Source organism: Coptis chinensis, chromosome 3 (assembly GCF_015680905.1).
Source record: "Coptis chinensis isolate HL-2020 chromosome 3, ASM1568090v1, whole genome shotgun sequence".
Lineage (NCBI taxonomy): Eukaryota > Viridiplantae > Streptophyta > Magnoliopsida > Ranunculales > Ranunculaceae > Coptis > Coptis chinensis.
Window position 1 is genome coordinate 12,228,436 of NC_141458.1, and position 144,179 is coordinate 12,372,614.

General features: G+C 36.4%; 4 protein-coding genes, 3 long non-coding RNA genes and 1 pseudogene across 17 annotated transcripts; 3 read left to right on the top strand and 5 right to left on the bottom strand.

The window, feature by feature from the left end:
• Positions 1-3,763: 3,763 nt before the first annotated feature.
• LOC147507973 (uncharacterized) lies at positions 3,764-11,563 on the top strand. The gene is made up of 5 exons (XR_015217846.1): positions 3,764-4,564; positions 4,770-4,859; positions 10,332-10,431; positions 11,088-11,251; positions 11,431-11,563. It is a non-coding gene; the product is annotated as an uncharacterized LOC147507973 (long non-coding RNA).
• Positions 11,564-47,882: 36,319 nt separating this feature from the next.
• Positions 47,883-80,505, top strand: LOC147507974 (uncharacterized). Of its 11 annotated transcripts, XR_015217849.1 has the most exons (16): positions 47,883-47,947; positions 48,030-49,573; positions 50,078-50,140; positions 54,637-54,712; positions 56,721-56,786; positions 58,753-58,859; positions 63,131-63,206; positions 65,089-65,155; positions 67,293-67,354; positions 71,512-71,575; positions 74,935-74,983; positions 75,067-75,131; positions 75,560-75,713; positions 77,353-77,474; positions 77,654-78,434; positions 79,097-80,505. XR_015217849.1 is itself a non-coding variant. In XM_086600605.1 (14 exons), exons 10-13 carry the CDS (start codon positions 74,935-74,937, stop codon positions 77,472-77,474), a joined length of 390 nt encoding a protein of 129 aa, XP_086456731.1. In that variant the 5' UTR covers positions 47,883-47,947; positions 48,030-50,140; positions 54,637-54,712; positions 56,721-56,786; positions 58,753-58,859; positions 63,131-63,206; positions 65,089-66,921; positions 67,293-67,354; positions 71,512-71,575; the 3' UTR covers positions 79,097-80,505. The 11 variants fall into 11 exon arrangements, 1 of the variants encoding a protein (XP_086456731.1); XR_015217854.1 differs by having other exon boundaries at positions 67,293-67,403; positions 75,067-77,474; XR_015217856.1 differs by lacking the exon at positions 56,721-56,786 and having other exon boundaries at positions 75,560-77,474.
• Positions 63,455-65,095, bottom strand: LOC147507975 (uncharacterized). Its single transcript, XR_015217859.1, has 2 exons — positions 64,433-65,095; positions 63,455-64,369 (listed from the first exon to the last, which is right to left on the bottom strand). It is a non-coding gene; the product is annotated as an uncharacterized LOC147507975 (long non-coding RNA).
• Positions 80,506-86,631: 6,126 nt separating the features above from the next.
• On the bottom strand, positions 86,632-89,025 carry LOC147507976 (uncharacterized). Its single transcript, XM_086596653.1, has 3 exons — positions 88,174-89,025; positions 87,817-87,964; positions 86,632-87,128 (listed from the first exon to the last, which is right to left on the bottom strand). Exons 1-3 carry the CDS (start codon positions 89,023-89,025, stop codon positions 86,632-86,634), a joined length of 1,497 nt encoding a protein of 498 aa, XP_086452779.1.
• Positions 89,026-92,136: 3,111 nt separating this feature from the next.
• LOC147507977 (uncharacterized) lies at positions 92,137-92,673 on the bottom strand. Its single transcript, XM_086596654.1, has one exon. It carries the CDS (start codon positions 92,671-92,673, stop codon positions 92,137-92,139), a length of 537 nt encoding a protein of 178 aa, XP_086452780.1.
• Positions 92,674-107,223: 14,550 nt separating this feature from the next.
• LOC147507978 (uncharacterized) lies at positions 107,224-112,287 on the bottom strand. The gene is made up of 5 exons (XM_086600607.1): positions 111,777-112,287; positions 109,591-109,638; positions 108,766-108,828; positions 108,596-108,664; positions 107,224-108,013 (listed from the first exon to the last, which is right to left on the bottom strand). The coding sequence occupies exons 1-5, from the start codon at positions 112,107-112,109 to the stop codon at positions 107,720-107,722; spliced, it is 807 nt and encodes a 268-aa protein (XP_086456733.1). The 5' UTR covers positions 112,110-112,287; the 3' UTR covers positions 107,224-107,719.
• A 1,933-nt stretch (positions 112,288-114,220) lies between these two features.
• On the top strand, positions 114,221-118,646 carry LOC147507979 (uncharacterized). The gene is made up of 2 exons (XR_015217860.1): positions 114,221-114,817; positions 118,230-118,646. It is a non-coding gene; the product is annotated as an uncharacterized LOC147507979 (long non-coding RNA).
• An 11,457-nt stretch (positions 118,647-130,103) lies between these two features.
• On the bottom strand, positions 130,104-131,778 carry LOC147507980 (putative pentatricopeptide repeat-containing protein At1g02420 pseudogene; annotated as a pseudogene).
• Between the last annotated feature and the right edge of the window lie 12,401 nt (positions 131,779-144,179).

Below are 144,179 nucleotides of genomic sequence, written 5' to 3' on the forward strand. Positions count from 1 at the left end.
CAAAGTAATACATTTCGAAGGTCGCGCACTTTTTCGCATAATGCAATTGTTTCAAACAAATGCATCATTTTGAAAAGGTTTTTCTCACATTACGCATTGTTTCAAGAAAAACCCATTTCATCTTAAGTGGGGTAACTTGGGAGACAAACTACTCATTCATATTTAAATGGATTTGAGCAAATCATTTTTCTAACATATTATACTCTAACCCATTCCTATATAAGACAAAGCATATCCGCCATGAGAACGGGATAAGTCAGCTTTTAATGATTTACTATATCTTGGAAAGTTATGTTATCCAAGCTGGAGTATTGCGGGATACTCTTTATAGAAATCACCTATGTTAGTGCGAAGTGGGGGGCCGCTTCTATGAGAATTTTAAAGACAAAATGTCTCAAAAGCACTATCTCGAAACCAAGAAGTGTTCAAGGCCAAAATGAACACAAACGTGAGAACCAACAAGATTCGAGGCGATGCTGCGTGAAGATGATTGTCTAGGTTTATACAAACGGTAACGACAGTTCAAGGACATTAATTAAAGTCTACCGATCGTCCAATTAAATCCGATCGTCTTTCACTAAGGCAAGTTCAAGGCCTCCCATGCTACTTGACCTCGATCGCGGTATCTTTTCATTTGTAAAAACGTAAATCCGATGTTTATGATAGAAGAAGCCAAATTTTCATTCATGTGGGGGATTGTTAGAAAAATGATTTGCTCAAATCCATTTAAATATGAATGAGTAGTTTGTCTCCCAAGTTACCCCACTTAAGATGAAATGGGTTTTTCAAACAAGACGTAATGTGAGAAAAACCTTTTCAAAATGATGCATTTGTTTGAAATAGTGCATTATGCCGAAAAGGTCGCGACCTTTCGAATGTGCACCGGTTTGAAACAAATCGCATCATGCCGAAAAGGTGCAACCTTTCAAATAGGCACCGGTTCAAAACAAATCTATATGCCGAAAATGGTGTGTCCTTTTTCAAACATGTGACTTTTCAAAGAGTTGCTTACTTTTTCCCAAAGAGTCACCGTGTTGTTTCTCAAAAGGCACCACTCACCTATAAATAGTGGATGAATTTGGAGAGAAAAGACACCCATCATCACGAGTTCTCGATCTTTCTCTTCTCCTCGTTCTTAGTCAAATACTATGTGTTGTGTTCACCGAAGTCCATAATTGAAGTGCTAGTTTTCTATAGAAGGAAATCGTTATCTTGGGAGATAGTTTCCCATCAACCTTCAAGCACCGTGGGGGAAAATCTGTCTTAAGGACATAGTGTATCTACACTAGGCTCGGATTTAACTAAGAAGTACAAGACATTTAGAAGACAAAACGTTTGTATAGTTTGGTAATTGGTAAAGAGTGCGTGGCTAAGCGCTTGGTTGAATACATCATCCATGAAGAAGTTCAGCATGAATATCAACGAGAAAGAACAGATTTTATCTTTCATGAACGAATAGAACAACACTCTAGCCAAGATTGCTTACGCCATGCTAAGAAGCAGAAGCCTACCTTGAAATCATCAGCACGATAAAATATACTTTTTCTTACCATTGACTATCTATTGTCTTTTCCTCTTGATCTTGCCTGTGAACATTTTCTGGATTTCTTTCCATGGGCTGATTTCTATAAAACTCCCTTATTCTGTGGTTCTGTGATTTTGCTCCCATATATACCATAATTTTAAGTTGGATTTAGTATAATGCATTTTACCTATGACCAGTTTAGTAATATAATACTGATCTTCCATTTGACAAGAACAATACTACTGCAGTGAATGTTAGGTAACGACTTGACTGAGTTTATTGCTCGCTAATTCGGGCCTGGGTGAAACTTGACTAATGAGTCACTCAGCTGAGCTGAAACTGAGTTAAACTCATCTTGAATTTTGATCTTTTCTCTTGTACCAGCTGAACCAAATAATGTGGCTGATGCAGCTTGGCTGAGGGGTTGGGAATGGGGCATTTAACGAGTTTGACGTAAACTCTTCGTTCCATCTCCATATCAAATATCGATATGCTTGCACTGTAGACACATTAAAGTAGCTCTCCTGCAACTCCGGTTTCCATTGTTTGGCACTCGAACACGTACTGTAGTGTGATTGTTTGTGTTAGGAGTGAGCTTGTGTGTTTGTATGTGTGTATGTTTGTAACTTTGTATACGTTGGTGTTCCTTCTAAGTTGGCAGTGTTTAAATAGGAAGGCGCAAATGCTCTTTCTGACAGTATTGATGTTTTCGAGAAAATGTAATCGTGAAGTTTTAAGTTTGGAATCAGAAAAGTCTGTTGTCACGACTATTCATTATTTTGGCTTTCATAGTTTCATTGACTCAAGTAAAGAGAGAAAGGTGGTGGGGAGAAGAAAATAAAATAATAGAAAGAGGGACGGAACTTAGGAATAAGAGAGAGAGAGAGATTACTTGTGCAGTTCATTGTAGGGAGTGGCAATCACTAGGTTTGCCTCTTAATAAACGTTTTTGAATTTTTCAGAGTAGTTGTGTTATGTTGGAATTGACCACATCACTAAGTACTTGTTGTACTCTTTGGCAATCTATTTGATAAAACCATCGTCTGCGCAAACGTGGTTGGTTCAAGACTTCAAGTGATAGTGAACCTTAAATCTGGTATGTCGGAAAAGCTTAAAAAAGAGCTAATAGCTGATAGAGTCAAGATAAAAATGTTTGTTGATTTCTCTTTATTGTGGTAATTACTCTGTTAAGTCATGCATGTATTGATCGAGGTATTTGTTATTTTGTCATTGTGTGAGTTTTAAACCTTTTGAGCCTAGTATGCAGTTTCTCAGATCCCCAGTCATGGTGTTGTTGCACCATCCGCTGTATTCTGAATTTCTCAGTAGTCTAGTTAATATCATAACCAAGTGGGCTATTAGTTCGAAAATATATATATGGCTGTTTTATGAATATTTGACTATGGCTTTATATAACAGCTATTAGTCTTATTTTAAATGGTGAGTCATCTGGCATCCCAGTCCTTTTTACTATATTTAATTACCAAGTGAAGATTATTATTCTATCTTACACTGAGACAAGTGATTGTTGTTGACAGTATGCGAGTTAAAATGGCCGTTGTGTGGTCTCATTAGCATGTCCTTTTCTTAGTAGACTCATTTGGTATGTATAATATATTTTTAGCCAAACATTATATTTATTTAAACTCAGTTAGCTATGTAAGAACTCCTTAACAGTTAATTATACAGTAATTGTTGAACACAGTTGATTAGTATTCTTGCCCCAGCTTGCAGCCCGAAAAGTTTTACTAAATCTGGCAAAATACTACTAGGTAACTTCATTTAAAACTGGAATCTGTCATCCAACTTCAGATTCTAAACATTAGATTAAGTTTTCCTGGTGGTGACCCTGTCCCTATAGGAGAATCCTTTCGTAAATGTATCCCACTATTCAGTCTTTCTTTTTGTATTTAATTGTATAAGACCAACCTGCTGTTGTAAAAGGCTGTGCGTAAAAGAACCAATCTCAAGCATATGCATGTTCTGTTTTCCGGTTCTGTATATGAATTATTCGTGGAAAAGCATACATGGAACTATATTGATGAAAACACTATAATGAAGGTGATAAAGGGGTTAAATGAGACTATTGGTCTGGTTTTGGAGTTCTTGCAAGATGCGAAGGTAAATTTCTTAACAAAGTTTGATTCAAAATATGCAAGTTCTTACTTCTGAAATTACAGTAATTATTTTCTAGGAAGATAGACAAAGAAAAGGAGCTGATCTTCTTGCTTCAGTATGGGACTATGGGTTGTTGGAAGGTCTGCACATGTGCAATCTCTTCTACTACTTTCTATTTATATTCTTCTTCAGTAATGATTTAAGAATGATATTAAGTACAATTGGAAACTCAAAACCTTGATAATGCACTGCATTCTGCTAATCAGTCGTGCACATTTGTTGCACAATCTTTCAAGTTTTAGCAGGATTTTCGGTTATTGAATATATAAACAGTACAGATTTAGATGTAATGTGAAGACTAGTTGTTAGAAGAAAGAAAGAATTATATTAAGAACTAGTGTTCTCACATTTCTAGTAACAGTCAAATCCTGATATTTCATCAGAAATTCAAGAGTAACCGACATACTTTGCCAAGCCACTTCTTATTGAACTTAATATATTTGCCATAAGAATAGAATACTATAGATGATCTGTTGGAACATAGAAAGTCTCTCTAAACATTTCAAAATTTATGTGGAAGTTCCTTATTCTTAAACTGCCAATTTTTTGTGTTTATAATTTATTTGATATCTGCAAAAACCAGAGTGTTTCACAGTTTATCATAGTTTTTATGAATCTATGTTAATCATCACCATGACCCGAAGGAACATTCATGAAAGGGACTCAATGCGGTGAACCATAGTCTCCAGTCATTTGGAGCGAAAGTCGAGACCCATTTTAATCTAAAGAATGTAGACCTCATCAAATTTATTTTCTTACGTATCCTTAAGATTTTGTCTTTTCACTAGATACATTTCTTGAAGGGCTCCACCATCAGATCCCAGATGGTTTAAGACACAGCTACAACCATAGAATTCTGAGGTATGTCAAAATGAGCTTGTCAACTTAAATCTTGGTTGTCCCCGACATCAACATTATATAGTCCATTTTCTATAGTCGTTTTGAAGTAATGTTAATTATCTTGTTTATCTTTAAAACTAGGCTGTTTCACATACCTCAATAATGCAAAGGCAGTAATTTGCGTCAATCCTAAAATTACTCTCACAAGCATATTTTCTGAAGCTAGCTACTTGGCCGAGTCTCCATTCGTGTGCAAGGAAAAGGTTCAGGAACTTCTCGAGTACATTCTTTCAGTTGAGGGTGAAGATGAATCATGGTTTATTTACTACCTCATTAAGTGTTGTGAATATATGACTGCGGAAACAACGTTATCCACAACAAACGGATCAATCCAACACAAGGATCGATCCTTCTCGATAGACAAGACTTCAACACCCTCCAAGCAATATCCCAACACTTCTCAATATCAAATAACAAGTATATAAAATAAGACAAATTAATATAAAAGAGAACAAAAACCACAAGACGAGATATATATCGGTTCGCAATTTGCCTACTTCCACAATCGCGAAGTTCCAAGCTTTACTAGATGTCCTGAAAGAAGTTACAAAGTCTCTCAATTCACTCACAAAGAATGAATACTCAACTCACAAAGAATTGCTCTTTTATAATAATCTCTTTTTTCTTGGTTTTGGAAAAAGTTAGGTTTTCAAAAACGATTTTGTTTTTATACCAAAACCAAAATCGCGATTATCATGTAAAAGCCAAAAAAAAAAAAAAGACATGGCCTTGGCGCCCTTGGAGCGGGTGGTGAGCGGGATGAGCGCGTCGCGTAAAAAACATCGACCATGAGCTGGGCGCCGGGATGTGAAAAACGAGAAAAAAACTCTTTTTTCTCTACATTCTCCACCTCGGTGAGGTTTTAACCCATAAAACCAAGCCGAACACATCCAAAGAAGATCACATCCAAAGAAAACACCTCCGAAGGAAGACTCAGAGTCAATCGCCTCGGCGGCTATGCCCACACAGGCTCTTTCAAACATGTAGGATTTGGAGCAAGTCCAAACGGTGTTGGAACTTAACTCCTCGGTGACAACTTTCGTCGATATCGGCCAGGGTTGTCATGGGTGTCTACTTTTTCTCAGTGCTACATCACCATCCTCAACGACATCCCGTATAAAGTGATAACGGACATCAATATGCTTGGTCCGACCATGATGAACTTGGTTCTTCGCCAAATGAATAGCACTCTGACTATCACAATACACAGCAACACTATTCTGCTCAATACCCAAATCATCTAGAAGACCTCAAAGCCATAGTGCCTCTTTTCATTTGCCTACGCCGCCATCGCCATACTCGCCTCGGTAGTAGATAGAGCAATCAGAAGCTGTAGCATAGACCTCCAACTAACCGGTGCACCATGCATCATAAACACATAACCGATGAGTCGATCGTCGCCTATCTAGACCACCCGCATAATCAGAATCTACAAACCCACTGACATAACAAGTGCCTCCACCATAAGCTAATCCCACATCCAAGGTACCCTTCAAGTACCTTAGTACCCATTTCACTGCCTCCCAATGCTGCTTCCCAGGATTTGCCATATACCTGATGACAACACTAACTGCCTGTGAAATGTCTGGGCGTGTGCACACCATAGCATACATCAAACTGCCCACGACACTTGCATAAGGAACATTTGCCATATGCTTTTGTTCCTCCAATCGAACTAGGAGAGAACTTAGCTGAAAGCCTAAAATGCCCACTAAAGGTGTAAAACCGACTTTGCATTCTCCATACCAAGTCGAAATTACTTTCTCAATGTATTTCTTCCGAGATACAACTATCCGTCACTTCTTCCTATCTCCGTCAATCTCCATGCCCGAAGATCTTCTTGGCTCCACCTAAGTCCTTCATCTCAAACTTCGAGCTAAGTTGAGATTTCAACTTGTCTATCTCCACCATGCTTTTGGAAGCAATAAGCATGTCATCCACATAAAGCAGGAGATAGATGAAGTCATTACCACGGCCTTCTAAAGTAGACACACGCGGCTCATACTTACTTCCGGTGTACTTATGTTGCATCATGAACGTGTCAAAAGCATTGTACCATTGCACGGGTGATTGCTTTAACTTCGTCACAAAGGACCGATTCAATTTGCATACATAATCTTCTTTCTCGAGAACGACAAACCCTTCAGTTGTCTCATATAGATCTCTTCTTCCAAGTCCCCATGCAAGAAAGGTTTTCATCAAGTTGCTCTAACTCCAAGTTGAAGTGAGCAACTAAACTCAATAACACACGAATGGACGTATGTTTGACCACCGGGAAAATACCTCATTGTAGTCGACTCTTTTCCTTCCGTGAAAAACCATTTGCTACCACTCTTGCCTTGTACCCAAGATCTTTGTCGGACTCGGGGAAGAACCTCTTTCTTCAACACCCATTTATCGCCGATAGTCCTTTTGCCATTTGGCAATAAAACTAGGTCTCATGTGTGATTTTTATCAAGAGATTCTATCTCGCTTGCATAGCTACCAACCAATCTCTGAATGAGCATCTCTAACGACTTCCTTTGAAGCTATCCGCTCTCATCATCTTCGATATTCGGTGCATATGCCACTAAATCCACGACCATAGTGTTTCACCGGCTTCCGTGCCCATACTTGTGCACTTTTTAACTTGTCTCTCGTGGCCTGGGGTCACCACTACAAGTTCGCGGATGCTCTTGCTCTTCTTCCCTTCTTTGTGGTGGTTCCATGATTTGGTACCTCATCATGATCTAACCAGTCATCTGGCGGCCAGATCGCACAACTCCAAGCTCGGTGGCGCTTGAACTTATATAGACTTCACCATTACGCCCGACTACTTCCGACTTCTTCAAAAGATAACACGGAAGTCTCATCAAAGGTAACATCTCTGGCGACCGGGGAACTTGTGGTATTCTAGACACCACAATCTATATCCCTTTACCCCATTTGCGGAAGCCTAAGAATATGGCCTTCTTAGCTCTGGGGATCTAGTCTTTCCCCTCACATGGTAGTAAGTCGTCGATCCAAACACTCGCAAAATACTATAATCACGGTTTACGACCACACCTCATAAGGTGTCCTCCGCAATCTATAGCCGGTACTGGTGACCTATTATACAAGTAACACGCCATGGACACTGCATCTGCCCAATACTCTTTGCCTATACTGGCATTAGACAATAAACATCTTGCTCTTTCAAGCAAAGTTCTATTCATCCTCTCTGCCATTCCATTCTGTTGTGGCGTGCCCCTGACTGTCCAGTGTCTGGCAATTCCCTGTTGCGCACAAAACTCTTGGAAAGGTCCATAGGTATACTCAGTACCATTGTCAGACCGTAATGTCTTTACCTTCCTATCTGTGCGATTCTCAACCCTTGCCTTCCACTTCTTAAATGTCTCAAACACTTCATCTTTCGATTTCATCATATACACCCACATATAGCGAGTATGATCATCAATGAATGAGACATAATAGCGGTTGCCTCCCTTGGAAGCCACCCTGGAGGGTCCCCAAACATCCGTATGCACATAGTCAAGGATGCCTGTTGTCGTGTGCTTGCTTGACTTGAACTTGACTCTACACTGCTTCCCATAGACGCAATGCTCACAGAACCCCATACTTGGCTTCTTCAAATTCTTCAAGAACCCTCGCTTGCACAACTCAGACAAACCCTTTTCACTCATATGCCCTAAACGCATATGCCATATCTTAGTGCACTCAGAATCATTACTACATGCACCCACTGCTACATCGCCTATCACCGTACTACCTATCAGAGTATACAAGGTTCCATATTTTTGACCCTTCATAACAACTAAAGAGCCATTAACAATATGTAGGACTCCACCTTCATCCACAAACTTGTGGCCTTTGAGTCCAAGGTACCAAGAGAAATAAGACTTTTCTTTAGCTTCGGGAACATGTCTCACATCGGTTAAAGTCCTCACTACACCATCATACATCTTGACCCGTATAGTTCCAATTCCTACCGTCTTACAAGCAACGTTATTACCCATTAAAACGGAACCACCATCAATGCTCTCATAAGAAGTAAACCACTTTCTATTCGGGCACATATGATAGAACATCCGTAATCAAGAATCCACATTTCGGTCATATAGTTTTGTGTGGACACACGTAGACCGAACTCATCCTCTTCGAGCACCCAAGCATAATTTGCCTCAATTTTTTGCCTTACCTTTCTTCCGACTATCTCTCTTGTTCTCTTTCTTGGGTGAGGACAATTACTTCGCGTAATGTCCCTTTTCATTGCAATTGTAGCATCATCACATGTTTTAAAGGCTTCTTTGACTTGGACCTAGAATTCTCATTACTTGAATAATTACGTTCATACCAATTTTCTCTTGCCACTAGCCCCCGACCTGCATCAATGTTATTCTCTACATGTCTTCTTCATCAACTCATAAGAAAGAAGTGCACTCAACTTTGTCAAGATCGACGACTTCTCTGTTCATGAATGTAGTCATTAGATGCTCATAGCTTTCCTCGCAAGGAGAATATTAAACATGCCGCTTGATCCTCATCATCCATCTTCATACCAACATTCAAATAATCCGCTAAACGCGTCGACGGAACTCACTAACGTGTCTTTGCATCGTTGAACCATCGACCATCATGTACCGATAAAGACGCTTCTTAAGGTACATCTTGTTTGTCATGCTCTTGGTCATATACATAGACTCTAGTTTGAGCCAAATACCGACAAATGTATTTTTCCCATCACACTATACATGACCTCATTAGCAAGACATAACCGGATTGATGAACAAGCCTCAAGATCGAACTCTTCCCAATCATCATTACTCATACTTTTTAGATTTAATCCCCTTTAAAGCCTTGTGCAAACCTTGTTGGATGAGGATGTCCTTTACTTGACTTGCCAAATCCCAAAGTTATTCTTCCCATTAAACTTCTACTTCAAACCTTCGTTTGACATCTTGGGAGCCATCTTTCAAGTTACACACAATAACCCAAAAAAATTTCACCTCCGAATTTAATCGAACACTTTGTCTACACAAATTTCGAAAGCACTAAACTCAAAATCCTAGTCGTTACCTAAGCTCGATACCAATACCAATTGTTGTGAATATACGATGCGGAAACAACGTTACCATTGAAACAAACGGATCAATCCAACACAAGGATCGATCCTTCTCGATAGACAAGACTTCAACACCTTCCAAGCAATATCCCAACACTTCCAATATCAAATAACAAGTATATAAAGTAAGACAAATTAATATAAAAGAAGAACAAACCACAAAACGAGATATATCGTGGTTCGACAATTTGCCTACTTCCACACTGCGAGTTCCAAGCTTTACTAGATGTCCGGAGTAACAAATTATAAGTCTCTCAATTCACTCACAAAGAATGAATACTCAACTCACAAAGAATTTAATTCTGCTTATAATCTCTCTTTTCTTGGTTTTGGAAAAGTTAGGTTTTCAAAAATCGATTTTGTTTTTATACCAAAAAACCAAAATCGCAGCTATCAGAATGTGCCCCCACAAAAAAGACACGAAGGGCGCGCTTCTTCCGAGCGGGTTGGTTGCGTAAAACACTGGACCATGAGCCATTCGCACCCCTTCTGAGTACGGGCGCGCTCTGGATGTGAAAAACATAAAAAAACTCTTTTTTTCTCTACATTAAGCATAATTGGTTGGTTGGTTATAATTGTGCTTCTACTGTGTAAATACTATATGAAAATTGCTTGATTTGTTAATAGCCCATTCTTCTCTGTATGCTTTATGCTTCCACTCTTGTGCCAAATAACAGTGGAGACTGAGGGATGTAGGATCTTGGCCTCAAACAAAGGACTCGAACCTGTAAGTATATTTAAGCTAGTCTTTTATAAATCACATCAATATCTAAAGTGCTCGTGTTTCGTTTTTTCTGTCTTTAAGATTATTATAAACCATGCTTGTACTATCAATCTTAGTAAGAATGGTCATGATTGAGAGAGTCTACCCAAGGACTAGATCCTCCAGGCTAAGCTTTAGTTGATTCAGCTTATTTATTTGTGGACCTGAGGCTCTGATCTGGCTATATTCCAAAATGCTAGAAAAAGTCTTATGAAAAAAAATAAAATAATCTAAATTACAATGAATAAGGTTTAACATGATGAATTTGGTATTTTGACAAAACAGATTCAATTCTCTAAAAAAAGGCTTTTTTGGCTTTGGGGTGTCTAAACTCTAGCCTTTAAGAAGTTTCGATTGTGTTTTTTTTTTATTTTGTACCTGTGAGATAGATCGTCTTATGTTCTTATATATATGGAGTGATGGGTTGTGTTCTTTTACTTTTCCTAGGTTGTTCTACACCCCTTCCCCCTTCTCTTTGTAATGTAGGCCATCTTAGTCTGCATTTTTTTTTCTTTCAAATAGGCAAGTAAACAATTGCTTGTATAACCCCAATTATGATCTAAGATGAGAAAGTTTTTTTATTTCTTTTTCCTGATCGAGATTTCTCGACATGTATCCAGACTTTATCACGGACCCATCTTTCATCATGATGGCTTCAAGCATTTGCACTCTGATCTTTGACTCAACATCAGAAGAGGCTCTTTTAAGTCGCCCCGACTTCAAACTGAGTACTCTGAATAGTCTTGCTCGGCTCATTGCAAAAGGTTTAAGAACATCTGGGCAGGTAATATGCTCTTCTACTTGTATGCAAATTTTTGTAATCTGTGGTAGCTCGACTCGCTTCTGAATGATCTACTTATCTCCATCTTCTGTGTGCAATTGTGCATCATTAGTCAATAAAATGAGGACTTCTTAACTATTTTTCAATGATCTCACCCGACTAATTTATTTTTAAAAATGCAGGATCAAATGTCAGATGATGCCAAAGCTGAAGGGGATGAAACCTCATAAACCTTAAACATCGAGTTAAAATTATTATCAGCAATTACTCTCTTTTCAACACTGTTGGTCCAAAGAAATTCATATTTACATCTCTTGTTGGATGCGTCCTGAACCCTGACATTTAATAAGACGTACTGGCTGCAATCGCACACACGAATGACATCTTACACAGCCTATTTAGTAATATCCTTGCTTCCACCGTATTCCACATGACAAGTTTACGTTAGTAACTCTGAAATGGTAGGGATATTGAAATTTGTTATTCTTTAAAGGTATATATATTCTATACCATACTACCTGGATCATTATGCAAGTTATTGGATATGTAATGGTTAGAGCTTCTAAGGCGGAGTCCAATGGCTCCCTATCCCTTTAAAAGTAGTGTTAAAGTCAATAAAGTAGAGCTAAAGTCAACAAAATAGAGTTAAAGTCAACATATTTTATTCTATCATTATTTTTCTATGTATATATACAAAGGATTTTACTCTCTATCTCTATTTTACTCTCTCTATTTTACTCTCTATATATAGAGAGTAAAATAGAGATAGAAAAGAAAAATATGTTGACTTTAGCTCAACTTTATTGACTTTAGCTCTACTTTATTGACTTTAACACTACTTTTAAAGGGATAAGGAGCCATTGGACTCAGCCTAAGGATCCAATCTCCCCTTTGATGGACACGAGGATATAAGTTATAGATCTTTGAATGTTTATTAATAATAAAAACAACAACCCTGAAAAGGGGGCCGGGAGAGCGAGTTAAGTTCAGCGACGTGAATATTATTTAAATAAGCTCCACTTTGTGATGATTCCTTACTCTTTTTGAGGGTGTTAAACATGTAAGGATTATAAGATGTTGATGTGGATGCGTTTTTACTCTTTCTAGAGTTTTTGACTTTTTTGTTGTTTATGTTATCATTCCAATTCTCTTTATTTTTCTTTTTCTCGTGATCAGTTTATAAGCTACTTGCTTTGGGCAAATTTTGTGGGTTGACCTTCATCGAAGAGATTTCTTTGTGTGTGTTTTTTTGGTAATCATTTGCAATATTATTAATATGAACAAGAGATTACAATAGCATTTTCTTGCTCCAAGATTTGTTGCATCCATATTGGAGCTATATTAGTTGGTAGTACATACTGAAAATCCCCCTCCAGCACTTTTATAAGCCAAATTGGAGAGTCATTTGTCCAATCATCGGATTGTGGGTTACATGAAGCATAAGTTGCTAGCTTATGTGCTACCGTATTACCACTTCTTTGAACATAGGATATTATTACAGAGTTAAAAAATACAAAAAGACTAGCTGCATCCGAGAGCATTAGTTGTCTTTGCCATGCTATATTGCGTATTTTGTTTTCCAAGTAATCTATTGCAGCCTTTGCATCCATTTCCACTAGTAGATTGTCGGAGTGATAGTTTGAGCACCATCTAAGGGCTATGAGTAGTCCGCGACATTCTGATTCCTCTATACTTGTTGGCCAGCTGGTACATCCACAATTTTCCCTTAGTGATCTCTCAGTATATAACCATAGCTTGCTGAATTTTGTTTATCATTAAAACTGGCATCCACATTTAATTTAAGGAACTCAAGTGGGGGTGGTTTCCATTGGGCAGGAAGAGTTAAGTTCTGACAAGTCATTTCCTAATGTTGGTTGTTCTGAGTGTCAAAGAACAAGGAGATGAGCTTACAGATTCTAGTAAGAGATGGTTTATTTTTATGATGCAAGATGTTATTGCACCTTTCCAACCATATATTGGAATAAAGTAATAAACATAACTTAGTCCATATTTCAATCTTTATAGGTCAATATTGTGGAGTTTTAAACCAAAGATCAATCCAACTTTTGGTGGTGTAGTGCTGATAGGCTTCCAATTTAAATAACCATGGTGTATGAAACCATAAAGCTCTTGTGGAAGGGCATACAAGAAGAAGATGATGAACACTTTCTTTTGCATTTCCACACAGTAAACATGACTTATCCTTTATATACATGATGCATGCCAAATGGTCCCTAGTTGGTGTAATGTCATCATAAAACTTCCATGCTAGAAGAGCTTGTCTTGGTAAATTTGAATTTTTCCAGAAAGATAGGGTGGTAGTTGCGTTACCAGTATGACCTATATGCATGCTAAGTTTATGATACATGGATTTTACACTATAGATACATTTTTTTGTGAGATTCCAATGAACAGAATCCACCAAATTTCTACGGAAATATACACATTATTTACATTCATGGCAGTGTTTATATCAAAGATAGAATGAACAACAACATTTAAGTTTCATGTTCTAAGAACAGGATTTATCAATTGTGACATAGAAGTAAAATTTATATCTACTGGGTGTGTGTCAGAGATTTTACCATGTGGTAACCCAGGTAACCAAGAATCATTCCAAATATTTATATTGTCACCTGTACCAACATGCCATGTAGAATTATCCTTAATGAGGGGTAGGATGTGCAACATACCTTGCTAGCTAGAACCATAAAGTGCCTTGTCTTTTATTGATCTGTAGCACATTATTATAAGGGAAACACTTACTTTTTTGAACTGAAGGCCGAAAGAATTTGGGTTAGTCAAGATTTGCCAAAAAATTTAGTGAGATGAGCTAAATTATTCAATTTAGAGTCTCTTATACCAAGACCGCCAGCTCTCTTAGATTGACATATGAAAGACCAAGTTTTGAGATAGCAGGGGTGATTTTTATCATGTTGTTTTCCCCACCAAAAATCTCTCTGGATAGAATTCATCTTTTCCAGAAATAGTCATAGGTAAGAGGAAAGTACTCATGTTATAATCATGTTATTCACTTTATTGATAAGATCATTGAAAATTTCAGACTTAGGTTGCCCTAAGAAGAGTTTGGATCCAAAGTATTTTTCCCCTATCTCAATTTTTTTCATATTCAAGATCTTTTGAATGTCCACCACAAGAGAGTTGTGTATGTTCTTGCTAAAATGTACACCAGATTTGTCAAAATTTATTTCTTGTCCAGTTATATTACATAATTCATTAAGAATAACAAGAACCGACTTTGGTTCTCCAATATCAGCTCTACAAAAGATGAAAGCATCATCTGCAAAGAGTAGATGTGCAATGGGTTCACTAGTCTTAGCAATCTTTATTCCATGAATGTTGTTTTCAGCAACATGCTTGTTTATGAGTCTAGAAAGAACTTCCATACATAAGATAAAAAGGATATGAGACAAGGGATCCCCCTGTCTAAGTCCTCGCTTAGATTTGAAGTGACCTTGAGGAGAACCATTTACAAGAACAGAAAATTGGGTGAGGATATACACTTATATACAAGAGAACTCAAATGTGGATCAATACCCAGAGAGTTCAAAATATCAATCAAAATGTTCCAGTTGACTCTATCGAAAGCTTTTGACAAGTCAACTTTGATCGCCATAAGGCCAGAAATGCCTTTTTTCTTTTTCATAGTATGAAAGATTTCATGAACAAGAATAATGTTATCCTAAATCAATGCACAAAATGACAAAAGCACTCTGGTAAGGTAAAATGCAAGGAAAGAGAACAGGCTTGAACCTATTAGCTAAAGTTTTAAAAATGATTTTGTAAGAGAAGTTACATAAGCTAATAGGCCTAAAGTCTTTATTCTTTGTTGGATTTTTAATTTTGGGTATTAGAGCAATGTTTGTGTGGTTGAAATTTTCAAGGTTGTGTGCAGAGCTGAAAAAGTTTGAAACCATATAAAAAATATCATTTTGTAAGAGTTCCCAAGAGTTTTGGTAGAACAAGGTTGGAAATCCATCGGGCCACAGGGCCTTTAGGGCTCCCATCCCAAAAAAGGATAGATTTGATCTCATCTTTTGTAACAAAGGGGGAGAAGAACTTCATTTTCTGTTTGTTTGACTATCTCTGGGAACAAGGAGGTGATAGAGGTAGAATTTACAGCAGTGTCATCATTTAGGAAAATTTTGAAATGAGAAACCAGATGATTTCCAATGAGTTTAGGAGAGGAAACCCAAGAACCATCATCACAACATAACCACTCAGTCCTGTTGTATTTCCTGTGTCTTAAGGTCTTTATGTGGAAGTAGTGTGTATTCCTATCACCTTCTTTTATATCAACATCCCTTGATTTTTGTTTCCAAAGATTTTCCTCATATTCAAGAAAGGTTTCAAGACGATTTAAAGAATTTTTTTCATGAGAGATATTTTTTAGCAAAATGGGAGGCAAATTTTGGTAAAAACAATTGTTAGACGCTAAGTCTTTTATTTATTGAAAAATATTTCCAAAAGATGTTTTATTCCATTCCCCGAAGACTTTTTTTTTATATAAAATTAAGCTGTTTTGAGAAGAAAAGATGATTTGGGTGATGGAAATCTTTATGTATGTTGTTCTAAGCAGAGGTAACCACATTTTTGTAATCCACATGTTTTATCCACATAGATTGAAATTTGAAGGGTTTGGGAGATGAGCTTGGGTGGGGATTGGTATCTAGAAGAATGGGGCAGTGGTCAGACCCTATCCCTATAGCAGCTTTATGTACAAGGGTTGTTTATGGGAAGAGAGTGTACCATGTTGTATTAACAAGGGATCTATACAGTAAGTTGTTTTTATTGATTTGCTTTAAGTGAAACTGTTCGACTTATATAGACTCCATACAGAAGCAATCTCTGGAGGATATCTAAGAGTTATCTCTTAAGTTGTTACAGACAATGATCTCTTAAGTTGTTACAGAAAATGGGATCTGCTGACACTTGTATAAGACCAAGTCTTCCAAGTCTTTGAGCTGTTGTAGATTAACAGACCAGTGTGTTCTGTGCTCTATTACTCCCCTTCAAACTTGACGTGGGTTGGAGCCAAAGTCCAAGTTTGCTTTTAAATCCTTCAAAGACAGCTCGAGTCAGAGGTTTCGTGAAAATATTTGCAAGTTGTTTTGCTGAAGGAACAAATCTAGTAACGAGTGTGTCGAGAGCAACTTTCTCACGAACAAAATGATAATCAATAGCTATGTGTTTGGTTCGAGCATGGAACACTGGATTGATTGACATGTGAAGTGCTGAGATATTATCACAGAATAGAACTTGTGGTTTTGACTGGAAAATTCCAAGGTCACGTAGGATGAAAGAAATCCATGTGAGTTCAGCAGTTGTAGATGCCATTGCTCGATATTCGGCTTCCGCGCTGGAACGTGATACGGTAGGCTGCTTCTTAGCACTCCAGGAGATACAATTAGACCCCATAAAGGTACAGAAACCAATGGTAGATCGTCTAGTAAGGGGGCACCCAGCCCGGTCGGTCGGAAAAGGCATAGAGATCAAGACTACTGCGGCTTTGAGTATCGCAAACCAGTAGAGATAGTTCCTTTGATGTAACGGAGTATTCTTTTAACCATCTGGAAGTGTGCATTGGTAGGTGCATGCATATGTTGACAAACATTGCTCACAACATAGTTCAAATCAGGTCGTGTCAAGGTGAGATACTGAAGTGTGCCGACAATCTTTCGATACTCGGTAACATCATGATAGAGAGCTTCACCATTTGAAATGAGAGCAGGTTTAGCAGCCATAGGAGTAGATGTCGGTTTGCAGTCAGTCATCTTTGTATTATGAAGCAAGTCCAACATATATTTTGTTTGAGATAGAAAGAGTCCATCTTTGAAATATTGTACTTGTACTCCGAGAAAGTAACTGAGAGGGCCAAGATCCTTGATGGAGAATTGAGCCCCGAGTTCTGCAACAAATTCATCTAATAAAATATTATTGTCACCAGTGAGTATTATATCATCAACATATACCAGTAGAACCATGATATTAACACCATTGTTGAAAATGAATAATGATGAGTCAGCTGGGCTGCATCTAAAACCATACTCAATGAGATAAGAACTGAATATGTCAAAACAGGCTCGTGGAGCCTGTTTTAAACCATACAACGTTCGTTGGAGCTGACACACATGATTTGGCAATAGTTCATCTACAAAGCCAGGGGGTTGCTCCATGAAAACTGTGGTTTGAAGATGTCCATGTAAAAAAGCATTCTTAACATCAAGTTGCCGGAAATTCCAGCCTTTAACAATTCTGAATGGTGAGAACAAATCGATAGTAGCGGGTTTTATTACCGGACTAAATGTTTCGAAAAGTCGACTCCTTCCCTTTGGTTATAGCCTTTCGTTACAAGTCTTGCTTTCAACCGATCCAATGAACCATCAGAATTGAGTTTGGCTCTAAACACCCACCGACAATCAATGACATTCATGTAGAGTTGTCGTGGAACAAGTACCCATGTCTCATTGTGTGAGAGAGCATTCATTTCTTCTAGCATAGCAGAATTCCATCCCCGGGTGACTAAGAGCAGCACTTTTGTGGATTTTGGTGTGGTGGGGATAGGAGGAGTAGTAGCAAGTAATCCATACTTCGGGTTTGGCTGGCGAATGCCGTCTTTCATACGAGTTATCATTAAGTGCGGTTGTGCAGGCCTAGGAAGGGTGGAAGAAGATATGTGTACTGGTCTTGGGGATGTTTAAGTAGTATTAGGTTCATTTGGAGGTGGATTATTTTGAGATGGAATAGGTGGTTCATTTTGATGTGGTATGATAGGCGACTGTTCATTGGGTAGTGAAGGATTGATAGGAGTTGAATTAAATAGCCTAGCAAGTTCTTGGCCAGCAGGTGAGCAAAGTTGAGTGGGAGGATTTTTGGAATGAGTTTCAATAGGATGCAACCAATTCTGAAAATGAGTTGTGTGACTTGTGTCAACGAGTGTATCTTGGGATTGTGTGGGCCTGTGAAAGGGAAACCAACACTCATCAAAGACGACATGACGTGAGATATAAACACGCCCATTTTGAGGATTGAGGCACCGATAACCTTTGTGTTTAACACTATAACCCATAAATACACAAAGGAGAGATCTTGGTTCTAGTTTATCCTTTGTATATCCTCGTAGATAAGGATAGCATAGACTGCCAAAAGTTCTAAGGAAATCATATGTGGGCGGTTTTTGATGTAGTAGATTATATGGAGTGGCCATGTTAAGAGTTGGGGAAGGCAATCGGTTTATTAGAAATGTGGACGTGTTAAAAGCCTCGACCCAATATTTCTTAGGAACTGACGCAGGAAACATCATAGCTAAGCCAAGTTCAACAACATGACGGTGTTTATGCTTTGCTACGCTGTTTTGTTCAGGAGTACCTGGGCATGATAGTTGATGAATTATGCCTTCACCACTAAGATGATCAAGGAACTCTTGTTTCGAGAATTCACCCCATTATCCGATGAATTTTTTGATTTTCTTCTCAAATTGTTTTTCCACCATCATTTGGAACAATAGAAATACACTGTAAAAGTCAGACTTTTGCTTGATAGGATAAAACCATGTATATTGCGAAAAATCATCAACAAAGACAACATAATATCGAAAGCCTTGATTAGATAAAACTGGTGTAGCACCCCAAAGGTCACAATGAACTTAAAGAGTGGTTCAGAACATAGTACAAAATATCCCGATATATCACGATATTTGGAGATATCTATCCAGATTTCAGAAAAAGATATATAAATATCACGATATGTTAAGAGATATATACGACTGCAAATATCGGCGATATTTTGACGATATTTGTAATATTTGCGATATTTTACGATATTTTGTATATATAACAATTTTATTTAATATTTACCATTATATTTTAAAGAAATATAAATAATGTATCATGATATATCAAGAAATATCCATTATATCTACGATATTTGTCGATATTTTGGATATATCCACGATATTTGCATGTGAAACAATATCAAATATCCCCAAAGAGAGGGATATATCCACGATACATATCCAGAAATTGAGTATCGATAAATACCCATATCCTGATATTTTGTACTATGGTTCAGAAGACCTACTGCCGACGAAACAAATGGGAGTTTGGAGCTTTTACTCATCTCACAGCTCATACATAAGCCAAAAGAACTTTTATTAACTGAAATAGAGTTATTCTTCTTAAGAAAAGCAATGATTCTGGAATGAAGGTGGCCTAGCCGACTGTGCCAAGTACTTTCATCTGTAACTCAAAATCTATTTGAGAAGAAAGCTTTAGCTTTTGCATTGGCTAAAACATATAGTCCCCGCTTTGTCTACTCCCCGATGCCATCACCGTTCGCTTTTTCGATCCTTAATCGTAAAACCATTTTTGTCAAACTCAAAATAACACGGATAATCGATGTTAATTGAGAAACAGAGCAATTTCTTCTTAATATCAAACCACAAGAACATTTTAATTTGTAGTAAAAAGTTATAAGTGGCATCACCAAGATGTGTGATGGGTAGACGATCTCCATTACCAACCATAACATAATCAAATCCAAAGATATGGTTGTAAATTGCAAATAGTACCTAGATTATCAGTCATGTGTGATGTAGCTCCAAAGATCCGAACCCACTCGCCATCATCGAGTCATTCATATGGAGAGCAACTAAGGCTTGTGGAACGTTCTCATCTTGAAAACTCGCTATCGAATCGGTGCCAACACTTGAGAGCATTGTGTCCTCTTTTGTTACATATTTGATGTAATAAGATAGCGTTGAAAAGCAGCCAGGAGGTTGAGCCCGAAAGGGAGTAGGATTCCTTGTGATGTAAGTTGTGACTGTTGTTATAGTTAGGCATATTGCTAGTCTGCGTGTAAAGCCAATGCACCTCTAGAGCTAAATGATGATGAGTCACGCTCCCATTGAGGTCGAATGTTACGACGCGCCCCCACAAATGCCACATTAGGATTGACATTTTCAGAAAAGATTGACTTATTTCGAGTTCATGACTTTGCAAAAGTGAAATAAGATCAACATAAGATGGAACTGAGGTTTTAACATAGCAGTTGCAAAAGATTCATACCTTGGTCCAAGAGTATTAAGAAGCCGAATACCTTTTTATCATCGAGAGTGGCTTTCCAATGGCATTTAACCCATCACATATAGCCTTGAAGTCCTTGATATAGTCGATAAAGGTGTTGAATCCTTTTTCTTCTCCTGAAGTTTGAGAAGTAGTTCGAACTCCCTAGCTTGAGAACCTTGAGAAAATGCATTTTGTAATGCAGACCATACATCATGTGATGTTTTCAAACCAACTACGACTCCCAGAGCTTCTTCAGAGATGGTTGCCGTTATCCATGCTTTTACCAATCGATCGGTGCGAGTCCATGCTGCCAAATCTGGATTCGGTATTATATTGGTGTTGTTAGCATCAGTAATCTTAGTATACGGTGGAATTGTATCACCTGTAACAAAACCAAGTAGGTCTTGACTTTCAATCAATGACAAAACTTGTGTTTCCCACAGAAGATAGTTTGTAGAGGAGAGTTTAAGAGAGACGAAATTGGCTACATTGAGATTTGCTGGATACTGATACTTTGGTACTGATGTGTTGGCCATTAGCTGAAATTGTTAAATGAATAAAAAACAGGATCTTACTTACTCGTTGGAGACTATAGAAGCTCTGATACCATAAAGAAATAGATAACAGTAAGTTGTTTTTATTGATTTGCTTTAAGTGAAACTGTTCGACTTATATAGACTCCATACAGAAGCAATCTCTGGAGGATATCTAAGAGTTATCTCTTAAGTTATTACAGACAATGATCTCTTAAGTTGTTACAGAAAATGGGATCTGCTGACACTTGTATAAGACCAAGTCTTCCAAGTCTTTGAGATGTTGTAGATTAACAGACCAGTGTGTTCTATGCTCAATTATCTTTTATATCAACATCCCTTGATTTTTGTTTCCAAAGATTTTCCTCATATTCAAAAAGGGTTTCAAGACGATTTAAAGAATTTTTTTCATGAGAGATATTTTCAGCAGTAGGAGGCAAATTTTGGTAAAAAACAATTGTTAGACGCAAGTCTTTTATTTATTGAAAAATATTTCCAAAAGATGTTTTATTCTATTCCCCGAAGACTTTTTTTTTATATAGAATTAAGCTGTTTTGAGAAGAAAAGATGATTTGGGTGATGGAAATCTTTATGTATGTTGTTCTAAGCAGAGGCAACCACATTTTTGTAATCCACATGTTTTATCCACATAGATTGAAATTTGAAGGGTTTGGGAGATGAGCTTGGGTGGGGATTGGTATCTAGAAGAATGGGGCAGTGGTCAGACCCTATCCCTATAGCAGCTTTATGTACAAGGGTTGTTTATGGGAAGAGAGTGTACCATGTTGTATTAACAAGGGATCTATCTAGTCTTTTTTGGATGTTATCAAGGTTAGATCTTTTATTTGACCAGGTGAATGGATAGTCTTTAAAACCAATGTCAATAAGACCCTGTTCATTTATGATTGTGTGTGTTGGTTCTCCATCATTGTATTCATAAGGTTTACCACCCTTTGTATCATTAGAGGAGAGTGCTACGTTTAGATCTCCTATAATTAACAGAGGTAACGAAAAGAGAGAGAGAGCTCTAACCGAATCCTAGCTTCTATATCTAATAGGTTTATAATTTAAGGACTTCCATAGAAAAAACAAGCAATCCATGCAAGGGCTTGCATTGGGATCCTTCATTTATTTGTTTGTGTTCATAGGCACCACTGCATGATGCTCTACGCTTGGAGTCAAATGAGATTTGGCCAATCTATGTGCGCGTTGGAATTGCTGCAATTTTAGTGTTGGTATGTAATCTGTTAATTCCTAGTTATTACAGAAGTATTCTTTTAGTAGATGTTGATTTCATCAGATTGTTTGTATGAAACACTCTGGTCAGTCTTTATTGCAAGCCTAATATTTTGGTCTCAAGTGCAATACCAATATTGTTTGTGTACTCAATGACTGAGAGACTTCTAGATCTTATGGATAGACAATAACCTTGTCGTGGAATGTTTCCAACTGGCTAGGCCTGGGGGCTGTGAGGGCCTTGCTGGATGAGTTCTAACTCTGATGCAGCAGCATTTTCACCACGATGTCAAGTTTTGCATAAGAGGCAATGAGGCACTATGCCTGGCTCATAATATATATTGGAAGACATGTAATTTGTTATGAATTTTATCTTGTATTGATCTATCTATGTCTTTTGCCGTCTAAGCTTAGGTAGAAATAAGTATGGAATTATTAATGGCAATAGTTTATAATCTTACAAATAGGGACACGTTATAGAATTCATGGGAAACTTTTATTGAATGTTTTTGAATCTTAGGAAATAATAGCCATTTGCTACTCTCTCTATGAATCAAAAGGTTCTTATGAAAAAGGTTTTTATCCTTTTCCTAATATATGGTTGATTCTAATAAGTGATGGCTACTCGTTACCTCTGTATTAGTACAAGGCCTTGTTAATCCGTTAAGTGACCTATGTCGCTGTTACTCTATACGAAACGTTGTGAACCCAGGACGTGATAGTTAACTACAAAGTACACACACTCACACAAAAGGTGACAAAACTATGAAGCAATGGTTGGGGGACCAATTGAAGAGACTGGTGGCAATAATCCCACCAAGAAAAGAAGTGTAGAATTAAATGTTCAAATACTTAAGTAGAATTTTTGAATTAGTAATAATAACACTTATAATCTAAAATTCTGGTTCGGTGAATTGGAAATGATTAATCAATACTTAAATCGGAAGCATAACTACTTTCTTGTCTGCAACTTATGGTAGATTCTAGCTCAGTATGTAAGCTTTTGTCCATTCTCGACTCCTGTTTCTCCACTTGAACCTGGCAAGCATCATGTAAGTTGTATTTGTAAGTTACAAAGACTGTAATTGAAAGTAAATGATCTGATCTTTTTTTCTTTTCTTTTTTTAAAGTTAAGCTATTACAATCTTTTTTAGGCACATTATTTAATTTAATAGGACAAATATTTAATATTATGAACAAAATTCTAGTTGCGGATCAAAAAGTAAAACTTAATAATACTCAACTTAAGGGCAGCCAACTCCCGTTCAAGGTCTCTAAAATTTGTCCTCAATTGCCAAATTTGAGCGCCTTTGGTGATAGGAATCGGATTAGCAGTGGCCTTACGAGTAAAATCGCTTCAAGATAAAGAGGATTAAGAAACTCCAAATTAGAGTTTTTGAATGTTAACAAGTGAAGGTCCACATAAGTACTGTCGGATCGTTCCAGAATCCACCTCTAATTTCTTTTTCTCTTTCTATTTTACAACTCGGCATCCCCATCTCTTTTTTCACTGTCCCTTTCTCTTCAGCCTTCATCACATGCCTCTTTCCCATAATAATAATAATAATTTCGACACCCTAGAAACACCAACGTGCCGTTTTATGGAAGCACTTTTGTATCGTTTATGACTAAGCTATATACGGTATGAGATGCAACGTGCTGAACAAGTTTCAAGCCTGCCACTATATATATTAGTAGGTGAAAATCTAGGGGGTATGGTGTACTCATATGCTGGCCTCTCAGCCACTCATATAAGCAGGGACTCATGTGTAGTGCAAAATAAAAATATTGTAAACGGCTAGATGTCCTACGCACACGTACAGCAGGATACACCCTAGACGTCCTCTATTAGTAATACCTATATTTCTTCTTCTATACATATTAGTATTTTAGCAAGAAGGTTGACACGAACTATGAGCGAGTCCTTACCAATTATTATTGTTTTTTTGCTGGAACCTTACCATTTCAATAGTGGAGTAACATATTCTTGTGTTCCACGTGTATTATATTTTCAGGTACAGTGGAAGAAATCATCCGGATCAAAATAATATGGAAAAACAATAATAATTTTAATAAGAATTTGCTGTCAGCTGTACTTGGGCCGTAACGTTTGCTACAACAGACGGGCCGACAAAGTCTATCTTGTGTTCCTTTTTTTCCATACTAGTCACTGTGCAGAGGTACCCACGTGGGGCCATATTGGAGTTTTTTCTACTTTTTTTTTATTAATTTATACATTTAAAATTACTACAATCCCCTTAGGTATAAACCTTTCTCCCGACAAAAGGCACCGAAGCCCATACATTTATAAAAAAATTATTTTTAAAATAGCAAAATTACCATTTTACCCCTTTAAAAAACAAAAAAAAATAAAACTACAAAATGACAAAACTACCCCTATGACATAGTGAATCTACTATTCATCGACCCCCACATTTTTCTATATAGTAAAAATATAGATTTCTATATCTTATCGAGAATATGCCAGTATTGAGAATTGACCAAACTCACCTTTCATTGTAGTGCGAAGAGTTATACAAAGGGTATACTTGTGACATGATAGAAGGCTAGCCCTAATCAACAAACCCAAATTCATTAAGGTTCTAGCCATTGATTGGATTTGAACTTGGATCAGATTTAATATACCTCCTATAAATAATCCTATTTCTTCAATTATTCTGGCCAGAATTGGCTTTGGTCAACTGACACAGAAAAATAAAGTATACCTTTTAGTGATGGCTCAGAGGAAGAACACAGTGGATCTTGTACACCAACAACGTTCTTCCTATGTGTCATCACCAAATTGGTTCTGCTTTTTCAGATACAACAAATGTTCTTAACCGTAGGAAGATAGGATTTTTTTTCTTTCTCTTTTTTAGATAATCACAAAATTGGTCATTTTTTTAAGGGTTTTTCAATTCTCTTTGTTTTTCTGATTTTGGATTATTTTGTTTTTTCAAATCACAAAAGAATAGACTAGGCTCTACTCGCTTGGGCCTATCTCTTGAATCTCTTGAATAGAGGTCTTGTCTAGTAAACCCTCAAAGTTGCCTGGTGTAGTATTTAAAAGATATATTAGGGTTTTTATAACTTTTTGACACTCTTTCTTGAGGTAATACTCTTTTTCTTACAATGCCAACATTAAGAACTAGTCTTGGATTCTGTGGGAAGATTTTTTTCTTTGCGGTTTTGGGGTACTACTCATCTACGTTCATTTCTCTTGGTGTTTCTGAAAAAGGAAAACTCTGGCCAAAGTCTATTTATACTTTGTCTTTGGAAGATGCTTTCAAGCTGTGGTGTGCATATGTTATGGATGGGTTGTTTTTAGGAATGTTTTTGGCTGTTCTGTTGTCATGGAAGTGTTTCGGAATTATTGGCTTTCTGGCAAGAATCTTCATATTTGGAGAAAATGACACTTGGGTGTTTACAACTTTTATAACTGTTATAGTACAAGTTTTTTGTGATGATTATGTGTTCTTATATATGTCCTTGTTTTTATGTGGACTAATGTGTGCTATTATGGAGGGATTCGAAAGAGATTTAATTGGTTTTGTTGAAGGTGTCATATCTTCTTACATGAGTCTTGTTGACATCAATCTGTTCGGTGAAAACTCCAAGTTTTGGATCGTAACTGTTGTTCTATTTGTTTGTGTATTTTCTAAAATTTCAGAAAGTGTTATTGCTCGTCGGAGGGCTCAGGGACGGAGCCAGGATTTTAAGTCAAGGGTGCGAGATTATATGCACACCCCACCCAAAACAAAACAAAACAAAATAATTAATTTTTTCTGTCAAAAGATCTAAATAATAAAGATCAACAAAATTATACATTTATTTCAATTCACAAAACTAGAATGCATGTGTTGACTATTAAGAATTTAATATGGACTGATAAAGTTAACTACTTAAGCAGTTAAGATTTTAATTGATACTACTATGTCTATCTATATCTACATAATCTAGTCTACAACAATTCAATAACAAATTGTTAACTTTATATAATGTTATAAGTTTATGTAACATTATATAGACGTACTTATAATGTTATAACATTATCATGTTATATATAATGTTATAATCTTATATAGACTTATAAAAGATTAACATTGAAAATAAAAAAATTATCTTGTTTTGTTTTTGTTTTTTTTAAATGAAAATTTTATTGATAATGATAATGAGTTTTACAAATAATCAGGACAAACTTGCAACAAGCTGCCGCCGCAAATTTTTTTTTTGTTTTGTTTTGTTTTTTTTTTTTTTTTTTTTTTTTTTTTTTGTTTTGGGTTGAGCTCGGACAGTTTGTTTAAGAATTGAGATTAAAATAAAGAAAGGAGAACATACGAGTTTGTTATGGGTGATTAGAATTATACAGACGGACCGGTTAGGGTTTGGGCCTTTGGCTATTTGTTTTAGTCGCATCAACACATCAAACATTCAAAGACACATTTGTCCCTCTTTAATGGTTTTGGACTCAAAATAAATTATAAATGATAATTTGGCAAAAAGAGAAGTAAAAAAAAAGTTGGTTTATTGGAATGTTTTTTATTAGTTTTTTTTTCATACTATTTTTTTTTGTTGATTATATTTTTACTATGGTTGTGAAAATTGGGAGTGTAATTCCTTATAGTTTGAAGATTTTTCTAGACAATTAGTTATGTGGTAGTGAAGCTTTTCTAATCTCAGTGGAGATTATATTTAAATTAGACTTTATGTTAGAAAAGAAAGTAGGGGTGGAATAGAAATAGAAACCGTGGAGTTTATGTTTGAAGGGATTTTACATAAACTTTTGTGTCAGCACTTATATGTATTGGAGGGATCATTTATGGGGAATATTTTCATGCATTATCCATCTCTTTTATTTCTATACTATAGTCATGCTTTTTTAATTTGTGCTAGTTACTTTGCAATCAATATGTGGGCACTTTTTCCTTATTGTGGAATATATTGATTAATGAAGTTAATTGATTCTGTGTATTGTGTATCGTGTATGTTACTTGATTCTCCATCTGTCAATGTGAGTTTAATATACTAAATCATACAAAAATGAGGCTCATCCTCTTGGCTCTAACTCGGTTGAGTATAAACTCCCTCCCATCGACCCATATCACATAACCTCCCTATTATTTAAGTCTCGTTAAATAATCTTTCTATTTTCTAAAAAAGAGATAAAATCTAGTATGTTTTTATTTCCCATTTTATCTTATTTCTTTTTTTACCCTTTTGGGATTGAAAATTTTCCGACTATATGTAAATGTATTTTTACGTATATAATATATATATATATATATATATATTTGCATAGTCATTGGAACTATAAAAACTTAAATTTACATAGTAATTTTTGGGATCGAAAATTTTCCAACACCTGACAGAATATATGTAAATGTATTTTAACATAGTCATATATATGTAAAACTATATTTATATAGTCATTGGAGTTATGAAAACTTAAATTTACATAGTAACTTTTGGGATTGAAAATTTTCCGACGACACCAGACAGAATATAAATTTAAATTTTCTTATAAAAAAAATTTCATATGAAAATTTAAATTTAAATAGGTTAAGAAGACTGCGTAATTTTATATTGTCATATGTAAATACAAATTTACATAGGATGACGTTAGCCCAATTTGTCTTTAAGCCGAAATTATAAGTAAAGATTGATGACGTCCGATTTTTAGGTCTGTTTTGGCTTTGATGTTATGTTTTAAATAATAGGAAGGTTTTATGCATTTGTTCGCTTACAGGGGGTTTTTGTGCAACCATTTAAATACCAGGGAGATTAAACTCATTGTCTGTTAAATCATAGATGTATGTGTTGTAAATAGAGAACCACAATAGTTGAACTGGATCAGACCATTATCTTGGTGTTCCATCACGGGCAACGTGAACCACCACTTTTAGTTGTTCCCCTGGTTTGCAAGGTAGTTATAAACTTATAAAATGGCAAAAATCTAATTTGTAGTTCAGAAACCGACCAGACAGTTCTCCATTCTATAGTTCGAGGCAATGACATAGGAACAGATTTGTTACATCCTGTGCAAGGGTGGCTATCTAGTTCGAGTCCAGCAGTTGGGCAGAATATTCAGGCTTCTTCGAATGAACCGATATGCACAATATCTGCTGCTTCAGATCAAGCTTCCACTTTCACAAAGAGGTGTGTGCTTGTTTTTGGCTTGGCAACAAGTGAGTGTGTGCATTCTCATTTTGTTGTAGTTTGAGAATTTTTTTATTCATATACACTAGTAAGCATTTCCTGATTAATTTAATTTGTCAAAGACGGGGAGCTTTTACTCAACAACATAGGACTACTGGGAGTTGTTGGTTTATGCCATGGCTTGCAAATGTCCGTCTCTAAATTTTGCGAGGTAAATCTTGGTGACTGCGCAGACTTTATGAGCTTTCTAAACAGATATATTCTTTAAATTATAGGAGATAATAGTGTGTACTTTAACTCAAATGTAGCAGTGCGTTACTTACTAGAGTTTCTTACAACCCTGGAGATGTTGTCCGCTTAAAAAGTGGTGAGACTATAGCACAATGGCGCAGGATTTACTTCCCCAAGTATGGGGTAAGAAACTGTATTCTGTAGTAATAGTACTTATATTTGAATACATTTATTGTTCAGTATATCAATTAGTTATATGAAAGTTATACATGCTTAGGAAGGCGCATGACATAAATCATCTTATACTTTCTTTTGAACTGGAAGGTGAATCATTTCCTATGATTTGGAGCATGAAAAATGCTGAACAGAATATGAAACTAAGGTGTAACTTTTTTCCCTATTGGATACTTACGCACGACCAGCTGGTTTATTTGCTTTATACTAGTTCTTCTATTCTGTATGGGCCTGCATGGTTGTGATGTTTGACATCATTCCTCTTGATTTTTCTGATATTCCAACCGACAAAGGAAAATCTATTCAGACATTGACTGTTAGAGAGGGAGTCCAATCTGACACAGACTAGTTCTGCGAGATTGTACCAACTACCAAAAAAGCAAAGTGGTTCATAACTCGTAAGCCTTAGAAATAAAATGAAACAAAGGATACATAACTCGTAAGCCTTAGAAATAAAATGAAACAAAGGATACATAACTCATTATATTGAGCAGTCATGTAATAAAGGATACATAACTCATTATATAGGTCAGCATTTACGTACTACTTCATGAAGTGTGTAATAAATGCTAGGTCCTTGCATATGGCTTACGGTGATAGTTTGGACTGTAGGATATGATCCTTTGCGAAGATCGCTAAGATTTTGTCTTGATCCTTTCTCAGTTTACCTGGATTCTCGAGGATAGAACTTGCCAACCGATGTTGTGCTCTTCTTTTGGCTCTTGAGCATATGAAGAACCAAGGTGGGTTCCTGCAATGGCGTTAACAAAGGTGCTCCAGAGATCACTATTAAGCTGCTGCGAACATTCTTTAATCAATACATGGATGGCAATTATGAGAAGTTAAAAGGTGTGACAGGTAACACAATTACAAGAATGTACTTGGTTGGCCACTTTGCACTATAATGGGAACATTCTCCTTCATTACTGTAACTGTTTGGCTGATCCCTCAATGAAGGTGCAAAAACTCGACACCCTCTTTTGTAACTATATGATGTATTGCATACCGCAGTCCAAGATATCAACTTGTTTTGACTTACACAGGTTACTGATTGTCTTGTCAAACTGATGGATCTGAATAATCTGGTAGTTAGTGAGGATTTGGGACCGTATTCTTGGCGTGTGATACTGTCATGAATATCCTTTTGAAGGTACTCCCATACTGATTTTACGTGGGATTGTTTTTATTTTTTTATTTTTTTCCCCTTCTATAATTTGAAGGGTTAACTAGTATTACCCCCACTAGATGATGAGCCAATTAGGATTTCCCCACTAGATGGGAAATTAGGGTCTCCTCCCTAAATACACACAAAAAAAAAGTCAAAATGGGTTGACTGAAATTTTTTTGTGTATTTAGGGGGGAGACCCTAATTTCCCATCTAGTGGGGGGAAAATCCTAATTGGCTCATCTAGTGGGGGGGGTAATACTAGTTCACCCTAATTTGAATTCAATGTAGAGAAGGAATTTTCTGGTGATTCCGCGTCCCTCTTTCTTTGAATCTGGCCAGAATAAATAACCGCTTGAAACAACGTTATCCACAATAAATAAATCAATCCTACACAATAATCGATCATTCTCAATAGATAAGACTTCAATACCTTCCAAACAATATCCCAACACTTCTCAATATCAAATAACAAGCATATAAAGTAAAACAATTAATGTAAAAGAAGAGCAAACCACAAGACGAGATATATTGTGGTTCGGCAATTTGCCTACGTCTACACTACGAGTTCCAAATTTTACTAGATGTCCGGAGTAACAGATTACAAGTCACTCAATTCACTCACAAAGAATGAACACTCAACTTACAAAGAATTGCTCTCTTATAATTTCTCTCTTTCTTGGTTTGGAAAAATTAGGTTTCTACAGAAAAAACCTATATTTATACTATTTCAGAAAACTTCCGAAATAAATCAAATTCATGCTGAAATACGGTGGGGTGCGACCCGCGCTCTCGGCAAGCCAAAGTTGAGTGTAGAGTCTTGTTGAAGAGCACGGAGTTCGACCAAGACATGAGCGTGACCCGCCTTGTCCAGTAAAAGGAGCGCAAGGTGCGCCAAGCCTAAATAGAGAAAACCTCGTCTTTTTTCTCTACATTCTCCACCTCAAACAGGTTTTAACACATAAAACCGAAATGAACATATCCAAAGAAGAACACATCCAAGGAACACATCCAAAGACGAAGACTCGCAGTCAACTACCCCGAAGGGCCATGCCCACAAAGGGCTCATTCAAGCATGTAGGATTTGGAGCAAATCCAAACAGTATTGGAACTTAACTCCAGTAACAACCTTTGTCAACATATCAGCAGGATTGTCATGGGTGTCCACTTTCTCAAGTGCTACATCACCATCCTCAATGATATCCCATATAAAGTGATAACAGACATCAATATGCTTGGTCCGAGCATGATGAACCTGGTTCTTCGCCAAATGAATAACACTCTGACTATCACAATACAAAGCAACACTTTTCTGCTCAATACCCATATAATCTAGAAGACCTCGAAGCCATATTGCCTCTTTCACTGCCTCTGCCACTGTCATATACTCTATCTCAGTAGTAGATAGAGCAACTGTAGCCTGTAGCATAGACCTCCAACTAACCGGTGCACCATGCATCATAAACACATAACCAATAGTCGATCGTCATCTATCTAGATCACATGCGTAATCTGAATCTATATACCCACTAACATAACAAGTGCATCCACCATAAACTAATCCCACATCCAAGGTACCCTTCAAGTACCTTAGTACCCATTTCACTGCCTCCCAATGCTGCTTCCCAGGATTTGCCATATACCTGCTTACAACACTAACTGTCTGTGAAATATATGGGCGTGTGCACACCATAGCATACATCAAACTGCCCACGACACTTGCATAAGGAACATTAGACATATGCTTTTGTTCCTCCATCGAACTAGGAGAGAACTTAGCTGAAAGCCTAAAATGCTCAGCTAAAGGTGTGGAAACCAACTTTGCATTCTCCATATCAAATCGAGAAATTACTTTCTGAAGGTATTTCTTCTGAGATACAACTATCCGTCGCTTCTTCCTATCTCTGTCAATCTCCATGCCCAGTATCTTATTGGCTCCACCTAAGTCTTTCATCTCAAACTCAGAGCTAAGTTGAGATTTCAACTTGTCTATCTCTACCATGCTTTTGGAAGCAATAAGCATGTCATCCACATAAAGCAGGAGATAGATGAAGTCATTACCACGAAGCCTTCTAAAGTAGACACAGCAGTCATACTTACTTCGGGTGTACTCATGTTACATCATGAACGTGTCAAAGCGCTTGTACCATTGCCTGGGCGATTGCTTTAACCTGTACATTGACCGATTCAATTTGCATACATGATCTTCTTTCTCAACAACGACAAACCCTTCAGGTTGTCTCATATAGATCTCTTCCTCCAAGTCCCCATGCAAGAAAGCAGTTTTCACATCAAGTTGCTCTAACTCCAAGTTGAAGTGAGCAACTAAACTCAATAACACACGAATGGAAGTATGTTTGACCACCGGGGAAAATACCTCATTGTAATCGACTCCTTCCTTCTGTGAGAAACCATTTGCTACTACTCTTGTCTTGTACCCAATACTGTCGGACTCAGGAAGGACCTCTTTCTTTCTGAACACCCATTTACTGCCGATAGTCCTTTTGCCCTTTGTCAATAAAACTAGGTCCCATGTGTGATTTTTATCAAGAGACTTCATCTCTTCTTGCATAACAACCAACTAATCTCTATAATGAGCGTCTCTAACAGCTTCCTTGAAACTATCTGGCTCATCATCTTTGATATTCAGTGCATATGCCACTAAATCCACCTGACCATCGTGTTTCACCGGCTTCTCGTGCCCATACTTGTGCACTTCTTTAACTTGTCTCTTTGGCCTAGGGTCAACCAATACAAGTTGTGGATGCTCTTAATTGCTCTTCTTCATATTGCTGTGTGGTTCCATGATTTGGTACCTCATCATGAACCAAACCCGGTCATCTCACATCGATCGCATAACTCAAGCTCGGTTTGAACTTCTATAGACTCACCATTCTGCCCAGCTCTTTCCGGCTTACTGAAAAATTACACGAAAGTCTCATCAAATGTAACATCTCTGCTGACCAAGAACTTGTGGTTTTCTAGACACCACAATCTGTATCCCTTTACCCCATTTGCGAAGCCTAAGAATATGACTTTCTTAGCTCTAGGATCTAGCTTGCTCTCCCTCACATGGTAGTAAGAAGTCTATCTAAACACTCGCAAAATACTATAATCAGCTGGGTTACCTGACCACACCTCATAAGGTGTCTTGCAATCTATAGCTGGAACTGGTGACCTATTATACAGGTAACACGCCATGGACACTGCATCTGCCCAATACTCTTTACCTAGACTGGCATTAGACAACAAACATCTCGCTCTTTCAAGCAAGGTTCTATTCATCCTCTCTGCCATTCCATTCTGCTGAGGCGTGCCCCTAACTGTCCGGTGTCTGGAAATTCCCTATTGCGCACAAAACTCTTGGAAAGGCCCATAGGTATACTCAGTACCATTGTCAGACCGTAGTGTCTTTACCTTCCTATTTGTGTGATTCTCAACCCTTGCCTTCCACAACTTAAATGTCTCAAACACTTCATCTTTCATTTTCATCATATACTCCCACACATAGCGGGTATGATCATCTATGAATGAGACATAATAACGGTTATCTCCTTTAGAAGCCACTCTAGAGGGTCCCCAAACATCTGTATGCACATAGTCAAGGATGCATGTTGTCGTGTGCTTGCTTGATTTGAACTTGACTCTGCACTACTTCCCATAGGCGCAATGCTCACAGAACCCCATACTTGGCTTCTTCAAGTCCTTCAAGATTCATCAACCAGACAACTCGGACAAACCCTTTTCACTCATATGCCCTAGTCGCGATATGCCACATCTTAGTGCATTCGGAATCATTACTACATGCAACCACTACTACATCGCCTATCACCGTACTACCCATCAAATTATACAAGGTTCCATGTCTTTGACCCTTCATAACAGTTAAAGAGCCACTGACAATCTTTAGGACTCCACCTTCGCCTACAAACTTGTGGCTTTTGGAATCCAAGGTACCAAGAGAAATAAGGTTTTTCTTTTAGCTCGAGAACATGCCTCACATCGGTTAAAGTCCTCACTACACCATCATGCATCTTGATCCGTATAGTTCCAATTCCTACCGTCTTACAAGCAACGTCATTACCCATCAAAACGGAACCACCATCAATGCTCTCATAAGAAGTAAACCACTTTCTATTCGGGCACATATGGTAGGAACATCCGGAATCAAGAATCCACCTTTCGGCCATATAGTCTTGTGTGGACACACAGAGACTCAACTCATCCCCTCCAGAGCTTGAAGCATAACTTGCCTCAATTTTTGCCTTACCTTTCTTCTTACCATCTCTCTTGTTCTTTTTCTTTGGGTGAGGACAATTACTTGCGTAATGTCCCTTTTCATCGCAATTATAGCACTTCACATGTGTCAAAGGCTTCTTTGACTTGGACCTAGACTTTTTATTGCTTGTAGAAGCCTTTTCATACGACCTTTCTCTTGCCACTAGCCCCTGACCTGCATTAATGTTATTCTCTACATGAGTCTTCTTCATCAACTCATAAAAAAGAAGAGCACTCTGAACTTCGTCAAGATCAACGTCTTTTCTGTTCATAAATATAGTCATTAGATGTTCATAGCTTTCTGGCAAGGAGAATATTAAACATGCAGCTTGATCCTCATCATCCATCTTCATGCCCACATTCAAATATCCGTTAGGCGCCGACGGAACTCACTAATGTGCTCTTGCATTGTTAAACCATCCACCATCATGTACCGATAAAGACGCTTCTTAAGGTACATCTTGTTCGGCTATGCTCTTGGTCATATACATAGACTCTAGTTTGAGCCAAATCTTGGCAAATGTATTTTCTCCCATCACACTATACATGACCTCATTAGCAAGACATAACCGGATTGGTGACCAAGCCCGAAGATCGAACTTTTCCCAGTCATCATTACTCATACTCACCGCCTTAGATTTAATCTCCTTTAAAGCCTTGTGCAAACCTTGTTGGATGAGGATGTCCTTTACTTTGACTTGCCAAATCCCAAAGTTATTCTTCCTATTAAACTTCTCTACTTCAAACCTTGCGTTTGACATCTTGGGAGCCATCTTTCAGGTTACACACAATAACCCAAAAAACAATTTCACTTCAAAATTTAATTGAACATCTTGTCTACACAAATTTCGAGCACTAAACTCAAAATCCTAGGTCGTATACCTACGCTCTGATATTGTTTCGGCAGTAAACTGCTTCAACACAACGAGAGCAATGGTAACGAACGCACTAAGAAACAGAGGAATTTGATGTTAGGGGAGATGAAAGTGAACCAAATAATGGTCACTTTACGCATCCCAAGATCTATTCTCTAGGGATCAAGTTTCAACGTAGTTCCTTATGAAAAATAATGTGGCATTTATATAGGTAGAGTAGAAAGTCATTGTAGCTCAAGTAATCTTGTTGCTTGAGCAATTGTGATAGAATATAACTCTCAACTGATAATTATCTCTTTGATAAGAAATGAATCTGGACATAAATCAATGTACATTAGTAGCAAGCCATGTGGCTAAGGTTCAGCCTTAGACACATGAGTTAATGGGCCTGTACATTGATCCATGATATTGCGAATTGGGCTTTAGCCCTGTTGATTAAATGAATAAAATAGAGACCCCTACTAATGGACGTTTGCCATGTAGGTGGGGGTCGAAACACTGCCCCCTCTTTGTCATGCAAACAAAGTTCACATGGCAAAGAAGAGAAGAAAAATCAAGGAAAACTTGAAATAATAAAAGAGTAAGCGGAGTGTATAACAAAGTGTCGTGTGAACGTAAACGATAAGAAAATGGACAACCGGAAAAAATTCATGGATTAGCGGAAATGAAAAAATGTCAAATTGACGTATACGGGACACAATGACGTAGTTAAATAAAAAATGGCCGAAAATGCACAGATAAAATAAAAGATGCACATAAATAAAATACGGGTGAAAATATCAAAAAGAAATTGAGTGCCGAATACTGTACCGAACGCATTTCGTAACAAGGCGAAAGTGATGTCGACGACGCGTATCAGCAGAATAGCGATACTAGGATTAGACCGTTGAAAACTGTTGAGAAAAATCCACGAATTATCCGACGGAACGGACATAAATCGGCGAATTATTGTGAACGAAATAATTGGAATCCGAAAAATGTACAAGAGTCAAAACGTTGGTCCGAAATATGAACACGAGTAGCGTGATAAATGAGCATAAAGAAAAATAAAATAAGTGTACAGCACATAAAACTAGGACTCCAAAATTCAATCCAGATTGGATAAAGCTTAGAATTGCGTCACCCATCTTAAGTCGGTTTGTATAATAAAAGAAGCTTAGAATTTTTTTTTTTGTGTATTGGAGTATGAAGTATTATTTTTTGAAGTAGGCATTGGTTGGTTGTATAAGTTGGTATTTGGTTTTCTCTGTTTCAAGTTCAAGTCAGAATAGACAAGTCTTTGTATGTTCCTACTCAGCCTTGTATATTTTAACTTGAAAGGGGGAATAAGGAGATATAAAGACATTCAGTAGTATATGAGGGAAGGAGAATATGGAGATGTATGAGAAAGAGTATTCATGTCTCCATATTCCAAAGATGCCTTGATTTAACTCTTCATGACAAGGCATATCTACTATTCGATCTTGATTCGTAGCGATCAAGCCAAAACTACAAGATTTCGGTAGATCAAGCCTAAACTGCAAGTATGTTTCAGGTAGCAGTCACGCCTAAACTGTACATATGTTTCAGGTAGTAGTTAAGCCTAAACTGCAAGTATGTTTCAGATAACAGTTATGCCTAAACTACATGTATGTTTTATGTAGCAGTCACGCATAAACTGCACTAGAATTCAGTATTCAGGAGTACTCATAAAAGTATTTTGTTGAAATTAACAGTGATATTGATAGTAGCAGCCAAGAAGTGCACATCAAATCAGTATTAGTGTTTTCAATTTATATTATGACAGCCATAACAGTGAATGGAGTGAGTAGTAGCCAAACAGCGCACCACTAAATTGGTGTTATGATTTCAGTTTGTGACTGTGATACACTTTCAGTATTCAAGTTAGGTCATTGCCTATACCAACAGTTTCACCTCTAAAACGTCTCAATAGTTGTTCGAGTTTTTCAACTAAAGACAGTTCTATACGAAAGGGGGAGCAATATTCTTATCTTTTGTTTTTTTTTGTAATCCAAGCTGTAATTTGCATAGTTTGCGTAATTACAGCTTGAGGAGGAGTGTTAGAATATGTCAGTATTAAAATATGTCCAATATGGAAAGTCCCATATTTCTATAAGTATGAATATCTATATCCAGTAGTTTCTATTATCATGTTTAATGTTATTATAAGTATGTAACTCTGGACAGAGAACAATACTCTCTCTAAAATATAAGAACTCTCTAACCCTAATCAATCTCTACTCTTCTCTGTTCTTCTTATTGGTTTATATAATATATCAATGTAATAACTCTCTTAGCATCACCACTAACATATAATTTAACAAAGATGATATAAAAGAACCCAAGATTAGTAATTAGGCTAATATCATACATATAAATGGACTTAATGTTCGAAAAGTATGATAGAAAGTATTGAGTTTACCTGAAACCATTGAATTATTGCAGTTCGAGGAAATGAATAAACAATGGAAAAGGTCCAAGAGTGAGCTAGTTTTAGAGAAGAGACTGTTGGTTTAAAGATGAGATATGTGAGAAAATGTGGAACCTTAAAGTCTGAATAACAAAACTTTATTTATTTGAGATGAAAGTCTAAGAGAAGGAAACTGATTCATATGAGACTCTCTTCTTTCTACTGGAAGAGCAGCCTAATATATAGGACTCAATACTAGTAGTGGGCATTCCCACTATGAACTTCTAAACTGAAATACATAACTACATGCTCTAAAATAGCTAACAACTAATTACTAAGTCAAACATGACACATGGCAGAAACATCTACCTAGCAGACTAACAAATATACTTGCATCAATTCTCATCACTCTTCCTTGATGCAAATGCCGCAACACCTAGAGAAGATCTGAACTCAACAAACTTTGGATATGATAGTGCCTTGGTAAGTCCATCAGCTACCTATTCATCCGTTGGAACATACTTCATAGTGATAATTCCTTTTTCAACCATGTCTCGAATAAAATGATGACATATCTCTATGTGTTTTGTCCTCCCATGGAAGACGGGTTCTTTGTCATACAAATTGCAGACTTGTTGTCGCAATAGATCGTTGTTGCCTCTCTTTTTGAGTCCAAATGCAAATCTTCCAATATCCTTCTCATCCATTTTGCTTGACCACCGCTGATGCCGCCGAACTTATTCAAAAACATATCCGACGATGGCGGTTACAGTTGTCTTGCTTTTTTGAACTCCACGAGACAACTCCTGAACCAAGACTAAACACTAGACCACTAGTGCTTTTCCTATCATCTACAAAACCAGCCCAATCACTATCACTGAAACCAATCAAGTCAAACTTAGTAACTGGTTTGTACCAAATTCCATAGTTGCTAGTTGACCTGACATAACGGAGAATCCTCTTTGTTGCTCCAATATGATGTACGGAAGGACTATGCATAAATCTGAAATTAAACTCACGAGTACATAATATCCGGCGAGAGTTTGTCAAGTACATGAGTCCACCAACCAAACTTCTAAAATAACTTTCATCAGCCTTCACAGTCCCATCATTAATAGACAACTTCTCACTGGTGTTCATCGGTGTAGAAGACGTCTTACAGTTCACCATATTGAATTTCTTAAGTAAATCCACTGCATATTTCTCTTAAGAAATAAAAATGCCGTCGAGTCTCTGAATTTGAAGACCCGAAAATAATGCAACAAACCCAAGTCGGACATATCAAACTCATGCATCATACTATCCTTGAACTCTTTGATAAGATCGCTAGAACGCCGATGTATATAATGTCAGTCCACATAAACACAAACAATAAGAGTTTCAGCATTACCTTTGACCTTCACTTATAAGGTTGGCTCACTTTTACTTCGGTTGAAACCATGTCTTTCAAAATAAGAATCGAGTCTGCTGTACCACGCTCTTGGCGCTTGCTTAAGCCCATAAAGTGCCTTTGTAAGTTTGTACACTTTCTCTTCCTTTCCTTTGACAATGAACCCTTGTGGCTGTTGAACATATACCTCTTCATTCAAATAACCATTGAGAAAAGCTGATTTGACATCAAATTGATATACACGCCATGTCATTTGAGCTGCTACTGCGAGAACAAATCTAACAGTTTCAAACCGAGCAACCGGAGAGTAAGTGTCGAAGAAATCTACTCCGTATTGTTGCACATACCCTTTAGCCACGAGCCTTGCTTTGAATTTTTGCACTGTCCCATCAGCATTGTACTTAACTTTGTAGACCCATTTCACCCCAATTGCATTTTTTTCAGGTGGCAGATCCACAAGAACCCATGTCTTATTTTTTTCAATGGCTGCCATTTCGTCTTGCATAGACTGCTCCCACTCTTCTATTCCTTCCGCTTCTTCATAGCGCGTGGGTTCTGCAGCTATAAGAGCAAAAGTTGTATCATAAATTCTCATCAGAGACTGCCTTCAAAGCAACGCAATGAAAAGAGGAATTCTGACATGCATAGCGACGTCGTCCTCAAGCTTGCTTTTATGTTTGAACTTTATGGTCATTCCGAGTTCCGACATTCCCCAGTCCTACATGCTACATTGCTAGTGAAACATTTAAGAGTTTTTCTCAAAGCACAACTCGATCAGTTTTCCTGCTATTCTCAACATCATATTTCCTGCTTCCTCACCATAATTCATTGAGATTAAACTTAACAATGCTGGACGCACCGTAAGTCCATAACAATAACTACGCATTCTTTTCTAATATTCTGCTTTTGATTAGGCTGATTTAAACTTGCACCGTACTTAAATCTAAAGACTCAGAGGTGTGTGAAAATGGCACCTAGATGAGCTTATGAAGTGAAAACCAAATGATTAAGGCTTGCCCATAGGACAAAAACCTGCCAAAAGTAGGCTTGGCCGTAGGACAAAATTAAACCTGCCAAAAGTAGGCTTGGCCATAGGACACCAAGCAGAGTTTGTTAGGTCGTATCATGCAACATGAAAATATCGTACGTTTCTCAAATCAAATACTGGTGGCAAAAATATTCCAGACAAGCTCGATTAAAGACCTCAAAACAATAGCATGACTACCAAATTCATGTGGGAGAGCCAACTGATACAATTTCATTCAAGACAATGATACGCCTACTGTTGGAAAACAGGTACTGACTATGTATAAGTATATGGGCGCACGCCCCCTCGCCTTCATTAGCAGAGTTGCTCCAGGAAGTGCGAACATCAGTACTATCCTTCGCAAGAGACCCACGCCCCATAATATGCCTTGGTGAAGGGGTGCATGCCCCTTGTTTCTACTAGGGCAGGGAATCGGGTCGGCTATACCCGAATCCAATCCGACCCGATTACCGAATACATTGGGTTCGGGTGCATTTTCATATCCGTTTATTTATTCGGATCGGGTTCAGGTATGTTGGGTTCTGATTCGGATATATTTTTTGGGTTTTTTTTTTAAATTTTTAGTGTTATCCGATCGGGTCGGTCGGGTTCGAGTCAGATTTGGATATTAAATTTCTGTTTTATTCGGGTTCGGATATTGTCAAACTATTCAGATTCGGATTCAGATATAGCCATATCCGACCCGAACCCGACCCGTTCCCTGCCCTAGTCTCTACACAACCAAAGTTCCAGTTTCTCACAAATATTTCAACATGACTCGGAATATCGGTGTCACCGAAATTCCAATAACTATATAAAAGAAGTTGGGCTTTTTTGACTTAACAACTTCAAGAAAAAGAAAAGAGATATTAGTGAGAGCACTTGTCAAGTCTCAGATTGAGTGATTCACTATTTGTGAGTGATTGAGAGCTCTTCTTGTAATCTTCTTGTTCATCTAGTGAAATCATCGATCTCATCGTGTGGATGTAGACATATTGCCGAACCACCTTAAATCTTTATGTTGTGGTGTATTCTTCATTACATCTCTTTACTTGTTTATGTTTTGTTAGTTTATAGAGATATTGGGTTGTGCTTGGGTATTGTTAAGAATTGAACATTTGTCTTGATTAAATGTCACACCTTTATGATTGATCTTGTTATTGAACACTCGTTTCTGCTTTGTGGTTATGACAACACCTACAATGACCAAAAAATAGTACTGCAGATGCATTTCTAAGATCACAAGAATGATTTACCACTAGAAAACTAGTACCAAAAAGGTAAAACTACATTTTTTTTTATTCAAATAATGCCTACATTTTCTTGAATTGCATAAACACATGATTTTATCACCCTCGTCTTCCCGATTAAAATGGTAGCAGTAAGTTATCTCTCAGAAGAATTTTATGTCCCACATTATAGCATGTGACACGAGCCAAATACTTAACAATAATTAGGCTTTACGTTTTATTAAAATACGGGCTTATTATATTGGCAATTAGAATATATTTTAATATGCATCCAGTCCATCTAGAATATATTGGCAATTAGAAGCGTTCCTATTTAATAAATAATCTAATTATTATGGCTAATTAGAAATCATGGTTAAAATGGGAAACGATCCTCTCTCCCTGCTTTATAAATACACGATATCCCATAAGTGTGTGTGAAAAGTTTTAAGTTACAACACATTAAGAATAGAGAAGGTTTAGAAAGAGAAACATTTTTTCTCCATTTGCAAGCATGAAACTATGGATTTAGGTGTGTGTTTTAATTTATATTATGTTGGTAAAATACCGTGATTTAAGATCTAAATAATAGTTTACATTTGGTATCGGAATGGGTTATGAATCACGCTTTATTTTCCACTAAAATTAAATTTTATCTACTGTTAGCAAGTTGTTTCTCTCTCGTTGTACTTACTTTTATGATGTTAATATTAAGTCTGTTTTATGATAAAATTGCATATGTCACCGTTATCGACGTTCTCAAAATCCTGTATTTAGTTTGGTTTTGTATCGATGTCTTACATATTCTGACCAATAAATATTTGTGTTCGTGAACATAAAAACAACTTATAAGAGAAACATTCAACAAATTATGTATAGCTAAGTTTTCATAGCTTTTAGAATATTGATCGTTTTATTAAATCAGTTGCTTGGCTTTCACATTATGAGAATAAGGAATTTAGAAAGCTTCTTCTAATCATGTATAGAAAGCTTTCACGTTATTATATTCTACTATTCTTTTTCGGATTTCGACGAGTCACCGATGGATAGTGCCGAAATTGTAATGTTTAATTTGTTGGGATCCATTAATTATAGTTATAGGATTAATATTTATGGTATCTAAGGTTTCTTAAACCTGAAACTTATTTCCATCTAATTTTGGCGAATCGGTGATATATGGTACGAATTTGATGTACATTTGATATGTTAGAAGTTGTGGGTTTGGTTACTAGTGATTTTCAAGTTTTAATCGCCAATTATGGGTAATAGATCATCCCACTAATGGCTGTTTTTTGGGTAGTCTATGTGTGGTGCTAGATGGGACAAGGATTTCATATCTATTAGAGCATTCCCAATGCAAGCGGCTTTGATCAAAGAGCTTGTTACCTCCACATAGGCGCCACATATGACTATTTCCCCTCGATCATAGCTACTTTGTTGGTGAAAAACTATCAGGGGTTGACCAATGCAGATGTGACTTTAAATTTCGGATGGAATGTTTCATTCTGTTTAAATGTTAAAAATGAAAAAATATTGAAAAAATGGTCGGATGGAATGAAACATCTTGTTCGAACTAAAAAAAACCCAAAAAAAAATCTAAAAAACATGGGGGACGGAATAAAACATTCCGTCCAGAAAAAAAAATGAAAAATTTCAAAATAACACACGAGACAGAATAAAAGGTTCCGTCCGAAGCTCACAACTCGATAACAATCTCAGTAGTAAGTGCTACTTTGATTATTACGTAGAGAAAAACTACCCTTATTGTCACCCTTGCATTGGGCCCTTGTTTTTCGCTCAACAAAAGTGACAAGTCGTTATTTCCCCTCAAAGCTGCTTGCATTGGGAATGCTCTTAAGGTAGGTTCCTGTTGGCGTTGGTTGACAGGAAGAAGGCGATGATGTCATCATGACATCAACCATAATTAGACTTCTTTTTAGGCTTTAAGTCTTATTTAAGTTTGGGCCTTATTTCTTTCTACTTTTTAGACCAGTCCATAAGGACCTAGTCCAAACATAATGATCTATCCAACCCATTAAAGGCTGGGTAAGGATCTAACACAAAACCCGAACTGGATTAATGAACCAACCAATAACTAGCTAGATTGACCTGCACCGGCTTCCTTCGACCGAACCAGGCCCAGTTCTGAGACCCACATAACTTTGTTTTTGTCATATATAATTCATTTTAAGTCCGAATTTAACGCACAAATAGCCGTTATGTAGGTTTTTACAAATCCCACATTATAGAAAGGCTTAAAATATTATTTGAATTTGTTTGGGAACAACCTTAGGTATATGAATACATGCACTATTTAACGAATAATACATGATGATATTCATTCGATCCTTTTCCGGTGCATATCACGTTTTAATTATACGAACATATTTATGATATTAATGTTGTTTCTCATTATAATATTGATGTCAATTAAGAACATGGTATATACACAATCTGTTTTGATAGCCGCCAAAGTGGCCTAAAACCTTAAGATATTGTGAATGCCATATTATTGTTGATGACAAACTTAAATTCATTTTAGATATTTGAAGTCATTTTTTTATAACGTTGTCGGATATATCTATATGATTTTTTAAGGTTTGTCAAGTTGGATTTATTGACTTAATGAGCTCATGAGCTTGCATGCATTACTTGTTCTTTGTGTTCAATAGCATGCATACGATAGGATGATTATTTATATTATGTTATTAATAACGTTGTCTATTAATTCCCACTTTAATGATGGTTGCAAAGTGAAAATAATTTGAACCCGTTATTAATTCGTACATTATGATAGTATGTTTGTTTGTTGTTCCGTTGCATATTTATATATATTTCACTATAATTATAAATTTTTTATCAATGTCTTTCCATAATTTGGTACTCTCAAATTAACTTTGGAGCTGCCAAAATGGCCCATATTATGATATTGTTAATATCTTATTGTATTATTGTTATTGACATTAAATTGTTGCTATTTATGGTAACAAATAGCGATCCATTAGGATTATCGTGGTGATTGCTGTCATTTCACGAGTTGATATTTGCAAATATTATCGTTTGGTAGTCACCTAGATTACAAATTCTTATTTTCATGGCTCACGTACTGCTTTCCATTATATATACGGTGCACATTGTTAGTATAATCTTTAATCTTTAGTTATCATTCTTCTTCTTAGAAGTACATGAGTATGTAAATAAAACTTTATCTAAAAAATGAATTCAAACTTAGATAAAAATTGTTGTCATCTTCAAAAAGAAATCTAACGATTCATAAATGTCGAGTTTTTGCAATCATCCTTTGCCTAGGTTATTTTCTTTATTTTCTTTCTTAATTGAAGTATCAAAGTTCTTAAGGGACGTATAAAGAAGTTGGTGCTCTTATGTAGAAAAGCTCGTCTGAGCTACATTATTTTCAGTATGCATCTCATGTGAGCTTTTGTCCATTCTCAATCTGGCAAGCATCATCAGGTAATTAGTATTTGTAAGTTACAAACAATGCAATTGAGAATGAAGGATCTGAACAAAATTATAGTTGCCGATCAAAAAGTATAACTTAATAATACTCACCTTAAGGGCAGCTAACTCCCGTTCTAGTCCTTGAAAAATAAAGTATACCTTTTAGTGCGTGATGGCTCAGAGGAAGAACACAGTGCATCTTGTACACCAGCAATGTTCTTCCTATGTGTCATCACCAAATTGGTTATGCTTTTTCAGATACAGGAGTTGCAAATGTTCTTAACCGTCGTCAATGAACTCATCAACAAAAATATGACCTTTTGTGACGGCTTGGAGGAGGAAGACAGGTGGCCGTGAATGTCATATCCCAATTTTTCAGACAGTTGAATATTCAGATAAAAGAGCTCGATCCGAATATTCAACAATCTAATAACCCAAGATGTGAGTGGGTTTGACCACAGGAGTCCAAATTAGAACTAAAATATAAAACAGCCTCTGAACATTGCATTCTAAAAAAAAATTGACAGAGTTTCCTTTGTATTTCCAACATTTCATAAATTTAAAACCTGTTATAACTTGAAAATCAAATAATATATTTCCATTTAATATATTAAAATCTCAGCCGTAAACCTAACTACTAAAAGATATACTGATACGTGAAACTGGATACTTAACCATCTCGACAAATGCCAGCTAAATCAAGTAGCCAATCCTCAAATCAAAAGAAAATGACTAATATACGAACAGCATCCCAGATACCCGAATACATGTCTTATACAATACAAATATAATCATGAAAACAATAAATCGTTATTCAAACAGAATATAACTTTATCCAATTTCATTCTCCATGTCTACTTTGGAAACCCGTAGTTTCTTTGTGTATCATAACCACTAGCAATATATAAACATTTAGTACCATTTCGACATATATAAATAGCATGGTATGGTCTCAGTTTAATTTCAACAAAAGAAGTCATTAATGCTATTGAACTACTCACGTGTATCAAGACGTGTAGTTCCTCTTAATTACTTTTCGAGACTCACTAGATAGTTTCTCGTTTAAGTAGAGACATGTAGTTTCTTTCCACGTAAGCATGACATTTTACATCATATATTAAATGTCTAACTATCATAAGCATTGGTTATACCAATAAATACACTAATTACATAATATCTAATATAAAGGCTGCACTTTACTATAAAGTTGCCTACGTATCCAAATCTTTTAATTTAAGGTTTGGAATCAAGCCTTACGTAGCTCTTAAATTAGCTAATATCACAACTCTACAAACAATATAATATACACGACTTCGATTTCATTGATAAACCCAACTCTAAGGTTTATCAAAACAGAGTAACAAATATGAATTTCTAATTAAAAATAAATAATCAATCACAAACAATACTTGAGCAAATATATATAATTAACCACATCCAAAGTAATTAATCATACAAGCTTATCGTAACTTTTCACACCTGAATAAACCCCTTTATAAAAGGATGCATGGTTATCGGGAACCAACTGTTTTAATTACCCATTCATACTACAAACATATATCAAATAAGCCAAAACAACACCGCATCACCTTTAGCACCCCACAACAACAACCTTGCTTCAAAAATATATATACAATCTTATTATTAAATTCACACATCAAAATCATATGTTTTTAGTCCTAAAATTTTAAAATCAAAATTTGAATTTCACTATAAATATCGAATTACATACAATTCATGTAGAATCTAAAACCCCCAAGTTCTAGGGTTTAAACAAAATAATAAATCAATCCAATTAAACTTTAACAAACAAAAACAAAATCAACTCACTTTGTTCAGAGATCAAAAACTGTCGCATGTTCGAAAATCGAGAACCAAAACTCATAAAATAAACCATTTTCCATTTACTACTTAACCAATACCAAAATGCTTGTCTCTCCATGCCTCGACTGACATCCCACCGTCGGATATGCCTGAAATCTTACTGGGTATTAGTGTATTACTACCATGTATGATGAATATACAGATCAAATTTGAAGAAAATCTATGGCTGGGTCATCCTTCATCTACGCCTAAACTTATGACTATGCAGTGTAGTTTTCTGGCGTAGTTTATACTACGACCAGTCACACTTATACATGCCTCGACAAATATCCAACCGTTGGATCTATCTATAATTTTGGTATGCCATACTATAGTGTTTTTGGAAGCTATAGATGAAATTGGAGATAATTACGAGTTTAAGAAGGTCTCCATCCAAGAAATACTAAAATACTGCGTTGTATAGATTTTGAGTGTACTATCACTGTTCATCTTCCTCTGTTTTTTTTTTGCTAAAGGGTAATTTTAATTAGAAATGGGAAAATAACATGGAAGTTAAAAAACAGCAAAAAAGAAGAAAGAAGATGCATAAAGCCCAGGTCATTGGAGTGTCTTTAAGAGCTCAATAACAAGTAAATCTATAATATGTGGCAGCAGGGTCCTCATGCCTTGTAAGAACTTTCGATCTACTGTTCAACCATTGTTTAGTTACTAAAGCTAGTGCACAACCTTGTCGAGCACATGTGTTTCATCTTCCTCATATAAACCCCTACATTCTAATATGGCTTCCTACTTCTACATTCATATAAACAATAAATATAAGAGCAAAATATCATGTTTCTATGAAAAACCAAAAACCTAATTCACTTTGTTGAACAAATACGAAACAAATACAATAAAATTAATCTTTTACCTTCCTTTTTTCCTTCTTGGTTTATTCTTCTTCTTCATAAATATTTTTTTGTTCTTAGAGGCTAGGGTTTTCAACTTTTCGAAAATAATAAAATAATAAAATCTATTTTCAAATTTAATTAAAACTTAGATATTAAAACATTTTTTCTTGTCATTATGGACCTCCAAAAAGGGCCCAAGGTCCATATACCAATATTGTTTGGGTTTTCTCACTAACGTGGGCTAAAAATACTGGTTTTTAAACATATTACAACAATATATATTTTATTTAAATAATTATATCAATATATAAAATGTGGGTGTTACATTGAATTTTTTCTTTCTCCTTTAGATCATCACAAACTTGGTCATGTTTTTTTAGGGTTGTTCAATTCTCTATTAAAAGTTTGTCAAATTTCTATGAATTAGTTCGATATTATTTGTTTTTCTGATTTTGAATTATTTTTATATTTTGTTTTTTTCAAGTCACAAAAGAATGGACTAGGCCCATTTTAGAAATACTCGCTTAGGCCTATCTCTTGAATGGGCCTTTTCTAGTAAACCCAGACCCTCAAAGTTTTTGTTAAAAGCAAACCCGTTTGGTGTAGTATTTAAAAGATGATATTAGAGTTTTTAGAACTTTCAGACACTCTTTCTTTAACTGGAACCGCGCTCGAGGTAATACCACCATCTTTTATCTCATTTTATAACTGTGTTTTATGTGGTCTTGATATGTTTTCCATAATTTGTTTTTTTACAGATGCCAACATTAAAAACTATTTTTTGGATCATGTGGGAAGTTTGTTTTCTTTACCCCTTCTACTTTCGTTTCTCTTGGTGTTCCTATAAAAGAAAAACTCTGGCCAAAGTTTTTTTTATAGTTTGTTTTTGGAAGATGCGTTCTATGTTACTTTTCAGTTGTGGTGTGCATATGCTATGGATAGGTTGTTTTTAGGAGTGTTTTTTGTTATTCTGTTGTCATGGAAGTTTTTGGACATTATTGGTTTTCTAGCTAGAAAGTTTACAATTGGAGAAAATGAGACTTGGGTATTTACAAATGCTATTGCTATTATGTTGTAATGGAAGTCTTTGTACATTATTACTAATATTAAAAAAACACTCAAGACCATAATAAGCTTCAAGATAAAGATGATTAAGAATCTCCAAATTAGAGTTTTTGAATGTGAATAAGTGAAGGTCAAGATAAGCACTGTTGGTCTGCCGAATCAATGATTCGTCATGAAACTTTTATTGCAAAAAGTAAAAAAAAAAAAACAAACAAAAACAAAGTAAATTTAGCCATGATCCATAATGCCTTACCATCCTGTATGTTGCTTATGAAGTTATGATTGGGAAGTCCCAACCTCTTACTTGAGATATTGTATTTAATATTGTTGGAAGTATTGAGGCAATTCATTTTCATAACAATCGCAATTCGTGACATCAAATTTTGGGCCTAATATACAACAAATTTTAAGCCTAATATACGACGAGTCGTACTATGTGATTAATTGGTTTAGAAGTTGAAATGTCGGTTTCTTTGATTAATGATGAGTTTTTCCTTAGTTGTTTACCGATTATGAAGAAATGTCAAGTACAAGTGATGTCTTTCACGTATACCACCACCATTTTTATCACTAAAAAAAGTGATGTCTTACTTACGACATCACTTACTAAGTGACATACGTTCGTTGAGAGAAATCTGAATTGTACACTCTAGCTGAGACCCATCGGTTAGCGTCGAGTGAAACCAAATGCGCACAATAGAAAAATTATGTACTGAATGGTTTTACACAACATACAATTAAGATCCATATAAACACGTTGAACAAACTATCTTTACCAAAAAATATATATATCTAAACTACTTTAATATCCGTGACCCCCTCATCTACAGTCTTGCAGTGATATTTTTTTTTTGTATCTCTAAGTCTTTCGTCTTTTTTTGTCTTATATGGTTTTGTTTTGACTATTTTACCCCTATTTTTTTAGTAGATTGACAATATTACCCTTCCCTACTTTAAGCAAAACTCACAACATCTACAATTAGGATCCATATTAACAAGTTGAAAAACTATAGTTACTTGGTCAGCCTATAAATCTACTGTGCTTTGGATACTGGGTTTGCCCGGCCCATTTTACAAAACCCAAGGTCCAATGGACATTACCCATCAAAATCATATTCACACCGGTCTCATGGTTTTCTCTTTACCCTTTTACCACTAACTAAATTTTCACTCTCAAAAAGAAGAAATAGTCTCGTTGCTTAGTTGATTCACCTGACCACTCTTCCCTTTTACAGAGGTAAACAGTAAAATTAGCTATTTATTTATTACACATTTACACAATTGTGCACTAGTAAAACAAAACTTTACCGATCGATTTGTTGCACAAAATCACTTTCAATAATGATGAAATTTTTTACCTATATTACATTGGTTCAACTATACAAATTTACTATCTAAGTTACCAAAAAAAAACTAAACAAATTTACTATCTACATTTGAGGATATACCTCTGACACTCTTACCTCGGTGCCTGGACATAGCTGTTGAACACGTGCAAAAAAGTTAAAAAAAAGAAAGAATTGTATGTTAGGCATGGAACTATGGAATAACATGCAACCCTGTGTCATGATAGATAGATGTTTAGTAAAATGTTACCGACAGTCATTCTTGTTGACAGTTACCTCTATCATAATGTGGTATTGTGGTCACTTAAGGATCTCTGTTTAGTAAACATTAAGGAAATAGAATATCACATATGACAAATGATGGAGTTTTGTTGCCATGCTATTTGGTTTTACAGACGCCTTGTTGTATCCTCGAGTTGATGTTGATACAGCTAGCAGTACACTATTCCAGCTCAGAGGTAAAGGGTTTCTTAATCTTGGAGCTGTTATTATTTTTTCTTTTAATTCTGCAATTGTTGGTTTAGTGGGGCATGGGCCATACTAACATGGATGATGTGGATATGTATGCTCCTATTTGTATGTAAAAAGATGAATGCAGAGCTTTTCACCTAGTGCTTTCCATATGAGACATCCAAAGTAGACTATAGACTATTTATTTTTTCCTGATAACTTAGTGTTAATGATTGTTCTACTTGTTGTGGCATATGTTCCTCTGTTGTTTCTTTCTAATAGCTGTTATGTAATAAAACCCTTGGAATGGTAATGGTAAGGTCTGGACATTCTTTTTGAGCTCATTCCAGAAAACAATGAGGTTAGAAATCATAAGTAAGCTTAACCAAAAAGATTATGTATAAGAAGCAGTCACTCAAATTAAATTGTTTTAAATAGCCCCATGTCTTAAAATCTTTACAGACTAAGTGAAAAGGGTCATTCATCTCTCCTAAAACAACATCATGGCAGCACCTCTATCTTTTCTTTGCTCTTTCTCTCTATATATTGGTTTTTTGTGAGGGAATAGAAAGGCAAAGAAGGTTTCCTTGTAGGACACATGTATTTCACTATGAGCCTGAACCTCTGAATGCGTTGTGGGTCCATAAGTTCATTCCCAGGCTTGCCCGGTTTACGTGGTCGGCGGTGCTGTCACAGGTTGCAACAAGGAATGAAACAAATAGAGGTGTGGCAGCAAGTAGACAGATAACAGGAAGAAAGAAGTAGATGATGGAGAGGAGACAAAGGAGAAAGAAGAGGTAGTGCTGCAGACTACAGCAGTGCACAGTACTGGGAGGGGGATTAAAATATTTAACTTTCAGAGCAAAACAGAGAGAAGTAAGTACATGTGGACCTTAAGCCCCATGTTTTGCATGTTAAAGTGTTTACCTTGCATTGCATACCCGCATGGCACCTTGGCTAAGGCACAAGTAAGACACTTGGGTTTGTCTGAGTGAAAGTGCCTTGTTTGGCTGTGATTGTGTTGCCTTAGGCTCTCACCACCCTACATGGTGCCTTAGGCAAGTGGCTCACCTCGCCTCGATTACATTGTTTAACTACTATGGGTAGCATGGGATAGAGGAAAACATGGATTCATCAAATATTAGACAAACAAGGGTAAGAGTATAATTTTTCTATATATTAAACAAATTATAATGTTGTGATCATTGTGTGGTCTTGCAGTATGTGCGTCTGAGAGTTTTTTTGTATAAAAGCATTGCTTTTCACAAAGTCATTATTCCTGTTGCTAATAATTGAGTTTGAGTATCAAAAATAGAAAAAGAAAAAGAAGAACAAGAACAAGACCTGACTTTATTGAATTAAAACCAAGACATTCTTTACTGAATTACCACTAGTTGAATAACGGGCCAACCTCTAGTTGTTAGCATATCGAGCATATTTTCACCCGTACTAGTGGTGGCTTCTCACTGGCGAGGCACTCATCTTGATATGGAACTGCATTGTGGTTTAAATCATGGCGCCAAGTCTCCTAGCTTGTCCAGGGTCAAGCAAGAGAAGTTTGATTTCCCTAGAGAGATTAAAAGTCCAATATCTCTTAATCATAATAGACATATGTATGTGTGGGTGTGATATTGGTGCGCTAGCCCAAGGTGGTGAAGGTCGCGTCAGGGTTGGTGATGGACTGGTAGTGAATACTTGGGAATAGTCATGGTTAGTGGGGCTACCTGCTAAGTCAAATCTTAGTAACTTGCAGATGTAGGTGCAAGCAATTGGTTTCTTTTGCCCTGAACATTAACCCCGCATCGCTCATCGAAAAAAAGGTAGAAAAGCTTTTTCCTTGTCCTTCACCTGTGGCAAGTATTAGTTTTGCATATACAGCCCTATACGGGTGCCCATGCAACCTTCTGAAACCTTAAAGGATTAAACTAATGGTTAATCGGAATTATTTGTATTTACGGGGAAGAAAAGGTATGTTCACTCCCCCTGTATTAAGCAAACTAGGTACAGAATAACAAATAAATAAATTGGCTTTAAATCTCCCTGCTAATCTGATTAACCTTCTCTTGCATCAAAGCCCTGGACCTCAACAAACAGCACAACCCCAAATGTGATCTTTCTAATGTTTGCAAAACAATTGCAGACGAAGAAGAATGAGAGTTTATAGTAGCTTTGATGGACATGCAACAGTCTCTCCAAAACTGTTTTTTTGTGAGTGTTATCTTCCTTTTTGAACATAGGTGTGAACTAGTTCTTCTGGACTTGTGCATATCACAACTGCAGTTGCGGTGGTATGGCCTCCTTTCTATATCGGTGTCAAATGCGGATATGCATCCTTCATAGACACAATGAAGTGATACCCCCACAACTTCAGTGTTCATTCACTCAGGCACTCACTAACTTTATCTTGTATGTGGTTCTGTGTGAATGTACAATAGAATGGAAGCTTTCTTGAAGTTGTTAGTGTTTAAATAGAGGAGCGGAAGTGATCCTGGAGACGAGTTGTGATGTCTCCAAGGAACGTACTCGTGGAGTACTCCGCTATGGTGCAGATATTCTATGTTGCCTTTTCTTTTTTCTTGAGGACTGGTTTTCCATGTATGTAGAAGTAAAGCGATAGAGGGAGAGAGCCAAAATTAAAATAGTATAAAAATGAAATTGTACTTGGGAATAAAAGGGAGCAGAAGCAGATGTGGGAATCCTGCTTAGTTGAAAAGAAAAGAAAGAGGGGTTCTTGGTGTTGGATTTCCTTGTACAAAGTGATATTAACTATGTTTTCCTATGAAGCAACGTTTGTCACTTTGTCCCATTTTGACTGTGATTTTATATGAACAGACATCACTTATTTTCTGTTAGTTGGGCTAGTGTACAGTTGAGCATAGTGTGATTTAGGTAGGTTCTCACTAAATAGTGTCCACATGGCACACTGATTCATTGATCTGGATGCTTCATCAAGCAAATGTGATGGTTAACTTTTTAATGGGTCAGGAATCAGGATAAGGTAGGAGGACTAGGATCTTAGGTGGCAAGACTGGCAACAGAATTTGATTATTTTATAAGAATTCACTATCCTAATTTGGTTATATTGGACCATGGACCTGTTTAGTTATTAGTCATTGCACTAATTAGGTCTTTGACGTACCATAATATGACATTAAACTGATCATGTATCAATAGATTCCATATGGTTGAACGGGTTGTCAGCTCTTTGTTAATACCGTATAGCTTAACATCTACTTTCAATAGCTACTTCAATAATGAAGAGAGGTGTGAAAACAAGCTAGAACCCTTCTTAGGAAAAAAAAAAAAGTGGTTCGTTACTTTGAACGCTAATTTAATAATGATCCTGTTGGTTATATCATAAGGGGTTCAGTTTCTGTCTTGAACGAGTCTTATCCGGTGATCAATTGGTTCAGAAGTTAAAATGTTGATTTCTTTTATTAATCATGAGCTTCCCCTTAGTTGTTTACTAAGTATTAAGAAATGTCAAGTACCCATGGGAAGTCTTCAGTGGTTCTTTTCTACCTTTTTTCTTTTTGTAACCATCCTTGAGGTCTTTCCTTGACGTCTATATTAACAAAGGAGGTAAGAAAAATGTTTAGTAGGATCAGTATTTGGTGCGTTTTTTTTAACCCTTCTCACATTTTGGAGCTCCTTGTCAACCTAAATTGTCGCTTCTCCTGGAAGACTGTTCATGTCAGAATTCACAAAATCATATTCACCAATTTTAAATCATATGCTCGGAATAACAGTTGTCTTTATATCTTTCCTTGACAACTTAGTTGCATCAATAGCCAGTCCTGTTATCATGGAACTTTTGCACTTAAGCTGCTCGTGTTGTTTAGAGTATATATCAAATATAAATTCATAGAAAATAGATATATACATTCCTAAATAAAATGATTGAACTTGATGCTGTTTTCCAGGTAATAAGGGTTTTGTGGTGTTCTTTGTAGTATAATAACCTGACTTAGATTTGTTCCTAAAATATCTTCTAGTATTATAACTCATAAAAAAATCAAGTAGGGACTTTTACTAGGACCTTACATTGTTATCCTAAATCACTGGCAGAAGAGCTAAGTCACTGCCATTGGTGATCAAATTCTACATTTATTTAACTGTTGATCACACTATCAAAACGTTTTTGAATGTAACATCTCACTATGAAGGATATGACTATGAAGTCAAATTCTTTGTTGGTGTTCTTCTGAGGGTGATATCTGGTTCGATGTGTTGCAGCCATTGTGATAGCCAGTCCATTAGATCATGCAGTGTGCATCAAGTTGATCAAAATTTCTAATTCTGTTAGTTTGCAATATTGTCAGCTTATATGTAGTATTTTATTTTGTGAGTGTATCATTCTCTGAGCGTCTAACTGTTACTAAGAGTTGATCTTTTACAATGGCTGATATGCAACTATTTACGTTCTCATGGATTGTCCTTTTTGTAGTAATTTATTTTAAACTCATAGTTTTCTCCCATATTTACATAAATGCTACTTGATCAGGGCCTCAGGACTTGCTGAGTTTGCTTTTTTTTCCTAAGGAGGTTTTGACTCTGGCTGTCTGGCACCAAATTCTCAGGTGAGAAAGCACTGTTTACTCTTTCTTTTGATTCAGGGTGAGGCAACCTTGAGATCCATTATGTTTAGGCCTCACTTCCAAGAATTAGGGGATGCCCTTGAGTTTCTTTAGTAGACTACTTCACCGCATGGACAAATGCTCTATGAAGTACACTTTATTGAATTGAAGCCTGTTCTCAAATAAAACAACCCTATGTGCCAATATATGAAGGGCTGAGCCTTGCTACACAGGTCATCCTTGAATAAGTTTCATAGGAACAGTCATTGCATCTCTCAAACCTTTAAACTGAGTTCATGACCTGAAAGATCTATGAAGATATGCACTTGTACTCATATTTTACTATCTAGTGTCTTTTCCTCACAATCTTACTTGCAAACATCTTCTTAATTCATTCCATACTCCGTTGAATCAAAATCTATCTTATTATTTACAGTTTTTTAGCTCTCACAAAGTCACCAGTAAGGGGGGGGGGGGGAGTGTGGTAGTGAAGTAGCGGTGGGGGAGAGAGAGAGCAGCAAGGGTTTCATGAAGGATATATGATTCCTTTTCTTATAAGGCGAAAATGAAATTTTATGATCCTTCATGAAAACCACTCTTTAGTTGACGAGAATTTGTTGTCAGGAGTCCCTCATAATATATTGTATCAAGAAAAAGAAAAGAAACACTTTTTGTAGATTATGCATGTAAATACCAATTAGAAGAGGAAGAGCTTGGGATGAAAAAATTACTCAACTGTTGCAGCTTGTGCAATGATTACAAATTAGACAACAGAATACCTACCTTTTTTAAGAATGCACTAATCTTGAAAGACTGCCAAGTGCAGCTCACTCACATATGTGGCTGCCTCCAGTCTTTTACATTGAACCCAGCAGCAGCGGCCATATGATGTGGGAACCCAGAGTAAAGTGGAGCTCATAAGAAAAGTCTTGACATCACATTGCCACCTTACAATCTTGGGCACCTACTGAGATAACAACCTCAAGATGTTGGTAGGTTCTTGTGATCCATCGACAGATGCTTAGGCCTCATGTCCATGATACAGAAGAGTCCCTCACTGCTCCATATTAAACAGCCTTACCTCATGGTTAATGCTCAACAAAGTACACCTTATTGAAACTACAGCTCTTAAATAACACTAGTATACTGTGGAATGATGACGGAACGAGTGAATATCGCCTGAATTTCAGATGGAGAGGAAGTAGAAGAAAATGAATCTGTGGGGATAGGAGAAAGAAGAAGGCCTGTTAAAGAATCAGGAGAGAATCAGATTAAGAGAAGGGAAGATAACGAAGAGAGGAAAATTTTGAACTTTTGAAGTCAGATGGACTATTGGAGACAGACGATATCCCTCTCCAATGCAAGTTCACTCGCTTCGCTCGTTCCGGACAAGACTATCTGCCAATATATGCGTGGCTAAACGCTTGGTTGAATACATCATCCATGAAGAAGTTCAGCATGAATATCAACGAGAAAGAACAGATTTTATCTTTCAATGGTTTAACCAAGTTCATGAACGAATAGAACAACACTCTAGCCAAGATTGCTTACGCCATGCTAAGAAGCAGAAGCCTACCTTGAAATCATCAGCACGATAAAATATACTTTTTCTTACCATTTACTATCTATTGTCTTTTCCTCTCGATCTTGCTTGTGAGCATTTTCTTGATTTCTTTCCATGGGCTGTGATTTCTATAAAACTCCCTTATCCTGTGGTTCTGTGATTTTGCTCCCATATATAACATAATTTTAAGTTGGATTTAGCATAATGCATTTTACCTAATTAACTCGGAAAAACAGAAAATTGTTAGAACGATCATTTTACTGATATTATATCGAGTTACCATTTGACAAGAACAAAGCTAGTGCAGTAAATGGTTGGACAAGGAATAAACTGAGTTTTCTGAACTTTTTGCTCTCAAAAGTCTGGCTGAGTGGCGACTCAACTAATGTACTCTGCTTGGCTGAACGAAGTTGGACTCACCTCGGCTTTTGATCATTATTTTTGTAGGAATCAACTAATGTGGTGAATGTGTTTGGAAGAGGGCACCAAATTGAGCTTCTAAGTGAGTCTGAGGTAAGATGACCTAACCGCTCAACCTCATTTTCAATTGGCCTTGACGACCTACCAACTTTGAATGTGTCTTACTTCCTCAGGGTATGAATAAAAACTGAGTATACCTGTATGAACCAAAACAGTGCACGGGACAATATAAAAGAACAAAGAAGGTTTAGATTGCAATGTGTATGTCAAAGTTCTATTGAATGCACATAATGGGTGTCAAAGTCCTATTGAATGTACAGAATGGATACCCTCATCTTCGAGATCATTTGAGTTCTATAGTAGCACCCAGTAATTGTTGAGGAGGAAGAATTCTTTATCTACAATTTTTCCTAACCATCTATGCTAAACCTTTGAGCTCATCCTTGACTCACTCTCAACCGTACAACTGAAACTTTATTCTGTAGTCTCTATCCTTCTTGACGCAACTGCAAATGTAGAAGACTGAGAAGAGTAATCAGTGCCTTCTCTTGACAATAAACATCCTTCCACAACTGTTTGGTTTGGACTGACATCTATCTTCTTTGAGGACATTGGTTGGAGTGAATTGTTTTCGATTTGTGCAGGGCACAACTGCAGTTCTTGTGGTATGTTCTTCGTTATTTCCATAACGAACATTGATATGCTTCCATCATAGACGGAGTAGTGCTCCTGCAACTCCAGTCTTCACTCTCTCTCACTTGGAATTTGGTGGTGTGATTGTTTTTGTTAGGAGTAAGAGAATGCATATGTATGTGTACATGTTGATCCTCCTTCGTAGTTGATATTGTTTAAATAGTAAGGCGGGAATGTTCTCTGTGATAATGTTGATGTCTCCAAGATTGTACAATCGTGGAGTACTATGCTATGGAATCAGAAAAGTATTCAGTATTTTGGCCTTCCACTGAGTAACAAAAAAGTGGTGGGGAGAGAAGGAAATAAAATAATAGAGGTTGGAATGCAACTTTGGAATAGAAGTGGGAAAGAGAGAAAGAAACTGGTATTCAACTTGGGAAACAAGGAAGGCGTGGTTACTTGTGAAATTCGTTGAAGGGAATGAAATTACTAGGTTTTCCTCTTAATTAACGTTTATTGAATTATTCAGAATTTTAATGATATGTTGGAGTTTACCACATCACTTAGTACTTGTCGTTAAGTGTTATGTTTTCTAAGTTCATAACTGGTGGGTCCCAACCTCTTCTGCATCTGATTTTACTAGAAGAGATCCCTGCTATTGTTAAAAGGAATTAACTCTCTTGCCTGAAAGACTCTTATAGCCCGAATTCAGTGCTGTAATCAGGTGCCAAAGGAAAGGAACTGGATACTAGAGATCTTTTTTGTCCAAAGTTGAGTGATGTTGGGACTTGGTGAAGATCGGAAGTCAGTAGCAGTTAAAAGTGATGCAACTCTTAAAAATTAACTCTTAATTTATTGATGACTCAAATGTGTTGCTTCATATCCCAGTTTATTTTATTATACTTCCCAGGTGAAATTTGTTATTATATTACACGCCAAGGAGTGATTTTCATTTTCTATTTAAATGCCCGTTTCAGTTGTTTAAAGTCTCAATAGTTTGTCCTTTTCTTAATATACTTATTTCGTAGGGGTGATAGAAAATTCAAACATGATGGTTATGAAATTTGTAAATAATGAGAACTTGTAAGTATTTGACTCTCTAGGTCCTCTTTCTTTTTTCTTCCGTGGTTTTTTGTTTTTCCTCATTGTTTTCCCATGTGGGATTCACTAGTGTACTAGCAGGGCCTTCTTCATATAATTTGTCGATCATTTTCCTCAATCTCATAAGAAAACTTAGTGAGAGGACATTCATATGATTCTTTGTTGAACTTAGATTTCTTATTTTTATTCCATAGATAGCATGTTAACTGCGGCATTCAAGGTCGAACGAGTTTAGGATGAAATTCCAATTGTTTATGATAAAAGTTGTACTTAATCACATACTAATAGTAGTTTCTCCATTTTATGTGTGGATTACTTGCATCAGGGCAGCAGGACTTGCCAAGTTGCGCTTTTTTGCCACATGTGGAGATTCTGAGTTGAAAAGCTGCACCAGATTCTTTGCTTATTGCATTCTACTTTTCGGATGAAAAGGTCAGGCTGCGTTGATGTGTTTTCCTTTTCCATCTAACCCAGTTTAACTCCTCATGGACAAATAAAATAAATTAAGAAAAAGAGAAAACTCGTCAAGACACCTCTGCACCATTTTCCCAACAGTAACCTTTATGGTTTTTAACTTTTTATAGTTGATGGGAAAATCCTGGTTCAGATTTTTCTTTTCTTTTTTTAGGTGGGATAATAAAATAGTTTGCATTCTCATTTGTTCGATTTATTTCTGGAAATCATTTTTTGAGCAATCAAACTCGCAGCTATTTCTGCCAGGAAGATGAATAGAAAAGATAGTTGTTCCTTACATCACTTTAGCTTTTAAGTTCTGCTACCCTCTGGCAGTCATGCACAAGCTAACTTTCACCTTTTTTTTTCCTTTTCTTTATTTTGATAAGGCACTAGCTAATCGGGTAAAAATCTTGTTCAGGGTATTAGAATAAGATTATCGTTAGCTTGTTATGTTCTTTGACATTTATGCTCTAACAAAATTAATGAAAGAGGAGAAAAATTCCCACAAAGGTTGAATACAGAACTTTATTTGGTTATTAGTCTTATTACTCACAAATAAAATAGGTAGGACTGATTGGGGAACTGATGGTCTTCTATTAGAGTATCCAGGTCTTGGGTGGCCCTGCCTCAGAAAGGGTCTTAATGAGTGTAGAGATCATTAAGCTTTTGGAAAGAATATGTACTTGTTTTCAGTTCGTCTTAAGCTGAGTTCTTTTGACAGGAGTGCCCAATGTATTACTTATGATTCCTTCACGACCACAATTAAGTCACTCTACTCATCGAAATTGGTTGGCTGCCAAGTCCTTGTTGAGTAAAGAAAGATATAAAATAAAAATAAATATAAATATTCATTTGCAGATCTTAGTTCGGAATGGAGGAAAATGCGGAGCATAACTCATTAGAAGGAAGAGAAAGTGTTTAGAGATTTAGATGCAAAAAGAAACAAATTTTTTCACCTTCTGCAATTGCTTACTGTTAGACGAGATTCTCCTTCATTTGTCTGATCTTCCATTGCCAAAAAGCACAATATGATCAGCTTGTTTGAATGTGAAGTTCAGCTCTCTCACATGAGTTGCAGCCTCTGGTGTTTTACTTGGAATCAAGTAGGGGTTTTTGGTATGTTTAAAGCCCAGGTTACACTGAGGATCACATGAATAGTTGACATCAGGTTCCAGTTTAAAGTCTTGGGTGCCTTAGGATGGGTCAGTAATCACTATCCGTCCCCAGAAGTTTAGATAACACAGAGTTCAAGAATCACTCAAGTCTTTCTGCCAATGTATGATGAGTGGTTAGGCCTTGTTAAAGGTTGCCCATTGAAAAGTTTTTCAGCATCACCATCAATGTGAAAGAAAAGACCTCGTATCCTTCAACACTTGAACGAGTTCATGAACGGAAAAAACAACAGTGTGAAAACATTGGTAACAACATGCTAAGAAAAAAAAACCCACCTCGAAATCATCACCATGACGTCATATACTTCTGCTTGCCTTTTTACCATCTATTGTCTTTCCCTCATGATCTTTGCTCTTGAGCATCTTCTTGATTCTTTCCATGCTCTTATTATATGCAACCTTTTCTTTATTTTATACAATTTGTCATTTAGCTCCCATGAATAAGTAACATTATTTTCTCACTTGGGCAAAAAAAAAAAGAAAAAAACTCTTTGTTAAACTACAACCAGTTTAGTAATATAATACTGACCTTCCATTTGACAAGAACAATGCTACTGCAGTGAATGTTAGGTAACGACTTGACTGAGTTTATTGCTCGCTAATTCGGGCCTGGGTGAAACTTGACTAATGAGTCACTCAGCTGAGCTGAAACCGAGTTGAACTCATCTTGGATTTTGATCCTTTCTCTTGTACCAGCTGAACCAAATAATGTGGCTGATGCAGCTTGGCTGAGGGGTTGGGAATGGGGCATTTAACGAGTTTGACGTAAAGTGACCTACCTGCTCAAGGAATCTATCTACTTCTATGGAAATATATGAATTCCGAATATTAATACCATCAGTTTGGCTTATAGGCAGGAACTCATCCCTTCCTTATGTCTGTGTACCTGGTTGAACATAAATGCATACGAAAAAAAGTATATACATGGAATTAAAAACGAAGAAGAAGAATCAGATTGCAATGAGTATGTCAAAATTGTATTAACTTTACAAAGGGGCGCACTCATTCTCCAGACCATTTGGAATCTGGAGAAGCACCCTGTAAGTGTTGTGGTAGAAGAATGCATTATATACAGTAGCTTCCAACCATCCCTGCTAAACCTATGAACCCATCAGAGACTCACTCTCAACCATACAACACAAACCCAATTGTGTTGTCTCTATCCTTCTCAATTCTACAGCTGATGTATAAGACTGAGATGAATGTGTGCCTTCAATTGACAGCGAACAATCCTTCCACAACTGTTTGGTTGGGACTGATATCCTTCTTATTTGAGGACACTGGTTGGAGCAAAAAAATTTCGACTTGTGCAGGGTGCAATTGCAGTTTTTGTGATATGGTCTTCTTTCTATCTCCATATCAAACATTGATATGCTTCTGTCATAGACAGATTGAAGTAGTGCTCCTGCAACTCCAGTCTCCATTCTATTTCAGTCGCAGACTCAGTGTAATGTGATTATTGGCGTTAGGAGTGAGAGAGTATGTGAATGTGATTATGGATTGATACTTCTTCGAAGTTGTTAGTGTTTAAATAGGAAGGCGCGAATGCTGTTGGTGAAAGTATTGATGTGTTCAAGAAATGTGTTACGTGGAGTACTAAGCTATGGATTCAGCAAAGTCTGTTGTCTTGAATGTTCAGAGTTTTGTCCTGCCATGAACTATAAGAGTAAAGAGAGTAAAGAATAAACTAATAGAGGTCAGAATGCAACTTAGGAATAATAGTGGAAGGGAGAGAAATAAATTAGTTTCCTACTTGGGGAATAAGGTGGAGTTCCAGTACTTGTTTATTTTTTGTTGTTTAATATCTTATATGGAGTGAAGATCACTAGGTTTGCCTCTAAATGCACGCTTGTCTAGTTATTGCGAATCAAAGTGTATTTGTTAGAACTGTCTCCGTCACTAAGTACTTGTTATACTATTACGTAATCTTTTTAGTAGACTGTAGTATCACGGAATAACTGGATTTCATGAGATTTTGGTAACATTTGTTATGATTCCAACTTTATCTAATTTTTTGCATATGATGAACGAATTTTCTTTCTGTATTGTGGATGGAAGAAATCATTTTAGTAAGCCAATATGGGTCCTGTTTCTCTCCCTTTTTAATAAGCTAGAAACATATAGCACAAGTAATATTCTTGAAAAAATCAACTCTATTGGTTCAAAGACTCTTCTTGCTGTTCACTGGAATTAGAGATCTTTGCTTGAAAGTTTTACTTTTGTTTAGATGTGGTTTAGTTTGTGATATTCATTATGAAGCTAACAATTTTGCTCTCCAAATTTCAATTACTTATCTATATGCGTCCATGATTTCGTGGGAAAAGTCATTCTATTAAAAGGTTGATCATACTTTGTATGGTGAAGGTGAACCTTGAGTTGGTGCATGATATGCCCGACCTTTTTGCTATTTTTTCAATACCTAGTTCAAGATTGCTACTATACTATACTCGGAAAGATACCTGTATAAGTGGCCGTTATTCTATTGTTCGAAGTCTCGTTAGATTGTCCATTTCTTGATTGACTCATTTGGTAGGTGTAATACAATAAGTCAGCCATTATTGTACTTAGAATAAGTAAATGATCTGAGGAGTCCTAAAGAGACAAATGGTCTACATAGATTTTTCTTTTTGAACTGTTTTCTTAGTTTAATATTTTATATGGTAAAATATTTTAAATTGAACATATCTGACTGTTATAACTGTCAGAAGTTGCAGCTCTGAACAATTTCAAAGTGGGAGAAGTCCCATAAACACGCCTTTGTAATATTAATTTTTCTTCTAGAAAGCTTTTATAACCGCAATGAAAATTCACACCCTAAACGTGTATTGGCATGGATCAACTGATTCATGGGGAGTACAAGTGTATTAAGCTTGCCCTATTGTGCCCCTTAAGAGCTAAGTCATAACTCATAAGAAAGTATACTGAGAAGACACTCGTCTGAATAATTTCAGGTCGACTGATCCAAGTTTAGAAATTTGAACTGTTCATAGCAAAAACTTGTAGTCGATAGAATTATGTATACGGAGTTCACCATTTTAAGACTTTAGGACTTATCGAGTTGCTCTTCCCTTTCAGACACGAGGAGGTTGGATTTGAAAGCTGTACCAATTGCTCTGGCGATCGAGCACAATTTGTTGTTAGAAGATTCAAGGTGAGGCCACCTCGATATGACTTCTTTGACCTAATGTAGTTCATCTCCTATCTGTGATTTCTTTAGGCACTTATCATGGTTATCCTTTCGACTGCTCAAGAACAGAGAAAATAACAAAGAAATAAATAGAAAGAGAAAACTCATCAATACATCTGGCTCCATTTTTTCAACAAGATTTTATGCATTTTTTAGTTGATGGAAATTTACTGCTATAAAGATATATTTCTTTGGGGATTTTAATAACAACATTGATATCAATCTTCTGTATCAGATTTATTTTTCTTTTGGAAATAAGCTTACCTACAATAAAATACACATTTTATCCACCAGGAAGAAGAAGAAAGAAACATAGCTAGAACACCCAAAGTTTTCCTTACAACAATATTTAGCTCCCAAATTTGGTTACACGATGACTATCATGCATAAGGAGACTGAGTTCTGATAATGTAGGGATATTTAAATATACTAAAGAGGAGAAGAATTCCTTTGAGAAACTCTCAAACTAATATATTCTCCTCAGTACTCACAACTAAATTAGCTGGGGATGATGGGGGAACAATCTGATCTTGTTGTAGAGTATCTAGGTTTTGAGTATCTCTGCCTACTTTAGTAAGGGGGTCTTGGCGAATTTCCAGATGGGTTCATATTTCCATGAGGATATCTCATGTCCTTTCTCAGTAGGCTAAAGTGTAATTTATGATTTCTTCATGCCAACCAATTGGTTTATAAAAAATTGTTGGCTGAAATGTTTTGTAGAGTTGAAACAAAAGAAAAAAGAAGAAAATTCTTTTGTATATGGAAGCTTTGAGATCATTTTGGAGGAGAAACCATCAATCTTTGCAGCCTGTGTATGGTTATAAAGTTAACTAACACCCTACCTACCTTTGTTTCTGTGATTTCCTTTGCCCAACACTTAAAGACACCTTGTCTGAACGTCAAGTACAGCTCTCTTGCACATGTTACAATTTCTGATCTGGGGCTTTGTGATAATATGGCATTCCATCACTACCCTCAAATTTTGGCGGCCCTACCATCCAGTCTCTTGGGTTTACTAGACGACGATCGGTTCTGGAAATCCATCAACAAGATTCGTAGGCCTCATGTCCAAGATAGAAGGATGCCCTCAGAATTACTTACTCTACAACCTCATCCATGGACATTGCCTCAGAATTACTTACTCTACATGAGGTTGCACATGTTACAACCTCATTATGTAATTCGAGTACTCTATTAAGTACTCGAATTACATAGCCTCTCTGCCAATATTATGTGTGGCTATGCATTGTTAGAAAAATTGCCAATGAAGAAGTTTCTCAGTTTTACCATCAATGATAAAGAACAGTTTTTGTGTCTCTCAAACCCTTCAAACGAGTTCAGGACAAGAAAGAACAACAGTCTATCAATCATTGCTTACAACATGCTAAGAAACAAGAAATCTACCTTGAAATCATCACCATGATAATGTATACTTTTACTATCTAGTGTCTTTTCCTTGTGATCTTGCTTGTGAGAATTTTCTTGAGTCTTCCCGTGCTCCTATTATATATAAACCTTTCACTTTCCGCCCAATTTGTCATTTAGCTCCATGAATAACTAATGTATTTTTTTCACCTGGGTAAACACATTGTATTTTACTGATGCTTTTATCTTTATTGGCTTGTTGAAATAGAAGTTCCTAGTATAACAAATTATATTTCAGTTATATTAGATTGAGCTTATATTTGACAAGAACGATGTTACTGCACTCCATGTTAGGTAAGGACTCAACTGAGTTTGTTGCTCCCAGACTCAGATCGAGTAGCAACTCTACTGGCGAATCACTCCACTAGGCTGTGAATGAGTTTGAATCACACTGACTTTTATTCCTTTTTTCTTGCAACAGACCCAAATAATGTGGCAAATGCAGCTTGGAAGTGTGTAGGGAATGGGGATATCTCAGGGCCTTCTAGGTAAAGTGACGTACCTGCACACAAAATTGTCAATTGTTATGGATAAAACCAAGAACCTCTGAATGTGTCCCACTACTAAATGTGTGTCATCAGTATGGGATATGGGGCAGGAAATCTACTCCTTCCGACCTGTAAGAACTTAAATGCATACATGAAAGCATGTATATCTATATATAATAAAACCACAAAGAAGGATTAGATTGCAATTAGTGTGTCAATATTCAATTGAATTTACAAAATGGGTACACTTATCCTTTCGACCATTTTTAAGTCTAGAGAAGCACCCAGTAATTGTTGTGGAGGAAGAAATTTCCATATACAGTATCTTCCAACTATCCTGCTAACCCTATAAACTCTTCCTGGACGTACTCACTTTTCAACCATACAACAGAAATCCAACTTTGTTGTTTCTATCCTTCTCGACGCAACTGCAAATGAAGAGGACTGAGAGGAGTAATTAGTCCTATCAATCGACAAAGAACATTCCTTCCACAATTGTTTTGTTGATATGGAAATCTTTCTTTGATGAGGACATTGGCTGGAGCGATTATTTTTGGAGTTATGCATGGCACAGCTGCAGTTCTTGTGGTATGGTCTTTGCTCTATCTCCATATCGAACATTGATATGCTTCCATCATAGTTGCACTGAAACCGTGCTCCTGTAACTCCAGTCTCCATTCTTACACTGACACTCACGGCTAGCTGTTTGTGCTGGGAGTGAGGGAGTGTGGTTATGTGTGTTTTATGTACTACTATTGATGCTTCTTCGAAGTTGTTAAGTTAGTGTTTAAATAGGAAGGCGCAAATGCTCTTGGTGACAATATTGATGCGATCAAGAAATGTGTAACGTGGAGTACTAAGTTATGGAATCAGCAAAGTCTGTTGCCTTGACTATTCAGAATTTTGTCCTTCCATGAACTAAGAGTAAAGAAAGAAAGCTGTAGAGAGAAAAGAATAAATTAATGGAGGTTGGAATGCAACTTAGGAATAACAGTGGAGGAGAGAGAAAGATATTAGATTCCTACTTGGTAAATTGTGATGGTTTTGGTAATTTGTACCTTGTAGGGAGTGAAGATCACTAGGTTTGCCTCTTAAGCAACGTTTGAATCTTTTCTGAATTGCAATGTTGTATTGGAATTGATTTTATTACTGCCTGTTGGCTGTACTATTTGAGAATATATCTGATAGACCCTAGTATTGAGTGAAATGGGTATTCAACTGTTGACATGTTTTCTAACAAGAGCATATGTAACAAAACAATCTAAATGTTTCAGAAAGAGCTAATAGCTGATTTGGCGACAAGTATTTGCAATTCAATGATTGTTATCGATCAGATCTTCTTCTTCAATAGTTTAGGAGAAATTATAATTTTATTTCGGACTTATAACTTTATATTAGTGTGATGGCGTGTCGTTTATGAAGTTTCATAAAGTTGAATTTTATTGTGGTGTAAGAACTCTGTTGGTTAGCCAATAACTGATGAGCTCTAATGCTACTGCACCTGAATGGCTAGAACTTTATACGTCTAATATTCTTGGAATATGAACTATGTTGCTTGAAATACTGTTACTGTCCACATTCAAAGCTACATTGAACTGCGGAGGAAAAGGGTTTTTATATCACCAGTCATGTCGTTCATGCAGCCCCTGTTCCATTGGTTGCTCTACATAGTATCTAGAATTCTAGATGTATGATCAAAGCATTAGTCCGGAGAATCCATGATCTTGCCCAGAAATCATTCTCTTAAACTGAATCTCATTTAAATGGTAATTCATAAGCTGGTGGTCGATATCCCAGTCTTTTTTACTGTATTTAATTCCGACATCAAGATTGTTATTAAATTAGACATTGAGACAAGTGGCTGTCGCTGTCAGTTATATTTGTTTTAATGGCCCTTTCCGTTGTTTGACGTCTCATTAGACTGTCCTTCTCTTAGTATACTTATTTGGTGCATATATTATATATGAAGCAAGCATCATATTATCATAGTATTTAAAAATTGAGAAATTTGGTCAGCATTTAATTTTAAAAAAAATGCTGCATTTAGGTTGAGGTGTTCAAGCTTCAATTAGTCTGATTCGTTGTAAAAATCTAATAGTTTATGACTCACAGTTTACTTTTTGGCCTTCTTCACCAGGACTTACCGAATTTCTCTTTTCGTCACACATGAGGTTTTGAGTTTAAAGATGCCCCAGATTGGTGAGAAGCTACTATTTACTGTTTCAACAAGTCAAGTTGAGCTGCTTCAGTATGGGTTTCTTTTTCAACCAATCCCAATTAATTTTCTAATTATTCCCTTAAGAGTGTGTTATGATTATCCTTTCGACTGCTCTAGCAGAAACAAAATTAATAAATAAACCAGTAGAAAGAGAAAACACCTCAAAACCTCTGGTTCTGATTACGAACAGTGACCTTTAGTTTGTTCAATTTACGAGCAAATACTGCTATAAAACCATTTTTTTAATAATTTAGATAACATTCTTCTATGTTGGATATATCTTCTGGAGAAGATCTTCCCGGATCTCAGCAATTAAACAACCCACTTTTCTAGTGTTCCTGATGACTTTATCTATTTCTCAAGTTTGGTTACACAATTGCACCTTAACTGTGATGCACAAGCCAAACCAGTGCAAATGATGTAAGCAGTATGTAAAGTAAGTTTTTTGTTTAGCTTGCTAGGTCTTATTGACATACATTCCACAAATTCTCTGAAATAGGAAAATAAAAACATCTATAATAGGTGGGAATGTTGCAGGAACTGATGATCTTGTTTGAAAGTATCCAGGTCTTATTTCCTCCTCATTTGGTAAGGGGGTTCTTAATGGATGCCCAGTGATTATTGGAGTTAGCCCCTCAGGTTTGTTTTGAGCTGAGCTCAACGGAGTTATTTGATCCCTTCGTGCAAACCAACAACTCAACAAATGTTATTTGAAGATTGAAATTGACAAATTAGAAATGAAATACAATTTCCTTGTGTATTTCAAAACATTTTTGGACGAGTATGCAAAGCATAACCCTTAAGCAGCAAGAAGAAGAATTTTGTGAATAGGATGCACAAAACTGTGAACTTGTGATGATTTTAAACTTAGAGAGAATTCTACCGACCTTCATTTGTGTGATTTTAAGTTTTTAACTGCCAACACATAGAGAGATAGCCTTGTCTGAATGCCATCTACAGCTCTCTCACATAGTTGTTGCCTCTGCTGTATGATTTGGGGAAAGCCTAATTGTATACATGGGAAAGTAGAGTCTTGAGTCTCGACACCCCATTTCTAAGTAGGCAGCCCCATAAAGAAGTTTCTCAGCTTTAGCATCACCGTGGATGAACAGTCTCACATCTCCCAGACTTTTTAACACAGTTGGTGACCAGAAAGAACAACCCTCTTCTGAAAATTGCTTACAAAATGCTAACAAACAAAAAATTTACATAGAAACCTTCACCGTGATAAAATATACTTCTTCCTGCCTTTTACCAACTAGTGTCTCTTCTTCAGGATCTTCCTTGTGAGCAATTTCTTGATTCTTCCCATGCTCTAATTTGACAGAACCCTTCCCTTGTTCTATATAATTTGTCATGTAGCTCCCATGAATATGTAACATAACCTTTTCGTAAATGTATTGAATTTGACTTTTATATTTCTTTTCTTGCTCGAAAAAATAGAAATTATTGTAAGTTTATATTAAATTGTGTTTCCATTTCACAAGAACAATGCTAGTAGCCTAGTACACTAGATCTTAGGCAAGGAATCAACTTAGTTATTCTTATCAAACTGATTAAGGGGGTGGGGAATGGAGTGTTTAAGGGAGTTCGAGGTAAAGAGTGTAAGAGACCTACCTTCTCAAATATATTAGCAATTGCTGTGGGTACATGCAAACCTTCAACTGTGTCACAATTCCTATATATTACCATTACTATGGCTTTTGGGGCAGGAAGTGTAATCCTTCCTCATATCTGTATACCTGTATGAACACAAATGCATACATGAAAATTTTGAAAGAACAAAAGGAAGAATTAGACTGCAATGAGTATGTCAAAATCTATTGAGTTTACAATGGGCATAGTTATCCTCTCGACCATCCTTCTGGCCAAAAGAAGCGTCCAGTACTTGGTGGAGGGAGAAATCCTTATATACAATATCTTTCAATCATCCCTGCTAAGCCCACTAACTCATCCATGAGTCAGTCTCATCTCAAACTCATTTGTGTTGTGTCTTTGATTGACAAAGAAAATTCCTTCCACAACTGTTTCTTTGGTAGTGATGTCTTTCTTCTTTGAGGACGTAGGTTGGAGCAAACTCTTTTAGACTTTTGCTGGGCACAACTACAGTTCTTGTGGTATGGTCTTCGTTCTATCTCCATATCAAACATGGATATGCTTCTGTTGTAGATGCTTTGAAGTAGTGCTCCTGTGGCTTCAGTTTCCATTCTCTCACTTCCACACTCAAGATAATGTGTATGTTTCGATTACAATTTACAAGGGAGGGTGTGTGTTGTATGTGCAAATGTGAGTATGTATTGATGCTCCTTGGAAGTTGCTTGTGTTTAAATAGGAAGGCAGGACTTCTCTTTTTAACAAGTTGATGTCTCCAAGGACTGTGTAATCGTTGAGTACTAAGCTATGGAATCAGAGCAGTATGTTGTATTTGACTATTCAGTACATTGTCCTTCCATTGACGAAACTAAAGAAAGAAAGGAGTGGAGTGAAGAAATATAATAATACTTTAATAAATGTTGCAACGAGAGAGAAAGAACTTAGTTTCCTATTAGGAAATTTGGTGGGGTTCCTTTACTTATTTAATTTCTTGTAGGGAGTGGAGATCGCTAGGTTTGCCTCTAACTGAACGTTTTCGTGTTATCCGAAATATAGTGTTTTGTTGAACTGACCCCATCACTAAGTACTTTCTGTTTTCGATTGTTCATGGTATAACCTAGGTCATTGTTCTATCCGTCTTCAGTTTGGTATGCACGATACCATACCAAAATCACTCTGTTAACAAGTTTAATCAATTTTAAATGGTAACTCATGATGCGAGTGCTTGATATCCCAGTCCTTTTTTTACATGTTATATCCAGGTCAAAGATGGTATTGTGTATATATGTGTGTGCGTGTGACTGCCATTGACACTTGAGAGTTATTATATATATGCAGTTGTTTTAGGTCCGTCTTGAGCTGATTTCTGTTTACAAGGGGACAGAAAATGCAACAAGGGGTTCCCTGGGGGTTTATCTTTTCATTAAGCCAAAGTGTAATTTGTGATTCCTTCCTGAAGAAATAAAAAATAGAAGTCACTTGTATCTCATCGTAAACTTTTTGTGTGAGAAGTCTTCATGGAGTCGATCAGGGAAAGAATTAAAATTCTCTCTTAGATGGAAATGCAAAAGACCTTCTGGAGACTATGCAGATCATAAGCATTATAAGGAAGTGGAAGAGTTTTGGAATAGTTATACAAACTTATCAAATTCTTGCAGCTTTTGCAATGATTGAAAATTAGAGAACATCCACCTACCTTCTTTTCTGTGATTTCCACTGCCAACGTACAAAGCTGACGTTGTCTTAAGTATAGACCACGTTTCTGCTTCTGATCTTTTGCACTGAACTAGGAAGGGGCAATATGACATGGGGAATGTACAAGGTACGCAGGTTACTGGAGCCTTGACTTCCCATTGCCACCTTAAGATCTTAAGGAACCTACTATCTACCGAGTGTGTATGGAACTGCCAGCTCTTGAAGAGAACAGACTATCTGCTAATATATCTGTATGGAACTCCTTGTTAAACTTGTTGCCAGTGAAGAAGTTTTTTCAGCATTAATTTCATGTTTACCTTGTTATTTCATTAATTGTTGCCAGTGAAAGAGCAAAATTTGCATCGTTCGCACTTTAACCAAGGTTATGAACGGAAAGAACAACACTTTAGCAGTTTAGCCAACATTGCTTACAACATGCTAAGAAACAAAGATCTGCCTAGAAATCATCACCTTGTATACTTTTTCTCGCTTTCTACTATCTAGTGTCTTTCTCCTTATGATCTTGCTTGTTAGCATTTTCTTGATTCTTCCCATGCTCCTATACATAAAATATTTCCCCTATACTATACACTTTGTCATTTAGCTCCCATGAATTAATAACAATATTTTCCACTTGGATAAATGTACGCATTATTTTATTGCTGTCTAAAAAATTAAAAAGTAAGATCAGTTTACTTATACTATATTGAGCTTCCATTTGACATAAACAATGCTACTGAGTTTATTAATCTCAAACTCAGGTTGAGTAGCTAATTGAATCGTGAATCACTCAGGTGAGCTGAAACTGAGTTTAAGTCACCTTGATTTTTTATCCTTTTTCTTGTAACAGATCAAAATAATGTGAACAATGCAGCGTAGAAGAGGATAAGGGATCTGGTGATGAAGGATCTGAGGTAAAGAGACCTACCTTCTCATCCAACTTATCTTTACATATGGTAATGTACAAACTTCTGGATGTGTGTCACTTCCTATATGTTATAGGCAGGAAGGTTTAATCCTTCTGACTTTATACCTGTATTAACATAGATGAATATATGACGACATAAAAAAAGCAATGAATAAGATTTAGATTGCAATGGGTATTTCAAAATTCTATTCAATGTACAAAATGGGTACACTCATCCTATAGACCCTTTTAAGTCTGGAGAAGCACCCAATAACTTGTATGGAGGAAGAAAATTTTCTTTGAATACAATATCTTCCAACCATGCCTTCTAAACCTATAGACTCTTTGTGGACTCTCTACGAACCGTTCTGCACAAGTCTGTTGTCTCTATCCTTCTCAAAGCCACCGCTGAAGAAGAAGACTGCGAGGAGAAATGAGTGCCTTCAATCGACAAAGAACATTCCTTCCACAACTGTTTGGTTGGGACTGATATATTTCTTCTTTGACGACATTGGTTGGAGCATATCTTTTTTGACTTGTGCAAGGCACAACTGCAGTTCTTGTGGTATGGTCTTTGTTCTATCTCTAGATTGAACATTGATATGCTTCCATTGTAGATGCTTTGAAGTAGAGCTCCTGTGACTCCAGTCTCCATTCGCTCTCACTGGAACACTAACAGTATTCTGATTGTTTGTGTTAGGAATGTAACAGAGTGTGATATGTCTGTGTATGTGTGTACGTATTGAAGTCCTTTGAAGTTGCTTGTGTTTAAATAGGAAGGCGGGAATGCTCTTTGTGGCAATATTGGTGTATCCAAGGAACGTGTAATCGTCGAGTACTAAGCTATGGAGTGAGAAAAGTCCATTCTCTTGACTATTCAGTATTTTGGCCTTCTATTGACGAAAGTAAAGAGAGAAAAGTGTGTGAAGAATAAAATAAAATAATAGAGGTTGAATACAACTTTGGAATAAAAGTGGGAGAGAGAAAGAAATTGGTATCCTACTTGGGAAATAAACAAAGGGTTGGTACTTGTGAAATTCATTGTAGGGAGGGACAATCACTAGGTTTGCCTCTTAATCAACGTTTGTTTAATTGTCTGGAATTGTAATGTTGTGTTGGATTTTTTACCATGTTGGAGTATATGTGAGACTAAACATCTCAACAGACCACATCACTAAGTACATGCTTGCAGTAATTTTCATGATTCTATCTGACATACAATTGTCCATAATAGCTAAAAGGTGTGCTGTACGTTGCAAGAGTGACTTTTAGATAATTAGTGCACAATAAGCCGTTTCCTAAATTGGTTAGAGATTCATATTGCTATTACATTGTTTTGATGTGTTGCAGCGATTGTGATAATCTGCCTATTAAGTCATGCATAGTGTATCAGGGTTTTCATTGTCTAGTAATATGCTAGTTCTTTACATTGTCAGCTTTGAAAGCAGTTCTGTTGTTCTTGCACCATCCGCTGTTTGCAGTAGTCTAGTTGGGATGATATCCAAGTGGTGGTTCCATAATTTATAGGTGGGTTCTATCAAGGTGTCCTTGTTCTCGTCAAGAATGACTTACTAATAAAAAAAAACGAATTTTTTAAATGGTCACTCGTAAGGTGGTGCTTGATTCCCCAGTCATAATTATTTTCAAAACCCATGATTATTATTCTATGTTACACTGAGACCAATGATTGTCCTCGACAGTTACGTCTGTCAGAAAGGCCGTTATGTGGTTGTCCCATGTCTAATTAGGTTGTCCTTTTCTCAGAAGACACCTTTGACATGTATAATAATATAGTAAGTCGAACATTATAGTATCTCAGAATTAAGAGTTATAAATTAATGTAAAAACTTCTGAATAATTGAATTGTTTTTACTTTTTACTGTTGATCTGATGTGAGAAAATATTTTGAATGAACTACATATTCATGTTACTGCAAACTTCAGACCAAAATATTTTACTAACAGTAGGCAAAATCCTCTAGATACGCCTTACCGAAATCATTCTTTTGAAACCCCGAGGAAACTCGATAGCTGTGAATTTCTCTTTACATTCCTCTTTTGATTGCTCACCTTTTATTCGATGAGAAAATTTAGTGGGGAAAAGTTCTTTTTGGTTTTTTGTTTGTTGCAATAGATAGTCAAAAGGGTCCAAGGTTAGGAACTCCGATAGTTTATAACAAAGCTTAACATACTGATTACTGTTTTCTCCGTTTATGTTTAGGCTACTTGCCAAATTGCTAGTTTGTAACATCCAAGTAGGTCTTGTGTGACCCTGTCTCATTTGGTTTGGGGGAGTCTTAATGGAAGTCCAGATTATTAGAGTTAGTCCATGCTAAAGTAAGTGAATTAAAGCATCAGTTCCATGACATTAGAAGGCAAAGGAAGAGTTTGGGAAGTATGATGCCAAAACTATCAAAGTTCTTCAGCTTGTAAAATGGTGTAAAATTCGATAAGATTCTAAGTACCTATTCTGTAGTTTTAGTTGCCATTACTAAAAGATAAGGGTTTGGATTCCAAGTACAGGTCTCTCTTGCGGCCTTTTTTGTTTTTTTGCATTTGGGCCAGGAAGGGGTTTATCCGTTTATGACAAGTGGAAAGCTGAAGGTGTGCTTGGGATAATATGAAGAGTCTTGACATACCTTAACATCTTAGGCACCTGCCGTTCAGTCTCAAGATTTACCTAGAGCTCAAACCTCAAGATATCAGTAGGTCCTTCAAATTCATGGACAGATGCTTAGGGAGGTATACTCACGCTCAAGAGGCCAGGAATGCCTTTACTTACGTAGTAGCTCAGTTTCATTTCTAAGTGCTAATGCTATATAAGATACAGAATATCTGGATCAGTTACTGGTTCTCAAATAACAGATGACTCTCTGCCAAGTTCTCAAATAACAAACCGCTCGCCTGTGAAGAAGTTTTTAAACTTTGCTATCAACGTGAAATACCAGAGCTTGCATCTTTCGACACTTCAGCTGCGTTCATGAACAGAAAGAACAACACTCTAGCGACTATTGCTTAGAACACGCTAAGAAACATAAATTAGACCTTGAAATGGTCACCATGATAGTCGTACCTTTTCTTGCCTGTTACTATGTAGCGTGTTTTCCTAACAATCTTGCTTGTGAGAATCTTCTTGATTCTTCCCATGCTCCTATTGTATACAAAAATTTTGTATTCTATTCATTTTGTCCTTTAGCTGGCATGAATAAGTGACATCACTTTTTCACTTGGGTAAATATAATGTGTCTTTAGTTAAAGTATTTTGTTTGTTGCATAAAACAAATCAATAGGAATTCTTGTTTACATAACATTAATTACTTCTATTCTGTTGAGCATCTATTTGACAAGAACATTGCTATTGCATTAGATGTTAGGTGAGGACTCAACTGAGTTTACTGCTCTGAGACTCAGGACAGGTAGCTACTCAACTCATGATTCACTGAATTTCACTGAAACTGATTTCTACTCGCCTTGTCTTTGACCCTTTTTCTTGAAACAGACCAAAGTAATGTGGCGAACGTAGCTTGGAAGGGGGTAAGGGATGGAGTGATAGGAAATTGTGAGGTAAAGTGACCTACCTGCTAAGTGCTAAATCAAATGTTCAATTCTAAAGGAACATACGAACCTCCAAATCTGTCTGACATCCTAAATGTGTACCATCAGTATGGATAAGGAGCTGTAAAAAAAATTTCTTCCTCATGACTGTAGACCTGTATGAACTGATGCATGACAGTATAAAAAAGCAGTGAAGAAGTATTGAACTAGCAATGTGTATGTTAAAATTGTATGAAATTTACAAAATGGGTACATTCATCCTTTAGACCATTTTAAGTCTAGAGAAGCACCCAGTAATTGGTGTGGAGGAAGAAATCTATAATTACACAGCATCTTCCAACCATCCTGTTAAACCTATGAACTCTTCCTTGACTCACTTTCAACCATACAACATGGCCCCAGATGTGTTATCTCTATCCTTCTTGACACAACTGCAGATGATGAAGATCGAGATGAATGATGAGTGCCTTCAAGTGACAAGGAGCATTCTTTCCAGAACTGTTTGGTTGGGACGGATATCTGTCTTCTTTGAGGACATAGGTTGGAGCAATTCTTTTTGGAGCTGTGCAGGGCACAAGTGCAGTTCTTGTGGTATGGTCTTCGTTCCATCTCCATATCAAATATTGATATGCTTCCACTGTAGACACATTGAAGTAGTGCTCCTGCAACTCCGGTTTCCATTGTTTGGCACTCGGACACGTACTGTAGTGTGATTGTTTGTGTTAGGAGTGAGCTTGTGTGTTTGTATGTGTGTATGTTTGTATACGTTGGTGTTCCTTCTAAGTTGGCAGTGTTTAAATAGGAAGGCGCGAATGCTCTTGGTGACAATATTGATGTTTTCGAGAAAATGTAATCGTGGAGTTCTAAGTTTGGAATCAGAAAAGTCTGTTGTCGCGACTATTCATTATTTTGGCTTTCATTGACTAAAGTAAAGAGAGAAAGGTAGTGGGGAGAAGAAAATAAAATAATAGAAAGAGGGATGAAACTTAGGAATAAAAGTGGAAGAGAGAAAGAGAGAGAAAAAAAAACTGGTATCCTACTTGGGAAATAAGGAATGGGTTGGTTACTTGTGCAGCTCATTGTAGGGAGTGGCAATCACTAGGTTTGCCTCTTAATAAATGCTTTTGAATTTTTCAGAGTAGTTGTGTTATGTTGGAATTGACCACATCACTAAGTAACATCGTCTGCGCGCAAACGTGGTTGGTTCAAGACTTCAAGTGATAGTGAACCTTAAATCTGGTATGTCGGAAAAGCTTAAAAAAGAGCTAATAGCTGATAGAGTCAAGATAAAAATGCTTGCTGATTTCTCTTGATTGTGGTAATTACTCTGTTAAGTCATACATGTATTGGTCGAGGTATTTGTTATTTTGTCATTGTGTGAGTTTTAAACCTTTTGAGCCTAGTATGCAGTTTCTCAGATCCCCAGTCATGGTGTTGTTGCACCATCCGCTGTATTCTCAATTTCTCAGTAGTCTAGTTAATATCATAACCAAGTGGGCTATCAGTTCTAAAATATATATATGGATGTTTTATGAATATTTGACTATGGCTTTATATAACAGCTACTAATCTTATTTTTAATGGTGAGTCATCTGGTATCCCAGTCCTTTTTACTATATTTAATTACCAAGTAAATATTATTATTTTATCTTACACTGAGACAAGTGATTGTCGTTGGCAGTATGCAAGTTAAAATGGCCGTTATGTGGTCTCATTAGCACGTCCTTTTCTTAGTAGACTCATTTGGTATGTATAATATATTTTTTGCTGAACATTATATTTATTTAAACTCAGTTAGCTATGTAAGAACTCCTTAACAGTTAATTATACAGTAATTGTTGTCTGTTGAACTGGAAAAGTTTTGTAGGAAAACACAGTTGATTAGTATTCTTGCCCCAGCTTGCAGCCCAAAAAGTTTTACTAAATCTGGCAAAATACACCTTGGCAACTGTTTTTTTCCTTTTGAAAGTTGAAACCATGAAAAAACTCTGCATTGAAATTTGTTTTCGCATGGTACTCTGATTCGTGGGAATTCAAAAGTGTACTAAGCACGCTTACTTGTATAATATAGATCACTTCATCTCTATTTCATAAGAAAATGTAGTGAGTAGACTCTCTTGATCACAATAGAGTAGCCAGTTAACTGCAGCAGTTGAGATCTAACAGAATGTTTATAACAGTACTTGTCGTTGATTACGTACTGTTTACTTCTACTCCATTTTATGTTTAGACTACTTGCGTCAGGCTGCCAAACTTGCCAAGCTGCCCTTTTTTAACACCTGCAGAGGTTGTGTTGAAAGCTGCACCAGTTTCTTAGCTAAGGAGCCTTGGTCACTGTATGGATCATTCTAGGTGAGGCTGCCTCATTATGGTTTTCTTTCTTAAACAGTTCTGCTCGTTCTCCGACCTGTAATTTCTTTAAGAGCTTATCATGCTAGCCATTCAATTCCACAAAACCAAAGTAATAAATCAATACAGAGACGGCACAAACTTCTTCCTAATAATGACTAAAATAGCTGGGGATGTTGCAGGAACTTGTGGTCCATTTCTACAGTTTCCATGTCTTGAATGCTCCCGCCTAATTTTGTTTGAAAGGGTATCCCCCTTAAGGTAAGCTATTAAAAGCAATTGGCAGTTTCTTTCTTTCTACACAGCTTTTCATGCAGAGAACGTATGGGGGTAAACAGGGGTGGGGGGAGACAAAGCAACAGGAAGTTCTGTGAGGATATATAATATGTTTCGCATTAAGCGAAAGTGTAATGTATGATTCCTTATTTTACCAAGGAAAAAGTAAATAAAAATTCACTTATAATGTGAAAAACTCTAAAACATTTTTGGAGGAATACACCGATCATAATCCATTAGAAGGAAGAGGAAGAGTTTGGGAGTTGGGATGCAAAAATTGTTAACTTTTTTATATTGTGCAATGTTTTAAAATTGTAAAGTGTTTTACCTACCTATCTCTGGTATATTTCCCATTGCCAAATCACAAATATATATGCTTGTTGAATGCCAAGTACGGCTCTTTCGCAGCTTTTTGGTCTTTTGCAAGTGAGTCGAACAGGGTCTTCTTGACAGGGGGAATCCGCAACCCAAGGTGACTTGGCTTAAAATGAAGAGTATTGACATCCTTCGTATTGCCTCCTTATAATCTTGGCGCCCACCAGTGAGTCTCAGGATTTACTGAGATTACAAATTTGAGAGGATGGGTCTTGAAATCCATTCATAGATGCTTAGGCTTCCTATCCAAGATACCAGGGATGTCCTCGGGAGTTCCATTCTATACAACCTCACCCCATTGACAAATAATCTGTAAGTTACGCCAAGACTGTTTGCCAATATGTGAGTTGCTACACATTGTTAAGCAGTTTTCCCAATAAAAAGTTTCTCAGCATGACTACATCAACGTGAAAGAGCAGAACTTGCTTGTTTCCGTAGTTTAACAGAATTCATGCCAACATTGCTTAGAACATGCTAAGAAACGAAAAATGTACCTTGAAACCATCACCATGATATTATATACTTACTTTTGCCTTTTAGTATCTCGTGTCTTTTCCTCATGATCTTCGTTGTGAGCAGTTCTTTGATTCTTCCGACGATCCTATTATTTAAAGTATTCTTGCCTTTTAGTATCTAGTGTCTTTTCCTCATGATCTTCGTTGTGAGCAGTTTGTTGATTCTTCCGACGATCCTATTATTTAAAGAATCTCTCTCTTGTTTTAATACTGTTTTGTCATTTAGCTCCCATGAGCAAGAGCCGCCGGCCGGACCACTCTAGTTAGTAACATGGTTTTCACTTGGGTAAATGTAATTGATAGAAACAATCCCCATTCACACAATGCTAGGTGAATATTGAACTGAGTTTTCTCTCAAACTCGGTAGCTACGCAACTCATGATTCACTCAACTGAGTTGGACTCACCTTGACTGTTGATCCTTTTCTTGTTACTGACCCAAATAACTTCGCTAATGCAGTTTCGAAGAGGGTGGGGAATGAAGTATCTGAGCGAGTCTGAGGTAAGGTTATCTACCTGCTCAACCAAATCTTCGACTGGCCATGGGAACATATGAACTTCTGAATGTACGTGTCTACTTCCTATGTGTTTGCTTATGGGGCAGAAACTATATTCCTTCCTCATATCTGCGTACCTGTAGGAACATAATGCATAATTCACAATATAAAAGAACAAAGAAGAAGAATTTCGGGGCAATGAGTATGTCAAAATTGTATTGAATTTACAAAAAGGGTAGACTCCTCTAGACCATTTGAAGTCTAGAGAAGTACCCCGTAATTTGTGTGGGAGAGAATCTCTATATATACAATTGTTTCCAACCATCCTTGCTAATCTTAGCTATGAACTCTTCCCGGATTCACTTTCACCCATAAACCGCAAACCGGTTTGTGTTGTCTTTGCCCTTCTCATCGCAACGACACATGTAGAAGATCGAGAGGAGTAATGAGTGCCTTCAGTTGACAAGGAGCATTCCTTCCACAAGTGTTTGGTTGGGACTGTTATCTTTCTTCTGTGAGGACACATATTCGAGCTGTTTTTTTTGGAGTTGTGGAATGCACAAGTGCAGTTTTTGTGGTATGGTCTTCGTTCTATTTCCGAATCAAACATGGATAGGCTTCCATTGTAGACACATTGAAGTAGTGCTCCTGCGACTCCAGTATCCATTATGTTTCACTTGCACCTTGACTGTAATGTAATTGTTTGTTTAGAAAATGTGTAGAAATGTGGGCTTGTATATGTGTATCTGTGTATGTACTTACGTCCTTAGAAGTTGTGTTTAAATAGGAAGGCGGGAATGCTCTTGGTGACAAGTATTGATGTCTCCAAGAAAATATGGTAACCGAGGAGTACTATGTGAGGTTAGAAATGTCCGTGTTCTGAGTGTTGACTATTCTGTATTTTTGGCTCTCCATGAACTAAAAATTAAAGAGAGAAAGCGTACAAAAAAGAACATAGAATAATAGATGTTGGAAAGTAACTCTGGGATAAAAGGGAGGAGAGAGAGAGAAAGAAGTTCGGAAGTTCGGATCCTATTTGGGAGAAAAGAACTGAAAAACAAGAGAAAAAAACGTTGGTAACTTGTGAAAATCACTAGGTCAGTATCTTTATCAACGTGGCTTCTGTATTATTATATGATGAAGTTGTCTGATATTGGGATTGTCTCTTCACTGAGGACTTGCTTTACTATTTGGGCATCCTTTTCTGTGGATTATAGTGATAGTCTTAGGTATGTTTGTATTGTGATTCGAACAGTTGTATAGCAGTTGATTTTATTTTTTGTTTTTTATGTTTTTTGTTAGTTGAATTTGTATTACTTATAAGCTGTTCCTTGCTTCTTGTTTTATGCAAAGAATATAGAATAGATGGCCATTTTTTCAGTCACTCAGAGTCTCAGACTTTTATTTTACTGTAAGAAATCAGTTTGGTAAGACCGTAAGAACAATAATTATGTTCGGTCTGCGGAGCTAACCGAATGAGCCGTGCTAATTACCAGTGCTGCTACACTAACACAGAAAATTGACGCACTTATCCGACACAGTGATGTGGTAGACGATACGTGTCATGTATCATTGTGTAAGAAGAAGATACATGTCATATATCATCCCCTATATCACTGTATTGGATAAATGTGTCAATTCCCAATGTGCTAATTACATTAGTCTTGCGCAGGTGTATGTGTAGGGTCTCTCTTTTGATTTTAACAAAAAAAACAAAAAAAGAAACAAAACACAAAAAACACTGCATACGTGTTTCAGGAAATTAGCTATTAGAAGTTAGAACCGACAGACAGCTCAAACAGGTAGCTCGCCCACGCTCGTTTAAAGGAGTAGTATGGATAGGGATTGGCATCTATTTTATTTTATTTTTCTCCAGACCCCACTCAAAAACAAACAAAACATGTTGCACCAATTTTTTGGCAACTTTGAAAGACTAGTCCAAAATCACAAACCCAATTAGCGCTGTTTAGTGTTAAAGCACCGAATGTCACTTAGATATCTTGTGCTTCAAAAGTAGATTGATGGTTGAGAATTGAAACCGGGTGGAGTAAATTTAAGGGTGGAATTCAAGCTAAACAAGCCGAGCTTTACCATGCTCAAGTTCGACTCACTAATTACACGAGCTTTAAATTGAGCTCGAGCTCAGCTCATATAGTTAAACGAGCGAGCTCGAGCTGAGCTTAAACGAGCCAAGCCCAAGCCGAGCCCGAGCCGCTTGGTCATTTTACACTATAAATATGCTATTTGAGCTAAACGAGCCGAGTTTCATCAAGCTCATTTGTTACACGAGCTTTAATTTGAGCTCGAGCTCGGTTCATATAGTAAACGAGCGAGCTCGAGCCGAACTTAAACGAGCCAAGCCGAGCTCTGAGCCCTCGGCTCAAATTCCACCCTTAAGTAAATTCGATTCAGTATGTAACAAGTTACTCAATGATTACCTTAGATAATGTACAGAAGATAAAGTTAGTGATTTATATATATGCTTTCTGCATGTTGCATTGAATCTTAAGGGAGATGGAAAAAAAAACACCTTTGATGTGTATCAGGCTTTTTATCAGCGAACTTTTGCTTTCCGTTTTTCGGCTTGGGATAAAGATCGAATAAGGCCCAACTAGGGAGAGGTCCAGCTATGCCCAGTTCGAAGGAGGGACTTGCTAAAATGGGCCTGAATAATTGAATCCATGAGACCTGGACTTTGAGTTCTTTCTTTATGTACAACTGTTATCACCTTAAATGGGCCTGAATAATTGACTCTTATAGACCTCGACTTCTTTCTTTAGGTACTAACTGTTATCACCTTTAAATGAGTTAAATGAACAAAACTTATGAGAGGGTGTAGTGGTCTTTCATTAACAATATTTTTGAAAGACTTGGATTATGTGAGAAATGGAGAACCCTCATTCTTCAATGCCTCACTACTATGTCTTTTAAAGTGTTACTAAATGGCTCCCCCTTGAATAGTTTCACCCCTGCTAGAGGTTTAAGGCAGGGGGATCCATTGTCCCCATACCTTTTTATTATTGCCTCTGAAGCTCTATCAAGAATGATAGCTAAAGCTGAGGCCAATGAAGAGATTCATGGCATCAAGGTCAGAAGGAATTCTCCATCTATCACACATTTGCTTTATGCAGATGATTTGATTATTTTCACCAAAGCTAATCTTAATGAGGGTGGTAATCTCAAAAGGATTCTGAGTGATTATTGTGAAGCTTCTGACCATAAGATAAACTATGAGAAATCTAGTATTTTCTGCAGTAAGAATGTTCACAATAGACATAAGATGATTTTGAAGAGATTTTGGAAAATGAGAACCTTTGATAGCAAAGACAAATATTTAGGGGTCCCTATTGTTCTTTCTTGGAAGAAGAGAGATGACTTTGAATATTTGGTGGACAAGGTTAACAATAAGGTTAAAGGCAGGAAGAAGTTCTTTCTCAAGCTGGAAGAACAGTGATGATATAAGCTGTGGCACAAACTACCCTTTGTATGCTATGTCTACTTACATGTTACTCATTTCAACATGTGACAAGATAGATAAAGTATGCAGAGATTTCTAGTGGAATGGTACCACAGACTCTTCTAGTGTTCACACCATTGGGTGGGATCACATCTGTACCCCAAAAATTTGGGGTGGTTTAGGGTTCAGGAAAACACATGACATGAATCTAGCTATGCTCTCAAAACTAGTTTGGAAAGCTGTAAGGGAACCTCAATCCATTTGGACCAGAGTGTTCTCTAGCATATATGGGACAAACTGGATTGATCAAAAAGAGGATCCCCCTCCATATGCTTCTTGGCTTTGGAAGGGGGTACATAGAACTTACTCCCAAAAAAAAATGGGCTTCTTAAGTCTATTGGAAATGGCATGGATACTAAGGTTACTGATGATCCATGGTTGGTCTGTAATGGACTACCAAAATGTATAAAAGACTTGGGTTACTATAGTGCATATTTGGAAGGCATGGAGGTTAAGGATTTGTTTACTGATGATGGGGAGGGATGGAATACTGATCTGATCTTTAACCACCTTCTCCCTTACATTGGTAATCAAATTGTGAATATGGTAATCAGACCAAAATATGCAAAGGCAGATAAACTTATCTGGATGCATAGCAAAAGTGGGAAGATCACTGTAAAATCAGCTTACAATTTTCTGTGCCAAAAATCATGAATGAACATGCCTCAAGTTTTGATATCAACATCATCAGAAAACTATGGAGACTAAAACTCCCAGCAAACATTTAAATGTTTCTATGGAAGACCTATAATTTTGGTCTGACCACTGGAGATAGTCTTGAGAGGAAACACGTGGTAGGAGACTTCTCTTGTCCCTACTGTGAAAAAGAAATGGAAGAGCCAATGCACCTCTTCTTTGAATGCAATTGGGCAAAAAGCCTATGGTTTGTTGGTTTGGGAATCAGGGTGGACAAGATGTCATGTAATGACATCAGATCTTGGTTGAAGGAGTTCATTATATGGGCAAGCAGTAAGAAGGAAGAAGAAGTTGAAAGGGGGAATCTAGCCTTAACTTTATTGCATGCTTTGTGAGAAGATAGGAATGACATCAAATTTGAAGAGTCTACTATGAACAGGACAAGGGTTATAAGGAGAAGTAATACCCTCGCTCTTAAATATAACAATGTGTTTAAGGAGCTAGGAGATATAGCTTCTTCCTCATCCTCAGTTTATAATCATACGGACAACTCAAATTTTGATGGGATGTTTCCTGTCAGTAATCCATTATCTGCCCATGTTAAATTTGATGCTTCTTATAACAGAGAGACAAAAAAAGTTGGGGCGGGAGCAATTACTTGGGATCATGACGGCAAAACATTAGGAGCAGCAGAGAGGAGTTTCAAAGCTAGGAGCCCAGAAGAAGCAGAGATACTCGCTGCAGAGGTGGCGTACAACTAGCACTGAAATTGGGAGGAGCAGCTTATACTTTCGAAGGAGATTGTCAGGAAGTAATAAAAGCTCTTTCTAACATCAATGCTGAATGTCACTAAAACCTTCAGCAAGTTAGGGATTCAATCTGTAGGACTACTTTTCTGGAGTTATCATTTTGTAAGTTTAGATGGATTTGTAGGATCTTTAATGGGGAGTCCCACGACCTGGCCAGATGGGCTAACCACAAGTAAGGGATGGGTCCTCTTCCGAAGTGTATGCAGAATCTCAATATTGTTCCTTTTAAGTTCTAAGAAAGGTAAGTATGGGTTTAGTGGGAAAAAAAAAAGAATCTGAATTGTTCCATGTTTCCATCACATGCTATTCACTATACTGGTATACAATTACATTGATTGTCATAATTGCCCCAATGCGGGAGTCGATATGCGGGAGTTGATGTGCCGGAGATGGAACAGACGTAGTGCTTATAACGTCCAATTAGATTGAGACTATAGGCTATAGCAACAAGTCTGTGTTAAAGCAAAAACAAGATTTATTTTTTGCTCATGGTTTACTTTCCCCTTGACCCTATTTTGAGGTTTAGTGAGAGACTAGAGACTCTTTTCTTAATTCTTAGCAAGTGTTAGCATACTGAAATTAGTGGACAAACTAGCTAGTCTCTGAAATTATATTGTAAGTCCGTTAACTGAACAAGATGTCTAAACTCTAACGGTATTTCTGTCTAAAGGCTCTTGAGTTATAAGTGCAGTGTAACCCTACATGAGCTAACACTAATGTGCTTATTAGATTTGTCCTGAGTTATAAAACTCTTCTTTTTTTGGTAATCTGACTTATAACTGTTACTTCAAATCTTCAATGGTAATCCATGGAGGCTGGAGCACAGTGAGCCTATAACGGTTGCTTTAGTCCATGTCCATGTGAGTGTCTTGTGAGCTTGCGTTCCTGTGGAAGTTTATTATTTTTATTTTTATTATTTTTATTTTATTTTTTTTTCCGCTAACAACAGATCTTAATATTAGAACATTAACTGTACATTCCTCCTATCCAATAGGTATTTTGGCAGTAGACTTACGTCCTGACCATGGAAAACCCAATGTGCCAGTTCGTGCGCGTCGCCATTATACCGCCTGTTAATCCAACCATATTTACAAAACTTAAGAGGTCTACACAGATCCTCTATTGACAGCTTAAGAGATTCTAATTTCCAGTTGTGAGAGTTATTCTCCAAGGGAGATACTACATTATGAATAGCTAATAGACTATCCCTCTCAAACAAAATGGAGTACTCTCCGGTGCTGCGAGCTAACTTCGTTGCCACCTCCAAGGCCACCATCTCTCCCTCCTCCGCATCTACTGCTTTGAACCTTCTTGTAGCTGCTCCTATGAGAGTACCTTCGTTATCCCAAGCTAGAGCTCCAAATGCCCCCATCTCCCCGTCCCCCTATCAAAAGCAAAATACACACCTTTATTATATAGTATCAAGTTCAATTATAGGAAAAGATTCAATTATAAGGACATACAAGTATTCATCCTATTTTGTCTTGTGTGGGAACCTTATTCCCTACTCCCCCGTGATTCTCCAAAGGCTTCAAGGCATCTCCACCAGTGAGCTGCTGTTCTTCTGAGCAAACCTTCTCTACTTGCAGCTAAGCCTTCAAACTTAGCCTTGTTCCTAGCCTCCCATATGCCTTGGAGCATAATGATAGCCAGAATACCTTTTTCAGCAATACCCGGATCGGTTCCTTAATCCACTGTAGGAAAAGATCAACCCAATCTCTTATAGTGTAATTTCCCATCTCGTCTAGGTTGCCCCCCAAGTTCGAGGCTAACTAGACAGACTTGGACCAATCACACTTGAAGAAAAGATGCAGAGGGTCCTCTAGCTCCATCCATCACAATGGACAGGAGAACTCTCCTTTAATCCCTTTGTTCCTTAGCAAGTCTCCCGTTGGGAGGATGCCCTTATACAACTTCCACAAGAAGAGAATAATATTGGCTGAGACCGGAGCTTTCCAAATATCTTTAATAGTATTTGTATTAAAAGACGATGATTGCTCCATGTCCCCAAACCCTACCATTCTGTGATAGGTAGACTTAACAGACAGACTACCATTTCTGGTATCCATCCATCGAATCGCATCTTCCCCTGCCACGAGGGGTCTAATCATGACCTGCTTAATAAGATTCCCAACAGTGGATGGAAATAGGTGATCAATCCTATTTGCATCCCATCCACTACCATCTGTCAACATAAGATCCTTCACCTTGAGATTTTGAAGATCTTGTCACAAAGGCATAAGGTCATTTATAAGGACAGGATGTTTGTTAATACTGAGCCAAGGCTGGCTCATAACCAACACTTCCTTACCCTTACCAATGCTCCAAATACATCCCTCCAGGACTTTCTTCCCCACTCTGTGAACCCCTTTCCAAAACCAAGAGGCGTCTGGAGGGGGGTTCTGTTTAATATCAAACCAGTTCTTGCCATATATGGCCCTGAAGGTTCTTGCCCATATCGATTTTTTGTCAGTGAGTGCTTTCCAAGAAAGCTTAGCTAGTATGGCTTGATTCATATCTTTAGCTTTTCTCAAGCCTAAGCCACCACTAGCTTTAGGTTTGCATATGCAATCCCACCCAATGGTGTGGATGCTTTTACTATCTTCTGTACCATGCCACCAGAAGGTCCTGCATACCCAGTGGAACTTGGGAGAAGATAAGTAGACATAGCAAAGAGGGGGGTGGCTTGGACCATAGCCTGTATCAGAGTTGTTCTACCAGCTAGAGACAAAACTTTAGCCCTCCACCCTTTAATTTTACCGTGAACTTTATCCACCAGATAATCAAAATCCTCACTCTTTTTCCTAGAAACAATTATAGGAACTCCAAGGTATTTATCCCGATAGTAAAAAAATCTCATTTTCCAAAACCTTTTTAAAATGTTTTTGTGCTTTTTATGCATATTTTTACTACAAAAAATACTAGATTTATCATAATTTATCATCTGACCAGAGATATTGCAGTACTCATCTAAGATATTTTTAAGCTTACCACTCTCCACTAAATCCGCTTTAGTAAACAAAATCAAATCATCTGCATAAAGTAAGTGAGTAATAGCAGGTGCATCCCTTCTGATCTTTATGCCATGAACTTCCTTAGAGTGTTCCGCATATACTATCATCCTAGATAAGGCCTCGGAAACAAGAATAAACAAATAGAGGGAGAGAGGGTCTCCCCCCTGAGGCCCGACTAGGCGTAATGACTCAAGGGGGCACCATTAAGCAAAACTTTAAAAGAGAGATCCGAGATAAACATTCGGAGATAAGCAATCTCCATTTTTTTTTATTAAAACCTAGTTTGTGAAAAATATTATCAATAAAGGACCATTCCACCCTATCATATGCTTTAGACATATCCATCTTCAGAGCCACAAACCTTTTTTTCTTTTTCATTTTTTTCATAGAGCTAAAAATCTCACAAGCCAAGCCAATATTATCCCCTATGCTTCTCTCTTTTATAAAAGCCCCTTGAAACGGGGAGACAATCTTATTTATGTTAGCCTTAAGCCTAATAGCAAGAATCTTAGCAATAATCTTATAACAAAAATTGCATAAACTAATAGGCCTAAACTTAGAAACTTGGTCCGGATTAGAAATCTTAGGGATGAGGGTGAGAAAAGTTTCATTTAATCTAGGGTTCATCTTACCGTTTATAAAAAAATCCTTGACACAATCTATAATACTCTTACCTACCACATCCCAACATTGTTGATAAAAGATACCTTGGAACCCATCAGGTCCAGGGGATTTTAGGGACCCAAGCTTTTTAACAACATGCCAAATATCATCATCAGAAGGACAATCAGTAAGAATCTGATTCTCCCTATCCGTAATACAAGGCTTAAATAAATCAAGAATATGCTCATTATTCTAGGGTGAACAGAATCAAAAATATTATCAAAATAAGCATTCACCGCTACTCCTACATTATTCCTACCTTCTTGCCATACCCCATTATCATCCTTAATCTTATCAATGTTATTTTTCCTTCTACGATACACCGTAGAAAGATGAAAGAACTTAGTGTTCCTACCATCTTCTTTAATCCAGTGTTGACTAGATTTCTATTTCCAAAAAACCTCTTCTTTCTCATACCAATCAAAGAGCTCCTTTTTTAACATCTTAGCTCTTTCATGATTAGCCGGATTAAAAGGCTTTTGGAGCACCTTATCTAGCTCTTTTTGAGTATGCTTGATATTAGAGGAAATGTTCTCGAAAACCTTCTTATTCCAGGTCTTAAGACTTTGGGCGGTCTTATTTAACTTAAGAATCACATTCCAATCAGGCAGATCATGAGTTATAGAGTTCCAAGCTTTATCTATCTCAGGTTTACAAGACTCATCTTTCAACCACATGTTATAGAAACGAAAAGGTCTATCCGCATGTTCCTTAGAAACTTTAAGACTAATTAACAGAGATAATTGATCAGAAGTAGCATTAACCACATGTTTAACTAGCATATTAGGGAATAAATCAATCCAGTCATGTGAAGCCATAGCACGATCAAGTCTTTCTAAAATATTATCTTTTGTTTTCCTATTGTTGTTCCAGGTGAATTTGGGTCCTTTATATCCTAAGTCCACTAACCCAAGATCATCAATCACAGAATTAAAATCCATCATGCATTTCGAAAAGGTTGACCTTCCCCCTATTTTCTCGTCCAACGTTCTAATAGCATTAAAGTCTCCAAAAACTAACCACGGCCCTGGTATATAGGGGGCACATTCTCTCAGTTCAGTCCAAAAACGATGTCTCATGCTAGCATTAGGTTCACCATAAACAAAAGTAAAGTACCATGGATTTGTACTATGATAATTAATAAGTTTACCTGAGATTTGGTTGGTCGTGGCTCCCAGCACCTCCAGGTTAATTCCAGCCCTCCATAGAATAGCTAGCCCTCCTCGAAGGCCCACAGCAGGAACACAAAACATATTAGCATACTTAAGGGCCTTCCCTAACTTATCTTATCCTCCTTTACTTTTGTTTCTGACAAGCATAAGATGTCCGGTTGGTGTTGACGGACTAGATCCTTTATATTATGAACTGCCGTGGAGGAACCCATTCCCCAGCAATTCCAGGCATGTATCATATCTGTCGAGGCGGCTGTTTGGGGACAGCCACCGTGAACCCTGGAGGAGGACCACACAGACCTCCACTGCTACCAGACCCAGCACTGACACTTGTGCTCTTATCACCACAATTCCCACTGTTCGACCCCCTTGGGTCCTTTGAGCTGTTCCCTCTGGTTTTTATATTGGACTTGAGCTGTCCACTGCCTTTCCCAGACGAGCCTCCCATACCCAGTAGCACCGGTTGAGAGATACTATCTTCTGATTCATACCCAGTCCCTACTTGGTTTCCTTGAAACAAATCCACCGGCACATTCCCAACCGACATCTCCTCATGACAGTTAAACAACACAGCTTCTTGGTCAGAATCCTCATAAGGCTCTTCTTCTTCAGTAAACGCATCTGATGGTATCTCTTCTTCTGGAATATCTCTCCCTGAAACCTCAGACGAGACACTTGAATCCATATATAGAATGGTTGGAGAAAGATGGTTCTGTGGACTCCATTGAGTCACTTGACACCGAAATTATGGGAGCATCTTCAGGGATCAGTAAGTGTCCCAACCCTTTTGCGCGCATATTGTCTGCTTCTCTTTTTGCTTTCTTTGAAAAAATTTCAGCCTTCCTGAAACTCTTGTTGCTTCCATCATCATCCATATCTACTTCTACTGAAAGAGGACTAGCAGCCAACTTCCTCTTAGAACCCACCGTAACTTCTTGCCACTTCCTAAAACCTTTATAAGCCCCCTATTTTTTTTTTTGACCCCGAGAAGCCAGCGTTTTAAACCCCCTCCCACTCGTAGGCTTGACCTAAGAAACTGAAACTAGCATGAGTTGTACATGGGGGGAGTAAAAGCGACCCATACCCTTCTGCCACCAAATTCTCAAGAATAGGAGTAGGAGCTTTGGAACTTGGAGTCACCAGCAGCCTAGGATTCTCTTCCATAAAGAACTCTCATGCATGTTCCCAAAAAGGAATCCACAGGAGCTATAAAGCCTACCTTCTCAGGTTCACTACCCCAGACCATCGCATCCCCTATCTCTCCAGATACAGCTGTGGATGCTTGGTTCAAACTGTTGCCTTCTTGACCATGTGACGCCTCCACAACCAAACCCAAACCCATACAAGTATTGGGTCCCCATACCACCAAGGCTCGATCAAGGCAGGCTCGGCCCTGAGCAGTTGCCATGTGGGCGACCGCACATGGCCCCCAATATATAAGGCCCAAACAAATAGTTTTAGTGGAAAAAGCTTATTTCGCAAATCAAAAGTCCAAACCAATGAAAAACCCAAAAAACCAAAAATTTCACAGTAAAGAGTCGATTCTCTCATATTCTCTTTCCTCATTAATTATGTTAATAAAAAAAGAAAATAACAATAGATATAATAGATTAGGAGATCTTCTCAATGACTAGATCTCTCTCTTCCTAATTAATAACGTTTTATTTTGGAAAATCACTCCAATTAATTGCTTGAGTTGTCCTCAATTACTCAAATATAAAAAGAATTAGTAAAAAAAAAAACCCTCATTCACCTTATAACCATCTAGTATCCTCTCATTCTCAATAATTTCTTTCTTTACAATTGTGGATCCGTATTAATTTTCACTTCGATCAATCTCAATTACTTATTCACCTAAATTTTGATTATTTTTCAAGTAAGTTAGAAATTAAAATCAATTTTTCCTTTCTTAAATATTATTTCAATAACTCAATTTAATTCCAAAGTAATCTAGTCTAATATTATTCACCTAACTTGATTTCTTGAAACAACATGATTGTTTTCCTAATGCATTCATAACTTATAGAATTTTGTTGATTGTTCCCATTACTGTCGCGTATACAGAAAGAAGTTTTTTAAAATTAAAATTATTGAAATCATACCTTAGATTGACTATGTCACAAGAAAGTCTAAATGGGCTAGCGTTAATATTTATTGAAAATGAATTTTTAAATAAAATTAACTTTGAAAGCTTCATTGATGATTTTGCAGCCAAAAATGTGATAAGGGAAATATTTCGATGATCCAATTTGTGTTGATGGAAGACTGGAAAAGGGCCACATTTCGCCGTTTGCACATGGCCATTGAAAACTCAGGGACGGCCTTGGATCAAGGGAACCACTATCTAACCCAGGTCCATCAGCAAACCTTTGGAACACTTGGGCTTGAAAATGGGTGACCGTTCTACAGCTCGACCCATTTTGCCATTCCATCTCCATATCCTTTCGGCCCAGAGGGATTACCACTTGGACTGGGCTGTCAACTCGGACCTCTCCCTCAGGCCCAAACGAACCAACATCACTCCTACCCCCTCTACTAGAATCCACCAGAGCTAGCTCCGACCCAGAAGGTCTCAAGCCCAAGCATCCACTTATGTCCAACCTACTACCAACTAGACTAGCCACACCCTCCTGTCCTGCAGACCCTGACCCCAACCCATCCAGACTCAACTGTTTTGGCTCAAGAAGGTCCTCAGCCTCTGAACCACCTGGACTGCCTTCTGTATCCTTAGACTCATACTTTTTCTTAGGGGGTGTACCAAGGAACCCCCCCCCCCCAGACCAGAACCTTCTTCTCTGAAAGTATATTTATCCCTAGCCGGAATCTGGTCAAATCTAGGTTTCTGCGGTGTTCTAGAGAAGGAAACCGATGTAGGGTTAGAGTTCACTACTCCATTAAAGAAAATAGTAGCCCTCATCATAAAGGAGAAAGTATGTTTAACATCTCGAGGGGAACCACCACACCTCAGCATACTAGCTCGATACTTCTCCTTTTGCAGACAGAAGTTCACATCATGACCAATCCTACCACAGAAATAACAGAAAATATCTAACTTTTCATACTTGAAAGTCACCGGAAAAACTTCCCCTTCTTCTGTTCTCAATTCTATACCTTTACTCAGTCTCTTCTTTATATCCATCTTAATCCTGACTCTTTCCACCGGAACTTTGAATTCATCCGAGCAAGTCACGTCTATGTATACTTGACCTTGCCCAAACCTTGTCCCACCTTTTCTACATTCTCCTCATTCAATCTATCAGCTGGGATCCCATATATTTGCACCAAAAACTTTACAAAATCAAAAGCCGGATTTCCTTCTAGTTCTTCTGCTCTTACCCATTTCCTTAGCACAATAACAAGCCCCTGAACCAACCAAGGTCCATTCTTTCTAACTTGGTTATATTCCTCCAGGTCTTCAAAAATGAACTTGTAGAACCCCCTGGTAAGAAGAACCACTTTTGTACCTTTTCTAGTTTGCCAGCAGCGATGTAGCTCTTCAGCAATCACTTGGACATCCAACACTCTTTCTCCAATAAGTTTCCCCACTAAAGAAAGCGAGTGATCTTCCCCTTCCACTGGATTTTTTTGCTTAATATTCACTACCCTTTTCTCTTTAGAACAAAAAAGTTGTTGCATTTCAGCTTGGAGCTGTTCAATCTTAGACGGTGTAGACAAAGATCTTGGATAAGAAGTTTCACGTCTGACCAGCACATTAATATCTTTATCCATATCTTTCCCCACAACAAACTTACCTTAATTACAAAAAAATAAAAGAGGGGGGATGGAAGAACGGATTGACGGAGTTAAAACCCTCCTCCAGACCCTTAGAGCCAACAGAGAGTGAAGGAGAAGAAAACTAAAATAATAAAACTTACTCTGTAACTGAGACCCGATACACTTAAAATTCAAATGCTTCTAAAACAAGGGACCAAAGATATTGATTGAGATTCTTAATTGAAATTCAAATGCTTGGGGGGAAGAAGAAAACTGAGCTGCTTTTGGCCGCAGTATAGCCGTTCGAGTTTATTCAAGAAAAATGGTTATATATCTTTCTCTGGAATTTATTATTTTTCTTTGTGAAGTTGAAATAATAGCTTGTTTCTAATTTTGTGTAGTTGTGTCAACTGCACTTTTCTAAAAATCGGTCTAGGCGGTCTCTAGGCGTTAGGCGGTGTCCAACCGACTCGCCTAGGCCCTAATCATTTAAAAAATTGGTGGACCGACTAGGTAGGGCTAGGCGGTCTAGTCAAGTTTTTTTTTTTTTTTTTGAATGATTAAATGTAGAAAAATAAAGACCCGTGTAGGCTTAAGATTTGAATGAGTTTAAAAGACTTAAGTCTAATGTAAATTATATGCCACTATAACAAAAAGTATGTTTTTATATGAAGTCAATATTCCTCAACTATTACGCATTTTTGTAATAAATATCTTTGTTTGTGTTTATTTTTTGAGTTATGGTAAATGATTTTATTCATTTTTTGTAGTATATGTGTGTATTACTATATATATTAGGAAAAAAAAACTGCCTAGCGTCTAGCCCGTCTAGGCACTGCCTAAAAGGTCTATGCGCTCTCCCACCACCCGACTACCGCCTAGCGTTTTTTAAAACACTGGTTAATTGATAGGGACACAACTTGCGAAGAACACAGAAATTAGTACAGAATATATACAGAATCACACCCATTCGAAGAACACAGTTCGACAAAAAAGTACATATCTGGAGTTTAATTAAGAAATGTGCCATGTGGCTAAAATATAATTTTACAGAATTATATATTTTTGAATAATATTTTGATTTCGAAGGTTGGGGTTCAATTGAGAAAAGTGTAGTCGTCGATTGTAAGAGCTCATTGAATGATTGGAATGCCATACACAATTTTGTACTTCTTCGAAATTGTAGACCTGAGGAGTTTATAGCGTCTTGATCGTGAAGGTAACACAAATACTGAAGGAAAATCATGTGAGTTACTACTATATACAGTTGGAACAAGGAATGGAACAAGGGCTATGCTTTCCAAGTTCTTTCAAGTATTGTCAGGACAAAACTAATTGGGCAAGAGTGTAACTTAGATTTCCTCTAGCAATGTGAAGACAAAGTTGTAGAAGGTGAGAAGGTCTATGTATTCTTATGGATCTTTCAGAATGTTGTGGAAGAATTGCTTATATACTTACTGAGTAAAGTACATACATTTCACCACAGACACAATCCAATGAATCGATGTAAAAGCATATTGAAAAAACGAGGGAATGACTTAGATTTCCTCTGTGGCTCTGTGCTTTCAAGTCATCATTGATGGAGAAAGTTAACTTTTCTCTTGAAGTCAATCTTGAAAAATCAAACCAACCTAAAGTCTGTTAAAATCACGTTACATTTTAATCAGTCCAAAAAAAAAAATTGCGAAAATTAATGTTCCATGTTGCACAAAACTAGTAATGAACTACTAGAAAATCATATTGTGATGTTGAAGATTTTGGTTCAGTTATAAAAGAGAGTTTTAGCTGTCATAGTGTAGAATAAAGTAGCTATATGTTTGTGGATCTTTCCGACTAGAATGAAAGAAAATATTTCTTGTGGAATAACCGATGTTGAAGTGTGCCTGTGTGTGTTACAATTATATTTTCATTTGGAAACAAGAAGGTTACTTAGATTTCAGCTAGATCTTTTTGGTATTGCCGCGCAATATTATTATAATATAATAATAGATGAAGTGTAGAGTACATGTTGTAACTAAAAAACTGTTCATTTCATGTTTCTATTATTTATACATTTAGTATATCAATGGTATTCAATCAATTAAGGAAAAGTGTGGTCAGTTGATAGCTTATTTGTGTGTAGAATTAATTAGAAAAGAAACTTGAAGACTGAAGACAAAGTTGTACTTGGAGAAATTCTATGTTATTTTATGGATCTTTCCGACTAGAGTTGAAGAATATGTCTTGTTGATCAATGATGAAGACAACATTTGCATCTTTATCGAAAAAAAGGACAACATTTGCATAGACGAAGTAAAACGCCTTAGGCACAATCGGGATATTACGACTCTTTAGATTCCTCTATGCTTGCAGATTTTTCGCAAGCTGGCCATAAGGTTTATTGTAAGTAATGAATCGGTTATATTACGTCCTGTAATCAAATAGGAGTATATTCTGTTGTGACTTGTGAGAACTTATGTGAAGACAAAGATGTACTTAGCTTATGACTGACTACAGTCACAATTTTGAGACCATAGACAAAATCGATGGTGAAGTATGTGTAACAATCTTTAAAGTATGTGAGCAAGGGAATCACTAAGGATCTTCTCTATGTGCGAGTCCTTCCAAGTATCTTCAAGACAACCACGCACTACCCTTTTTCTTGCTTTGCTATGTACACTATACATGAGGAATGTGTACTCTAGCAACATATCTAGACATATAGTGCAGAATTTAGACAAGTATGGAGACAAATGTGTACTTACGCAGTTCTATGATTTTGAGGGTTACTTATTCAACAATATTATATTTGAAAAACAAAAACGCGTCACCAACTAGCACCTGGAGTTCCTCTTTGACTGAATTTTGGAGTACCGGTACGGCAAATTTATATTTGTTTTTTCCCTTCTCAACTTTAATTTGTTGACGGGTATATAAATTATAATGTGCGTGAGAAATACTAGCTATTGTGCATATGGTATCCACGTGGGTTCCATTGAGTTTTTTAAAAAAAATTATAAATATTAAATTATTATTTTATTTCTCAAAAAGAAAAAAACTGAGAATTACTAAATTACTCCTGAGACTAGACCAAAACACTGTTATTCAACTTTCACATTTTTATATATATATATAGGCAAGAAATATGCAGACAATGGAACGTAGGACAAGTTCCATATATATATATATGCTACGTTATGAATCTTTCCGACTGCCATTGAAGAAGTTTCTGTCTTGTTGATCAAGACAACACTCATATAGTCATGTAGACAGAGTGCAGAGCTTATAATTAAGCACAACCCCATGTTAGAATAGGCGTATATATAGCTAGCATGTGTCACTTACATTGCAAACACTGGAATAAGTTAGGTTTCCTGCTATTTTTTCTGCTTCCATCCCATAATAATGATAATTAGTGATTGAAGTCAGTCGTTGAACTAAAATTATAATATAAACAAGCAAACAACATTTAATCAGTGTTCGTGATTCCGAACGAAACCTCGGAATTCCATCTAATATTTTGGTTTTTTTAAAACTAGAATTTCAAATATAGAGTTAAAATATTAATTATTTCAAAATCAATTGAAATTCTAAATATAATAAGGGTCGAAATTTAATAAATTTTGATTTTTAGATTTATTGGAATTTCGAAAATTCTGAACTATGCATTTAATATCCCACTGTCATTGTCAAGTTATTAGTTTACAAGCTCTTGAAAATAATTCTTTGTTTCCTGAGGGGCAATTTGTTTTTAGGTTAAGTTATAAGAGGGTCTTAAAAGATGGTCTTATAAAATGGTTTGTTTTTCATTTTAAGTTCATCTTATAAGCACTTGTAAAAATAGAAAAAACAAATACATGATATCTTATAGATGATTATTTGACAAATATAACCCTACTTTACATCACATTTAATTTGAATAGATTAATTTGAAACAAGCGTATAGTTTGATTTTCGGTTTCAAATTAATTTTGATAATTAGAATATCGATTTTAGGAAACTACTTTAATTGGTGGTGGTGGTGGTAGTGGAGGTGATGATATTGGTCTTAATAGCATGGTGGTGATGGTGGTAGTAGAAGTGGTGGATGTCTTAATAGTACTGGTGGTGGTGGTGGTGGTGGTGGTAGTGGTGGAGGTGATGATATTGGTCTTAATAGCACGGTGGTGGTGGTGGTGGTGGTGATAGTAGAAGTGGTGGTGGTTTTAATAGCACGATGATGGTAGTGGTGATAGTCTTAATAGTACGGTGGTAGTAGTGGTGGTGGTGATGATGGTGGTGGTGGTGATGGTGGTAGTAGTGGTGGTGGTGGTTTTAATGGTTTGGTGGTGGTGGTGGTGGTGGTAGCCGGTGGTGGCTAGGGCAATGAAGTTATTTGGAGAAGAAAATAATGAAAAGATACAAAGAGAGAAATGAGACTAGGGGTATATGAACGGGGGTGTTTAAGTTATTTTTCAAGTTATAAGACTTACAGAATTGAAGTAGATCCAATTTTAGTACTTATAGAATTGGAACCTCTTATAAGATATTTCTAATAGAATGCCTCTTATAAGAGGCAAAAAACAAACTAAAAAAATGTCCAAAGCCACATCTTATAAGAGATTATAAACCCTTAAGGTCTTATAAAAAGCAAAAACAAATGGCTCTGAGTTCACTAAAGTTTTATTGTTTATAGTGTAAGCAAGAAGTCTGACTTAAAGACACGTAGTGCTGCTTGAAAAGTTACGTAGACAAGATTCGCAAGAAGTATGAGACATACAGACTTGTACTTAAACAAGTTCCGCTTTTCTTTTTAGGGTGTGACTTCAACTAGAATTAAGAAGTTTGTCATGTTGATTAAAACAAAGAATCTCATAGTTAGCGTCGTAGACATAAATGCACAATCAATACCCCCAAGTATATATATGCTATGCTGCATTGGAAAATAAGAAATCACTTAGATTTCCTATTTGACCAGAATTTGGAAGAGTTGGTAATTTGGTATACAACAAGAAGACAAGTTGCTTCCCCTTGAAAGAACAGTTAGCGGTAACTCCATAAATTCCTGTATGTGATTGTTCTTGCTTTCACCAACTCTCACTCCCACCCAAAAATTTGGAATGAGACGGCCAGCTAAATTACAAAGTCAACAAACCCTCAGGAGATGGCCTGAATGTGTTACTAATTGTCAATGTCAATAATAGACAAGTGATTACTATGAAGTATGAACGGATTTACTGACATTGTATGTGTCTGGATTATTTTCCGCGCTATGTATAGAGACATAAGCAAGTTCGGGTACACACAGTCACACACAAGTACGAATACATATAGATCCAGAAAAATTGAAAATGCTTATGTACTCATCATAGCTCTCGTTATATATTCTACGTTTTCACTTTAATCTCCATCCTTCCCTTTTATGAGTATATAATATTAACATCGATCGACTTGGTTTTTTTTTTGTTCAATTAAAATCCTGATTATTATTTCTGGAGCATTGTAAGGATTATCTAAAGATTACTTACAGCCTCCTACAGTATTATTTAAGTGACAGTGCAGAGTGTAGACAAGTAATTTGGAGAGAAATCCAAGGTGGATGATCTTCAGGATGAAGAAGTAGAAATTTGAACACTTCTGAATCTGTCACAATGACTAGCGGTTACATATGCCGAATAATTAATTGCAACTTGCAATCCCATCCTAGCTTATAGCCATGGATTCTGCTAGCAGAGAAGAAACATGAGTTAATGGTGACGCTACAGTTGTAATAAAACCTCCATCTGCTCCCCTTAATAAGAAGGCTATCCCACCAGGACCAGGGTTATCCAGAGACGAAATCCACCCTTTTGGAGAAAACACCCAGTATACAGCAAGACAAGTGCTTTAATTTGGTAATTATTAATTGGCCATAAAGAATGTATCAAAATACACTGGGAAACAAAGAACGAATAGCTTGGATTTCCTTGGCAATTTTTTTTTTTTTTTTTTTTGGGAAGTTCTCACAACTAGTAGGATGAAAGTATACCTTTTTACCTTTTCAGTTTTCACCTGCAAACTTGAACAAAACTTTCTCTTTCGTTTTTTTGTTGAAGGATAGATAATTACTTAATAAATAAAATAGAGCGTGGCTTAAGAGAAGAACTAGGTTGGTAGCATTATATTTTGCTATTACGCCATATACAATCACCTATGACACAAATCCGAAATATGTAGTGCTTGGTTTTTTTTATCATCTTATGCGAGAAAACTTCTCAATATTCCGAATTATTCTTCACTCTTATCACACAGCCATTCAGTGACTTTGTAGGCGTGGAAGAAATTAAACCAGCACTACAAGAAAAACTGAACGGCGGCTAACTAAAAAAAACAGGCCACACAGCGAAAGCTAATGTAAATGAATATCATATAGTGCAGAGGTTAGACAGTAAATGTGAATATAAGAGGACATGGTACAGTAAACACCATCGGCACACTTGGATTTCCTCTTCGCTTAGCTTGGAAAAGTATACAATGAAGTAATCACATCCTTCTCATGTACTTGAAATAAACTTCTTCATGACTAATTTGAAATACTTTCCATACTAAGATTATTATTGCTACTTCTTCCACAATTACCACTCCCACAGCTTAGTCCATAATTTGGAAATGGCAGGCAACTTATTGTACAAAAGTTATTTCGGTAATGTGCCCTGCAGTTAGTAGCAACTATCAACAATAATAATGACGACGTTCAATTTAGTATGTACAAACATATACTCAATGAGTGCATGTGTGGAGACAGGTTTGTTCAGTGGTTTCTCATGTAACGCCTGGATATATATATGTTTTTTTTTTTTGAAAAGGTCATGGGTTAGTGCAGACAATATGTTTCTTCTTGATAATTGATTTTGATCCAGGTATTTAGGTACAAGAATGGCTGTCAACTGAAATCACACAAGTGAAATGATCAAAAGCATACAATTGGTTTTATACACGCACTCTTAGAACTCTTGTGAAGCATAACCAAAGAAAAGTGCACAAATTAAACCAGCAAGAATACATACAAGCTCTAGAGTGAAGCCACACAGCAATCATTCTCCTCTTCCTGACAAAAATTGAGTTGAGTCTTCTCCACACCTAGTAACGTTCTAGCAGGAGAAGAACAAGGAGAATAAGAATTAGAGCCAGCTAATGTCAAGCAACTTTCGCTCCAACACCTTCTCAATGGATACGATATCTTCTTGGTCCGATTTAATACCTCATGACACATACCTTTGGACTTGTGCAACGCACAACTACAATTTCGATGGTATGGTCTCCGTTCAATCTCTATATCGGAAACCGATAAACAGCCATCAAACACACACCTTAACAATCCCTCAGCAGTAGCCATTCTCTACTTTTTCTCTCAAACTGACACTTCCTGACTTTACAAGTTAATGATATGTCTGTGCTTTTATAGATATATTTTTAAAGTATGAATAAAATCTTGGTGACAAGTAGGAAATAGGTTTGTCCACAAGGTATATGTCTCGTTAATTTCTCCGAACTACTAGAATGTTAAGTTGTCGTGTGGGTTGAGACAATATATATTGTGGCGTTGATCATTTTGATAGATCAAAGTTAAGTAATAAGTATGTACGTGTTCCGTAGATCAAAAGTGTGACCAAGTGACTAGAGTGTGTTTTGGTTACCGACAAGGCAACAAGTCACTCTTTATTTTCTTTCAAGTAACATTTTTGACTAAAAGTTTCTTGGAACATTTTTGTGATGAAGGCAAATGTTGCAAGTATCAGTGATTTCCCCTATGTTATAGATATCCCCCATGGACCATGGTACTTTCAAAACACTGTACATCTTATCTTTATTTATTTTTTTCGTTAGAATGTTATTTGATCTCAAGTAATAAAAAATGAACACGGGCTTCTATATAGTATTTAAGAAGAGGCAAAAGCCAGAGCCATTCTTTGTAACATAAGCCGGGACAGGTAGAAGAGTTGCGTCGGCCTTGGTTTTGCTCCCACGTTGGATTCTTCTTAAGCTAACCGGGCCATGGACATGGTTGGGGCGCCATTGCGTGAATACACTGTGATTCGTTCTGTCTAGCATTGTAGGGAACATCTTGTACATAAATGATCGAATAAACTATGTCTCTCTTTGATATTTACAAGAAAGAGATTAAAAGCAATTGAGATAGAGCATATATCAGGTTCATAATATCTTGTTGACCCTACCACACTTGTGCTTCTCTGTGCCTCAATTCTATACAAATTGTATCAAGATCCGGATAATGGTTATTTTGGTTTTGTGTAGAACTGTAGAACTACCGGCAGCTGGTCCGACCTCAAAAAAAATGCCAGTCAGACTGCCAAATGAGTCACTCCTTTTCTTTTTATTCTTTTGTTGGTTGTTTACCTACTGCGAAATGTTTTCAAATCGAGGCAAAGCCATATTGGAAATATTTGTGGCTATGAATGCTGCTTTTAAGCGCAAATTGGCTCTATTTTACCTACCAGACAGGCAGACATACAGTTGTCCATATAAAGGGATATAAGCCTCTAATTGATCTATTTTACCCACCAATTTATTTGGTGACCTTGTTTTTTTTTATAGTATTTATTCGGTGACCTAGAAGTTGTGTTCAGGTTATTTAGAAATAACTTTCACAATATGGTATATCATGCACGTGAAAAAAAAACTCGGAAGAGGAAAATGAAAAGATAAAACGAAAACAAATTAAAAGTGAACAAAATATAGCTAGTGGGTATTCTACTACACGGGTCTCAGCCCTGCATATATCGGGCTTTCAAGGGCGCAATGGTCGCATATGTACGGCCTTATTGCCCTATATAAGGCATTAATTAACGCTTAGGTGCTAGGAATTTTGCCCAGCCCAAGGTCCCAAACTGTAGACTTTTCTTTACAACATTAGATAATTCATCTCGAAGATGGCCCGGTAACTAGCTAGTTGCAGTAGAAAGAAAATGAAAAAAATTCACAAGCTGGTCAAGTGGTCCTTCCCGATTCCTTATCACTGAATATGTTCATCTTTATTTTTTATTTTTCTTTTCTGATGATCTATCTAAGTATCTTTAGGTGAGATACTATCTTAGCATCAAACACTAAATTTATAATAATTTGGTGTTTTTTCATCTTCAGGAGAGACACATGTTGATGAAAACACCAAACCAAACACCAAATCGATCAAAATTTGGTTCCAGTTTTGGTGCTGTATTAAATCTCTCTAACAGTTTTAGAAAAACCGCGCGGTTTTTCTAATACCTCATGGGCTTGGGCTAAACAGTGGCCTTCAATCACGCGGTTTTGCGAAAACCGCATGAGAGATTGGAAAAGAAAAGAAAGAAGAAAGTTGACGTGCGACACATCGCGCGATTTCTAGAAACCCGCGTAAGCTTGGGCTTCAGTGGCACGATTTTGAGAAAGCCGCGTGGGCAATATGACACGATTTATCCAAAACCACGTCATTTAATGTCGAATATTTGATGTTTCTCTTGAAGTTGGTTGGTGTTTTTTTGGTTTGGTGTTTGGTTTGGTTCAAAAATTTGTTGTTTTCTTGGTTTCTCTCCCAAAGATGTTCTTATGACTAATAGTTGACAAACCCATATGGCCATTCTCGTATTGTTTTGGACTTAAAATACTCTTGAAGTCTTGAGCTATCCGCAAACCCAACTGGTGGAGACCAAAACCTTATACACTTGAACATAACTGGTGGAGATCTATCAATGAGGTCACTACTCAAGTTTTTCAAAGGATGGAAGGTTGGAGAGCTAAGATTCTCTCCCAGGCAGGAAAAGTCACTCTCATCAAATCAGTCACTTCAGCCATACCGTCATATTTTATGTCAATATTTGATGCACCGGCTACTACATGTTCGAAACTAGACTCAATGAATGCAAATTTCTTTTGGGGACAGAACGAGAACAATGCAAACAAAACTCATTTCATCTACTGGAACAAAGTTTGTCAACCCAAATCACAGGGCGGGCTAGGCATTAGACTTGCCTCAAACCACAACACAGTTTTACTGGCTAAGTTTTTTTGGAGATTGATCAATGAACCTGAAAAGAATTGGGCATCTAGCCTTATCAAAAAGTATTATCCTAGAACACCCATTCTCAGAGCAAAAAACTCGTCTCATTCCTCCAAAATTTGGAAGGGCATTATAAAAGCTCGCAATGAAATCCTGCCAAACTTGTGTTGGCATATTGGTAATGATGCAAACATTGACATTTGATTGGATCTATGGATCCCTACCATACGTGACCATAAACCTTTTGGGTCACCACCCAAGCCAAACCAATTTAAGTTTGTATCCGATCTTATTGATCCCATAACCAGGGTATGAAACTTAGATATTATAAACGAGTTATTCATCTCCGCAGTGGCAGATGAAATTCTTAAGATCCCACTCAGTCAGACTGTTTATGACGATACTATCAGATGATTGGGAGAGAAGAATGGTGAACTCACAGTTAAATTAGTGTACAAGTATCTTAGCAGTGATTACCAAGAAAATTCACATTTTTCTTGGAATTATATCTGGCACCTTGACACTGCTCAACGGGTAAAGCTCTTCTTATGGAAAGCAGTAAAAAATGCCTTGCTGACAAAGGAAAATTTGAGTTACCGGAATATAGTCCAGTCATCTACCTATCCGATATATAATAACCAGGTGGAGTCAACCTCCCATGCTCTCTTCCATTGTACTATGCTCAAGTGTATTTGGTATGATTCTGGTCTTGGCCTAAGAACTGAAAATTGGAACCCGAGTGATAATCTCAGCTCCGTCTTGAGTAGTATTATCAATCAACACAATAATAAGCACAATATCATTGACATGTTTAGCTCTGTAGCTACAACTATGTACTCCATATGGATCGATCAGAATGACCTCACCTTCAACAACAAGCAAACTCCTAACACCGTTATCCTCTTCAGGGCAAGTACTTACATCATCAAGAACAACCAACCACTTATCATGAGTACCAATTGGCCAAGCATAGGCTCAGATTGGTGTTACATATCTACAGATACATCTTGGGTGGACAATTACACCGAAGCAGGCCTTGGTTTTGCTTTATGAAATTTTGCTGGTATATGCATTGGTGCAGGACATGACAGGGTTAAAACTGGGGACGTAGAAGAGGCTGAAGCCAGAGCTATCCTTAAATGACTGCAATTAGCACAACGGTTACAAATCAATAAAGTAGCAATATTAGCAGACTGTCAAACCCTTGTTGCTGTCTTGGAGCGTAAAGGAGCAATGTTTTCCTGGGGAGCAACGTCTATAGCTCATGATATATACTTCTTATTATCTAAATTAGTTGAGTGTAAACTTTACTATGTTAGTAGGACCCTGAACTTTGCCGCCCATAGTTTAGCTTTTAGAGGTAGACGAGCCCCTCCGTACTTTTGTCTGGACCCTATTTCAATACGGTCCTTAGTTGAGTTATCATTGAGTCTATAATTTTGTAATATTAAAAAAAAGGTGAGCTAGTGTTAGTGGGAAATTTTTCCCCTCAAAAAAAATCGGTGAGCTAGTTTGTTTCCCCTAGATGGGAAATTAGGGTTTCCCCCCTAAATACACAAAAAAAAAAAATCAACCCAATTTGATTTTTTTTTTTTGTGTATTTAGAGAAGAGACCCTAATTTCCCATCTAGTGGGGAGAAATCCTAATTGGCTCATCTAGTAGGGGATAATATTGGTTAACCCAAAAAAAAAGTAACCCTCAGTTCCTCACAATTCTGTCTTGAAAAATGGTAGGCGACTTCAGCAGATTCCACAAATGACAAAGAGTAATGTTAACAAAATCAAAAGGTTGCGGTACGGTCTTGTTATGTGAAAATGCTTATAAATATAGGAATTATCATAAGCATTAATAGATATAGATAACAAGTGAAAAAGCCAAACATTTAGGGTCTTGTATTGGGCACTCATCAAATTGGATTGGGCAACCCAAAAAAAAAGAAATATTACAAGTTTGCCATATTACAAATTTGTCATCAAAGTCCAAGCCCAACATTCAATTCACCGGTCTCGCCATAACGGAACCCTCGGGTCATTTGAGTGTACACTCAAACAGTCTCGCCATGTCGTTTGAGTGTACACTCAAACAATCTCTCCATGTCGTTTGAGTGTACACTCAAATGGTCTTCACGTGTCGTTTGAGACAAAACTCTTGGTTTTTAGCTAGACGATATGACGGGGTCATTTGGGTAGTCTCCATGACAACATGACGGGGTCGTTTGGGGACTCTCTTGGGCGACATGGCTAGGTCGTTTGGACTTAAAAAATTCGGTTTGTTTGTCACGATGTTCATTTTAAAAATCAACTTCCACTTAATCAACCTAGACTCGAACTCAAACTCAAAACGACTTCATCAAGCTTGAACAAACTCGAACTCAAGTTTAATCAACCCAATCTTCCACCCAAACTCCAAAAAACATCAAGTTTAATCAACCTAATCTTCCACCCCAATCAAATTTAATCAACCCAATCAAATTCAATCAACCTAAACAAGTTTAATCAACTCAACTAAGTTTGAGTATATACTCAAACGGGACACGACTTGAATTGGGTGAAGTCGCCAATTTCAATTCCCATTGTTGGTTCACAACTCAACACTCGAAGTATAAGCACGACAGAAAACTCGAAGTTTTTTGTTTTGTTTTTTTTTGTTTTTTTTTTTGGGTTAGTCTCACGAGAGAGATAATACCGCCTAAAAAGGTTTTAAAAAAAATGTCCTATTACTGCCGGACCCCAATTTGTTTTGGGCAGACTCCCAAAAAAAACAATTATTACAAGTGTGCCATTGGTTTCAAAAAATCTAAAAAAAAACAATTATTACAAGTATGTCATTGCTCCAAAAAAAAGTTGGATTCGAAAACCTCAAACTTAAACGACCCGGCTAGGTCGTTTGGACTAAGTCCCAAACAACTTGGCCACACCGTTTGGGATTTAGTCAACGATGATGTGCATACGTTAAGAGCCCAAAACATAATTTTATATTTTTCGAAGTCCAAATCCCAAACGACATGGCCACACCGTTTAGACTGAGTCCAAAACGATGTGGCCATGTCGTTGGGGCTTTTTTCTAAGTTCAAATCCCAAACGATATGGCCACATCGTTTTGGACTCAGTCCAAACGGTGTGGTCATATTGCGCTTACCACACCGCTTGGACTTCGGGACTTGGACTCTTCCAAACGGTGCCATGGCCGTTGGGATTTAGATTTTGGAAAATATAAAGTTTTGTTTTTAGGCTTTGACCAAGACATTTTGGACTAAGTCCCAATCCAGTATAAAGTTTTGAGACTTAGTCAAAACGACTCTAGCCGGTCGCTTAAATTTGGGGTTTTAATCCAATTTTTGTGACCAATGGTATACTTGTAATAATTGTTTTTTTTTTAGATTTTTTGAGATTAATGACACTTGTAATAATTGTTTTTTTTTTGGAGTCTGCAGAACACAAATTGGGTCCGTCAGTAACAAATACCTTAAAAAAATAATAGCCGGTATGCATTGAGGTGGGAGGAGTTTGCATTGAATTTTGGACTCAAGGCCCAAAATTTCGATATCGGTTAATATATCGGTGGTAGATATATCGGATATATCGGATATATCGAATATCTCGGTTCTTTTGGTGACCCGGTCAAAGTTTCTAAAATATCGGATATCTCACCGATATATCTGGATATCTTCTCTTGCCCGATATATCTCGGATATATAGGATATTTCGAAATTTCAATATTAAATTATTAACAATTGGTCAAAAAAATATATATATTATTAAAATATCGATTATCTCGGCATATAAACTTTCTTATCGGAAATTCGAGGTCTCCGGAAAAAAGGGTTCAATATTCGGTGGATATATTGCGATTGAGCTATTGTTGTTGGACTTAGTTGTCGGACTTGGATGGGAGGCTGGCCAATGCAATTTGATGAGTGCCCGATTAAATTACCAACATTTATAGATCGCTGATTGTTATGGGACACCAGTCCACTGGTACAACCATTGCCATTCTTATTGTAGTAAACTAAACAATATTGTTGTATACTTGTATTGCAAATTTGCAACTAACATGTACGAGTTTTTTATTAGAGAAAGTGAAGTGTGGTGCAAGCAATAGAATCTAAAGAAAAGCAGCTTACCATATTGAAAAACCAAATGAAACTTTAATCTATCTAAAATGTAGTAGTTGAAAACTTGAAGCCCTGTCGGGTTCGCCACTTTGTGGGATATGACATATGAGGATATCATTATTGCTTCGATGCTTTCATCAATTTGGTATCATATCAATGACGGTCAAATTTAAACGAAAAGCAGCTGAACATGTGTTTAAACCTTTAACATATGCCAAAGGGAAAAGTAAACTCAAGTCAAACAAATTTGTAAAAGCTGCGTTTGAAACAAAGATATAGAAGCAAACTCAATAACTTTACATTTCAAATAGAGTATTCGAGATTTTATAACTTAATCACTGCAAATAAAGTAGATCTAGTGAAACTTCAGTATCTCCAACAGAATTTTGTTTTAGCTAATGTCAGCAAGCAAAATAAAGAACATAATAATGCTGCAAGTCTACTTCACCTCACCAACAATGAACTAAAGGAACTTCAATAAGAATTGGTTAAGAGGACAAACATGTTATACTAGATTCAAAGGAAATAACAATGCCAGATCCCTATGAATAAACAAATGCATGTTATCTGTAGATATTTCAAATTTTGAATAATAATAGCAAAAATAAGATGTACCAAACATTAACAAGGTTTGGCCCTAAACAAATTCAGCCAAATGTAGAGACCTGCAAAGAAAATTGATCTATCTCTAATAGTTAGCATCTCTACACAAACTCGGTACCTTCAGTAAGCAACTTCCCTTCCCCTTTGGAGAATCGGCAACAGTATTCAAGTTGCGTTATTATAACTTTTGCTGTTGGTGGAAGTTGAATCCTTCATATATACAGTTATGTCGACTCGTCCAGCAATGAAGATTGCTTGGATCAATTGTCATAAGTTAACCTCAGAAGCTTGCAATTTCACTGGCTTTGACAATAAGGAGTATCCTCTCCTCATCCCCGTTAAACTTCTGTGCTCAAATCCCCTCCTCAAAAGCCAAATTTAGATCAGGTAGCAAATTCAGATCAGGTAGAACAGGATAACGTTCATGCACGACTGATTCCTTCATTCGGGCTTCACTGGGAACTGAGAGTAAAGCCGACAAACCTAAAACAGGATCCAGCTGATTGCACTTTCCACTTGGTGGCAAAACTCTTGGATCACGATCAATGCGCACTTGACCAGCATGATAGGATTGGTTGAAGGTTGGCTTCATAAATATATCAGTGGATGTGCCTGGTTGAAGAGCTGACTGTAATTGCCAATCAAGCTGCAAAGGAGAAAGAAAATAATCATTACATTTAATTTCTTTTTCTGTTTCAGAAGTTTTCATACTGTACCACAAATATGTAAAAAAAATATCATAAGATACTTCTTCATATTTAGAAGCAAAAAACTGAAACGTATAACAGGGTACATTAAAAATGGAAAGAAAAATAATTAGCAGAACTTGTTTCTCAAGTCTTTTCCAACAGGTTGATCCTAATAAGAAATTCAAACAAGCTCTTGCTTACAATACTTGTCACATGTATACTTGGGGGAATGGTCATCCCCAAACATTTTATCAGTAGATTATTTCCCCAAACATCCTACCAGTAGATTATTTCCCCAAACATCCACAATAGTCATATTCGACTGTCCAAAAGAATCTGATGGAATGTTTACGGAAATCAGAATTGCTGAAATTACGGCTTTGGAATATTGTAGTAGGAGAACTATTTGTAACCGCATGCACCTAACTTTTCAACAGAATGTACACTCCTCCATACAAACAGTTCCACAAAAAATAAATAGAATACAACCGTGGGTGTTGTATATATGAAGCAGTTAAAGAATGAAGAACCAAACGCACCTTCAGTCTCTTCAAGCTTTCATTTCTGACTTTCTCTTTTCCATACAGTACGTGTTCTGACGCTAATGCCTATGGAACAAAACACAAAAAGAAACAGTTTAAAAATACTAATAACAATGTGGTTTAGTGATAAATGCCTAAGGAGTAAAAGCTTGAAGAGACAAATATACCCTCTTCAAATGCACCGCTTCATTCTGAAGAAAACCCTCTTCCTCTTTAAGTTCAGCAAATGTCTGTTGAAAGAGATAAAATATCATCGCTTGAACTTCAAGTACTCTTCTCTAATCAAAAAATGTATACTACTTGATGTTTGAGAAACTATTTTTCTCGAAAACAATTTTCAAGGAAACAGTTTTTTAGCAAAAAATTTCCTATCACCGAACACAATACAATTTACAAGAGCAGGTGTCATTAACAGGGATACTGAATATATTAATGTATATATTCTAAAATTTTGACATAATAAAAATAGAATAACAACAACATTTGACTACCAAAGAGGCAAAGACTAAGGGCACCTCCAATGGGGAGTGTAAAATTACACCTCCACCTAGACTCCACGTAGGTGCCATTAGGATTTTACACCTCTAATTGTATAGTATTGTATAGCTTATAAATATCCACACTCTATACTCTCCAATGAAAGAGTGTAAAAAAAAATAGATTTTAAACTCGCAAGTGACGTCCCTCTTTAACTTGGAGTGACGTCCGAGTTAAAAAATTACTTTAGAATTAGAAAGGGACGTTACTCCAAGTGACGTCCGAAAATTATTTCACTCAGACGTCAGTTCGAGTGTCGCCCGGGTTTTTTATTAACTAATAGCGAGAGGGGGAATTCCCCACCCTCTCTATTAGGTAATACACTATTACCTACGATATAACACCCCCATTGGAGAGAGTTTTTTTATATTTGGAGTGTAAAATTTCCACTCTATACGGTTTACACCCTCCATTGGAGACGCCCTAAGATGTCCATTTAGGAACTTTGAACCCACCTTCTTCTTTCTTGAACGTTTATTGTTGATTTCACTGGAAGAATTAACCTGTAAATGCCATCCTTAATCAGTAAATATAATATTTAAAAGAGAAACTCAAGTAAACTAGACTAAAACAAACTATAGTGAGACTTGTCCATGTAAAAGGCATACTTTAAAACACGTGAGTTGATTAAATCCAGTTTACATGACAAAATTTGTTCCATTCGTATAGGCATGTTAAATGAACATATATTCATTCACCATATAACCAAACACAATCAACTTATTTATCTCCACTTCGTAGTCAACTGTTGCTAATGTGTCCAACAAGAAGTAACAAAATACTGTTTTTAACATTTTTAATTGGGTCCGCATTCCAAGAAATTCTAAATTATTTTGTCAATTTGTTGATTGTGAATCTCAAAGCACATCAGCGACTCTAGAGAGTAGGTAACAACAAAACTATAGTGGCACCAAACTACCCAATCCACTTTCATTAACCAATTAATAAAACAAATGTCACGAGGGACCAGTGATGGCATTTACAAGTAGAACTAGACATACAGCACATTGTCAGTAGTAACTGTACTTAAAAATAATATGCTACTGGGACCCTTTGATCCTTTTTTCGACGTGTACACTTAAAACTCGCCACATAGACATTACTTAGTACTTACCCAAGCAAAATGAAATATTGATATCGAATGCGTTTCAGTATAAACGCACTTTCAGCGTGAGAATAGGACGATAATTAGCCACGTGTCACACTGTCCAATTGATGTCTTTGGCGCAGCGAACTAACTAACTAACTAAATTATCTTCCCCCACTGAAAAGAACTTCGACACAATTTTTTCAACTTGCTGGACCCACTAATTGTTTTTGGGCCCATGGCTTATGATACAAACAAAAAAAACGAGTTCAATCCTATCATATCTGATCAAGACCATTGAACTAGCTTTTATATAAGTGGGTCCCATGGACCTAAATGGTATCAGGACCAACACGTCGAAGCGCAATTTTTGACATCCAACTGAACAATTAAGAAAGTGTGGACATCAAACAATTGTGTTGCAAATTAACAACAAAATTTTACTACAAGGCTCTAACAACACTGCCACCAAACAGAAAAGCAAACCTACCGCTTAACAAGACTCAACGCCACATAACTTCACCTTCTTCAGTAACAGTGGGACCCAGTGACACCCACTTCCCCCCTCACACACGACACTGCCGCCGAGAAAATAGCATATCGTATACACTGACTTAACTACCCTTGTTAGAACTTACTAATTTGACATTAATATATGGACTTTAAACTATGGTCTTATTGGTCAATTCCACAAAAAGTAAACTCAAATTCAGACTTTAATACCTCGCAACCCTAAAACAAGAAAACGAATAATCGACGCCGACATTGAAAGTTTCAAACTTTCTCGATTTCTTCTCGTGACGACGACCACAAGTGGCAAGATTAATTAACTAATCCTAAAGGGCAATTTAGTCATATCACCATAAAGTGTGTGAATATCGAAAAAGTACGATTGGACGATCTAGATTCCAGCACATGAAACCCATGAAGGCCAAAAATTATATTACAAGAAAAAAAAAAATTAAAAAAAACAAGGGTATTGTCGTAAAATGAATAAGAAATGGATTGACGATTTTTACGGATAAAGACACAAAGAAGAAGAATGACTGAGAACAGAAAACAAAGCCTGATCTACACACGACAATGACTAAAACACCCTTTGAGATTAATAGATAAAAAATCTAAAAAAAGACTTGCAGATCTCACATTCCTTTCAAGGAAAGAAGGCATGTTCTTCTACAATTCCGAAAAAGGACAATTATTTGTACTCATCCAAACCATTTTCAAAGGACATTATTGTCAAAAAAAAAACAATATACCCTACCAACTAGTAGAAACTCGAAAGAAACTCAAAGAACACATGAACAAAAACGAGAATATTTTCCCAAAGTAAAAACACTCATCCACTAAGGGCACTTTAGTCCAACTATTAAAAGTCTGACTCCAAAGAAAATAGTTAGACCATAATCGTAAAACAAACCTCAACAAACCCAGAAACAGCAAAAAAGAAGAAGGATTTATCATTTAAGTAACATCGAGATTCGCCAAAACGGATACCGATGAAAATTTTCGACGACATCTAGCGAAAGAGAGTGTAACCAAAAAAAAACTAACCTTGGATCTAGAGTAACTAGGCCGTACACTTGACTCCTCGTAACCGTCCCCGGCACTATTCGATGTACCACCAGCACTCCATGAAAGTGGTGTAGTTGGACTTGCACGAGTCAACTCACTTTTTATTATCTTCCCCTTCTTCTTATCTTCAACAACAACAACATCAACAACGTTGTTGGTGTCATCATTATTGTTACACGAACGTGGTTTTCTAACACCCCACTCTAAAAAACAAACAGGTTTATTTGTCGATTCATGTAACCCAGTAAGTAGCTCTGCTACTAATGAGTCGTTGGCTATAGCCGATTCCACCCACTCGTCTTCTTCACTCATTTTTTAAGAAACAGTGTAGAAAAGAAGAAGAAGAGAAAGCGTGAAACAGAAGAATGGAAAAAATGGAGAGAGAGAGAGAAAAAAAATGGTGGCGAAAGAAAGCTGTTGGTCATTTATATGTGGAGAAAAAAAGAAATAAAATAAAATATTAAAAAAAATCCGGTTTCCGGTTTTGTGTGGTTTTGGTGGAAATGCCAACCTTTTTCTACACTTGTGTGTTTAGTGGGTCCCATGGGTTAGTGTCCACGTGTCACTGACCATCTCCTTCCCTTTTTCACGCTTTAGGAAAATGTCACTTGTTGTTCCAGTTACCTGTTTAGCTCTTTGTTTGTTGTTGTTTCGACACGGATCTCGAGGGAGAGTGGAAGGTGCAGAATGACATTTTTTCTGACTTGATTAATAATAAGGTGATGTAATGAGTCAGAGATGTGAAAAGAGCGTGGTGTGGGCAGTGGGGCTTTTTGTACTCTCTTTCTTTTCCTCTTTTTTTTTTCTGAGTTTCTTCTTTTTTTTTCTTTCTGCGTTGTTGGATAGATATTGGCACGTGATGAAAGAGAAGGTTGGATTTTAATTGGCACGCGCTATGGGGTTTGTTGTTGTTCGAGAGTTGGGACATGATTAAGGATTTGAGGCCTTGCGTGTTTTGGAAGGCTTCAAAGAAGGTGTGTCTTTCGGTGAACGTGTCAACGCCAAAACCATCTTACCCATTTTGTTTTTAGTTTTTTAACTGTATCATTCACCCAAACGTGGCTTGACATCTGGGTGTGCATATAATATGCCAATATGGGTTCAGATGAATCAGTGGATCATCTATCCATTTAGTTGACATTTCATCTCAAAAGTTAATTCTCAACAAAGCGCAACTCTTACTATAAAAGTAAATGAAATTTGAAACAAATTTCAGAGCTCTGGTGGTTCTTACTTCTTGCTAGATAATTCTTTCAAAATTCAAAAGAAATATCATTAGCTCAGGTGAATACTTTTTTTGCCCCTAATGAGGTGGGGAATGACTGAAAAAGTGAAACATAAAAGGCGCGTATTTGAGTTCAATGACTTTCTAGATCCGCCCATATTAATGTACATACTTATTGGTTAATTATGCTTGAACAACTCGCTCATTTAAATAATTATTTCTGTATTGTCTTTTAGGGAAACGAAATCAAATGAGGTATAAAATTTTCTAAATCAACCATTTGCGATCAATAACCGTGTCTCAAGAAGACAAATTCGATAAAGAAAATTGTGGTGAAAATTTTAAAAGTCGATGTAACAAAAGAAGAAGCATAGTAGTTTTATTATAAGCTATATTTGAGTCAACCATTGTGTTGGGGTTGTGTTGGGGAGTGCCCAAATGGTTGAGTTATAACTTATAAGGTATGCAGGGTTGTTTTTTTGGAGGGCAATGGATGACTGATGACTTTTGTGCTAATATTAGTGGATGAAAATTCTAACATTGGTTCTTGATATAATTCCTTTTTGGACTCAAAATGAATATATCTCTATTATGGATGAGTTCATTGGTTTATTTAATTCTTCAAACTCAAAAAGTCAACATTGTGCGGTCAGTTGTTTTTGCCTGACAGCAAAAAAAATAATTTTCGCTCAAAAATAAGATTGCAAATATTTGTAAAACGGAGGGCAGTATAGTAAAATAGGGAGAGGAATTTAACATGACAGTAATGTTTGTAAAACAGAGAGCAACATCTGAATTTAACATGACAGTGTTACCCATTCCTCACATATATTATTACAAAATGTCATTATAACCATAATTGTAATAATTGAAACCGGGTAGGAATATAATCAGAAAAGTTTACTGTTCACCTAACAATTCTCTTAGTTAGATTTAGCTGAGGAGAAGGAGAAAATAAAATGGCGCCTATTTGAGTTGAATGAATTTCTAGATTAGACTCAAACAAAATTAAGCGAGGTAATGGATTTTCTAAATCAAGCATTATTCAATTTATATCCATGTCTTAAAACAAGTTTCTTCACTCAAAATGGTGCGAGATTTTGGTGAAACGTTTTTACGTAAGAGCAATAGGTGAATACTGAATAGGAGTCGCAATACTCGGTCTGGGCTTTGTAATATGTTTACAGATCCATTAATAAAGCCCAAAACATCAAATAAAGCTATGAACCTTCTTCTTCTTCAGCCATGGCTTCAATTTCTCTGCAACTCATCAAACTCAAAAAATGTCAAATCTTTCCACCCCCAAATTCCATCTATTTCATCTCATCTTCGTTTTCATCTCTTTTCGACAAAATCGGAGCCAGTCTCAAAAACACTTCCCCTTCTCAATCTCAAAACCCCATTCCCTCTTTATTCCCTTCAAAACCCACACACAAAACCACTTCCCTAGAAGAAATCCATAAAAACCTCTCCGCATTACGTAAACAAACACCCCCACCATTACCTAATAATAAATCAAAGGGCCTTCTTTCTCTAATAATAGAAAAAACGATTCTTTAGGGTCGGGGATGAGGATGTATAGTTATAAAGAGTTGGGTGAGAAGTTGAGAGAACTTAGACCAGGTGAAGTTAAGGATGTGAAGAGTTGGTTTTCTTTAGGGGAGTTGAATAATAGGGGTTAAGAAGTTGAGGGGAATTGAGGAGAAAGAAGTGGAGTCGAAGATTGGGGGCGTTTCGTTTAAGGAGTTGAGACAATGCTTGGGGAAGTTGAATGAGCCTAAGAAGATACCGCCTTGTATGTTCTTTGTCAAATGAGTTTACTTTGATTTTTGTTATAATTGCATTGTTATGTTTAAGTTAACATTAATTTTAAATGTGACTGGTAACTATGATGAATACAAGTATTTAAAATGAATCGTTTGAGGGTAGAGTCACTGTTTAAACATTACTATGAATCTTCAAGTGGTCATTCGGAGATAAGGCTGTGTTTGTTTAGTGGCAAACCTTATTTGCCAGTATTTTCCCACTAGAGCTTTGCCAGGCTAATTTGTAGTGGGAAAATTTCAATTTGTTAGTCTTTGTTTGCAAAAATTTCTAATGGGAAAATATGGGATTTGCGAGTTTTGCTTGTGTTTGTAATAATATTTCAATTTTTTGGAAATATATTTTTTTTGTTTTCAAACTAAATGGAGTCTAAAAAAAGCTAAAAGTAAAATACAAAATAAAGAAAATTTAAGACAATACAACTCAACATTATTAATAGTAATAGTGTCTTTTGAAACAACCATAAAATAAAGTCAAAGTGCAATAGACCTTAACAACCATTGTTATCCAAACACATATAAAATGTCATTGTGCCTTGGATAAATTCTATTTCTATCTTTTTCCATACTACTAACCCAGCCTCATAAGGTTTGTAGAGATGAACACAAAGATCACGTGGAAATTACGACTATTATCCCTATAACTTGATCCCAAACCTTGTTGCTATGGTAAAAATTCAATTTCTCAAAGTCTTTGGTCCTCTAAACTACTAACCCAGTTCATAAGGTTTGTAGAGATGAACACAAGACAAGACACATGTTAGCGAGATCTTATGTTCTTCATAACTCCATTCAAACCCCTTCATACTCTTCTCTCAAGTTGTATAGTTACACTAGCAATATCGCTGAAATGGTTATCCATCACCAAGAAGGTCTTCACTCATCTTTTTTAGTTTCTACCTATGCCTTGTTGTCTCTCGCAACAAAGCCTATACCTCCCCATATACCTTTTCCTATACCACTATGTCATCATCATATGGGCACCCATAATTATAAGTAAAAATGTCACTAACCTACGTTTCACGTTCGGTCATCATTCTACAATACTTCAAAAAATAAAAAATCAATGAGGTATACAAATTATTAATTGTGTGTCCAATATCCACATATACAAAATCATATATCAAAGTTCTTAAAATAATAAAAGAGAGAAACAATTTATAAATTGTTCAACAATAATAAATCATATGATTCCTAGAACCTCAAAACAGTTTGCATTGAAACCCCTCAAATTATAAATCATCAACAGTTTCATTCCAATTAATATTGTTCAATGAGTTATATTAGAACAACTAGCTTAACATTTTCTTTTGAAACAAAGTGTAAAATGCAGCATTACTAATCAAAGAAAGCTAAACACAGCCTCATTATCATAGAAATTCGAGAAAAATGAAGATACCCAATGTCATACAAGTTAAACAAACAACATGGAACATGAAAACAAAAAAACTAACCATTACTAATGAACCAAACACACAAACTCAAGAAGAATTTCAAAAATCAAATTGAATTAGTTAACCAAATACAGCCAACCCACCATTTCTACTAAAAAATGCGTACCTCAAGTGTCGATTTCCAGCAAATCCTCCAAAATTACCTATATGTAAACTAAAAATAAAGAAAAAAAAAAATTGTGAAGGAGAGATAGAGAACGACCGAGAGAAGTGAGAGAGGAGATCAGATGAAGAAAGAGATGAGAAGAAATGAAAGGAGAGCGAGAGAGAGATGAGAGGAGAGCGATTACCTCTTGATTGAGAGTGAGTTTTAGAGAGTTGAAAGCGGCTGTGAATGAGAACGAGAGATGATGGTGGCAAATTATTCTTGCCCTAGCGGGAAAATTTCGACTGGCAAAAGAGTTTTAGGGGAGGGGGGGAGGCGGATCCTATTTTCCCACTTCTAGTGGGAAAATTTTGTTTGTCGGCAAATAGAGAATAGTGTTTGTCACTGTCTTTAAATGTACCCAAACGTTGGCAAATGGTGTATCTAGTGGGAAAATAAAATTTGCCCCCCCCCCCCCCCCCCCTATTTGCCACTAAACAAACATAGCCCAAGTGTTTTTAGACTTGACTCAACTTGGCACACGTACTACTCCTTTGGTTGAGCCGCTTTTGTGCCTGAACTTGATTTAAATTAATATTGTCGTATACTTTTTTAAATCAGCTATTGGTGTGTAGTTTGACTAATTTCCTATATGAGAGTATATATCAAGTTTCTCGAATCTATGTGGGTGGGAGAGGGGAGGAACCAGCTGATTGTCCGCTTCCACACTGTCCCCCGTGAACACAGTCCTAACGCCTTCTTGTTTGATCACTATCCTTCCTCTCAACTGACTTTGGTAGCCTCTCGGTTTGGGCAAAGAGTGTTTGATTTGGTGGGTGTATAGGCGATTTCATTCTGAAAATGGAACTTGTGTTTGGAGATCTTGGCTACTTTGGTAGCATTTTGTGGGATATCAGGAATGGAACAAGTTAATGGAACCTTGTGAAATGTGGATTTGATGATCTTACTTTTTCCTCCCTATGCGGGTAAAACTTTCATAATTCCCGAGGATTATCTCTTTTGAGATAGTATATTAATATGGGCTGAGTAGATTGTTTGACAACTATGATCAGCCAATGGCGTACCTTGAGGATATTTTTGCTTTGTTGAGCGCATCTTGTATCCTTCCTTGCCGCCACCTCAGCCTCTCTATTTTAAGATCTTTTCACTGATACTTTCTCATTAGAGAAAATATAGCACAACATGTTTCGCCACCCAAAATAATATGACAACCAAATTTGAGTTTAATAAGTGACACAAAGAAGTTTGATTCTGGGATAAGTGTAAAAGACCATTAAGCTAGGGAACGTATCTGATTTGGAACATCATACTGTTAAAACAGGCAGATGCATGTAGAGACAGACATGGTTAACATATTGCTTGTGCGGTCGAGTTCTTGTTAAAACTGTAGCTCATGAACTTGATATATTGAAACCTTGGGAGTAAGAGGTTTGTAGTAAGACTGATTGCTCGTTGGCTCCTTAATACTTCTTCATGCTCATTTGGATACGGTCAATACATGCATGTGTGCAAACAGAAGAGTCTGACATAATTACACGAATGATTCACAGAAGTTTTTCTGGACATACATTCATTCATTCAATGCTAAAACCTGTTCCTTTCCCTTAGCTAAGAAGTTGTTATTGACATATTTACTCCTATGATTGGTTGTTTGGGCTTATTTGCAGCTCGTTTGCTCGTTTATATGGTGACTTTAGGGGTATAGAGTGTTTAAAACTACTGCAATTTTAGATAGTTTTCTTATATTTTTCCTTCATATTTTCGTTTGTGTTTTCATATTCTATTGTTCCATTGTTTGCTTATTCAAATTCAAGATTTTTGCAGATTTTCTTTATTGATTAATTCGATGAGATAGATTTAGATGATGTAGAAGAAAGCAAAACAACTGTAAACCCCAAAGAGAGTCAATCTTCCTCTTGAAAAGGATACGGCAAGAAGGGTTGCCTATGCAGAGAGAATAAAGAAAAGTTTGAAGGACTGCAACAGTCATCTTCAAGGACTTGAAGCGGTAGACCAGCGGGCTTTGGGACACAACTTCGGGATAGTTGTGGAAATAAGAGTCGAAGAGCGTGCAGTCGTTTGAATTGTCGCGATTATAATTCTTAGGATGATCAATTTGAGTCTGAAATTTGCAAAGACTAACTATTGTACGCCTTTTGCTTTGTGAGTCTATATAATTAGTGTTGACCAAAGTGGCTGGGCAGATTAATTTAGTATATATATATATAAGTTTAAGATAAATTGATCTTAGTTTTCTCTTCCAACAAGTTGATCGGATTGTCTCAAAGTCTTACTTTGGTATTCAATCTTCTAGATTTAGGTCTTTTTCAATCACCAAATTCTCTATATTAAATTCCATATCAAGCATTCCAAAGTGACATACAGTACTAGCTTGGACCAAATTGTCGCACATTCTCTCTTCTCACCATATCTTTCATTTTGCATTTCGATCAATATGATTGGTTCTTAAAAAATTGGAGGGAATAATAATTAGTCACACCTCCCCATATTTATTTAAATCTCTTTTGTCTATTCTCAAATTATATTCACCTCCATATCCCATAGAAATTTTGCCCAATTTCAAAACTATCATATTAAAAACACCGAAATTTATTATTATGTATTAAAAATATTATTTCCAAAGTATATTGAAACTCATACAATAAATTTATTGACCATAAACTAAAAGGCTGTTTTTTTTTTATTCAATGGGAACGGAGTCCGTTAAATAAAATCAATTTTTGCATGAAGATACTAAAAAACAAAGTGATATTAATTTATTTTTACTTTTACAATTTTTTTGAAATTTACCTCTTCATATTTTTTTGAAGTCTAATTTTTTGTATATTTAAAAAAAAATTATATTAAACAAATAGTGTGTTTTTTTTTTTTTTTTTAATATTTTTTTTTCTTTTCTTTGCAGTTTATTTTTGTGAAGCCCAACTTCTACTTGTACAATTAACTAAAGCCCATAGTTCATTTAAAGGCCAAATTTGATAAAATGCCCTACCTTACCTTTTGGATTTTCTATGGGAAGTAACGTCACTAATGCCCAACTCAAATAAAGCCTATTGAATTTTCATTTTGAAGTAAGTCCACTTCAAACAAAGCGCATACTGCATACTTACAAAATTAGTTCAAATAATATCTCAGCCCAAAGTCCTTTGATTTACAAACTTAGCCCATACTGCATACTTACAAAATTTAGGTATTTGTTTTCAACCCAAGGAAATGTCTCCAAATATCACATAGAATTATAGAGTAAGATCTTGTCAAAATATGAAGTAATCTTGGTGAATTTTAATGTCCATTGATTAACAATATGCATATTATGTTTATTCAGTAACCCTTATATGAAGTAATCATGGCGAATTATAATGCCCGTTGATTCACAATATGCATATTATATTTATTCAAGAACCTTACTCGCACCAAAAAACAAAGGCTCTACCGATAACTATATAAATAACAAAAAGACAGACACTATAATCATAGTTACCACTAAAATTTGTTAGCTAAGCTTTGAAGTATAAAGTTTGTTATTGTTTGGAAAGAATAACCTCAAAGTAAAATATTGGTTATTGCTTCGATAGAATAAGCTCAAACGCATCTAAGTATTATTGTTAATAGTCAGGATTACCATGAGGCATGAGCTAATTATGCAAGAGAAAAATGAATCGAAGGTAAGAAATAATAAAGTAATAAACAATAAAATAGCATACCAAGTAGTTGAAATATTATATATGAGATTTAAATAATAATAACAAAAGGGATTGAAAATTGTTACTTATAACATCATTTCCAATATATTCATACATTTGTTAATTTGTTTTTCCAAATGATAGTACTTCTAGATGAACTTATGATGGGGACTTATAACTAATGAAACTTGCCAAGTCCGTCGAATTTAATTTAAATCATAGTCGACTTAGATAGCATAGTTTCCACCCCATTCTATGATCATGGATCCATGGCCTGTTATGCAAAACCCTCAATCAAGCATCTCATATTTCTCAAAAAGTCAAACCTCTCTCCAAAGGTTGATCTTTGATCTAGAGGCATATATGGTAGCAATCGCATTTATATTTGGGAAGGGATTCTCTTCCAAAAATATTATTATACACAACCCGGAGAATTTATCATGTAACCCCGCAAGAAAGGAATAAAATTGTGAACTCATACATGGAAGGGCGAATATTGATTGTAATCACTAATCAGAATTTTGTGTATAACTAACATTTTAGTGCTTCATTCTCAAATAAGAATACACATAACCAAAATATAGGCGCATTTTAATAGTTCCCAAGGGGTTAAATCACCTTCTCTAGGATATATGAACAATATGTTACATAGTATGTTACAATTGCTTTATATATATTTTTTTCCAAAAAGAGATCTTGTATCAAGTGTTCCTCCAAACAAAAAGATGTGTGTTGCTATTTTCATCATACATTAGTTATAATGCTTGTTGCAACATTAACCTAATGGTTCAATAGGGCAAAAGAGAGACCTATCGGCAGATTCTACTCATTATGACCCATGGTTTGTGTTAAAAAAAGGGTTGTTAAATTTTTTAAAAACTCAGCTCACACAGTCTATTATATATAACCATTGACATGTTTATAGAGATGTTAATATAATAAAATGTTAGTATCTTGCTTTAAACTAATTACACAATACGAATTATATACAAAACTTAATACGTAAAGTCATATTATACGAACCACATATTAGAAGTGCAAGGGAACAATATGCTCGATCTCCTTGGTGATACGATACATAAATCTTCCACTCTGCATCCCATGATGCATTTGCCTTTGGTGCAAACATATTTTCTTATCAGTTAAACCACCAAATACTGATAATCAATCAATGGAGCTTATAATGCCAAATTGACAGTTTAAATTAACATTCTAACACACAAAGCTCAACCAAAATAGATGTAGAAAGCATATCAGTTATCATAGCAATGGTATGTATATATACCTCAAGCAGAAGAAAATGTTTTAGCTAAACCCAAGCACTCCAAATACACTACCGGGTGATTCTTAAATTGAAATCCAAATGAAGAGAGCATTATGTCGATCTATACCTTCCTAAACATTTATGGGTAGACTACATAACTCGGAGGCTTCCAAACAGTGTGTCTATGGAACTATTGAGCACCATAGCCTTCTTTTTGTTCAATGCACAAAGGGCACCATTTTAAGTTCCTTTCCTTTCCTTGCGTGCAAAAAAAAAAAGTTCCTTTCCTTTTTGGACCCATTTAACGAACGGGGACCCTTTTTATATAATTTTTTTCATTTTATTATTATGTATCAAAAATCTTGCTACCAAACTATATTGAAACTTATACAATAAATTAATTGATCAAAGTTCCTAGTGTCAATAATTTGTTATGGCTATTAAACAAAGTTACAAACATAGAACGTTGAGCAAAATCCATTAAAAAGTAAAAATTTGCGTTGTTGCTGGTCATTAGTGTGAAACAGTTTGCTGCGGTGTCTCTCACCCTCTGCCATGCTAACTCAAGCAAGCTCTCAATCTCCAGAGAAGCTGCAGCCTGCATAAAATAACGCAAACAATCTTCCCAAGCTAGACCATAATAGTAACAAAACCAAGGGGAGAAGGAACGACATTATGAATATAGAATGAGCACTCAGCCAGAGTCCCTTGATCATACACACCCAATCGATCAGCATTGTGATTCCTGAAAATAAGTTTGACATACCTAACTTTCAGAGATTGCAGGAGATACAAAAACCACTGTGAAGCTTTACATAGCAACGAAGTTAAAGAGGTACAATCATGGCCCTCTTCAAAGGGAAGAAATTTGCCAATCCCAAGAACGAAGTATCTATTGGTATATAATTTAAACAGGATTAGTTCACATAAAATAATTGGTATGATTTTCTAATTATCGATCAGTTGACATTATGCACAATTGGAAGAGGTGGGATCTTAGCTATTTGTTCCAATGGTTTATTAACACATAAACTAATAATCTACTTAACTTTTAATATTTGGATTAAGGAAGTATTATTCATTAGTCCAGTGCACACACTTTCTCTCTCTCTTACGTAATATCTTGTCTCTCTCCTATTTTCTTCTGCTACTCTATCTTTCTCGTATTTTGCTTTCCCATTACTCTTCCAACCTGCTACTTTTTTTTTTCTTTCTAAGCTAGTAAATATGTCAACCAAAATCTAAACTCCAATTGCAAAGAAGACAAACAATATTTACTAACATGTAAAAAATTAATTGATGACATTGTTCTACTTTTAAGGCTGTTTTGTTTCTTTTAGAACAAAGTATATTATTAGTTTAAAATTGATGAGAGAAAGATCTTTTTTCTATGGTCTTAGCTGATTATCCAATTTGTCTTCGTATGTGGTAAGCAAGTTTGCATCTCAAGTTTTTAGGTTGAGGGTTTCAATACTCAAATATACAATAATTCACAGAAATACAGGATAGTTACATTTTCTTCTTTTTTATGTGTATCTTGTCCTAGTCCTTAGTGTTACTTTGGTTTCCATTCTTTTGATTATCAAATGTCAAGTCCTTCCCATCCTTCTTTTCCCTTTTCTTAAGGATTTTTTGTCCTACACAAAGAAACCTCTATATTGTGAACTTATATATGTATGGATCCTATATGAGTTGAAGTCCTAAAAGTTCTCCATTTTGATGATACTCGAACAACAAAAGCCACCACAAACATCATCATTAACTTCACCTCAATACTTGTACGGACCACATTCTAATTATATGCATTAATACACTTACACTAACAATGTGAAGTAACTTTTTGAAATGCAAACTATAAAAGTATGGGACAAATGAATATAGATGAGAAAGCTGATAATAGATTCAATAACCATAAGATACATAGGTAAAAGTTATAGATTTTACAGTTATTTACGTACTTGAATCATTGGTCCTTCTGCCATGTCCAAAGTGGTTGACCTACATGATCTTGTACAATATGGTTTTGTCCAACTCATCTTCTCCATTCAGGGCAGAGAGAAGTCGTAATCAAGTGAGTCTTGAGAACAATCATCTACATCCGACCGGAAGAAAGCAACTAACTTTGTGAAGTCTTCAAATATTCATAAACTACTGAACCACAATATAAGAATATAAGATTTATCAATGTAGATCAGTGAATACTACTCTACATAACAAAATATAATAATGTTACACGTCTAAATCTCGACACTTTCGCTATGCAACATAAATTGATTTGCGTCCCATCTTCTCAAGGAACTTTACAATTGAGATTACTTGGTTACCGATCTTAATAACTATGACATCCTTCTTAACCAAGCCATGTGAACAAAATTAAGCTTAAGTTGACAGAAGTCAATTCTTAAATTCCAAATTGCAAAGCCAAACAAAGTCGAGCATGGACACAAAATTATACTGTGAATTACCAAACTCTATGTTGTATTATTAGTAAATAATAGAAAAAAAATGCATAGATGGGTAACAAACTATACATGAAATCAAACATTGGTATATAAACTTTTTTTTAGCAAATTTGGGTAACGAAGTATACCACGTTTTGCAACGTTGGGTTCTGCTTCACTTCCGTCCAGTTTTTTCACACGTGTCAAGTTTTTTTTTCTTCTCTAATTAGACCGTTGTTATATAATTTTTTTTCATTTTATTGTTATGTATAAGAAATCTTACTTTTAAACTATATTGAAATTCATACTGTAAATTAATTTATCAAAGTTCCCAATGCCAATAATTTGTTATGGCTATTAAACAAAGTTATAAACATAAAGCGCTGAGCAAAATCCATTAAAAAGTAAAAGCTTACGCTGTTGGTCATCAGTGTGGGGAAGACTGGCATGAAGGAGTTCACTGACATTCCCTTATAGCACTTGTTGTTTCTAACATCAATAACTGCAACATTTGGACCCACTAAAGAAAACAATTAATTATACATCTTTGCTTCTACTTATACTTTTAAACGACATATTAAAATGAGATTTTCATATATGAGAAGTCACAATTGGTTTTAATCTAAGGGTTCAATCTATTCTAAGTTTGTTTTTCCCTTATTCCAAAAAACTACAAAAGAGAACCAACCTTAGAATACTTATTTTTTAGTATTTAACCTCAGAATACTCATATTGTCAAATTAAATTAAGCACAAAACAAATTTTTGTTGAAATCTTACATGTAGCTAGTAGAGCTTATGCATCATATCAAAATCGATTAAACAAAATATGGAAAGAAAACCCGATAAAGAAAGCAATTAATTATCTCTTTTTTGCTTCCACTTATACTCAGACCCGACATTAAAATGATATTTTCACAAATGAGAAGCCACAATCGGTTTTAATCTAGGCCGGATAATCGAAGCGTTCATTTTTTCCTTATTTAAAAAAAATATAAAAGATAATTATTGTGTATGTCTCGAGTGTTCAAAGTCAGCATATGAGAAGAATAAAGACATAGATATTCAATATCATCAAAAGATGGTTGTATAGAATGGAGGTGAACAAATGATTTTTCGTGGGTTTTTCCCATGGAGAAGTTTTAGGGGTTTCCATCTCATTAAGGCTATCCCATTATCATTCCCAAGCAAGGCCACCCCTTGAATGGAATGGAGTTTAGATTGTTATAGCTCTTCAGGAATGAAAAAACCTTGAAAGACGGCGCAATATTCTAGTTGTGAAGGAAGAAACATAATAAGTTGCAGGTTAAAGGAAATGCGAAGATTATATTCAGGAATTTGAGCGGTATATATAGTTAAACCAATCCTTACATATATTCAAACACTTGGTAGTGATCGTAGATGACATTACTATGAATAAATAAGAGAAAAAAAAAAATTGCCTACACAAAAACTATACCATGAATGAAGCACCATTAAAATACATTGTTTAGTTTCAAACATCCCACATCATACCAGAACTTCAAATCCTACAATCAGTACGCCGAAGCTAGTTGATGAATATAACATATCTAGGCGCAGATCTATTCAAAGAAAGTATATGTAATTGATCTATTTAACTTCTTTTTCAATTAGGAAATATAACTTTTTTTTATCAGTGGTTATTGGACTATCTCCATCCTATCCATCTCTTATCATTATTCTAAACAACATCACAACACTACCAAACAAATTATTAAAATTATAAAGTATTACACAAACTTTAGAAAAGGGCATTGCCAAAGTCACTTAATATACTGCTCAAGATATGAACATGACCTTGGTGGATTTGAACCACCATCTCTTGAGATGTATTTTCTCACTCAAGTGATTTTTTTTTTTTTTTTTTTTTGGTAGGTAAGCAAAAAAAAAAATGTGTGGGCAAACTTGTTTTTAAAGAGATCAGTAACTCAATTGTGCAGCAAGGTTCGAACCCCAGACCTCTAGTATCATCACCCAAAGGTTTTACCAACCAAGTTAGAAGGCACTTACCTCAAGTATTCTTCCATTGAGCTAAAGATCCATTTTAAGATATTTCAAAATATAATGTGCAGGAAAAAAAAAATAATAATACACTATTTATCCACAACAACAATCATATACAAAATCAAACTATATACAAACAAAACACCACCCTAAACCAAACCAATATAAAAGAAAGAGATTTATTTACCTATTTTTCACATTAATCTTTTAGACATGGATGTAACCACAATTGCACTTAAATGTCAAAAAGTACACATTAGTCCTACTAATACAATAAAATCCATGTAGCGCATAAGCTTGAATCAACTTACAATTTTCAATCTAGGAGAAACATCTAAGCAATACATTAATGATAGCAATAGTGGATCTGTGAATGCCAAACTCACTACCCTTTCTGCCAACTTCATCTTCTTCTTTTTTCAACAATCTTTATGCCATCTTTATCTACCTTGAAGGAGCTTTAGTATTCTTAGATTGGAGCAGTGCATACATTTCATTAGTTGGAAGGCCATGAATGAAAGACGCAAATACGTTGAAAAATTTGTATTGGGTTTTTCAATGGCTCTTCAGCTTCATTTAAACATTCTCTTTAGACAGCATTGGTTCAAAAGTAATGTTGCTAGGCCCTTCAGTTTCATTTGACCATCCTCTTTAGGCAGCATTGGTCCAAAGTTAGGGTATTATGGTGATATGAGTAAGCAATTAGATGGGCGACGTGGACATTCTAAACAAAAGATGTGTTCCATATGATAGAAAAGTCCCTGTTAGTGACTTTAAATAAAAAACTAATTGAATGAAGATAACAAACAATTGAGCTGCAAGCAGTTAAAGATGCAAGCCTACAATAAACCTCTTATATAATCTAATAGAGATGTCATCAGTTAATCAGTTTCATTAACAAAGCAAGATGAACAAAGAAGTCCAAGAAAGGGGTAAGGAACAAACATTAACACTTCACGAACATGACTCACTTTCATTTTGCTAGTATAGATACCCATGTTACACATTGTTTTGACATACTACAGTGGCTAACTGTCTGCCTTTGAATCAATCATATGGTTTACATTTTGCTACTATAAATACACATGTTACACATTAATGCACCCCAATCCAGTTTTGCGTTCTTGTAAAAAATCAGAAACTTAAATCTCTATTGTTACAACACAATACCGCAAGCAATAATCCCCCTAGTATGAGAGCTATATTTGATATCGGTTGCACCAATTAGGTTGCCTACGTACCCATTTCGGGATCAAGTCGCCGTAGTTCACTTCCACCCTCTCCCCCTCTCTGCCTCCATTCCCAGCCCCCCTCCTCCATCTCCTCCTCTCCTCCTTTTTATATCCCTCTCTTAGGGTTACTCATGGGGCATAGTTTGGTCCTGGGCCCATTTTCTGGGCCCAATACACACTATGGTCTGGGCCTTATCTCTTGGCCCATTACTTATATGATACATTCCCCTGAATATGGCTACTACAATTGCCCCCTTCTCGGGTTCGGTGGCGATGACGACGGCGGACCCGAGAAGTCCTCAAACTTCCTTGTCTCTTTCTTTGAACTCTAGATATCCACATTGTCCTGTGACTGTACGTAGCCTTCTTCTCCTCAGGACATCTCATATCCACGTACTCTGCTACTAGACCGTATGTCTGTGAAGTGCCTCACTCTATCGGTTCTCATTCATATAACTCATTAGCGTATCCACGAAGGGTCTCATCCCTTTTGCTCTCACTCTTCAAACTCAATTCTCATGCCAGCGAAGTGTCTCCACCCAGCTATCCACTCTCATCTACAAAATTCACTACCCTACCCGTAGAGTGTCTTGTCCCGGCCATAAGCTCTCCTCCACATAACTTACTACTATGTGCACGGAGTGTCTCACCCTTTTGCAGAACTCAACATTGTATCCGCCAAAGGGCTCATCCCCTTTGCCCTTACTCATGGACCTCAATATCCCGTCCGCAAAGGACCTCGTCCCCTTCCAATTACAGTTTGGAACTCCGGCTCGCGGAAGGCTCATCACCCTTACTGTCTCTGTTCTTGAATGAATCCTGATGAGGGGCAACTCAGTTTGCCCCCACGTTTGATTCGGATCTCATGTCCACGGAGGGCTCATCACCCCCGCTGTCTCTACTAAGGAGTGGAGTCTGATGAGGGGCAACTCAGCTTGCCCCCATGTTTGATTCGGATCTTATGTCCACATCTCTTGTATCTCCGACCTGTGCCTCAACCAGGCTCTGGGGCTACTCTCTTTGACCTGCCTCTCTTGCCTTTCTTCGTCGCAGGAAGGGCTCATCCCACTCGGGCTCGCTTCGGGGCTCTGCTATAGGGGCTCTCTCATTGCCCCATGTATCTCTAGCATCTCTGATCCGCGGAGGGCTCATCCCACTCTGCGGGCTCGACCGGGTTATCGCCGGTTGGGGCTCTCTCATTGCCCCATGTATCTCTAGCATCTCTGATCCGAAGAAGGGCTCATCCCACTCCACCGGCTCGGCGGGTTGGTTGTCCCGATTGGGGCTCTCTCATTGCCCCATGTATCTCTAGCATCTCTGATCCACGAAGGGCTCATCCCACCAGCGGGCTCGACCGGGTTATCGCCGGTTAGGGCTATCTTATTACCCCATGTATCTTTAGCATCTCCGATTTGCGGAGGCTCATCCCACTCAAAGGCTTGACCGGTTGTCACCGGTTGAGGCTCTCTCATTGCCCCATGTATCTCTAACATCTCGATCCGGGTCATCCCACTCTGCGGGCTCGCCGGGTTTGTCGCCGGGGCTCTCTTATTGCCCCATGTATCTCTAGCATCTCGATCCGCGGAGGGCTCATCCCACTCGGGCTCGATCCCACCGCCGGTTGGGGCTCTCTTATTGCCCCATATATATATCACATCTCGATCCATCCGCGGCTCATCCCACTCGCTGGCTCGACCGGTTGCCACGGTTGGGGCTCTCTCATTGCCCCATATATCTCTAGCATCTCTCGATCTGCGGAGGGCTCATCCCACTCCCGAGCTCGACCGGGTTTGTCGCCGGTTGGGGCTCTCTCCTTGCCCCCTTGTATCTCCAAAGATCTCGATCCCAGGGCTCATCCCACCCATGGCTGGCTCGATTGGGTTGTCACCGTTGGGGCTATCTCTCATTTCCCCATGTATCTCTAGCATCTCTAATCCGCGGGGGCTCATCCCACTCCACCGGGCTCGACCGGTTGTCGCTGTTTGGGGACTTCTCATTCCTCAAATTGTCTAGCCCAACACCATTCGGATCTTTGACATTCTTTCCACTGCGCCTTTGTTTCCTCACCATTTCACCCTTTGATAACCACAACCGAGGCCTTCATGCATGGCGTTAGCACTTGTCTCTACGCACTTAGGTCTTACTAAGATGACAGCTTACGCCTCTAAGCTCTCTCTTTCACACACCCGATCTCGACTCGAACCCCCTCCTCCCTCTGTTACGGCTTCTTTTCCCTGTTCTCTGGAAAGGTGCCCTCTTTATCTGGTTTTCCCAAACCCCAAATAGTGTTGGCGGCCCCATTTTTTCTCTCCCACCTAGTGATATTTTCAATCATTCGCCAACACAATCAGCCCTTCATCGTCTTGTGAAGCAGCAATCCAATTACGCAGAACGGATTTCTTGCGCTATATCCAAGCAATGCATGTCAACATATGTATAATCATACTGCAATTTAGGACACTTCCATGAACCATGCATCCAAGGTGCGACCTGCAAAGGAATTTTTAAATAGGGTCGGCAACTCCACTCATCAGTAAAGACCCTACCCACATGAAGATCTAAACAATCCATTAGTTCATCAAGCCGTGAAAAATAGGCTTCTGCTGAAAAGGATATCAGAACTGGACAGCTGTTTCTAATCAGATAGATCAAAGCTATGTTGTCCAAGACTTGACGATCAACCATAAGTGTAGGAATTCTCCACAAATCAGACACATCAACCTACTTCAACATGTAAGATCCTATTTCCTGGCACACTTTGAGACGTGAAACAACCACGGCCATCTACGAGAAATTCTGAAGCATTGTCCATGACCACAGTTAAGAAATTCTTGCTTAGATTATGTTCTTCCTCTTTCATCTTGGTCCCTTTCGTCCTATCATAATCTACATAAATGTTACACATCTTTGGCGCAGGAGCTTACTGCCAGCCATATAATCTTTTTGAAACCTCTACTCCTGCAGTGCTTCCTTGCAACAAAGAACAGGGCAACAAATGAGAATCGGTTGTTCATCCAAATCCTTAAACTAGACCAATCAACAATGGAGACATAACCAAAGCTCAAAAGTAGGCGGGGTGCCTCTCTTTGTCTGCGCCAAGGCCCCGACTATTGGCCAGAAAATACCCATCTTCTTCAACAAGATTTTAAGAGTCTCATGCCTGTTGGCAATTTCCATTAGTACCTTGATTCTCCTAAATGAGACATTACATGGCTTATGCCCCTTCTCAACCATCTGCAAGAAACAATTCTTAGCTTCTTCGAACTTCCCTAGATCAAAAAGCAAATCAAACAACACATCAGAGACCCAAATATACGACACAAACCCCTTCTCCACCATGTCCTTCCACAAAGACTGCCATCAGACCTCTTTGTTTCTTACACAATCTAATAAGAAACATACAAGACTGTGTATTCGGCAGACATCCAGCCTCCCTCATTCTCTTACACAAATTCCAGGAGCTGCCCAAAGTCATTCGACCAATAGAAAATCCTAAAGAATAAGCTATAAGTTATAGCATTTGGACCCAAGCCCTTACGTACCATCTCATCCATCAAGGTACAAGCATCCATGACCCTCTTCGCTATGCAGAAATTCCTTATCATAGCATTATATGCAGCAATATCAGGGTAACATCCCTAGTTCATCATCTCCTTCAACACGCCTCTCGCTTTATCCGGCTGACCAACCAACCCTAATCCACCGATAATGCTCATGTACGTATAAACATCAGGAGTCATTCCTCCATCTCTCATATTCTCAACCACCTTTAACGCCCTATCAATTTCCCTATCATCTCCTTGAAATACACATCAACCAAATAATTATACGAACCCACATCAGGCTTAACCCCCAACTCTCACATCTCTTCAAAAAACCCTTCAGTTTCCTTTTTAAGACCCCACCAATTAACGAGTTTGATAAGTAGATTTGAGTTGACTTGAGTGAGTCTTTCACGTCTTGAGTTGACTTTGAACTATTAACTATGTGGAATCTGTAAATTTTTGGTGATTGAACAAAATAAGATTTCGAAAAATTGGAATTTTGCTCCACCATTAGTGCTACTAAACTCACTCCTAAAACCACCAACGATCTCAACCAAAAACAATACCCATAGCTCCAATATCGAACACATCATATATATCAAAGTTTAAACAAGCCAAAATCATTTCCACCAGTAGCATATAAGAGCCAAAATGGAACAAATTCACTCCCAGCAACAAACCTACTTAACTACAGAAGTTCCCTTCGTTACCCTTTCTAGTAGTTAACACTACCAGATCTACCAAAAAAACGGTTACAGCAGAAGGCCCAACTCCCAAGTCCCAACCATACACACAAAATATTTCCAAAACTAACCACAGACCCCAAAATAAAGGAATTCTATTCCACCATCAAGTTAGCTAGTTAGGCAACATCTTCAGCAACAAAGTGATAGCCTCCTTCAAAGATGCTTTATGGTTTTCCTTGAAGTTACATAGCTCCTTTTACATTCATTCAGCTCCTTCAGAGAAGTACACCCGACTTCGTAGACCTCAGAGCCAAAATCTTCGTTGAGATCATTCAACTTCTTATCCTCTTCATCGATTACTAACTCATGTTCCTCTTCCTCATCCGTACCGCAGTGAACAACTTTAAACGGATACCAATCAGAGTCTCCCAAACGAGCTTGCCATAAAGAACAAAGTTGAGCTGCTTTGTCATCAGCCATATTAGAAGGATATAACGTGCTATTCGAAATGGTTTAATGTCTAGATCACCCATACGCTTCACTCCAAACTCAATACATCCCGAAATTCCCAACAATACTCTTCTCAGGCTCCAAACTCAATTACGCCTCAATCTTATACGACACCGAAGGCGGTACCCACTGTTTACACTGAAAACATAAGTCCCAATTCCACTTGACTTGACTCACACCCACCTGTCGACGCCACCAACGACCCTTTCGCCACTGCTTTTCCGTGATATCTCACTTCCATTTCCTTCATAAACTTAGGTTCACCCCATACATCTAAATAAACTCAACCAGTTTTCACATAAATTGGCATAACCGCTCATCAGAAGAAGAAAACTGGTCCACCACATTTTAAAACAAGTTGCTTGGATTTATTAAAAAGGTTTAAAAGTGAAGATGGGTATGCAATGTCTGCTTTGACTATGGAAATGGAAGATGGGGTAGTGGATTTTGCTGATCCTCACGCCCAGGTGAGTGTTTGGGCTAAATTTTATGGGTTTCGATCACTGAATATTGGACCTGACGGCTCAAATAGTAGTGAACTATTATTAGAACTTGACGGCTAGAAGTTTGAAATCGGGTCCCCACAGACGACGCCATTTGTTACAACACAATACCGCAAGCAATAATCCCCCTAGTATGAGAGCTATATTTGATATCGGCTGCACCAATTAGGTTGCCTACGTACCCATTTCGGGATCAAGTCGCCGTAGTTCACTTCCACCCTCTCCCCCTCTCTGCCTCCATTCCCAGCCCCCCTCCTCCATCTCCTCCTCTCCTCCTTTTTATATCCCTCTCTTAGGGTTACTCATGGGGCATAGTTTGGTCCTGGGCCCATTTTCTGGGCCCAATACACACTATGGTCTGGGCCTTATCTCTTGGCCCATTACTTATGTGATACATCCCTGAATATGGCTACTACATCTATGCATAAACATTATAAATTAAAAATATATTTTCACTTTTTGACATGTAAAAGAATATATAAAAACTTGCAAGGGATCCAGTTATAAGTAATTAAACCACTTGCAATAATTGTAATTACCCTAGTGCAACTCAGCAAATTCTTCTTTCAAAATAAACATAGTATTTTTTTTTAGGATAACATAATAGTATAGTGGAAACAATTCTTAAACAATATCACCATTGAAAATATATAGGACCTAAACACTGTCCTAATTCCAACATATGAAATAAGAGATTAAGTTACCAATCAACTAAAGTGAAATGAACTAAGTAAGAGCATGGAGATAATTTTGCTTACACATTTGGAGCAATAACACCAACAGCTAGTTCCAAAGATTGACGTCGTATGTATTGTACGCCAACGATAGTTATTTTCTCTTTGTCACCCTCGTTCTTGTGAGAGCATGTAGTCTCCAACTTTGGAAGATATACATAACTTACAGATTGGTTATGTACCAACAATGAGAAGAATATAGATTAAACCCAAAAGCATTAGCTCTTAACGAAAAACAGGACAATCTTGTGGCTTATAATAAAATTAAATCCGGTTTTGACTCAAAGTTCTTAGCTAAGACTTGTGGTGGATAAGGGAAATAACCTTATCCATTACGAAATTCTATGCACTGATGTGATTATTAATAGACAAAATAATAGGTTATAGACAAACTCTAAATAATGTAATGTACTTTTAAAAGGAAATACAATTCAAGTCCTAAGCTCCTAAACTAAAGAACATGTTTCACATAGAATTCTTCTATTTATCATTCCTTGATTATATCTAAATTAAGTAGATTTCTATCATGTAATACAACCACACAAATTTAAAAGTACAATAACCAAACTATGATAATTTCAATTCCATTGTATTAAAAAAAATATACTACAGTTGAATAAAAACTATTGATCAATGTACGTGCGAAGAGGGTACTTGGAACCAATATAATAATTGTTGGTATAGAAATGAAATCACCTTCAGTAAAAATCAACAATGGCACCAAGTTAAATCTCCTAACCTCGCATACTACAAATGTTCCAAATCAGCGCCATTACTGCTACTGAAATAATGTACAATCTCAACAAACTAAAAATAAATAAATAAAACTAAGAAAACCCAAATTTACAAAAATAAATAGAATTGCAAAACTAATCCAAACAATATCATATAAAACAATTTGTTGAAATCTAATTATTCATCTCATCTCAACCCATATTAGAAACAGATTAACACATATGACCTACAGTCAAAACTAAATAATTTACAAACAACCCTGTCAATCAAGTGATAGTCTCAAAAGAAATTATTTGATAGATGATAAAATAGTGTCCGTTAATAACAAAAAGGTAAAAATCAACTAAATGTCTCCAAAATGATGATTCAAAAAGATAATAGAGTGTGTTAGACAAAGAAAATAAAGGCAACGATTGATTGATTCATTGGTCGAGAATTAAGAGTTTGTTGAAACAAAATACACCAATAACATACCAAATGCACAAAAATCTATTTAGACCAATATAATCTTTTCTTGATATACCATTGTAAACTCAAAACTCCATAATTGGTCGGTTTCAGGTTCAATGTGTATGTTAAGTCAAGGATAAATATTTTTCACTTCAGCGGAGTTTTAATGTACTCACCTTGCAGGCAAGCTTCTACATCAGTCAACTAACTCCACAAAACTTGCGCCATATCACCATGTTTTTCAATATGACTCAAATCAATAGCATGCCCACTTTTGTTTAATTAGCCTATTAAAGTCATGACTGTGGACCCTTAGTTGGTAGATTAGTGCAAGCAGTGTTATCAACGAAATGCATCCATTAGCAGTAAATTATTACCATGCAGAGTAACAATCTAGAAAAAAAACATAAGATAACACTTTGATAGCAGCATGGAAGTGACTAACCCACACATCCAAATCGATAAACCACTTGAAGCTTTTTGAAGCAATATTTTCAGTAGAAAACAACACTTCCCAACTATCATATATAGATCTATAATTCCAGATAAATAAGCACAAAAATTATTAGGCAGAATCATATTGTATTTTGTATCCTATTATTGAGGTTTCATTATGAGTCATCAAATTTGAAAGAAGAAGGAAAAAAAAAAGGTTTAGTTGTAGACAGGTTGACAAATAAAAATAACAACAAAAATAAAAGAATGAAGATGCAAAACCGGTTGATTTAAAAGCCAACACATATGGAAATTTACACCTGGAACTAATTAATTCTCTTATAAGTTAATAGAGTAAACTCTGCAGTGATGGGACTCTGAGAGGTTATACTTATCTATTGGGTTAAAGAATATGCAACTATATATCTCAACAAACACTCAAACTAACTCCATACATCAACCCAAATATATTGAGAGATTCTTACCTTGTAACTTATACACTTGGTTGAAATGGATATTCCTCATAAGTTATTGAACCAGTTTCAATTATGTACGGTACATGAATTACAACACTATGGTTAGCTAGCATGCAACCGGTAAGAGGGGGTAAAAAATCAAAGAAAAATAGATTTTACAATATCAAAATAACAAACACCTTGAAACACGCCAAACAATATAATAAAGCATCGTGTTACCTTTTTGATTAAATCCAAGTATAGATATCGCTTAATGTCCCTTCTTAATCCCATAGGCAAATATCTGATTAGCTCCATCTCATTTTCTCCACTTTTTTCATTCAAAATTATGTGCTCTACTTCTCAGGTGTGATGACAGTTGCCTTTGTTTCATCCACTATTCCATCTCACCACTTCAAGTTGCATTTTCCTCTCCTTCACCATGATTGTATGATAAATCGCCTACAACATAATGTGTAATCCCTATTAGCTAATCTGAGTTATACGATCCCATTATACTATCCATATAATAAAACTTTAATAGTTATATTTAACGAATGTGAATGGAATCTGACCTGAATATTTCCTATCAATAGAGTGAAAGGTAATAATAGTCCACTGAGTACGTTAATTACATTGAGTAACACCTCCAGATGCGACTGAAAAGGCAAAAGTGCAAAAGAATAAGTATCAGAATACAAAGAGCAGGGGTATATTTGTACAAAAAAGCGTGACCGTTCTAATTTCAAAAAAAGTTCTACATAAAACATTAAATCTAAAATTAGTAGTTATTACACTATCACTATTCAATGGCTCGCTTTAGTACTTTGAAAGGTTTTCACTTGCAACTTGGTAGGCTAAAGGAGTGGACCTAATTTTATGGGCAATAGTTATTCTTGAGTATACAATACACTTTGACCAAAGACATTTGGGAGAAGATATATAATTATGTATACTCTGAATTGATCTAAATGAGATCCATTTCATTTCCTAAATTTTAGAGTTGAGCTCATATCCAAAGTGTACCAAGCTTAACATATTGTAGAGATGAGGACTTTGTTCCAACCCCATGTTTAGATAGCACCGAGATTGGCTACAGAGGCATGGCCAAAGTCTCCTTAGAAGATAGCTCTTATTAATTACGTCTAAATCATATTTTCCTAATTCCAATTATATACAATTAATTAGCAAAACAATCCATGCCCTAGAGTACACATCCTTTAACTTATGTCAACCCAGTTCAAAATTTATATGGGCCTATAAGGGATATAAAGATGGCAATACACAAAGTTCTTTTAGATGTGTTAAAAATAGAAGAAACCTTACCTGAGTCATTAGACCACAGCTCGAAGCTAGGTCCTACATTTCAAGGGAAGCACCAATATTTCAGTAAAATTAATAAAACATTACTCGAGTGATATTAAAAATTGTTTTACATATATCATATATGATGATTAAATTAAATTGGTAAAAGGTGTATTACATACATGCTCTACCCATCATTCTCCTTGAAAAAAATAAATTTTAGTTGAGGCAGGCATGAATAAAACCAATTTTAATACGATTTTCTAGTATTAGTATTCAATATTTAAATAGTTTACTAATACACAAAAGTTGAGATTAAAGTTTACTAATAGTTTACTAATGATACGTAGTATAATTTTTACTATGTTAAGTTTGTTAACATTATATTTTGAAAGTTCAATGCCTAGGGTTCGGGATTAGTCGAGGTGCATGTAAGCTAGCTCGAACACCCAGTTAGCAAAGTAAAATGAAAGTTCAATGCTAGATAACCAAAGCAAATGGTATTAAAATTTTCATATATATTGTTCTCAATGCAATGACCACAATGTTGCACTTAGGTGGTTGTGAAGGATAGACAATATGGATTGTGGGAGATGTATGCCAAATCATACCATGAAAATGATATAGGCTACAGGTTGGGTGTTAACGACTTCGTACAATGGTTGTTTTTGCATGCATCCATCCCTACTTTACTTAGAATATGATGGTGTAGCATTCATATAGAACATCTTTCCTAAGTCATGCGATAATTACACATAGAGGAGGCCATGAAATAAAAAGTGAATAAACAAAATCATACATCAACATGGGTATTTTTTTTTTCTTATGGGTATTAAAAGATAATAAACGTAAATCATTAAAAGTACACATATAAAACCGAAGAAGAAGAAGAATAGAGGAGTACGTTCATGACATGGTCACCAGAGAACATGCCGAATTGAATATGCCTTATTGGATACTTTGCTAGATTTCTTTGCGAAGCAACTAAAAAAGTAGAACCCACAAGATTTAATTTAACGACTCAATTTTCTTTTAACGATAGTATAAGCATGTTAATTGGAACAATTGTTACTTCATGTCTACCTGATATGCACATATATAAACCTTTCCATTGCTTAATACATGTTCATGCAGTCATATCCAATACAAAATACGCAAGGTTTAAAGCCATAATGATAGTATGCAGGTGATAATATGCAAGGTCTTACCATATAAAGCATGGTTGAGTAAGGAAAATATTGTAGCATATATACCTTTTACCCCAAAGAAAATTCCATTGAACATAGATATCTAACTTTCATGCTTGCTACTGATGGATAGATATAATCTAAGTCCCAATAATTTTTCAAGTTATAACAGGGCAACATGGGTTAATTCCAAGACGATGAATGGTGTAGCCATGAGCACTTATTTAAGTGAGAGCTCATAATATGTTACTTATAGTCAATCAATGTATCATCAACCACTGTACTCAATCGGCAAAACTAAAATAGTCAATTGAAATTTAACTCTTAACACATTAATTAAATCAAAATAATAATAATAATAATATTAATTAATTAATTAATTAATTAAAGAAAACAAAACAGTAGAAAAAGCATATAGAGAAAGCACCTGTGATGGAGAGAGACATCAAGGCCGCAAAAGACTCCTGAGGAGGATTGGCGTGAAGAAAATCGCTAAAAAAAAGTAAAAAAACATCTAATTTAATTTTCCAATTTTTGCGTCATTGTAAAGAACACGGAGGAGCAACCTTGTATTTTTGGGTTTAATTTTTCTTTTTTCTTTTTATTGTTTCTTTTGTACGTAAGGCGAGGGTTTGGGAATTTTTTTTCTTTTGTTTTTTCAAAAAATTGTAGCTTTATACATATTAATCACACGAATTGAAGGGAGAAAGTTGAAGAGTACATTTGAAAAGTTCCTCTCAAAAAGGCACTTAAAAATAATCCCAATATGAAAATCAATTGCAACAAAAGATTTTTTGTCACAATGAGGTATGCATATCTTTTGAAACTAAAATTGTGTGCACCATTTAATTTAGTTAATCACAATGGGTCTTTGTTCATTTCGCCATCGACGCACCACTTCTCACACTTTCCAAACAACAACCAAGTGCCATATCCTAATACAAATGCAGGTACAATAGATCAAATATCCTATACCAATAAGAAAGAGGATTTATATAGATTATAGAAAAAATCAAAATGCATAATTTGGGAAGGTTTGATATAGATTATAAAAAAAACCAAAATGCATAATTTGGGGAGGTGTTAATAATTTGGATTAAAATGAAGGAGAAAGTAACAAATGGGGGGAGGTTTCTCTAATTTACAAACTCACCGTATTTTTTAGGAGTCTCTAATATTTATCTGTTAAGAAAATAGAGGCATATGGTGAGGAGAGAGAAAATGCGCGAGATCATAACAGGTAATTAGTTCAAGAGAGAAGACTGTTGCTTTTATGCAACTGATCAAAAGATACACGAAAGTGTTTACCATCTCTTTAGTAATTTGTCAGAATGTTGGATGGTGGTCTTCAATTTTTTTGAAATCATTGAATTTGGAATCCTGAAAGTACTACAAACACATTATGAGGTGAAAGTTTATATCCATATGCTGTCATTTTCTCAATGAATTACCAAACATAATTTTTTTGATTATTACTACAAATTTAAATAATTACTAAACTGGAAAGAATATTTAAAATAGTCTATGATTCATATTCAACATTAACTGGGGTTCTATTTGTCATGTGGTAAGACAATTGTGAGCAACAACACAAATTCATTAACAAGGCACAGAGATAAAGAAATACTAAAATGTAGTATTGGGTAGTTAACTCAAATGTTGCCCTTGGAAAGGCAATACGAAGATCTCAGCTCAAGTTCATTGACACGTTTTAGGATGGACAAAAAAAGAACATTAGTATAAGGTTCTTGAGCTGAAAGGTTAGTTAAGCATGCATTTAGACATTGACACATTAAGACCAAGTTTGGGAGCCTAATAGAAAGATAAATTCATATCGAAGCATTTGTTTTTCCTTTTTGATAAAACTTGCCGGAAGAAATGACGGCTAGGGTTAATAAGGATCAACATTTAAACCTCTTTTTTTATTCATAGATGTAAATATAATACCCCCTAATTCTTATTGAACAAATTGAAGATAGAAATTATATTGTTCATTTTTCACACAAAGAAAGTATATGCTTCCTTCATTGAAGAATCTATCCTAAAATAACCTCTCAAACAACTTGGTTTACATATAAGCTATCATAGGCAACAAATACGTTTTTTAGTTCGTTAGGGATCTACTTCAATGTGTTGGACACTACCTAATTGTTTACAATTCTATAGATGCTTAGAACTCTTAGAAGCTTCTTTCTCAAAAGATAACATCTATATAATTTGTTATCAAATTTTTGTAATGAAAAAATAAGTGTTTTTTCTCTGCTTACTCTTTTGTTCTCGATATGACACTGGTATATGTATTGGGTTTGTCTAACTATATATTGTCATTGTTGCATTGTGTATAATAGGACTGGCTCTTGCTCATTATGGATTTGGATTTTAGCACTAATGCATCAGCAGCTTTGCAGGTTAGTGCTTGGCCTCTCTACCTCTAACACAAAGGGAATGAATCCATAACAACTCTCCACTCAAAGGTTTTTCTTCACGTAAGATTTAGAATAAATTTGCACATTTTCCTAAGTTATACATATACTCTAGGGTCACCCAAGAAAAACAAATCAGGGCCTCTAAAAATTATGGTTCCTATCTAAGATTCACACTTTCAAAGAACTATCATTATATACCTATGTATAACTTGGAACATTATTATATTATGGAACTAGGATAACTTACTCTAGAGGTTGCACCTTATATATAATTTATGTACTATATTACCACAAAATTTATTAGATGTGATGAAGTTGTTGTAGTGTAGTGGTCATCATGCTTGCTTTACATGCAAGATGTCTCCAGTTCGAACCATGTATTTAACTTTTTTTTATATAGGTGTATAGAAGGAAAGAATGTTTCCTTATGATATGTATTTAGCATTGAATCATAGTGTTATAGAAATTGCATGTTTGAGACTTTTGAATCTAATGTGATCCAGAGAACCAAAGCTCATTCAAAATTTTGTTGAAGATCACGATTACTAGCTAATAGTTCATTCAATATGGTATTAAATATATAACGGTATTTTTTTTTTTTTTCCTCTGGTCTAACATAATATGCCTAACTAGGTCTGTTTTGATCGCCCTAATAGTTATAATAAATGTGCTGCAAATCTTTGACAATGTTCAACTCTTTAGAGCCATGATGAATTAACAATTGTATATATATTAAGTTTTTCCCTTCATTTGAATCTTTGTTCTATTATTTAGAAAAAAAAAATGCATAGATGAGTAACAAACTATACAAGAAATCAATCATTGGTGTATAAACTTTTTTTTTGCAAATTTGGGTAACGAAGTGTACAATGTTTTGCAACGTTGGGTTCTGTTTCACTTCCGTCAAGTTTTTTCACACGTGTCAAGTTTTTTCATACATGTCAGATTGCCACTAGATAGCCACATAGGAAAATAAGTGACACATAATTAGAGAAAAAAAAAACTTGACACATGTGAAAAAAGTGGACGGAAGTGAAGCAGAACCCAACGTTGCAAAACGTGGTACACTTCGTTACCCAAATTTGCTAAAAAAAAGTTTATATACCAATGTTTGATTTCGTGTATAGTTTGTTACCCATCTATGCATTTTTTTTCTATTATATTTACTAATAATACAACATAGAGTTTGGTAATTCACAGTACAATTTTGTGTCCATGCTCGACTTTGTTTGGCTTTGCAATTTGGAATTTAAGAATTGACTTTTGTCAACTTAAGCTTAATTTTGTTCACATGGCTTGGTTAAGAAGGATGTCATAGTTATTAAGATCGGTAACCAAGTAATCTCAATTGTAAAGTTCCTTGAGAAGATGGGACGCAAATCAATTTATGTTGCATAGCGAGTGTCAGTATTTAGACGTGTAACATTATTATATTTTGTTATGTAGAGTAGTATTCACTGATCTACATTGATAAATCTTATATTCTTATATTGTGGTTCAGTAGTTTATGAATATTTGAAGACTTCACAAAGTTAGTTGCTTTCTTCCAGTCAGATGTAGATGATTGTTCTGCACCTGCTGACACGACTTCTCTGCCCTGAATGGAGAAGATGAGTTGGACAAAACCATATTGTACAAGATCATGTAGGTCAACCACTTTGGACATGGCAGAAGGACCAATGATTCAAGTACGTAAATAACTGTAAAATCTATAACTTTTACCTATGTATCTTATGGTTATTGAATCTATTATCAACTTTCTCATCTATATTCATTTGTCCCATACTTTTATAGTTTGCATTTCAAAAAGTTACTTCACATCGTTAGTGTAAGTGTATTAATGCATATAATTAGAATGTGGTTCGTACAAGTATTGAGGTGAAGTTAATGATGATGTTTGTGGTGGCTTTTGTTGTTCGAGTATCATCAAAATGGAGAACTTTTAGGACTTCAACTCATATAGGATCCATACATATATAAGTTCACAATATAGAGGTTTCTTTGTGTAGGACAAAAAATCCTTAAGAAAAGGGAAAAGAAGGATGGGAGGGACTTGACATTTGATAATCAAAAGAATGGAAACCAAAGTAATACTAAGGACTAGGACAAGCTACACATAAAAAAGAAGAAAATGTAACTATCCTGTATTTCTGTGAATTATTGTATATTTGAGTATTGAAACCCTCAACCTAAAAACTTGAGATGCAAACTTGCTTACCACATACGAAGACAAATTGGATAATCAGCTAAGACCATAGAAAAAAGATCTTTCTCTCATCAATTTTAAACTAATAATATACTTTGTTCTAAAAGAAACAAAACAGCCTTAAAAGTAGAACAATGTCATCAATTAATTTTTTACATGTTAGTAAATATTGTTTGTCTTCTTTGTAATTGGAGTTTAGATTTTGGTTGACATATTTACTAGCTTAGAAAAAAAAAAGTAGCAGGTTGGAAGAGTAATGGGAGAGTAAAATACGAGAAAGATAGAGTAGCAGAAGAAAGTAGGAGAGAGACAAGATATTACGTAAGAGAGAGAAAGTGTGTGCACTGGACTAATGAATAATACTTCCTTAATCCAAATATTAAAAGTTAAGTAGATTATTAGTTTATGTGTTAATAAACCATTGGAACAAATAGCTAAGATCCCACCTCTTCCAATTGTGCATAATGTCAACTGATCGATAATTAGAAAATCATACCAATTATTTTATGTGAACTAATCCTGTTTAAATTATATGCCAATAGATACTTCGTTCTTGGGATTGGCAAATTTCTTCCCTTTGAAGAGGGCCATGATTGTACCTCTTTAACCGTTGCTATGTAAAGCTTCACAGATGGTTTTGTATCTCCCGCAATCTCTGAAAGTTAGGTATGTCAAACTTATTTTCAGGAATCACAATGCCGATCGATTGGGTGTGTATGATCAAGGGACTCTGGCTGAGTGCCCATTCTATATTCATAATGTCGTTCCTTCACCCCTTGGTTTTGTTACTATTATGGCCTAGCTTGGGAAGATTGTTTGCGTTATTTTCTGCAGGCTGCAGCTTCTCTGGAGATTGAGAGCTTGCTTGAGTTAGCATGGCAGAGGGTGAAAGACACCGCAGCAAACTGTTTCACACTTTCACACTAATGACCAGCAACAACGCAAGTTTTTACTTTTTAATGGATTTTGCTCAACGTTCTATGTTTGTAACTTTGTTTAATAGCCATAACAAATTATTGGCACTAAGAACTTTGATCAATTAATTTACTGTATGAGTTTCAATATAGTTTGGTAGCAAGATTTTTGATACATAATAATAAAATGAAAAAAATTATATAAAAAGGGTCCCCGTTCGTTAAATGGGTCCAAAAAGGAAAGGAACTTAGAATGGTGCCCTTTGTGCATTGAACAAAAAGAAGGCTATGGTGCTCAATAGTTCCATAGACACACTGTTTGGAAGCCTCCGAGTTATGTAGTCTACCCATAAATGTTTAGGAAGGTATAGATCGACATAATGCTATCTTCATTTGGATTTCAATTTAAGAATCACCCGGTAGTGTATTTGGAGTGCTTGGGTTTAGCTAAAACATTTTCTTTTGCTTGAGGTTTATATACATACCATTGCTATGATAACTGATATGCTTTCTACATCTATTTTGGTTGAGCTTTGTGTGTTAGAATGTTAATTTAAACTGTCAATTTGGCATTATAAGCTCCATTGATTGATTATCAGTATTGACAGGGTTTAACTGATAAGAAAATATGTTTGCACCAAAGGCAAATGCATCATAGGATGCAGAGTGGAAGATTTATGTATCATATCACCAAGGAGATCGAGCATATTGTTCCCTTGCACTTCTAATATGTGGTTCGTATAATATGACTTTACGTATTAAGTTTTGTATATAATTCGTATAGTGTAATTAGTTTAAAGCAAGATACTAACATTTTATTATATTAACATCTCTATAAACATGTCAATGGTTATATACAATAGACTGTGTGAGCTGAGTTTTTAAAAATTTTAACAACCCTTTTTTTAACACAAACCATGGGTCATAATGAGTAGAATCTGCCGATAGGTCTCTCTTTTTGCCCTATTGAACCACGAACCACTTATGAGCTTTTCCACAACATCAAGAGAAAGAAAGGAGG

Coding starts and splice junctions, on each gene's coding strand:
- LOC147507977 (XM_086596654.1), bottom strand. CDS start 92,673: ATGGATAAAGATATTAATGTGCTGGTCAGACGTGAAACTTCTTATCCA.
- LOC147507978 (XM_086600607.1), bottom strand. CDS start 112,109: ATGAGTGAAGAAGACGAGTGGGTGGAATCGGCTATAGCCAACGACTCA. Junction 108,829..109,590: donor AACGTTCAAGAAAGAAGAAG/GTGGGTTCAAAG, acceptor CTCTTTCAACAG/ACATTTGCTGAACTTAAAGA. Junction 108,014..108,595: donor AAAGCTTGAAGAGACTGAAG/GTGCGTTTGGTT, acceptor TCTCCTTTGCAG/CTTGATTGGCAATTACAGTC.
- LOC147507974 (XM_086600605.1), top strand. CDS start 74,935: ATGTTAGGTGAGGACTCAACTGAGTTTACTGCTCTGAGACTCAGGACA. Junction 74,984..75,066: donor TGCTCTGAGACTCAGGACAG/GTAGCTACTCAA, acceptor TTCTTGAAACAG/ACCAAAGTAATGTGGCGAAC. Junction 75,132..75,559: donor GAGTGATAGGAAATTGTGAG/GTAAAGTGACCT, acceptor ACACAACTGCAG/ATGATGAAGATCGAGATGAA.
- LOC147507976 (XM_086596653.1), bottom strand. CDS start 89,025: ATGTTTTGTGTTCCTGCTGTGGGCCTTCGAGGAGGGCTAGCTATTCTA. Junction 87,965..88,173: donor ATTGGTATGAGAAAGAAGAG/GTTTTTTGGAAA, acceptor TGTTCACCCTAG/AATAATGAGCATATTCTTGA. Junction 87,129..87,816: donor TGGACCTGATGGGTTCCAAG/GTATCTTTTATC, acceptor TACTTTATGCAG/ATGATTTGATTTTGTTTACT.